This window comes from Channa argus, chromosome 17 (genome assembly GCF_033026475.1).
Source record: "Channa argus isolate prfri chromosome 17, Channa argus male v1.0, whole genome shotgun sequence".
NCBI classification, from domain to species: Eukaryota; Metazoa; Chordata; class Actinopteri; order Anabantiformes; family Channidae; genus Channa; species Channa argus.
This window is the reverse complement of record NC_090213.1, coordinates 7,500,001-7,619,179: the sequence shown is the minus strand read 5'-3', so window position 1 is coordinate 7,619,179 and position 119,179 is coordinate 7,500,001. Positions and strand designations below refer to the sequence as shown.

Below are 119,179 nucleotides of genomic sequence, written 5' to 3'. Positions count from 1 at the left end.
TAACACATCATATCCTCACATCAGTAATACCCACAAAACGTGGGTATTGTGTGCAGGTTTAATGTACTGTACACTGAGTACCCTCCAGACTGGGCAAAGTATGCACAACTTATTTCTTCCCTCTTTTCTTCAACTACACATGCCTGACATTTGCATCATCCTGAGACAGAGGAGCTATGAGGAGGAGGTGGGTAACAGGCTCAATTTGTGTTTTAATCACATTAAAACGGCCCTGTGCAATTTTCTAAACGATTTAACAATGGCTGCGTCTACTGAGACGGATCATGCATTGTGTCCTGATATTGAGTCCTGCCTGCCTAATAGAAGAGAAAGCAAACACTTTATTTTTTCCTCACACAATATTGGCACTGTAGTTTTTAGCTAATCTTATCATAGCGCTCAATGACTTTCTTCTTGGGTCTCGGAGAATATATTCTTCATGTGCTGCAATTGTTCAATTTGTACTCATTTACTGGAATGTGTGAAAAACAATGCTGTCATGTGAAGGGTTCACATTTTCCCAAGGCAGCAAGCAAAAATCATAATTGTTTATTTGATCTGACGTTTCATTACATGTATACTTTAGTAGGGGCTTTAACAGTGTTTCATTAACAGTAATGCTCTGCAGGGGTCCCATAGGTGACCCTTTCACTGAATCTGTGTTTAACATGAGCACCGTTCTGATCGCTACAAAATAAAAATGTTGCATGTATAAAGATGGTTTAGATGGAAATTTCATATTTACATGGCAATAACTGTTTACTTCTAAGATTCCTTTCTGCACTTCCACGATCTCTGCCGCTGTTTCTGACTGTGAAAGTGTAAACATACCAAAAAGCCAGTGAGGGACAATCGATCTCAATGTTTGGTATCAAGTTGACACTGTTTTTTTAGAAGACAAGAGCACCACCTTGTGTTAATATTACATAAAGGCACCACACTCTGCCCCTGATTCTAATTCTGATCACACATTGCCGGTGCCACCCTGTGCAGATGGCTGAGGACAACCGACTGGACTTAGTATAAAAATAGCACAAAAGTGAATTATCTGTCAGGATCTCTTTAAACCCTTAAACTGCAAAAGTTGCATCTGCAGATAATTAGCAACGCTTTCTGCGAAACAGAAAGTCTTTCTTGGAAAGCCATTAAATGTGGCACTGAATTAACTTTACAGCAAGTCTGAAAATCTGATTGTGGGGCACATTCATGAAACATCTGTAGAGTTTGCTCTTTTTAAGGACCAATCACATTATAATTGCTCTTTAAAACAAATGATCTGCATTGACATAGAGGTGGGTCTGAGGCTGAGGACAAAGTGACTATTCTGCAGCTCTAAAACATTATTAAAATCTCATCAGTAAGACTGTAGGGCAACCATACACAATTACAAACAATACAGCACATGGAATCTGCATCCATGCAAGGTGGCCTGAACCTGAACTCATATTACTAAAACCAAGTGTGGCTCATTATAGACAATTGGATGAATCAGTATGGCATGTTTGCTAAGTGCTATCCTATTGAAACAGTGGCTTTTTCCAAACACTAGCCATTATACTGATTATAGCGTGTTAATGTATGCTGAGGAGACAGTGATATATATTAAGTCGGAGATGATATTGCATTAAGTGTTAATAATGGTTTACAATTCCACATCCCCTCAGAGGATTTATAATCTTCAGTGTAAAATAATTTAATCCTCTCTGTCAATATAATCCTGCTAGTATTATTAAAAACACCCGTGATGACATGTTGATATTACTATTTTGCCTCAGAGCCAATAACTATAATGTACCTGGTGGGAGAGAGAGTGTGTGTGCATTTGTGTCTCTGTGTGGTGTGTGTGTATAAGAGAGAGAAAATTAGAGCTTGTAGAGATGATGGGGGAGTGCAAAAGACATTTTAGTGATGAAGAGGCCCCAGGGGGGAAATGTCTCTGAACTACCTGGGTACTTGCATTATATGTAGGGAATCAAGCAGATCTCTCTCTCTCTCTCTCTTTCTCTCTCTCTCTCACACACACACACACACACACACAGAAGTTATGCATTAATACTTCCGCTTCTTAACTATCAATTTTAATAAACCTACTGAGGCTGTTGTTGGAGAGGGAGGGAGTCTTAGAGGGTGAGGGTGGGCACCAGAATTAACAGTGAAAGCAACTAAGTTTTTATACAATTGTCTATATTTTAACAGCGAGTGAATACACAGCCCCCTGCTTTAAAACGAGTATTATAACCATTATAATGTGTATTTAACAAGAGTAGGACACCGCTCTATGTCTGTCTCATTATTGCAACTCATTAAAGGCAGCATTGGTTTTCCCCCCATCAAAAAAAAGGAAGGGGAGGGGGAGAGTAGGACGTGATTTTATGTCTTGAGGGAGATTTTAAGCCACTCTTAAAGGCTTAGCCCTCCCCCCCTTCACATCTTAATAATGAGCTACCATTTGTCCGGTGTCATAGGCTAATGGTCATATCACCATATGAATGCAACTGTTATTATGTGCATTTTTAGCTGTGTAACGTTTTTATCATCACCCTAACATGAGGATCACTTCATGGGTTAATGAGGACAAAGGCTGCTTTACTCTGAAGTACCACCACTGACCAGCGGGTGTCAGTGTAGCCCTCAACCCCTGCTGCAGCTGGCTGGATTGGGGACTGAACCTTAAGTGGAGTACAGAGGGGAGCGGCCTGCAGTGGACTGGCCAGCTAGAGCCGCACTGCATCAAACACAAGGAGGCTAAATTGCTATTAATAAGCAAGAGCAGGCTTGGCTAGGCAGTGTGACATGTCCTAGTTCAGGATTTATGAAGCCTCTGGCCTGCAAGCATCCTATAACTCATTTTTAACCATCAGCAGGTATCGGATAGTCAGGACATAAATTTGTCTCACATGCTGTTATAAGTGAGTGAGGCCGTCAGTGTGTATGTGCGTGTGTGTAAGAATAAAAGAGGCCAGGTGAGCCCTGTTTGAGCTTTAAAGTTAAACATTTTTCTGGCTCAACATGCATGGAACCAGTGCAGACATACAGAACACAAAAGACCTAGCAGTGAGGGCTGGGTAGTGGTGACCACCCTTTTTGATTTTATTATTCTGTTAAGCTGCTGTGTCTTTCTATATACTGCGCTTGCAAACATTTTACTGCTTGTTTTTGAAGTTTGTCTTGTTGCTAGTGGATACACACATTGAATTTCCCCATTAGCACTGGTTAACAATATGGCTTGATGCTCATAAATGTCAAATCTAAGCTATTTACATTTACATTTAGTCGTTTAGCAGATGCTTTTATTCAAAGCGACTTACAAGTGAGGTACAAGGCAGAAAAAATCTAAGTCTACTTATGCAGCTTGTGTAAGTACACAAACCCCAAAACCATCCTGCTTCCACAGTTACACTGGTTTTCTTGTCTGCACAAAAGGAAAAAGTGATGTAAGTTTATATATTGCAGCTGCTCATTACCTGGTCCACAAAATTATAATAAGTAAAAATTTAAATGTGTAAAACAATGCAGATTAAATAATAAATTTTGAAGATACTGTTAAATATTTTTCCTCACGGACAGAGCAAGGGCAGCTGTTTCTAGTCTTTAAGCCAAGCTAACCAAACCAGCCCCTGGCTTTTTAGTCCTATTTAATGAACAGATGTATTGTAAGAGTGTTCTTATTGATTTTCCCCCAACTTTCTCCCAGCAAGAAGCAGGAACTTTATGATGTTTCTGCTTGAAAAACTATTTTATTTAATGCAGACCATTGTAACTATGAGCAGAAATTCTTTTCATTAGTTCCTTTAATAATTTCCACAGAAATTAGTAAAGATGGATATTAAGTGTTTGTGCAAATAGCTTATGATGACACCATAACTAGAATAAGGCCAAGCTGTGGTTCTCTGTGAATGTACTCATGACATGAATATGCCACTGTCAAACAGGATTCACACATGCGTGCATTCACCATGGCAACAAGTTAGGTAGAAAAACAGAGGGAGGCAGGGCAAGAGAGAGTAATTAGCGTAAGATAAAAAGCATGGCAGGGAGGGTAAGACAACCTCCTATTACTTCAATTAATCTAATTTGGGGGAAAAACTTAGCGCACCAGAAAAGCAGAATCCATTTCCCTGACAACAGCAAGTGTTTTAGGGTCATGAGACTGTAGCCAGAGCAGGCCTCCTGCCAGGCTTAGCAGAAAACAGCATGTCGGCATTTCGGCTGGGCGGAGGGGAGCTCATGCCCTGTCAGCTGGCACATTAACACTAATTCAACATGACTTGTTGATATATTTCCATAGCAGTAATGATGTTAATAGCAGTATTTTAATGCCTGTGTGCATGAAAATCAGAGCGAATATTAATGCTGCTGGCTGCCAATTGTGCCGAGGGAGGAGCACATTAATATGTATTGAGTAGGCCCATATTCATACGTCTATGGCTGTGTAAAGTGACTAATGCCATTCCAGTTTAATGTTTACTTGTCTGGAGCTAAATTAAACAAGACTTTTCAGATGAATAGTCATCGCTTAACTTGCCGTTGTGTGTAAAGTGGACTTGCGTGTGTCAGTGACTGCTGATAAAGTGTAGGGTACAACATCTAGATATCAGCCTCAGTCAGGGCTCTGTGGAGGAGAATGTGTGGGGCCCGTGGTGAGAACAGACTATTTCCAGAGAGTTTGATCTTTGGTAGACATGAAAGCGTTTGCTGTGGCACCCTGCCACCACAAGGTCCTTTACCGACCCAATTAGTATGTTGCCTTGGCCACATGTGGGTGGAGGAAAAGTCCAATCCGGACATAAAATCTGCGGCATTAATTAATTCCAACGCGCTGACATGTCTGTGATTCGCCTCATGGTCAAGCTTTTTTAAATGCTGGTGTCAAAGTAGGATTTAACCACGGATCAGGTCTAATATTACGGGCTGCAAAGGCTCATGCACAAACCCGCTGGTAAAATGTGGTTATTTTCACGACATTCACGACAAAAGAAGAAAAGTAACTGATTTCTCAACTGGAAACTTCATTTTTCATATCTGCAGCAATTGTTACAAGATACAAGATTATGTCAGCATCCAAAGGGCCACAATGAAAATGCCATTTCTCCACTGAACATGTGAGTCATCCCACAAATAATCACCTCCACTTGTGAATAGATTACTCTGGTATTTCTCTCAGTGACAGCAACAGATTAGACCAGCACGTGATAACAAATTCGAAAAGATCTTTGCCTTCATGCTATCCACCAAATCTTCATCCAGCCTGTTCGACAGCTGTATTGTTTGAAAAATATCAAGAAAGGAGAAATCCCACCCTGCAGGGGCTCTTTAAGCTGTTCATCGCCTTCATGGCTGCAGCGTCAGTGATGGGAGTGTGGCTCTCACTCCTCTTCCCATCATCAACATTGAGCTATTTAGTGTTGTTGACATTTGGAGACATGTTTTTGTTTTGACACCCCATTATCGATTCCCCCTTTCCAGTAAGGATTCCAACGCTGTCAGATATCAAGTTAGATACAAGGGTATTGTACGCAGACTGTAGCACTTTATAAAGGTGGATACAGGGAATTAGTATTTATCAGCATTTCAAAAGTGGTTTGAAACTGCTCTGATATTCATTGTTCTGCGACTCTAACCAGGAAGTGAATTACCACAGTCCCACTTTATCCTAACGAGAGTACAAACTGCACAGCAACCACAGCCCAAAGCAAATGTGAAGCTACAGGATTACTGATCAATCAGAGATTTTGTTGCTGTAAGCTACTCCCTTGCCTGGACGTCATTCTGTAAACCCTTAAGGCAGAGCATGGTCAGTGCATTCAGCCTTTTCTGGCTGACTGCGCTCCTCACAATTTTTAAATATTACGGGTTGTATCAGTGGGAGATAACTGCAAGAGACTATCAACCATCGACAGAAAGTCCTCGCTCACCCCGCTCAAGGAACTTCCCATGGACAGAAGTCGGTCACCATAACAAACAGGTCAGACCCATCATGCCACACAGTGGCCACACAAACGTGTGGGTGCAGTGACTTGAGTTGGCTCGCTTCCGGTGCTCATTAGGTGGTGCATTAAATCCTAGGATTCCTAAGAGACTCCTAATAGCAAAGGTTTTCATTTGCGTCTGGCACAGGTGCGACCACGCCACCAGCAGCCGCTTACACTCTGCCAGCGAACGCTTCTTTAGAACCCTGGATTGCAACTAGTAGTGAAAGGTACTGCGACAAAGAACATTAACTGAAGTTGTTTCGTGAAGGTTACATTATTTACCTGTAGCCTAGTTTACTTGCTCTTACTTCAAAATTCTACTCCACCACATTTTAAAATGAAATATTGTACTTTTATTCCAATATTTATTCAGCATTTATTTATTTGTAGTTATTTGCTGTTAATTTGCATTGACAGACAAAACATAAGATGACCTTAGACAATATGATGTAGTCAGGCCCTTCCTGCCCCCACAGCTGTTATCGGTTATGTGTGCTCAGCAGACCTGTTCAGGTTGTGCAATGCTATGCTGGGTTTTACCCGGGGTCACCATGTACTAATAAGAATGATAAAGATGTAATTTGTTCCACATAAAACTAAATGGAAAGTCCTTGCTGTCCTTAAAAAGTATTGTTTTTATCTTGTTGGAACCAGATAATAATTGTGTGCACAGCTTTGAGACAACCATAATTTAATACTGTGAAAAAGCCCATTCGGCATAATGAGTGCTTTTACTTTGCATAATTACTTAATAACCCAATACTTATGTGAAATACTCAAGTAAAAACGTTCACTTCCTCATACTGATACTTCTGCATAAATTGAGTATCTGAGTACTTCTCATCCAAGCAATATAGACATTTAGTTTTAGATCATTGGGAAGATCAAGGTATTTCTTGCTACTCATGACAAGTTCATTTGTTCCCACATCTTAGGAATTGGTGAGCACAATGTTTAGATAAGAATAAACACGAATAAAGATGAAAGTATGCGAAATAAGTATAAAACTCTCCCAAGCTGTCATAAGATACTTCACTGTTTTGGTCCGTATCCAGTGGTACTTAATTATGTAACACTATACACTCTATCAGCAGTAAAATACAATCATTTTAGGCACCTAATCAAAAATCATTGTGACAACCCAGTGTTTGCAGCCAGAGAGAGATTACGGGATCTGGAAGCCTGGATTTAAAACAGCGCTGAGGACTCGGCACAAAGCCAGCACGTGTTTGGGTTTGAGCTTTAGCTGAGGAGGAAGATGGGATGCTCAGGTCTTGAGAGGGCTTAGAGACAAGAGTGTGGAAGAAAGCCCGGCAAAAGAGACATACTCACAGGTGGGACATGTAAAATAGGCTGGACTCTACAACCAAGGATGCAGGCTAATAACATCAGAAGCGTCTTTGCCCAAGGCCTTTTCATTCCAGGTATTTGTCAGCTTCCACGACAGCGCCGCAGCTTGACGCACACAATTGCTTTTTGCCAAGTGAAGCAGCAAAATCCCCAGGCCCTGCTGACATGCAATGACAAATGTGTGAACACTGGCTGCGAAACCGGCTGTGATTTCTAAAACATTGTCTGAAATAATGGTAGCAGAGGGAGGAGAGAACGCTAGATAGTGCAAATTACAGCAAAGGCAATGGAGTGGAAAAAAAGAACAGCCTTGTTGATGACAACACTGTGTGCTGTTGTGACAGAGGCCCTCACTTCAGTATCCATCTCTCAACTTATTCCTGAAAGCACACTGTCAGCTCTAAGACGCAATGGGTTGCTGAATGACACCACTGTAACAATTCCTGACCGAGATCTGAAAAGATATGTCTTGTAAATGTGTAAAAGGTTTGGGGACTACGCTATTGTTCACTGCCAACCATCTGATGTGTCACCAAATTGGAATTGATGTAAATATTATCTCAGGGTTAACTGCTAGCTGTTTACTTTAAGTGTGCAGTGTAAGTATTCTGCCCCACAGAGCTTCTCTGAACTTCCTGGATGAAAGCTTCTCCTTTGCCTTATGTCTGTGCACAAAATAAATAAGCAATGAATTCCTGATGAGCTGGGTAAGTTGCTGTTCTCGCTTAACTAATAGCCCAAGAGTGAAATATTGATGAGTTGTGATCAAGAGAAAAGCAGAAAAGAGGTTACCTATAAGCTCACACTCAAACACTGCGATTTGCCTGCATATTTTATCACAAGGGGTAAATAGGCGTGTGATATGATGATAATATTCCAGTGATATCCTTTTAATCACAAATTAAAGAAATAAAATGAACCTCTGTGTTGTTATTGACTTGTGTTCTCTTCTATTCATGAGGCCTAATTCGACTGCAAGGTCCCACTCAGTGGGAGTCTTATCTCGTTCCTTTAACTCATGCATCCCCTCATGCTCTCTTTCTCCCAATTTGCTGTGGGCAGCAGTAGCACAGGAGTGATATGAGTGACCTTGGCCTGGTTCTGGCGCTCCAGAGGACAGCCATGTCTCACAGCGATCCACTCCTCCCAACCAATGCCGATTAGCAGGCAGGCAGCAGTGCAGTGTAGGTGTCGCAGTGCAGAGAGGGCTGTGAAGGAGCTGGACCCAGATCTCTGGCCCAGAAGAGGTGTGAGGAGGGGAGGTGGAGTGGGATAAGGACAGGGGGAGTACAGCCTTTATGGTGGAGTGTGTGAATGTGGCGGTAGGGTTCTGTAGGACAAGGATGATGGAGGGACAGTTCAGCGGTGGGTCAAGAAGGACAAAGAGTCCGAAGTGACTTCTGTGGGGAAGAAAATGATGCGCTAATACGTATATTGAATGGTTTGGTTCATTGTGTTTCTCCTTATGGCCATCACTTTCCTGAAACCAGGCTGTACCAAGTGGCCTAACATTCAATCACATCTGAAGTCTTAAGTGTGTTTACCCATACGACATGTCCACGGAAAGCTAAGGTCAAGAGCCCGCAATCATAGAGGAGGAGATATAATGGTTGTTCGGACGGTTCATCCTTTTGTAAAGAAACACACTGCAATCACAAATGGAAAAAAATTAAGACCCTATCTCAAAATTATGACTTCCATATCTCATAATTATGACTTCCAGTCTCACAATCATAAGAAACAATCTCATAATTACAGACGCTAATGTAGCTCTGCAGTTGTACACAATGCCTTGACACAGCTATTATTATGTGAACCCTTATAAAATTCACATTAATGTACAGCAAGAGAGCATTTTATTCCATGTTAAATGTTCAAAGGATGAATTCCCATTTACATCTTTTATTAAGGTGCAATATTCGATGTGACAGGACAGTGGTTGTAGGTTGATGTGAATTGTATTTTCATGTAACTTTTTAGATTTTTATTAGAAATAACCTCCAATATAAACCTCAACGTGGAGAGGTGCTGTCAAAGGCTTCTGTGACCCAGACTCATTAAAGAGCCTGGCAGGAGTAAAGATATTCTCTTCTAAAGGTTTTAGAGCAAAGCTCACCCTTCTAGCCAGTCAGAGAAGGCCAATTATAACTGCTCACTTGTACGTTTCGTAGCATTCTTATTTAATGTGGTTTCATGCAGGCTAATACCCAGAGGACTGGCCAGAGCATAGGGAAACTTCGGGGGGCTGGGTGGAGCAGAGTTGATTGATTTTCAGTGTCATGTCTTGATTCATATTGTAGCTTTAAGCCAGCATTGACAGATTAAGGGGACCTGCAGACGTTTTACATACAAGTAGTCGCATGTTACATTTTATGAAAAAAAACTCCAAAAGATAATAGAAGCTTTAAGATAAATACTACAGTGTCAAGGTTTTTTTTTACATGCTGAGCAGTGAGAAAAGCAGCCTTTGCTATGAGAAGCCGTACGTATTTTTGTTAACCCACTTGGGTGTCCTGTCAAGAGAGCTTCCATGGTAAATGTAAGTGAACAAATGGAGTTTAGAGATATAAAGTATAAAAACTATAAGTGTATAAGAACAGCACCAGCACTATTTTGTGTTATTGGCCGTTCTTTTAATTTAGAAAATCACAATGAAAGTTTGTTTTAACCTCCAAGTTGCTCCTTGGAGATTATAGCAAAATGATCACGTTGTTACAATTTTCTTCAAGCCTCGAGGCCATTTTGTTTTGTCCTCAACCTTCTCCACGCAACCTTTCACAGCAACACACACACACACAGAACACGTGTAATGTATACACACAGATACCCAGCAGATGGGCTCATGCTATGACAGCCACCTTTCCAATGCCCTTGGCTCTCTCCTCATTTTCCCCCTCCCTGTCCTGTAATTCTGTCCTCTGCTGTAGCTCTTGATTCAAATCAATTTCGGGAAGCTTCACTTGCAAGACATGCAGCAAGCTTTGCCATGCGGAAGCACTGGAAGTTTTCTATCGGTCTCCCCTGCCTTCCTCCAGCCCCGTCCATTTCATTCTCTCTCCTTCCAACTCTCCTTCCTATTATACACTTCTCTTACATGAGGCCTGGGCAATCGACCCCAGTGATAATCCGGTCTTTCATATTGGCAGATTAATATTGACTCAGAGCCTTGGCGCTGATGCTCAGCCCATCCTCAAGGTGCTGGAGCATGCAAAGTATGAGAGATGAAGCTTAATATACATTCTGCTAGTGCCTCTCACCTCAGAAGAGCTGCATGTGAAACACTGGTAAGAGCGAGGAAGTGACTGTAGTTTGCCAGCTCTTCAACTACGCCATATGCATGCAGCCACACGTGCAATATAATACATATCCTTCCCATACGTGTGTGATAATATATAGTCGATGCATCTGCGCACAGCTGGATGTGCATATGTTTTAAAGCCCTAGGAAGTATTGATGTCAGAGAAAAGAAAATATTACAGGGGATGATACATAAAGGATAAAGGATACACCACTAAGTTTACTTGTTCTTTATCGTTAGGCTTAGTTTATCAAAATGCTAGCAGGCTGTGTCTACCTGTCAGTGGAACAACAATAATGACCAAGAACTGGGACAGTCAGATTTACTGACTAACTGGCTAATGTACTGGAATGGAGTGGAATGTGCTACTAAATAAAAAAAAATATGATGTGTCAAGATTATAAACTCGTGACAAAGGCTTTTAATTCTCCAATGCGACCCAGAATGGCTTGTTCCTTTCTATAACAAAAGAGAAACACTTTTTTAAACAGTATGCACTGTCCATGAACTGCCTGAGCACCTCATAGTGCCCCTTTCTGACAAAACTCAGATGACCTACACTTTATAGTTGCCCTGAATGCACCTGCAAGATGCAGCAGACCCGCAGCTTTTGAGAGAGGTAGACATTACATTGATGTTTCTTTAACGTAAACCCTCCGTCCAATGGGGAAATAATCCAGTTATAGTCCAATTACAAGAGAGAGAATATCCGCTCCAACTACCATCCTGGGTTTAGGCTACAGATAATTATTCAATCAGCTGTTGATTCAATCAGCTGATTAGCCTGCTGGTTGTCTGTTACATGACATGTGGCTTAAGGTGCTCAGCACAAACTAGTGAAGTCGTGCCCATTTATCGTAAGATAAGTCAATGAAAAAATTAATGTAACAGGCTCATGTCTGGGTTTTGTTACACCTGTGCAAAAAAATATCTCCTTTGATTCACATGTCCAGCATGTTCTCCACAGGGACTGTTCCTTTACAGTGTTGTGTTGTCACCAGCTACTAGTGCAGAGGTGCAAGAACCAGGAGCAAACACTATAATTTAGAAAATAATAATTTTATTTAACTCACTATATTGGCCAGTGGAAGTAACTGCGTTACCTGCCACTGCTGAAATACACCCGCACACTGGATTGGTTGGCGAGTATTAATGTCAAGCTCTGGTCATGATCACCATGGCTTGGATTTCAATGCAACAGTTGCTTGGTAATGATGGTTTGTTGTCTATAGCACAGGTATAAGTGATAACATACATACTGTATTATCAAACTTCCAGAGCAGTCATTAAGCCACTCCAGCTGTCAGAGCGAGTGAGGCCATGAGCTTACCTCCCCATCCAGCTCTGTCATTCACTGACACTAGTCTCCACCTGGATTGAAGCTTTCGTTTCCTCTCTGCAGTGCCACTCCTTGCATTCTTGCTCTTGACTCTGGGCAAGCTCTGTTGAGGGTTTGTTCAGTTCATTTAATTTAACAGAATCATACAACTTTAAATGCAACACACCAAAATACAAAGTCCTTCACTGAAGAAAAACTTTTAAAAAATCCACAGTCCCAAATCATATGTGGAAGAGTCTCTGTGTTCTCTCACACACCCAGTCTGTCGCGCCATGACTCCACTAACACTTCATTGATCAGTCTCTTATGCCAGCTTTTAAAGACTGGCTTGCACTGACGTGAGGTCGTGCCTGCTTTTGAGTTTGACACCTAATAATAATCATTCAAACAATCACATGATTAATGGGACTGACAATAGTTGCCAAGCTATGATGTGTGGTCAGTTGTGCACACATAATTAATATCCTTAAACCCTGAAATTAAGAATGAGCTAAAATTCAAAATGCCATAGCATTAATCTAATTAATAAGCATTATGTGGCATGACCTGACCTTGCATCGACAAGTCAATGAGCAAACAATGTGGGGTGTTTTACAACCTGGCATTCACTTGTGTTTGGGATTTATCACACACAGCCTTGTTCATGTGCTGAATGATATAAATCTGACACTACTGTGAGCATAACATAAAACCAGAGTTCAGTGTTAACCTCCTGATCATTACACCTCTGCCATCCAGACATAATAACAGGACAAAGTAAACGAGGAGGCTCTGACGGTGATATGTGGCTAATATTTGCACTGTGTTATTAGAGCAGTGAATATGCAGTTGAAGTTCAGGTTTGGGCTGTGATGAGGGTATCCAGTGTGTGGGCACTTCTTGGGAATTTTACAGTCAATAATGTACTCGGTGGCAAAGTCATGTTAACGTTATGACTGTATATGGCTGCATGGGGACACCATCTGTCAAAGTCTTCAATTTATTATTTGAAATTGTGACGCAGATCTGCAGGGATGATTCATAGCTGAAAGAAAAATAGCTTTCTACTCTGACAGGAAAGATGGGATCAGGAAGGGGAGACAACGGAAACAAAATGTTTGGCCATGTTTGAGAAATGGCTGACAATGGAGGACCAGTCAAGTTGACAGCCAAAGTGTTTTTATCCTCACTGAGTCTCTGCCTCTGTGCAAATGCACAGTCTGACTTTTAGCACGAGTTTGAGTACTGCAAAGCACCACACATTCGAGTTTATGCCATTTATCATTTTAACTGAGCAATGAGCCATGAGAGTCTGCTTAACTGCAGTTTAAGAACAGCTGAGGTGGAATTAGGCAAAGCATAAAACGAGAAACCCCTTTGAGTGGGAACTAACTAACACAGTTGCTGGAAAACACTTTCACGATAATGTGGTGATTTTCAGCCCTTGTGCAGTTAACTGAACAGTAGTAGCAGTCAATCGACGTACATTTATAAAGTATCACATCTTTGAATTGGACTTATCTCATGATAACAGACTTAATCTATCCTATTAATAGAGGCATGTTACAGAAACAAACTTGCAAAAACAAAACAAACCTCAGCCAAAGAAAAAGTCCTCTTTTATCATTATCTTAGAAATCTTAACCGTCAGATACGACTTTACACTTTAACTGTCCAAACATTTGTCTCTGCACTTCATAATACTACTATTTCTGACCAAAGAACTAAACCTGGAGGCAGTTTAATCATGCAGCATGGAAATCTGAACTTTGCATGGCACTGCACCACTCTGGGATCACTGTTGTTCAAGGTCCAGGCTTTAAAGAGCACATATTTAGTGTAATGATCCATTGGCTCTGTGTGTCTTCTGAAGAAATAGATTATATGTAGATGCTTTCCCACTTCACTGGCTCCATAATGAGCATATTTGTTTGCATGTATGTAGAAATCTGCGGGACAGTGTGCGGTGTGTGTTTGTCGAGTATATAGCTGGGGAGCATGCAGTAAAGCCCATCTGAAGTGGAGGGGTTAATGAGCCGATCACAGTCCATCAGGGAAGCTATCAAGGGCCCAGACGAATCCACTGGTCATTCACTCTGTCTGGTTCTTCTCTTCTCTTCTCTTTCCCCAAATTCCCTTTCCCTCTTCAATCATACCTCCCTCCTCTCTCTCTTGAACAATCTCCCTCCTTCACCCTGTCTTTCACACTCCCCACAGATTAGTGTTAACGAGGACATTAGCCATGGCAGTAAACACAGTCCCTTTCTCTGATCTATTTGGCAGTGAGGAGATGGCAGGAGGATGGGCCTCTCGCTAGCTCTGCAGGCTGATGTGGCAAGCACTACTAGACAACTATACATTTCCCCTGTGGAGAGGTGGCAAGCTGGAAAAGACAACGACAGAGGAAGAAAGTGCCACCGGAGAGGTTGGATCACAGCAGTTCATATTAGAGGTCATGTAATTTTAGCCATCTGACTGGAGGCAAGAAATCAAAGCAAGCACTCACCAGGTCACAATGCTGAGATGAATGCCTATGAGAAAACCCACTCCCTGGATACCATTGCCACTAGCTACTACACCTGCACTGTTTGCTGCCCTGAAACGTGAATTTTATAAGATGTGTTTTCTCTAGGGGAAGAATAGACTATTTTCATCTGTGAAGGACTATACATTCACCCTGTGAGTGGTGGAGTGGTTTGACGAGTACCTTGAGTTTACTTTAATACCAGGTGCACAACACACAAAAATGGGATCCGGTGTGTTAGTGTGGTTCAAACTGAGTGGGGAGGTTGCTTTGATAGAGGGGTTTATGGCCCTCCCCTAGGGCCTGGAGCAATGCTCACAAAACAGTCGCGAATCAATACCACACACATCTGTCAGGGTGTGATTAAAGTCTCCGATTCCCTTGACATCACTCACCCTTTTCACATAAACATACATATATATATGTACACATGTTCACACTCAGCATGCACTCGGAGCAGCACTCAAACACAGTCTTTGCGCATGGAGGGGGAATAATATTTAAAAAAAAACTATGTGATAGCAAGTTCAAGGCCTGAGAAAAGGCTAGTGTGAAGTGTTAAGTTTACCCCAAGGTACAACGTCTGCATGTGTGACCTCAACAGCCCGACTTTCCACTGAAACAGAAACCTTTTCCTCTTGTAAAGACCCTGGTGTAAGGCGTCAAGTGACACACCGATATTTCCCCTCAGGTTATGTGCAATTTGACCACAGCTTTAAAGCTAAGGTGGTACAAAGAGACAAAGGCCGACCTAAATAGATGAACATGAGCTTTGCTCTTTTTGGACATGATGGGTGGCTGCAGCCAAGGTAACTAAGGACATGGGGGAAAGAAATTCATCAAAAAGCAATCATCAGTGCTAGGTGGTGACTGATCTAGCATGGCATCCATTCATTATGTAAATCTCGCAACCTAGCTTTCTTTATCATCAAAGACCCTCATTCTGAGAAATTAGTCGCTCTCTGTATATGGAAAAACAACAGAACACTAAAACTGGACTGTTGCTATGGAAACTATGTGGGAGAAACCATTTTAGGGAGAGCGGGAGGCAGGGGTGCTTGCATGTGTGTGTGTGTGTGTGTGTTTGTGTGTGTGTGTGTGAGAGTGTGAGGAGCAGTGTTAGCAATCAACAGGTGTATTGGTAACAGCAATATCTGGGCTCCAAATGGAATGGTAAATTAGATTTAGGATGCCGTTACATTGGACAGTGGATTAGTCTGGTAATATGAGGCTGCCTGTGTCAACCAAGAATGAGTATTAAAGTGAAGGTGCTGCACTTATTGTCCCTGCCGCAGATGGACCTCATTATTAGGAGATTAGTCTGCGGCTGCACAAAAAATAATCCAATCCATTGATGTGTATCAACCCTGCAGGGCTTCAAGGGAGACACCAGCTCACACAGTCATTTCAAGCAAATGTGGAACTCCTACTGAGGGGTGGGGGGGGATATGAATACTATGAATACTGCAGGATATGATATGAAATGAAGAATACCCCCAAAACCCCAGTGTCATGCTTACTTTTATTCATCTGCAGCTGCAGAAACATAGGCTTGATAAAAGATTCAAAGCAGAAGGACAGAGACTACCTTCAAGGGCACATCAAAACCTGAACGATCATTTACATTCATGAATCAATAATCCTTGTCGGATAAAAGGGGAAGATAAAGGGTTGTCTCATCTTTGGGGTCATTTCTGTGTTGAGGGACCTAATTTTCATTACTCAGGATGAAATGCAGCAAAGCACAGGAAACCTCCATTCAACCAAGCATCTCCTATCTCTAATAGTGCCCTACCTTTTCATTTTGGAATTTATGAGAGCTTTTAATACCCCCCCCCCCCCCCCCCTTATCTGTAATTTAGTGAGGTTTGACAGCAAACAATGCTCTTCGTGACACTATCTGGAATGTGTCTGGGCAATTTAAATGTGGCCTGCAGAATCCAGTCTGCACTCATGACCATATAGGAACATATTAGACACGTCAGCGCCATGAGAGGATCAGTGCCCGTTTGTCTCTCCCTGTATCTTTGTTTAACGTAGGCTCCGGTTGGAGCCACCTTCATCCAGGATAAATTGTCAGTTGACGAAGGATTATCAAGCACAGGGAGTTCCCCCGAAAGTGTTAGGCTGCATCTGCTGACTGACAAATATACACAAATATTAGACGTCAGAAAAACGTCAGCAGATCCAATTCTTCCTTGTAGAGTTACGCCTTCATCGAATGGGACTTCTATGTTGGGAAACTTTTGTTTTATTTAAAGAAATCTTTCAAATCCTAGTTTGCAGTTTAGCAGTGCACCTCTGGGACGAGTGTGTTCTCCCATTTTGCTACTCTATATTTGTATAAATGGGCAGCACACCAGGACACCTCTGTGCAACAGACCTCCATTTATCTTAATCACCACTGTGGTATAAATCATGTGGAAAATGTGAAATTACTTACAAGAATCCACAGGTTTCAATGTAATATTCTTCTTGATTTATGTTCCATAAAGCAACATCATGAGTGTAATCCTGCAGCCACCTGGGAGACTGATTGGTTCTGACATGATGATGATGAGGAGGAGGAGGAGAGGGAGGCAACCTTTGGGGAAAAATGTTGAGAACATGTGTACATGTGTTTTTGTGTACGTAAAGGGGTACAGATGAGCAATAGATTGGGCGTCGCGCTCTGTCACCTGCTCGGGCCCCACGACAATGTCATCATAAGCCCACGCCTGAGCACCTGTCATACACGATCGATGGAGGACAGCCGTGTGGAAATACCTGTGTGTAAACCTAAGAAGTGAGCATTGCAGCCTTTCAGTTTCTGATAAGTGTGGGAGTTAACAGCTTACTCCCAGCTTTTGCTGCGGCAGCTGGATCCTCTTGCCTCCTCAGCGTCAGCCACCTCCGCAGGGGACATTGTCATGCAGTGAGTTTACCTCCATACCTGTTTTCTAAGGAAGTATTTAGATCTTTACCTTGAATAACATTTAGCAGTAGAAATTCTGGATGCATGTTTGAGTCTTGCATTTGGCTTTATTCCCTCGAGAAACAGTTTTTTACAATAAAATGTATTCAAGTACTTTGTTTAAAGTCGGGCTTCTCGTGAAGTGTGGCTTCCTTCAGAGTGTTAAGTAATTGATGCCTTAATGTTTAAACAGCAGCTTAATTTTGCAGCTGGTCCAGATGGAGCTAAACACAAAGAACCTGTTTTTCTAATACAATCTGCCTACAGTATAAGTTTTCAAGTGATTTATGCTAGAGGGACATATTTATTTGCTAAAGTTCGAACTATACAGTATGTTTCACCAGATAGTTCTGTACTTTAGGCGAATGGGAGTTAAAGTATCTTGGGGTCTTGTTCACAAGGCTCCAATGAAGCATGAAACTGACAGGTGGATTGGTGCAGCATCAGCACAAAAGTGGACTTTGAACTGAACCGCTGCTTCTTAGTGTTTAAAAGGTCCAGCTGAGGTAGTTCAGGCACGTTCCATTGGAGGATTTCTGGTCACTTTCAGCTGGGAGGAGACCCTGGCCCAGAACACGCTACAAAGATGGCTGCCTTACTGAACCTACTGCCACTGCAAGCAGACTTTGGACAAGAGGCAGAAAATAGCTGGATGAACAAACTACTTCATGTGATTCGGGGGGATTTAATAAAGAAAGTCAAGATCTTAAGTACATTGCATTTTTTAATGTTGATATTTGCAACTGGTACAGGAAATGCAGTTTTCCCTTGTATACAGTAATGTAGCAAGTGCAAAACTGCACTAACTTCTACTGCATCCATATTGCACTTGTGTTAGGTTTTGTAGTTTTGTCCTATAGCCAGTAAAGTGTTCAGTGATCAGTGGGCTCTCACATAGGATAATGCGGCTTTGGGTCTAAGCATGAAGCTTCTAGTTGGATATCTTGTTCAGCCAGAACACACAGCAAAAGTTTCTTGGAGATCTGTTGTGGAAAGACTCAGATGAAAACACTTTTCCATATCAGCCCTGACAACTGTCCAACTTTTAGATCCACGCAAAAAAAAAAAAACATTTCACATTTCTGACTGCAGGGTTGAAACTTTAAGAATGAAGTGCAAATCACAGTCTGGGCTGATGCTTACATCAACTTGTTTTATTTGATATAATGTATAAATCTGTATACATTAGGTTACATTCCCTGAGTCCCTTTGCAATGCGTTACAATTTGCCATGTTTCTATTTTTTTTTTTTTTTTTGGCCTTTTTAGAAAACAGACTTTATGCTGTCAAACATTTCTTGAACGTAACTGCTGCCTCAGCTACAAAGATGCCCTAAATATAAAAATGTGGATGTCACAAGCTTGTGAGGCAATCTGGTTTTGAGGGATTATTTCCTGATGAAAACTTCTCTCTCTCCTGTGAGTTTCAGTTGAGTGACAGCATGAAATAATGTGTATACTGACATAAACATATGGATGCATAAATGCAAAGCACTGGCAGAGCCAACTTTGGGCCTCATGCGTAATTTGCAGCATTTCTCCAAACTGTGAAACCTTGAAAACCTATGCAAACCAGGGTTTGGTGTACCCCCTGGTGTTAGGCCCCGCCGGTCAGAATCATAAATCTCTGTGTAGTCTCATGACTAAAAGTGTGTGCAGACAACAGAGGCAGAAATCTGCATATGCATTATTTTTTGCCAGATTTATTAAGCTGCACATGCAGATGGTTTAGTATTAAAAATCTCAATCATCGTGGACGTGAGCCAGTGTGCACAGGCTTCAATTCCACCCTTTGTTATTGAATTCAGAAAAACCCAACTGCAGATAATGTCATAAACGTCTACTTTTAAAAATAACAGTTTCATTGCTATAAAGCATTTCTTTCTTCATTATATTTGTACAACTAAGTAGTTACACAAAATGACTCCCACGTGTCACTAATCTTTGAACATTTTCCTGCATTTCCAGATAAGTTTTGCTTGGTAAATATATGTAATGTAGTATTTTACTAGAAACCTTAAGCAGGTGCCAAACCAAAGCTTTGATGGACTAAAGATTGATGTTCACGACCCCCACGCTGGCCAGTTCTGACCAACTGAAGAAACACGACTATTTGTATGCTTCCTTTTGTAAGATGCATTTGTAAACTGCCAAACACAGTGAATCACCATCACTATTTGAGACCTTCGCCCCCGAGCTGTGTCCTGTGCATCGCTCTCTAATCACTCTCCACTGGTTCCCTTGCTCACCGTCTAACTCACACGGTCTAAAAAACACCATCTTTGCAGCCCTCTGCGACAACTCTGACAACCTACCACTCCGTTTCTTACTTCACCTTTTGGTGTGACACAAACTTCCCAAGAGCTTAATTGCTCTGAAACAAGTGAACTTTTCATCCTCCACCATGTCTGGCAGATCCCACTCATGAACCGTTGTCAGCCATCATTAACAGAGAGACAGAGGAGTCACTGGAGGCTTTCAAAACTCTTACATAATAACATCAGCTGTTACCATTGTTCTACCACATGCTATACATAATGTACACAGTGTCAGGATAATAAGGATGAAATGAAGCAAAACAGCATCACATCCAAAATTATTTTAACATTTTAGAGGTGTTAATTAAACATTAATAACAAAAAAAGGACTAATAAATACGTCAATAGCCTTCATTATACAAATCTGTCGAGCTGGGGCTTTTAGATGGGATTTAATAGCGTAATATGAGGCAATTTTATATATGAGCTTATTAGTTATGAACCCTCAGTTTAATTACCATAAACAAAAATACAGTAGCTTTTCACATTAATGCTAATGCTAGTATTTTAAACTGCCCTCACCATTATCACAAGTGAGATCAAACATGGAAAAAAGAATTAAATAAATAAAATAAAATAAATACATAAAAACAAAAGGTTGGGTGCAAACACTGAAAAATACAGTCAGACAAACTAAAACCAAATAACACTTTTAGAAGTACACAAAATACTGAGTTGTTACCAGGCAACAAGTGACATACAGGAGGATACCTATTAGGAAAGTCCGTCCGTGTTGTTTTACCCATTTGCCCCTCTAGCTGCAAAAATAAGGTTGTTGATACAGCCTCTCCTGCCTTTTAATGCTGTTTTTCTCTCTGTTCAAATTGATTTTTCCATTACTAACTGACTTCAATCCCTGCCACTAACACACTTTGCCATCCACATCTTGTTCTGTGCCAGACAGCAATCCACCGCAGTTTTCTAAAATCTAGTGTTTAGAACGCAAAGTCAAATGCAGAGTGGCATCCAGCTTTGAACTGTAATAGGCAAATCTGTTTATCATACTTCTTCACACAATACTGGCAGCATTAAACACTGCACTGTACACATTGCCCTGAAAGGTCCTGCGTTGAAACACACACAGTGTTTTACATATAGTATTTTGGCTGATTGCATCTCTGCAGATATGCTTAGGATAAAGTTGAGTGGATGCACATAAAGCCGTCAAGTTATATGCACAGAAATGTAAAAAAAAACACCTGCCCTAGTTGCAACAAACAACCAGAGGTTGTGTGTGTATTATAAGAGTGCATGGCCCTTTAAGGATAACATAACATTGAGTCAGTCTATTTTCCTTTGGAGCTTTTGAACTTTAAAGAGCCTTAACAAAAATGACTTCATAATCTTCCGTTTTTATAGATGTCAGAATTGCCAGGAAGGTCTTGTCTGTGGATTTAAGGTTGCTCTTTGCCTTGTACTATGCTTATCTTTTTGAGAGATATGGTCAGACAAAGTCAAATACTTTTGCTACACAAAAGGAACAGAAGACAAAGAAGAGATAAAAATAATTTAAGAGCTTGAACGGAGAAATGCTTCTTTTTTTGTTGAGTTGAAACACAAGAACTGATACATCAAAGTAGTCAATGCATGCAGCATCTGCAGATTAGTATTAACAATAAACACTCAAAGATAACTTTTAATTTATTCTTTAATAACCTCAAAAGTGTTTAGTGTAATACCCAAGCACTCGTGTGGAAAACTAACTGTATTCTAAAAACTACACAATAACTATCAAAAACTATCTAAAGGGCAGGAGTGAAAACATGTACTGGGCACCTGATATTAGCAGAGAGCAAGGCCGTGAACCTACATCACTTATTGTTTGGGGGCACCTGACAGGGCACAATTTCCCATTTGGAGACACCACAGAGGGCATTTTATGTGCTATACTTCTGGGTGCAACTTTGTTTTTCTTTTTGGGTAGCAGGAGGGTGCCCATGATTTCGCCTACAATGGCTGCTATGTGCAGCCACAAAGGAAAAGTAGTCACATACTGTAGTTGCAAAGCTATTTGAAATGTTCTTGATGGCAGCACTTCAGTCCAACTTTGATCACAAATTTTTCAAAATGCTTTTAAAATTGAGGCTGCATCTATGAAGAAAAAGTCTGGAAACACCTACACACTTATGTATTTTTATGATCTTTTGTTGGTTTTATGCAATCAAATGGTTGTAACTAGATCACAAAACACACAAAAAATGAACAAATCAACAATTCATTTGAAAGCCTAGATTCAAATGAATCTAGCCCTTAACCCTTAGCTTCATCTAAAATAAATAAACTTTGCCTGCCTGCATGCGAATCAGCCAGTTATTGCTGATCAGGTGTGATTTCCTCCCAGGCTTTCAGATGGATGGGCAGCATTCTCCAACTCTTTGCTCCAGATCAGAGGTTCAGATCTGGCCATACAGCTGGCCAAGCCATCAACAAGAGTATTACAGCAGCTACTTTCTTCTCCAGATAATTCTTACACAACCAGGAAGAATGCCTGGGGTCATGGTCTTGCTACAAAATGAAGTTGTTTCCTGTCAGTGCACGGAGGGAATGACATTTCTTCATGCTTTATCCATTTATCCATGCTGATTGAAGATGAGTGACTGTCCACTCTCCCATTGCCAAAGCGTCCCCCAATCATCATGCGTCCACCTTTATGGTTCACTGATGATGTTAGGCAGGTATTTATCATCTTTTCATGAGCTCTGTGTCTGACATATGTTCTTCACTTGGATCCAAAACTCATCAGTCTGCAAAACTATGTTCAAGTCATAAAAAGATTAATAACCACTGCATCTTGGCCCACAGCAGCCTCCTCTTTTATTCTTTGCATTCTCTGCAAAACACCTGTGAGAGCATCCATTTCAATTTAGACGAATCCACAATTGAATTTCAGATTTCACACTTAGTAATTAGAAAATGGTAGTTGTTTAGTAAAACATAATCTTCAAACTTTTAGATGGTTTACCTGCTGATTAAATTGCTGCAGATGAATGCTAAACATATTTTCTGTGATTTGTTATTTATTTTATTCAATATTTTCCTGGGGTTTCCAACCCTTTCTCTTACTAGTGTATATCATTATCCACCACTAGGCCCAAGCTCTATTTAATATATTTTATAAAATAATATGTTTATGTTGATATCTATCGCATGTCTGCAATATTTTTATGACCAGTAAAGTAACAACATTAACTAAATGTGTGTGTAAGTGTGAGTGAGTGAGGGAATGAGTGAGTATGTGTGTACGTATGTATTTATAATGGCTTTCTGATATAGAATATATTTTTGCATTCTTTAGTTGAAGACATTCTTAAGGCGGCGACTGGTAACTAATATTATGATATACAGTATATAACTGAAATGGTAATTGCTGGGAGATGTCTTGCCACCCTAGACGGGTATTATTAATGACTAGACCAGGCACCATCATTGAGCCTGACAGCTTATTGGTGGGAAATGATAAATATGAGTGTGACATTTAATTTCTACAAAAAAGCATTTTGAAATATTGCAACTTGAGGAATATCCAAGTTTGAATGTTGTCATATCTGAATAAATCTTTGATTGGACATTAAATGCAGACAACTTTCCTTCTCACTAATGCAATCTACAGTCCCCAGTCAGATGCAGAACGATACATAAAGATGCAAATTTAATATTACTTTACATTTGATGTCTAAATAAGTCTAGCTAAGAGTCATTAAACATGTCAGTAATGGTCCTTATTCACTCTGCTTAACAGAAAGCAACAATGAGTATATAGGATTTACATATTTACAGGAATCAACCATAACAGAAAGTAGACTGTTTAGTTTATTCCACATCAAACCATATTGTATGACTGTTTGTTTTAAAAATATTTACGATGGGTTTTCTGATCTCCCATCTCTGTGGTAAAGCTAAAATATTATAGTTCTAAACATTTATTTAAAAAATAAAAGCTCAGAGATGAACATGCAGATACTATCATCTAATGTTGCAGTTCTCCTCAGATCTGTTTTTGATGAACCTCACTATTCCAGTCTCACTGCTGTTTTTAAACCAGTTTCCAGACATATAAGGGGAAGGTTTTCAGTGAGAAAACTTTGACATTCCCACTGCACACTACCTATTATGTCACTAGACAATAGGTTAAGTTATCAACTACATAGAAAAAACAGTGGACCCTTCAGAGACTCAAGAACTAGGTATTTCTCTTGGTTAGAAGTGGCCAGGAACAAAACTGCACACTGTCAATGCTAATGTTTCTCCAATAGATAAAAAAAAAACTAAAAACTAAAAAAAGCATTAGGTCATGTCCATGATTTAAAGCAATAAAAGTTGACTGCTGACACAATGAGGACTTTGGTCTCTGGAGTGTAAATCCGGCATTGGTAAATCGAAATATCTACCTCCAAACATCCTCAGCTCCCTAGAGGTTTGGGGGCAGTTTAACAGCTGGTTATCAACACAACAATGACAATGGGACACAACGACGCGTGTTAGGAATACATAAACGGGAGGCCGCTTCAGTCCCCACATGAGAGTTGAGTCCCCATAATGTAAACGTGGGAACCAGCACATACTCATTTGCACATTACAGACACGTGCACCTCCTGACCATGTCCCCAACCCACCAACTCCTGTATGGCCCCTGGGGCCAGTGATTCAACAGACAGCCCCCCTCCCCATGGCTCTCTGAAGTCAGCACTTTAGTGCCACATCAAATAAGCAGATTCCCATTTGTCAGCGGAATACACGTGTACCTCCATACTCAGCAGATCCTAGCAAGAATGAGAGGGTGATGAGGGGATAGTGGGGGAGGTATTAATAATTTTCTTGTGAAGGAAGATGTAGAGAAATCATCATAACTGTTGTGTGGTTTACCAAACAGAGGTATTATTGCAAGACTTTCCTCACTCCAAAGGAACACACTTCTCTCAAGCACAAGTTCCAACAAACACAGGATTTTAAAAGTACTTTTAGGGAAGACTCCTGCAGGGCAAGACACTCAGGGCCTCACGGAAACACCAACCCTGGTTTAGATTCAATGGACACCAGTAGAGGTAGCAGTTGACACACTCAGTGCAATAAATAATTTCCCTAAGGACAAAAATCAAATATTGAAATCCTGAAACTTTTAATGTCTCCAAAACCTCCTTAAAGCCAAGTGAGAAAATGCAGTTTAGTGTGATATACAGAGGACACTGGGAGCAGGGCAAACCCAGCATCCTACACATGCTGAAAAACAGCCTAAACTCTGTACCAACCCAGCTGCACATGATTTCAGGGATAATCAGGTTTATCTCGTCACCTCCAGGGAACATTTGCACACCTCAAAATACGAGAAAGAAAATGAAGGAACTTCAGGGAATGTATTTAAATGTTTTTACAACCCTGAGCTATGCCAATGTTTGTGTTGAAGAACGGAAATCGGATCTAATTTGTTATGCGACCTCTCGGGTGAATGTGCTAAATCAAAAATATTATAGCAAATTTAATGTGTAGCTTATAAATTGGAAGATAAATGATTCTTTAGGCATACAGTATTGTATGTTTACCGTGCATTTGACATTATTTCAAGGGCAGTTTCAAGAATTGGATCTTTGCTTTAATGTGGTTCAAACTGAATTATTAGGAATAAATCAAAAGCCTGCCTACAGTATAATGCAGCATTTCTGCATAACTCTCAGCTGGTTGCACTGGCACTGGACAAAGCTCAGTAAGATTTGAACTTTGAGCCACTTTTTCAAAGTGTTGACAGTAATCTTAAAAACGACCTTGATTATGAGAATCCTTACAGCCCCAACAAATTGCGATATATTTTATTCTCTCATCTGTTCACTGTAACTCTGGCTGTACTCGCAATAATCTAAATCAGGAAGGAGAAACCTATTGTAAAATATAACAAAATCTGCAGACCAGAGATGTAGACATTACCCCTGTTCAATAACAGCAGTTTATTAAATGTTTACCAAGTCAGGCCCCTGATAATCTTGCTCATAAATATACTGTCACATTTCCCTCCACAATGAAAAGCACTAAATGTAGCACAAAGGTTCAAAGTTATGTCTATTCGTATTTAAATCCACAGCATTGCCACAGATAATGTAAACGTGGGCTCTACATATGCAATGCATGAACAGCTGAGCCTGCGTTTTGACATTATAGATCTGTAGGAGTCTGTCAGGTCCTAAAATAATCACTGTGCTATGGACACAGCTTTTAATTTATGGAATTTGTGGTTTTCCCAAGTGGCAACCTCAGGCCACAGTATGATTTTGGTCCCACTAGTGGTTACAATTAAAATCCAATTTCTCATCCACCCAACAATTATTGTGCTTTATGAGCTTCGCAGCGTCATGGGATCATTAATAAGTAATAATACTGTTGTAGTTACTTTTGCTTTATTTACAACACTGTGTAGTCTTCTTAGTTTAGTAATGTGCACCGATATGTGAGGCAGAGTGGGGTGGTGGGTAATGGCACTGATGTGATGGCCCATTTGGCACAATCAGGAATGTGGGGTTTCACTTTTGAGTCGCTGGTTCACTTTTCACACCATTCCTCATGCATACGGCATATTTCAGCCCTTTTTATGGAATGTTTCACATGTGCACAGCCCGCACATGTTCAGTGCCTATTAAAATCCCCGTTAGCTACTGCAGAGTTCAAAAACTTCACTGTATGATTAGCATTGTTTTTGAAAGATTATTTTTATGTGTACTAAAAAACACTGAAGTTTGATGGCAGAAAGTAGAAGCTCAGACTGTTTTGAAACAAAATTTTCACCATGTAGCAACATTATATGAATATCGACTATAATCTAATTCTGTTTTTATTAAAATCTTGCTTTTGCTCATAAATATTGTACTTGATTTATTTCTGAGCAGAGCTGGAGTTAAAGAATGTATTATCTATCACAAAAACCTCGGTCTTTGTGCTGCCTTATTACAAATAAAGTTAGGCTATCCTACTCTAATCTACATGTTGAATCAAGAACATGGAAAGATTTACACCATAAATTACTATAACATTCATATTTTATTTAAATATGTTTAAAAATACTTTAGAAATTACAAACAAAATATTTTTACTAAAGGTTCATACAAACCAAATGTGATGCTAACATACGGAAACCATCACGATATCATTGAAATATCGAGCACAATGATCTAAGCATGTTGACATGCTGTGTTTGTGACGCTTGCAAATAAGGCTGTTAATCAATTACAATGTTTAATCAGGAACAAATAAAAAAAACAAAAATATAGAGATGAAATTCTGAAATACTGTTGTGATACGCTGCTGGATAAGGTAAACCTGAGAGAGGAAACTCATAGACCAGGTGGTAAGAGAGAGCGGACATTGTCATGCTTATGTTTCTTTTAAGGCTGTTTCAATAATCATTTCCCAAGTCTTTGAGACACACACAATAAGGAGCATAGACCTTTTCAACCTGCTGTGCACTTTGGGTGTGGAGGAGCTGAGCTGCACCCTCAGATACAGGGACAAAGAGTAGAAGCAGACAAGACCACCTGCATCCTAAACACCACAAATGTCCTATAACTTCACGTCAGCTAATCTCACTCAGTGAACTCTTCAAGTGCTACTGAGAATTACATGGCATTTTAACTCAGATTCCCCTGCAACGATGTGCACTCTAAATTATTAGCTTTATTTGTGGGCAAGATTCTTGAATTGTTGAGCCTTGTACTGATGAGACTGGGTCACCATAAGAGACCCAGTATTGATAGTTTCAAAAACATGTGCCCTCATGTGTGTTCATGTTGTTTAAGCTTTCCCTTCCTAAAGTTCAGATATGCCATTATGTTTAATCCTACATGAGCTGAGAGAAAAGTGAGTTCTTGTCAATGTAAGGATTCAGATAAACAAGACATTAAAAATACTAAATATGAACATTTAGTTTTCCAACATAAATACCATAAACTGCAGAAGAACTATGACTATTAAAGTCTGAGAGGCACACAAATGTAAGACGAAACACGAAGCTCATTCACTGCAACAAGTGAGGATGGACACCAATGGATGTCCAATCCTGCAGCAAACTTACAATAAAGGAGGATTCATCATATTGCTGGAAGGACGCTGTGAGCAGATGAAGGTGTTGCTATGACAATCCTTAGAAATCCTTGAGTGGACTGAGTAGTGCCGGCAATTGTTCTGTGCAGGCCTTTGGTAACCTGAGAATGTCAGCAGAGCAACGAAAGGACACAATCCTTAAAATAACTATGTGGCTGGATAGCAGGACATTCCTATTGTTAGGGAAGAATCTGTGGATTTGGCGATTCCTTCATCAGCAGCAAGAGCTATAGGCGACTACACTGTCAGAGAACAAAAGCGTGAACGAGAGCAGGACTTGCACTGGTGTAAACACATTGATTATTGCATTGACAGCACGCATTTTCAGGCCCTTATAATGTGCCAAAATGGTCCAGATATAAAGCAGGACAAATATATATATATATATATATATATATATATATATATATATATATATATATATATATCCATTTTAATCATTAAAACATGTCTAAGCATTACCCGACACATTCTCTGCATACTGCATTCGCCTGTCCTCTACCTGCCTCATACCTTTGTACGAAATTGTGTGGACAAATACAGTTGACTGCTTCCATAACACATAAATAAGGAGCTTTACTGCATATTATATTCGTTATCACATATAATCTTAGGTAATACCTAAATTTACATACAAAGTACTTTTTACAATTTCCGTAATCACCAGAACATCACAACATGTTTCAGAGCCCATATACTAAAAACACACTTTAGTATTATTCTTTGAGCACACAATCTGTCAGTACAAGTGATACAGAGCTTTTCCGATGACACAAGCACAAAGTATAAAGTGTTTTTGTATAAACTTCTGTACTGTTTGGTTTTAAATCTCCACCAGTTAAACAAAATGAAACAAAACGAACCAAAATGAATTCCACGCTAAGTGTTTATTAAGCACTTAATAATCATGTAGCACTAATGGCGGCTGGATGAAAGGTAAGACCTGCGTGCTGGCATGTTCCTGCTCAGCCCCCCCCCCACCCTTACTACTTTGTCTGCTAGTCCCCTGGGATCCCTGGGAACTCGTCTATCTCTAAGGAGCGAGAACAGGGTTTTTGATATTATTTTTGGCATGTATAAATTATTCAGACTTCATCCCACTACATTTATCTCCAATGGAGCCTTGCTGTTCAGTTAGATGGAAAGAGAGTTCAACACTATTTCTTACTCCTTCTTTCTCTCGCTCACACGCGCACACACAGATTTGTACTTCTATTTTTGTTAGGACTTTCATTGATTTAACTCAGTTCCTAACTCGGTTAGGAAATAACAATTTCTGACACTAACTAGATAAGACAAATGCACACCCAAACCCAAACACACACGCACACAGGTGCGCACACACACAAAACCACAAACAATCTTTACCTCGTCTCAGAGGGGCCTCGGCAACTACTCTCAGCCATAGTGATCATGACACCTTTGCATTGCGAGCCTTCTGTGGAGCTGTGCCATCTAGCAGACGGAGCTCTAGGTCGTCAACACCAGGATGTTAGCTCCATGTTGGGCTCTGAGCAAGCCCGGCTGTCCATGAGGCATAGAAGGCAACAACATGCTGTGGGGCTCTCTGGGGGTTGAATTAGTTGTGGAGACTCTAAATACTGTCACTGGATTATTAATGTATTCTGTCTTGCCCTAGCCCACAGGCAAGACAAAGCCTTCCTGGCTTCCTCACATCAGATGGAGTAAACCTGAGAATCTGAGAATGAATAAAGCTCAACCTCGCTGCACTAACTGCTGCTGAAGTTTTAACCAAATGTTATTAAAAGAGACACCAAACTGCTGGTCATCTGTCGTCACAGTTGTCCCATGAGTGAGAGAGACCACTCTGGTTGACTAAGCTGATCAGCGGATTCAATTTAATTCAATTCAACTTTATTTATATAGCGCCAATTCACAACAAAGTCATCTCGAGGATCGGTGGATAAAAGACAAATCACAATATTGAAAATGCCACTGCCATTTGTAACGTCTCCTCAGGCTTTTCCTGGATTGGAAGCAGCTAGAAACCATCTGTGGTGAGTGGAGGTGGTGTAAAAATGCTAAGCCAACACTGCTTCGTTCACAGTTTGAATTACCACACCGTTTGTTGGCCCCGACGAAGCAAACTTGAGACAGGATGAAAGTTTGTCTTCATTGTCGCTAAATCTGTGACGTCAGCACGGTGCGTCACAGCCCGAGGCCACCCTGATCAGCATCTGACAGTAAAGCACTGTGGTTACACTGGGCAGCTCCCCAAAGACGGGGATTTACTTTAATTTATTTTATGCATAATTTGGACTTTAAAGTAGAGCACAGCTTTAAAAAAAAGTATTCAGAAGAACATGCCTGCTCAGCAAAAACATTCCCCATATGAATAAAAATAAATGCCAACATACATTGGCATTTATTTTTAGACTCTGCTAAGGACTTTGCACAATAAACCATTTTACACTTTGCCAGTTTGGATTCAGGAAGAATCTCTCAGCCTTTAGTTTGTTTTAGCACAAGCCTTTGAGCAGGACTCTGTAGAGATTCAGTACATCGCTTGTGACGTGCAGAGAGGACTTTATAGTTATTGTTCATGCCATCAAGAATAGACCTTGTGAGTTACGACAAGAACTTTGTGAAACCCTTTTGCAATCAAGAATAAAAGGTACCTCCTAGATGTCACTTTATGTGTCACGTGATTGTTGCAAGGACAGTTTGGACTCTGGACCACATCACGGTGTATCATTCACTAGAGCCTCTACATGCTGCTAAGGAATAGAAGATTTTTGGCGGTGGGTACAAATGACAAGCTTTCTCGTATTTCACAGGAGGACAGTGCCAGACAGTACACTGTCCTGTTTTAAGAATGATGTCATAAGCAGATAATTAAACACACTGATGGAACTTTTAATCTATTCAACCTCACTTGCAGGGGGGGAGCAGGCAAACTCATTAAACATTTATCAAACCTACAGAGATATTAAAACATTTCCAAATAAACCGAATATGTCAGGTTAAAGTTTTAAAATTATAAAAGGAGAAATCAAAGGTTAGAACATTCCACTCAACGTCTTACAGGTTGCATGGAAAGCTGGTGTATAGATGAAAGCCAGGTGGTGTGGAATAATGTGCAACTGAGAGTAATGAGCCTAAACAGCCTTTCATATAAACAACTATTTTAAAAAAGTCTTGCTTGCCACCAGCTCTGGATCTGCTTTCTTATAGTGTGTAGTTTAGTAGAAAGTATACAAAACTGTTCTCAGTCACTACATGGATTTATCCAGAGTCACAGGGACACTGGGCGTCAGGCAAGAACATGTTTTATTTTTTATCTTAAACCTCCTTTAGTGTTTTGCCCCGAGTTGAATTTACAAAAGCATTTCACAGTAGCTTGTTTTAACTTGACGAATACCACCTGTGACCTGTCCAGGGTGAACCGGGCCTCTCACCCAGTGACAGCTGGGACGGGCTCCAGCCCTGGAACCTAACCATTTTCTTGTAGGCCTGGTCATTCTCCTAAATCCCTTAGGTGTTGAAGTTGTGTTCATAAAAATGATTATACTATAACTTTACTGCTGTCTCACTATCAAAATGGTGTCTCATCAAACCTGTCAGGGTGGATGAGGACATTTTAGACACAGATACCACTATACTAGGCGAAAGAAACCCAAATTACAATATCAACTAGATACCACTGGGGGTCAGAGAGAAAATATGCTTTTGTTAATTTTGATGAAACAGCCTCTGAGTAAAACGGTGCTGCTCCATGCAGTTCGTTGCACTCACTCATTACTGATTCTCCACTGTGTGCCCTTTTGGCTGCAAGACATTAGAGTTATGTCATACTGCACAGGATCAGCCTCTCAGTGGATAACCTGTGATTACCCTTCTTTCCTGTTTGCTTTCGGGTATTGCAGATACGTTATGGGCGTCAAGTAAATTGGCAAACATCTGGGATTGATGTGAATACCCAGAATTTTGCCACGCAGCTTGAGAAATGAAATAACCCCTACTGTGCTTCTGATGAACAGTGTGCTCAGGAATCCTAATAAACACTTATTCATAAATTCAACCAGCTCTCATGCTGTGAGAAGGCAACAAGGGTGGATGGTGAGGTGTCATTACTTTGAATGGGGGCAAGAGAATAAAACATCATTTTTGACAGCTGGATTCATTTGCAGTCTGCCAACAGAAAATATACTTCAAGTAATACTGCTTGATGTTTAATTAATCAATAGGACTTTCTGGTTGGATCATTTTGATTTGTGAGGAAAGGCAGTGGCTGAAATGTGACTTGACCCTGACAGCAATATGTGTCAAGAGTGAAATTATGCCACAGTCAGAATAAAAGTTATTTGCTGTATGTCCTTTCAACAGCATTCACAATGGGAACACAAGTGCCCATCGATCTTGAACACACTGTCACCAAGGCCATTGTGAAATATGAGCCAATCCTTAGGGCTCACAATAGACAACTTTGAGGGATCAGGGGGATTGGATGAAAGGCAGTGATAAAGAAGGCAGTAAGAGGGCTTTTATTCTCAGTTCATCCAAAAAAGAACAAAAAATGTGTATGAGAGCTCAGGCACGTGTTAACATGTGCCCTGCATGCTTCCCCGCAAATGCATTTGGCCTCACACGCGTATTCACAAACGCACATACCGACTGCAGCCAGCAGTCTTCGCATCCCTTTTTGAGATGGCAGAGGCAGTTAGGATCACAGCCAAGCAGGTAAGTGTCAGGTCAAGGACAAGACTCTGATTACAGGACGGATGCAGCTTGGTAATCTAAGGCCATGTCTGATAGAAGCTCGAGACTCCATGACGTCGCCCATCTGCATGGGGGGGGGGGGTGGAATTAAAAAAAACATTCACTAGGCCAAGCTTCAAAAGCCAGAACTACGCATTCATTTCTCACATGAGAAAATTCTTCACACACCAGCTTTAGGGGGAGGAGAGGCTGGAGACAAGACAGAATACTGTTCATCTAAAGATAATAAATCTCAGATATAAGGATTTTAGTTATCTGCCAAAATCAAAGAGTTACACTCTGTAAACAGCTAAAAGCAGTGTCCTTTAATCCCTCCAAAAGAGAAACAAAACTAAGTGATGGATAAAATACTGTATCCTCTGAAGAATTACTCTGATGACTAACCTGGATGGGAACATTAGGGATAATACATAATAAGGCTTACAGGTAATACCGTTCAATCATGGCTCCTTAAACACCTGGTTCCACTAATATTAACTGGATAATTGTAGGGTGATGCCAGATACATGCGCCTGAATTAACATATCATTATACTTTGCATAATCAAACTGGCACTGAAATCTTTTTTTTTTTTTTTTTTTTGGAATTTGAGCCAAATATTTTTTGGGGGGTGGGGATGCAGGAAATTTATTGTAGCTGGAGAAATGAATATGAGTAAGTCTTTTGCTGGTTGGGTGCCAACTGGCAAAAGTGGCTGCATTTCCATTGAAATGCCACAAGCGCAGTCCATCATTTCCCTAGTGTTAATGGAAGACGTTTTTTCAGACCACTTCAATTATGATACTCCATGCTTTGCGATTGCTTTTCTGCATTATTAATTTGAGATGGTGAAAAGTGTAGGCTACAGTACATGTAAAGGGAGCCCACCCAATAAGCAGGGATGAATAAAAAAAGTTTGGCTGCTGCAGAGACTGCAGCTTATGCAATTTCAGCATTATTTTTCCTACTGTATCTGGAGTATACATTTTTAACCCAGATCTTTTGTTAATGATTTGAGAGTCAGACCATTCCGTAAAGTTTTCTCAAGTGCGTCCCAAAGATTCTCTTTGGGTTAAGGTGGGCAATCCATGTGTGAAAAGGTCTCATGGTCCCTGAACAAATCTCTCACAATTGGAGCCCAATACATGCTGACATTGTTGTCCTGAACTATGGCTGTGCCATCAGTGCAGAAAAAATCTATTCATGTAAAAACCTGGTCGTTCAGTATAGTTAGGTAGTCACTACCTATTGCATCAGTTAAGGTTGAATAAGTTGTTGCCAGCTGAGAGATATGACTTTTTTGGCCCGGTAGTGTATTAAAATTCACCACACTACATGCAGTGCTAAACATCTGCATGTTAGCATCTTCAATGTGAGAATTGACTTTAAAGCACCACTGTGCCTAATCACAGCTCCACAGACACTGTATTGTGGATTTACACTTGTCATAGGATTATTGTTACTCAGTGAGCTTCCTAACCACTAAGACACTGGCAGGAATCCAGCATGTTCACCAGGATGAAACAAGCTTGAATTCAACTTGACGCATTTACTCTCACTGGGATGACAGTGCCTGATAACATCCACTCAAGAGTTGGGTCATAATCTGCCATCAGGTGGGGAGTGCTGGACTAACCAGTGCAATACATATTACAAGACCACTGAGGATCATTTCACTTTTGATTGGTGACCAGGTTGTGAGGGTGAAAGGCTAAAAGGGGTGAGGGGAGCTAGAAGACTGAAAGGTGGATAAGATCAGCGATAAAGTAAGGAATGATGGACAGATTGACAGCCCGCTCTTCTCTCAAATACGTCCAGACACAAGACATTTCAGGTCTTTTAGCCTCCGCTGCCGCTGTTCTGCTGTCCCACAGTGATGCCATAATTACAGAGCAAGGACTAAAGGAAGACAGCCACTGCCCACTTAGTCTCCAAAGTGTGAAAATCCGCGCAAAAACAGGTAATCACAAAACTGTCCCTGTCTTTACACCCATTCTCCTCTGGTCTTTATGCCATAAAGATGTCACATATGTCCTCACATAAGCATAGAACCAAGTAATCTTGTTCCTTACTGGAGGCTGTTCTATATGGCACACAGTGGCATTAAGATTTAATCATGAGTCAAACATGCCAACGCTTTCTGAGCAATCAGTACAAATGATATTCTAATCTGGAAGGTACAAAGATCTCAAAGACAGATCATGCTTCATTTTCTATGCTGAAAGATAACACCTCGAGAGCTTTTATTGGTGCACCTACTGCGATTACAGTTCAGCGTGGTGCATGAATGGATAATACACTGCAGCCCTGGGTGATTATCCCCACTGCATTCATCTCACCAACACCACTGATATGCAATTAGTCCACGCATGATGTTACACACTGTTACAGGTCTCACTTTTACAACCCCATACTGTATCTTTTGTGAGCAGTGCTCAGCTATTACTGCAGAGCCCCACTGTGTCACCTCAGGCTCTAAGACAGCGTGGATAAAGTATTCAGCCAATGTGGTGTTGTCGACTTTCATCGCGATCCTCTCAATTGCTGTGTGTATAAGTATGCAGGCAGAGTGGTGGTGTGTGTCTCCTCAGTCTCCCATTTTTCCCCCTTAGTGAGGTACACTGGCGGTTTTATCAAACCCTGACTGGGAAGACAGATGGCTTTGAATAGGGGAGCCTAATGTAAAAGTGTGCAGAGTATAGTGCCGGGGAAGATAAGCAGCAGCTGGCCATTTCTCTCTAGCTGTGTTGGGGTACAGAGCCTTAAATCACCTGTTATCTCCTGCAGCCTCATCCAGACACTAATGGTCATCACAGTAGGCTGAACCCTGCAGGCAGCAGCAGCAGCAGCAGCAGGGGGAGGTTGGGTGGGAGCTGAAGCTGTGGATTCTCCCCTTCGTCGCTGTTGCAGCAGCAGGTTTCACATGAACACATAGAGTTATAGTGGATCTTCCAACAGAAACATTAGTCTTTGTGCTGTACAGTAGAGCGGATGTCCCATCAACCCACAGCCCATTAGGTTACTGTAAAATGTGAGATCCGTGTCCCAGGCCCTAATCTACCTGCCAGCTGCGGCCTTTCTGTGAGGAGTTTGCATGTTCTCCCTGTGCCTGCGAGTTTCCCCTGTGTTTTTTTCTGTGAGTTTCTTCTCAAAGTCCACAAAAACCTGCGTGTTAGTATAATTGCTATAAATGTGAGTGTTAATGCTTGTGTGTGTCTCTCTGCGTTGACCCTGAGACAGACAAGCGACCTGTCCAACGTGCACCCTGCATCTTGCCTCTGGCCAGTTTTTATCCACTGGCAGAAAATAAGCTCGGTGACAAACTGTAGCTCTCGTTTCCACAAATGTTCCACTTCTGTGTACTAATGATCCAATTCCCCTATACATACAGTACTATGACGTCCATGGGATGGTACGAGCACGAGCTCACCCTTTTGGCAACATTTGAACAATGTGGTTATCAAACAAAACATTTCTACATTTGTGTTTAAGCAATAATAAACCACAGTTATCCTTTTAAAACACTATACAGTATGTTATCACAATATTACGTTTGATGCTACCATTACCATGTATTAATACGCCATTATTATAACATCATTGCTAATAACACACTTGGTCTTTATCACGCTGATAATACAAAGTGCTTTGTCTGTTTTACTACAATGGAAACTACAGAGACCGCACTGACTGTAGCTCCATTATCTGTGTGACATCACTGGCTTTTTAGAGCAGCTGTGTCCTTCGTGAAACTGTCAACAACTCAGTGTTTCGTGCATGAAGCTCGTGCAGTTGTTATCAGTGTGTTCTGCAGATATTTCTGGCAAAAGTCAGCATACTACGCTTGGCACGGTGGCATTTAATTTAGGTCCTTGAAATCTATTGTAACCTTTAATCATCTGCTCTTGGTGCTAAAACCTTTATGTTCTATATATTGATAGGTTAGGCTCATCCTTATGGCATTTTGGTAAAAATTATCACGGGACAAATTGTGCAACTGAAAGCTTAAGGATACAGTGGCTCCTTACAATAAAACTAAGTAGAATTCAAAAATCCATAAACATTTTATATGAAAATTAGTTTCAAATGTTTAATTACTGAAAATAGTCAGTTTCTTCTAATTTGGTTACAGCAACCCCAGAGTGAGACTTGCTGTTAGTCGTGAATGAGAAAATAGTGTACAATTCCCATACTGAGAAAGATGTGGTGAAAATGCAAAATGTAGGAAAATGTTTTTGGAGAGGTGTACGTTTTCCAAAAAACAATATAGTCCTCTGGTGTGTCAGCACTGTATTAGACACACTGCTTACTGGATTTACAACAGGGATCGCAGTTAAGTAGAGTTTGTGTGCCAAACAAAATGCCTTTGTTCCTCTGAGTGATGAAGTACTTCTCACTGGCTTAAGTTGGCCTTGCTCTGTGCCAAGAATCAGGTTTCAACAATTAGATTCATAGTGAGTCGGGATAACAGGTGGGATTAAAAATACAGAGCCAGAAAAACACCAAACTGCTGCTGACTTGATTTAAGGTGAAGAGGAGAAAGACTGACACTCTATAATTGTCTTTGCCTTGTGAAAACCCTGACAGTTTCTTGTTTGAGTTCCTCCCTTCAGCTTTGATGTGGGCCAGGTACCGTAGGGCAGGCTTCACTTCTTACGGCTGTAGCAAAAAGAAAAAAAAAAAAAAAAAGAGCACTGATTTGGGTCTGCTGGGACCACAATATCCATTTCCATTTCATCTTACTTTTTCTGACTCAGTCCGAAATAATTCAACTGCCCTTTAAAAGCTTAGACCTGCACACGGCGATGGCGTAACCACTTATCTCTGGATAATCTAAATTCCGTCACATTGAAATCTTTGTTTGAATCCTCAGAGCACTGATGAATACATTTATTTCCAGTTAGACTTAAAGTTGCAGTGTGTAAGATTTACAGGGTTCTATTAGCAGAAATTGAATATTTTATTTGATGTTTTAAGTGGTGTGTACCTGTTTAGAAAAAAACCATCTATTGCACAGATCTCAATAAAAATGTATACTGATGTTCAAGGTTCCCAGATGAGAAATCATAATTACTTTGGTCATTCCTTTATTATTACAACAATTATTGAGAGCGGTTGAGAGTGAAATTCCTCCAACAATTGGATGAATTGTGGTAACTTTAGTTTTGGTTGTTAATGCTACTAAAACGTATGCCCTAAGTAATTGTTGTTGGGTTAGGGTGCAAATACCCACGATACAAGCATGATGTGCATACACGCATTTCTGTGCTGACACACACACACACACACATTTCAGCATTTAACAGCAACCAGTTTTATCAAATAACCACCATAGCCTAATTTCTCAAACTAGCAAACATCTGAAATAGCTTTACCAGCCTACACTAACCAATCACCACAAAGAACACAATATTTTCATAACCATGGAACAAACAGGCATCAAAAAAGACATGCACGATAGAAATGAATGTATGATGACAAAAGATCAGTCAACTAAACATCAGTGAGGCCAAATCCTATCACAGACACAGACCATAGGCGAATAGACATTTTCCAGCGTGACATTAGGTACAGTGCTATAAGGTTAGAGCATTTAGAGCATTTGAATATTTAACGTTACATTTTTGATCAACGCGTTTGTGTTTTGTCTTGCTAAACATTATTTTTGCTACTTTCGAACTAACTTTGCTAAAGAAAGCCTGTTTCTTCATGTCGGCCTGTAAAAATTTCTGTTCAATATAAGAGACGTAAGTAGCACACAGTGGGGCCAAATAGACCTTTTTCAACACTTCCGCATTTCTCAACCGGAAGAAGCTGAGAACAGTCTTCCTAACTTCTGTTGTAAGTCATTACATAGTAACAATTTCAGAATCAAAAAACAAGATACAAAAAACAAGATACAAAACTTGAAAAAAAAAAAGATGGGTGAAGGCTAACAAGCGAGACGAAGGACGAAGTTTTAAGGTTTAAGAGGTACACGGAAGTTTATAGTCAGCAATTCACTCCAGATCATAATATTAAAGCACTTGGCTCACAAACAGAGTTGTCCCGAGCTGCTTTTTGTGAAACAAATTTGTCGCACCACAGAAATGAAAGAAAGGGTCTATGAAAGGGAAAGTAAACATTTAGCCACAGAGGAAACTGTTTGTCCAGTTTAAGTGTTGAAGCTGCCACTGACGCTTCTCATCTGGACCACGATTATGTTTCCCACCCACCGCAGGTAAAAAAACATTAACATAAAGGATGTATATCATTACCTGTGATGTTGAAATACAGCAACCTGACTAAATGTCCCGCTTTATGAATTTTTATGCTTCAGTCATTTTATTAAATGACAGAGAAGTTGAAAACACTACTGGAATCGTTGCTCAGCGTAAAGTGGAAGCACGGTTACCCTTTCGCTAAGTACGTCTGTTTATTGTAAAAAAGGTCTATAGAACACAAAAAAGCAACCAAATTAAATAAGTGGGCAAGAGATACAAATTACATTTGTTTTTAATAAAACATGAAAATAAAAAAATACATAAATATAGGCTAAACATAGGTCTCTGTTGGTCTCTAGGCTCTTTACGCTTGTTACAACGTTGATAATTGCACTACTGCAATTTAACTACAGTGATTTTAAATTGCCCTCTACTTTGAGCAGAAACCTGCCCTTTCTAAAATCCCCTTGTGTATTTTCTCCTCTCTCACACACACAACGGTTATGTTAGGGGAGATTTCATCATGACCAGTACGGAGAGGACGAAGAAAAAAGTTGAACCTATCCTTTAAAGTAAGGGGGTGGGAAACCTGTTGACACTGAGGGACAGTTTCTTCTTCTTCACAACAAGTCACGGCTTTATCTGGGAGGCCCACAAATGGCCTCAACGATTAGGCCACGAGTGCAAAGAAAGAAATCTGCCTGCTAAAAACCTGAATGCTCTCAATCAGGAGCGGTGGCCAATTAACAGAATAATTAACTGAACTAACGTCTCTCTTAAACGACTGTTACAGGCCTCCGTGACAGCAACGAGTAGCTATATTTTAATTAAAGTGCCCTCCAGTTAGTGTGTGCGTGTATAAAGCCCACGAGGGACCCTTTCCCAATGAAAAGAGATGTTCAGTGAACTGCTGCACGCTTGCATGTACATTGTGAACGCTTTGTCAGCGTGGGCTAAATTGGTTGTGGATTGTTGTCAGGCAGGGGAAAAAAAACAAAACAATAAAACTATTATTCTTCCTTGTGCGCACAGAAACGCTCATCTCTGCCACCAGTGCTGTGGCTTTCCTTATGGGTGTCCAACGAAGCATGCAGATCAGTGTCGAAATTAAACAGTTCTGTAATGAAAATCCCAGAGCCCCCTGAGAACGAAAGTAACAAGACAGCCCATAAATAAGACACAGAGAAAGACAACATGCAGGAAGTAGGACACCAGACAAGAGCAAGAAGTCTATTGGTTCTTAAATGACATACCTGTGTTTCCAGAGGGAGAGATGTTTAGTATTTGGAGCAGAAATGTCATGTAGCTGTCACTAAGAATATTTAAATGGACAGTAATGTCTCTCTTGAACATACTGATCTTGGCCCTCAGTTTGAAATGTAAATCAAAGCAAGATTTAACAACTTCTGCTCTGAAATGTCTTGAAAATGTATTCAAACTCTTACTGAATGATTTATAAAACAAACTACTGGTGCTTTTTGAAGGCAGGGCGTAGCGCGAATCCTAGGACGCCAAAATGATATCAATTTTAGAAGCCGGGCCTTCCTTTTTATGGAGCTATCAAAAGATGAACTTCAGGTAATGACTTTTACTCTTCAAAAATAGATGGAGATCCTTCAGGAAATGAACTCTTTAAATATAAAAAAGCCTTGATTTTCAGTTTGGAATGTGTGTAATGTATTTGAAGCATGTTCAGCCTGATTGAACGAGCAGGTGTCACCCGTTAAGAGGCCGAGGAACAGATGGTGAACAGAATCAGGCTGAAAGGAAAAATGCCGTGTTGGTTTCTCAAGTTTATTTGATCTGTGGTTATCAAAGACAATGCCCAAAAACATAAGTTATGAAAAAAAAAGCCTTCATGAATTGGATATGACACAACATTATTAATTTTAAACATAGGCATATTTTTCCTCATTTATTTTAAAACAGCAATGTTAAAAGTCAAACAAAAAAAATTAACAAAGAAACAAACAAATGGACAGAAGAGACAGCAGAGATGCCAAAAAGGACATTACCTCAGTGGAGTGCTTGTTTCAGTGAGCCTGGGAACGGCTCCTGTGTCTGTGGGCGTGCACCATGAGTTCACCATACTCCACATAATTTTACCATTGTTCACTAGAGGTCACCAGCAGAGTGACAAGTAGTTCACCATTGTTCCAAGTGCTGGGGTCTGAGGACAGATCCCATGGTCTGTCACTGCCAGTCTCCCACTGGCCACACAAACAATAATCAGTCAGGAAGAAATGCAGAAGGAAAAAAAAATTTAAAAAAATAAAAAATGTCACTCCTCACTGCACACACAGGCCCATTGGATCTCTCTCACACACACACACACACATATTTCCATCCTCTCCTTCTCTCTCTTACACAAACACACACAGTACAGTATACAATGCACAAGCCCCATACATACAAAATTAAGATCATTAAAAACACTTGATAAAAGCACAATATGGTATTTTAAAATTAATTGCACGTGTAGAGACGAGATGGAGGAAGCACAGTGATTGGAGCAGGAGGAGCGGGGGGGATGGGCAGCAGTGAGCATGGCAAGAAGAGGATACAGTACATTCAGTAAAAACAAAAAAAAAGAACAAAAAGGTGAAAAAGAAACAAGGCAAGATTAGAATTAAAACCCACTGAAAAAAAATCAAAACACTTTTTCCCCCAGTTTGTCTTTTTTTGTCTTCTCATTGATTCAAAGCTCACCCTGGAGTGTGCCAGTCTCTCAGCAGTCCCCAAACTGGTCTCGGGAGAGCAAGCTTGGTCAGTTGTGTAGATATTAATTGTTTTCTTGCTTTATTTAAAATCAATGTTCACGTCTACATCTCTACAGGCCCGACGTCAGAGCATCGGGTGGGGGTGGGGGGGGTGGGGTGGGGGGAGTAGTGGTAGGGTGCAAGTCTTCCATGACCTGACATATGCACAGGCATTTTACACAAGTGCACACGCAGACACACACACACACGCACGCACGCACACGCCTACTCTCTCTCACTCATAAAACACACAGAGTGCATTCTCATTCCTCTCACCCCTGGGAACAGGATTTCTCTTTTCTACTCAGCTCAGCGCACTAAGAATGCCTCTCTCTTCTGTACAAAAGCAGCCACCTTCACTGGCTTCGGAGTCTGCGTGTTTCTCCTCACTCCATCCTTCTACATATTTTTTTTTTTTCATTCCTTCCCTTACTTCTTTTGAGAGTTGAGCAGTTTGTCTGCCTCGGGGTACATGGGGTACTTCACGGTCTCAATTTTCTCTTTGACCTTGTAGGAAGGATAGAGGCCGGTGCGGCCCAGTTTGCGGTTGATGCCTTTTGAGTATCCGTCCCAGTGGTTGCCGGCCACGCCGATCACGTCGCCAGGCTCCAGGGGAATGTCCTCGCTGTTGCGTGGCTGATGGGGGTAGATGGCAATCTGATTGTGGGCGTTTTGACCTCCAAAGTAGTAGATATCATCCAGGGAGTAGAAGAAGGAGGAGGCATCTGGATGCAGCGTCTGCATAATCTCATATGCCACACGGCACACCTGAGTCGGAAACAGTAGCTGGGGTTATTTTCATATTTAAATCTGTAAATGTAGAGGAATTTATATTGATAACAAAGATGTAGAACCACGTGGAAGAGACACAAAAAGTCTATAAAAAGCCCTTCTCACTGTAAGACATATGCCTGTCATTTGAGCTCAGGTGCTTAAAACTTATTCTACTCACATACTTATGGTGGACTTATGGAGGAAGCACAGTGATTGGAGCAGGAGTAGCATGGGGGGGGGGATTCACACTCTAGGCTAATAAGCCTAGAGTGTGAATAGGAATTTAGACTTGTATGTAATTTTCAGGGTTGGCAAGTAGCCCGTCCACTCCATGTTAGAACTTGCTATAAAATAGTATTTGAGAGGCCATTAGTAAATTAAAGTCATGAGATAGTGGCTGATTATTAACTCTGCTAGTAAAAATGAGATAAGGTTGTTTGACCTGGTTTATTTCTGTTGTTCCACTTTTAATCAGGGAATTATCTCATAGGTTTTTGGAAATTGTTTAATTGTAAATTTTGTTGTGATTCTTATTCATAAACTCCAACTCATAATTTTCATTATTGTTAATTCAACAATCTCAGGCCCAGGGTCCATTTATGAAACATGTGGTGGCTTCCCTTAGCAAATGGACTCAGCTCCATTTTCATGTAATATTTTTTTTAGAATGGTGAGGAGTCATATGAGCACAAGTGGTGAATCACATCTGAACCATTAAAATCACAACTGGTTTTATCATTTCATCAAAGCCAAATGTGGTGACAAATGTGGATTGCGGATTCACCTGTGAGGAGAAGGTGCAAACCAGGAAGTCGGTCTGTGATAGAAAGTGGATGTCGAGGATGACTCCTCTGAGCGAGTTCTCGGTGTAGCGGTTGTGAAGTCCTGCCGACCACGAGATGGAGTTATCGCTGATGAACTCATATTCCGGGTACCTGGAAGGGACAAGAAGGCAGAAAGACTGAATCAGATACAGTCATAAAACAAAAGGGGGTAAACAATCAACATGTATGTGGGATTGTGTAACCAACACACTTTAAACATATATAGACCCCCCCACCCCCCCACCCCACACACACACACACACACACACACACACACACTCCTGGGCACTGACTTAGTCTTGGCTTCTTGCAGCAGGGACGGGTCGTCGGTGGCAAGATAAACCCGTTTCTTGTCTACATGGACACGTCTGGCCAGATGTTGAAACTGCTCCTCCACGTGCAGCATGTACTCCTCTATGGGGTGGAAGGCTGCCTCCGTCCCCACTTTATCTGTCCTTCTCACATGGACTCTACAGACAGACAGACAGACAGGATTAAAACCAAATTGACAATAAACAAGAAGCTTTTCATTATACTGGCTCACTGCTTTTCCTCTGTCATTTTTCGATGCTGTGGTGATTTTTCCGGCATCTGCAAGTCATAAGGGAGCAATACAGTGTCATAGTGGTGAAAGTCAATATAACATAAAATGAAATAATTCGTAATGCACTTAGCTGTTGTGTTTAAATAAATTCAGAATTTAAAAATAACAATCTTTTTTGGTGACATGTAAGACATGTGTGTTCTATATAATAATGTGAGAATTTTCTGATTTTTTCTTTCTTTCTGATTTGTTGAAACCTTTAAATTGAAATGCAACATGCCAGCCTTTAGGACACCAGTGCCAGTTATCTTGCTTAACTGTTAAACATCTGGACAATTTATTGCCATTTTGATATTGATATCTTGGTATCAGTACAATTAGAACTGTTATGTCTGAGAGTACATGATTTTCTCAAAACTGAGAGATTATATGAATAAAAGACAGGCTTTCTTCTTCTTCCACCAACTTCCATAAAGCAGCTTTTGTTTGTGCTGTAAAGAAAAACAGCCTTAGATCCACCGATGTGTGCTTTCAAGCTAAAACACGCAACCAGCTTAAAATTGCATCAATCCTATGCTTGAATTAAAAGTGATGTCAAGATGTAATGGCTGATTTCTGCATTGGCCTTAATGCACTTCTGTGATTCAACAGTTTCAGGAATAAACAGCACTAGGCCTAAAACAACAACGACAACCAAAAAGTTGTTGTCACATACACATAGACTCATCTGTGGCCTGTGGAACGAGGGTACACATTTTGAATGTCATGAAGCATTACATTAAAAAGTAGGTGATTAGCAAATTAATCATAATTGAGGGAAACAAGGTGGAAAATCTTTTCTGATAAATGGATCGCAACACTTAGGGCTTTGCTTTTGTAAAAACAAACAGTGGTGAAGCTAAAAAGGATTGATATTGATGTTTTTTATTCTTACTGAAAGAACACTCTTATTACAACAACAGCAAATTCATGTGTTGTAAAAGTTGTTGACAACAGCTTTTCATTTTTCTGCCAAAGTAAAAATCAGCCTGCCAGAACAGCACTTACAGTGAAATGGCATATTTTGTATGAATTTTCCTATTGTTGGTATAAAACCAAACATAAAACATTATGGGATAACAGATGAAGGGGGTGGGGGTGGGGTCTAAGGAATGTAGTGGGACAGAAAGATGGACAGGAAGAGAAAAAACTAACACAATAGTATTTTGTTCAGTCTGCTTGTCACCACTTCCAGTACCAAGGACAAAGAAAGAGCGCTGTCACTGGCTGTACATGTGAGGGGGACAAAAAAATAAAAATAATGGACGGGTTAAAAACTAAAACTATTCCTTCCCCTGACAAAGGCATCAAGCATCCCCTCAAGCTGATGGACAATGAAAGCAGTTTATACCACCCAAGACTATTTGATTACGAAGCTTAGCAGACACGTTCACATTGTGACTTGTGGCTTTGAGGAGCACAATAAATGTAAAATCTAACGTGGAAAACACAGAACTTTAAATCTTCACTTTGCTGAGAGGAAATTGGCTGTACCCTTCCCCCCCCTTTACTCCACATTCATATGGTATCTGGGATACCTGGGAGCTGCCCACTACAACCAGCTGCTCTACCGGTGACCAAGGAGCAGCTCCACTGGAACTTGGAGGATCACGAGCCTTTTAATAAGCACTTTGATGGATAATATTAGTCTAAACCCTAAACACTTTACCCCATTCAGGGTTTCCCAGTTGCTTTAAGATTAAAACGGCTTCTACAAACTAAAGGCTACCTCATGCTCGTTTGTGTGACAAAGATGTAGATATAAAATGTTAAGAGTCAAAGGTTCGAGAGAAAGAGGATAAACAGGCTGTACCTGATTTCTACCACTGGCTGGCCGGAGAATTACACCCTTTATTTATGTGGCAAATGAAACCCAAAGAATGGAGGTGAGGGCAGGAAAGTGAGAGGGTGGTGGGGTTGTCGGTGCCTTTTATTCAGTCTCTCTGTCTCTCGTCCGACAGAGGTCTTGACTCCAGGCTTTTGGATCCTTTGTCATTGTCCCTCTCTCCTGCTTACTGGCTTCTTTCATGCCTGCTGTTTTTCCTTTTTTCAGTTCTGGTGAACCCTCTTTGTCTAGTCTCTTTCTCCCTCTGACAGAGCAGCTGAGGCCACACTGAGGCATTGCTTAGCTCATAGCAATCGCCTCCCTCCCTCTGCACTCCCCCACACTAATTCAGTCCATTTCTTTCTATTCATACAGTACTGACAAGGCAGGGCAATCCTCACGGTGGGCGTGCAAGCATACATTAAAACATTAAACACGCCCACACTAGACAGAGAGAATGCTGATTGTGGCAGAATATCACAGTAACATACGCACAGAATACATTATTTGTTGGAGGTTGACCTCAGTTCTTTGGCTGCCCATCAGCTGTCAATAAAGAAGAATACAGCAGCTCTGGGCAACTTGGTCTTCGAACTGAGGCTGCCATGCGCATCTGAATCATCTCAACACAATAGTGTAATGAGTCACAGAAAATGAAATAAAAGGAGGAAAATGGGGGGAAGAGAGTCAAACAGGGCTGTGAGAAAGAGATGGCAGCTGCTGAGGTGATGAAAGGCAGAGGTAAAAACCAAAGAGAGGAGCATCTAAGAAAAGGGAGAGAGAGACAGAACGAGAGGGAGTGTAGCAACAGGGAATGAAAACTGAGCAGAACAGGACAGGGGAAAGAAAGGGAGAGCAGTGACAATCGCTCGCAGCAAAATGTAAAGAAGAAGGTGAGTAAAAGAGGAGTTATGAAGGGCAAGAAGCTTGTAGAGAGACTCTGAACATATAGATGTGAGAGGTAGGAAGAGCATGACAGAACTAAACCAGGCTGGCTTCGCACACTACTAGAAAAATCCTACTCATAGCATTTCTTTTAAAAATACTACTTTTACCAGGCGGGTGGAGTCACCCTCATGGGACAATGCAGAAATCTTAGCCTCACCTGAAAGTCTTTTCACACTTGAGTCATTAATTGCATTGTCTTAATATGGCTAAACCCTTTCCCACCCCCCACCCTCCGCCTCATCTGTTAGACCAAGTAGGTTAAAACAACTGCAGAGACATATTTACAAAGCATTATTTGATCCAGGTTTGATGTGCGGCTTCAAGATGGGAAGAATTATTTATGAGTCAAGAGAGGCTGGCAGACAGCACACGAATGTTGGTTGACTGAATGTCTGATAAGGATACAGAGGAAAGCAAACAAGTAAATAAACAGCTAAACATGTCCGACCCAGTTCTTAGAAGCCGCTATCAAATGTGGCTTGCTTTATTGTGACTGCATATGCTTCCACAAAGGGTGGGCCCACATGGAAACCGAGTGCCTCACGGTGATGAGCATTTTTCATTTGGGCTGCACTGTTCCATAAGAAGTCCCGAGTCAGTTCCAAGCTGTGAGAGGACACTCTCTGGAGACAGCACAGAGCTGTCACAATGAAAGCAGAGCGATATTAAAGACTGAAATAATGCTTTTGGAACAGTTGGTATCAACCCATCTGTGGTTTGAAGTGAAATATCTAAACAGCTACTGCATTGCTTGCAATATTGGCTACAGCATTTTGTTTCCTCTCAAGATGAGCTACAGTTGTGAGCAAGCTGTAACACCGACTGAACCGAAGTGGGGGTCACTAAATACTGATGCCCAAACATTTGTCACAACTATTGTTTAACTGTGACATTTAAAAATAGCATAAACAGGGCTTATTCTAAATGTGACACCTTCACTGATACCTGGTTCCCTATATTAAAATATGTCACTACTTCTACCTGAAAAACGCCTCCAGGTGACGTCACTTAGAGGATGATGTCATCTGGAGTAGCTCAGGAAAAGCAGGTTGACCCTAATAATAGCCTCGTTTGAGCAATCGTTTGTAGCCAAGCAAACTCCTAATAGTGATGTGATGCTTTTCAGCTAGAAGCAAAGGGAAGTTTAAAAGCATGAATGTACATTTACACCCTAAACTAAAACCTTGCAGGTTGCAGGTTGAAAATTGGTGAAGTTGTCCTTATGTCCTCTATTCAAACATTAACAAAAAATATGCTTTGGCCAAATGGTTTGAAAACAACATTAGGCAGCAAAGTTTCCCACGACAGCTGGGCAATGTAGTTACAAACAAATATTCCATAAACAAGTGTAAATAGTTATATAAATCTATTTTAATAAAGCAATAAGTCACCGAGTGCATTATTGTTTGTAGTATGTAGCTATATAATTGTTTTATATAAAAGACACTTTAAGAAAATATCAGATCAGTTTTGGTTATCAGCAGCCCCTCAGTATAAAATATCTTGGGACTTAAAACCTTGTAGGGATATTAATACCTAAAACAAGGCAAAGTCAGACATATTATACCAGCATAATTCTCAAAAGAGAGTGATGATTATAGAGTGATTACATTTCTTTGAACAAGTTGATCTGCCTGAATATTGGATGTATGAGTCTAAAGCAATGAATGAAAAAGCAAAAACCTCCCAAGCATAAATAAAGATAGAAAAGTTACGAAACACTAAAATCAAATTAAGTAACGTTTAATACTGTTGTATTAACCTTGTGGTAACCTCACCCAAAGCAGTGTTTGTGCTCCACCACAGCATTTATGGCTTTAGGTCTTTGTTTTCTTCTCCTTTTGGTTTGTGTTTACTTTCATTCAAGTATACACTAAACCGAAGACTTCACTGTAAATGTAAATGTAAACATTTGCGTGTTCTTACCCAATGATGGGGTGTTTGAAGCCCAGCTTGGCGGTGCTCTGCTGGATCTCCTTCTCCAGCCACGCCTGAGGGCGCACCAGGTACTTCACAAACTGGGACACCCACCAGACGGAGGGGTCGCCGTGCAGACGCTGCAGGCGTGGGGCCAGGTCTTCAGGGATCGCCAGGGGCAGGTAGGGGGGCCGAGGGTGGAGACTGTCCACTATGGGCAACTCCACAACCTGGACGTCTTTATCATGAGCCTCTCCTGAAAGAGCAGGCAGAGAATGAGACACTTCAGATTCACCATTTCATCTACTTATTTAACAGCGAGGTCTGTGTTTGTCAAATTTACAATGTAATAAACACTGATCATTTGAGGAGCTGGAACCAAATGTTTGGAATTTCTCGTTCATTACAAACTTAAGCGATTAATGAATAAAATGGTTCATTTATTTTCTGCACCACAAGTTAAAAACACCTTTAAAGTGCCAGGGTTGGATAAAAATGTTTAAATTAAGGTTTTTACCTTTTCGTCCCTTTTAAAAGAACTCAGTGAATGTTTAAAGACAGACGGTGCACTGTGCTGCTCAAACTACGAGTTAAATTTGAGACTTGTGATTCGGATCTTTGTCATCTCTTAAAAATTACCCAAATCCTTTTGTCGGGAACTAGTATATAATATTTGGACACAAGTTTTGAGTTATGCCTAACTTGAGGTCGAAAAACTATATGTATCTTTGCGTTTACTGAGCCTGGGTCTTTTTTTAACTGAAATCTCTAATATACATTATAAATGATATTTTTTGAGAAAATATATGTTATTATGTGATGCAGTGTAATATTTCAGTATTATTTGCCAGTAATGTTATATTCTATTTTTTTTTTGCCAATATAAATCTAAATCCCTCAACCCTGCAGAGTCCAGCTTTTGTGATTGACAGTTGCTATTTGCCTGTCCTTGCCTAAAGGCCAAGGTAAGCTCCTCTCTATCAGTGCTATGTAGGGCCAGAGGCTGGGGCAGGGGTGGTGGTCTGGCATTGGCCCCTTTAGGCTCAGTCCTGTTTGGCCCTGGGAAGAGGGCTGAGCAGGGCTGATCATGAAAGTCACCTCTCTGGGCAGCAGAAATCTCTCACAAAGGTGTACACACACATACACATACACACACACACACACACGCACACACACACATGCACACACACACACACACACACACACACACACACACTTACTTACACTCATTTCCTGGAGACTTACCCTGACCCTCACCATAGCCACTATGTGCCCAACCCGAGCCCTAACCTCATCCCAAACATACAACAATCTTGAACCAAGTCATCACAGTAAAATTCGTGGGGACGAGCATCTTGTCCTCATGAGGAAAGCCATGTCCCCACAACTGACTGTGTAATCCAATTTAAATTCCCACAATGTGAGTAAGACCTGGTACACAGACACACATAGAACAGAAAAAAAAGGGGGGGTGGGGGGTCATAAGATTGAAAGAGAGTGAAGGTTGTATGTGCCAGGCATAACCCTTCTGGTGAGATGAGATTAGCTGGAGCTCCTGTTTGTGCCTTTGTGTGTTATTTTATTTGGATCCTCATTAATAGTCAGTACTGGACCATCTTTGTTCTTAATTACTACAAGATAATATGCATGTTTTCTGGGTACGTGTGTGTTTCTCCACTTCGGTTCATTCACACAGGTTTCATGTATGTGTGTACAGACAGTGGACTCGATGTCTGTGTGTGTTTGTGGCTCATGTTTTGTATGTCTGGGGGCTTCTCATACTGCCAAAGACAGGCTCTAATACAGCTGCAAACAGCCTCCACAGCACACTTCCAAATAAATGGCATAATGAGTCATTACAAATTTCATAGAAAGGGTACATAAAAAAGCAAGTTAAAAACAAGGACAGAAACACAGGCCTCAAATTGTGTGTGTGTCTGCTGGTTCATGAACAGAATATAAATTAGAGGAAGCATTAAATAATGAACATGAAAAATATTTCCAGTCTTTACTTATATAACAGCACTGGCATGATTCATATATAAAGAAATAAGTATATTTTCAGGCCTGCACTTCTTGGCACTAATGTACAGATATGCAGTGTGTCCTCCTCCCACAGCTTAGATCACAAAGCTTTTCTAAGTTTCATCTCAACCCCAAAGCCTCTGCCTATATTTTCTATATGTATATCACAACTTAAAGCAGATGGTTCTGCACTAACACAGAATTACTGCATTACTTCAAACGTATGATGTGTAGTGAGCCTAAAAAAGATTAACATGCTGATAAAGCTGGTGACACTAAAATATATTGCCTCTCCATTCATAATACATTAGAGACAGAGTTTTATGAACTCAGAACTCTTGTTCCAGTCTTTACAAGGCAGGGACCACAGTACTGTGATTCACTCAAAAAGCAGTAATACCTCTCCAGAAAAACCTCAAAGGAAGATTCTCTTTTTGGCAGATTAGCTCTTTTGGTCAACAAACCATTGTTCCACAAAAAATTTCAGCTCAAAATTTTTACTTTTTAATCAGGTGTGAGATGGTGCTCAGCTCTGCCATGCTGTCCACTGAACATATGTTGTAGTAAAAATAGCAACACGCATCAGTCGGTTACACAGACAACAGCGCTGAGTGTCCAACATAATTACTTTCTTTTGGTAGCGACAGAAATGAGTCTGTAGTTCCAAGAATGAAAATTGTATTTGTATTGTAAGTATTGTGTTAGATGTCATTTAACTATTTTAAAGGGTGTCTTTTGATGAAGATGTTGTACTGCTGATGGATTTCAAACAGGATGTGGCTTTCCTATCTCAGTACGTTTGGTTTGTTTCGTTGAAAAAAAAAAAGGCACTGAAAACACGTTTAAAAGGTGGAAGCTCTACTGGTAATAATTTTGTGCTGTCAAGTAAATAAAGAGTACTGTAGGCAATAATGCTATTTCTATGCCAATATTAAGATTTGTAGTATTATATACATTTCAAATACGTTATGCCTCTGTCTCACATCCAAGGAGATAACACACCATGTGCTAACTATGTAAAAAAAGAAACTGGTAAGGCAACAGAAGTTGGTAGTAAAAATAACAATTGATTTGATGCATGAAAACAAGATCAGTCAAACAAAACCTCATAGGATGGAAACACACATTTCTTTGTGAATGTGACCACAAAAGACTGCCACAGAATAATACAGCAGAGGGAGGATTATAAAGATTCAAGAGTAACAAATTGTCCTGAAGATGCAAAACTGTGTGACATTTTATCTTCGTCTGAAGTAATTTGCATTGAAGTAATAAACGCTGGTTAACCATAACATAAAGGCAAAGAAATATAACCGCATTTGCAAATTTAGTGATTAGCATTGACACTATCCAAGAGAACAGTCTTCACTCCCTTCATAAATATTGAATTTACTGGCAGGGGCCAGAATTCCACTTAATAAGTGAGATATCCAATGTATATCCACTTAATAATCCAAAGCTTTAGCATTCCTTTTGGGTCAGTGCTCCAAGCAATGTTTTGTCTGCACAGTTAACAAACAGGCATCGCCAAAAGCACAGCCAAGCTGTTAGCTGAGCTGGATAACAGAAAAATACTAAATCTGCAAATAGCAAGACTGTATAAGAATAAGCAGCCAGATTACTAAAAGGTGCAGAGGAGGAAAGGGAGTGGTATTTGTAGTCAGTTGGCTGTGAGCAACCAGATGGCATATATGAATCTGTAGGAGGCCGTTTGCACGAAGGACACCAGAGGAAGACATTAGATAGTGGAAAAGGACACATGAAAGGCAGGGGAATAAGAGAGGGAGGGCGCAGGAGATAAGAAGGGAGAACCCAGGAGAGCACGAGTCAAATGAAGCGATAGATGGAAAAATGAAGAGCTGAAAGGATACAATGATGAGAACAAGACAGCAATGAGAAAGAGGGGGGAGGGGGGGGGGGGGGGGGGGGGGGCAGGCACAGTCTCACAGTAAAACCTTCAAATCATCACTGATCTTTATTTAAAAACGCTCTGGTTCTGTCAGCTTAGCCGATGCATACACACTCGGACTTTGGGACTATCATCAATCATATTAAAATCAGCATTTCGATTCATGTGTCTATGCAATCTCATCCATAAATGATCCTTCTGCCTTTGCCTCGGTGGGGAGATGCCTTTCTCACAAACAAGCCCATCGATCTTTGGTCTAAGGTCATCTGTGGTACTAGGTATACATATGAACGACTTTATAGCTGAACATGGTGTTCATTATGGACCCTGACAGGCGCCGAATACCAAATAAGACATAACGAAACAGACAGTCCACAGTCTCAGGCTTAGAAACTACAAGGCTGTTCCTTTAGCTCAAAGAACTGCAATGGTATTTATGCTGTATAAAGCCAAATTTCCACTCGTAACACACGATTAGATTTTGACGTCAAAGTCAATTTTAAACAGGTAAACAGCCACTCAAAGTCAGTCAACACCCAGACTTTGGTGTCGTCACTGTCAATAACGATCGATATTCTCCGTGTACAAGACACGATGAATCCAAACTGTGCAAGAAGGGTGGGATTACAGATAGAGGACTGCGCTACTGCAACAGCAATTCCCTACAATTTGTCTCTGCACCCCTCACTAGAAGTAAAAACTTACTGTAGGTCAGAGGAGGGGGTTTGCTGAAATCCAGTCACAGGATTTCTTGGCAACCAAAGCGTTTGTACAGTAACCTGCTGCTGCTACGCTGGCTGCCAAAAGTGCTTTAACTGGAATTGCACAGTCCTGCTTAGCCAGGGAATTCACACTTTGTTTTTGCTGTCACAGCACAAAACGCAGGTCTGACAGTCCTTTTTTTAGCTGGGATAGTCCAAAAAATGAGTGATTTCATTATAAAGCAACCAGTTGCACTCATTGTAGGCGGCACTGCCAGCGTGACTGTGTGCAGTGCCCAGTGCTGTAGGTTTGAGTGTGGGTGTGTGTACCAACCTGACCAGTGTCCAGTGGTGGCCCCCGAGCGGTCAGTGCAGCTGTTACTGACGGGCAGGAAGACGGTCTCCCAGCCTCCGGGGGCGTAGCGCCAGTTGTGGGACTCCAGGATGAGCGTGCGCTGGGTGCCATAAGCGATCATGAAGCAGTAGACGACATGGTGGAGCTGGCAGCCATAACCACAGCCCTTATTGATGTTACACACCAGCTTCCTCGCCTTACTGCAGTCTGGGGGGTTCTAGGAAGAGGAGAGGAGAGAATGTTTCAAGGTTTTTTTTATTGCTTGACCTTCGTCTTGTAGCTCTCAAAGCCCTGATCTCTGACTTGTAATAACACACGGCTTATATTGTTTTCTTTCTCAGCTCTACCTGTCTGTCTCAAACTCCACTTCACTCAGATTTTTTTCTTTTTCTGTTTCTCAGTGTCGCCCTGGTAAAATCCACTTTCAACAGCTTTTTTCCATCCCCCCACCCCCAATTTTTTGTATGTCATCTAGACGAGGTTATTTGGAAGTCGAGTCGTGGCAACTGGACTTCTTTCTTCTTAGTGTGAAATGTAACACTGCTCTTCCAAGTAGCTTCTTCAGTCTGAGGGACAAGTCCAGTTGCCATGACTCAACTTCCAGAAACCCTCTTATTATGAGCGGATCAAACTGGTGATGTTGTAGTTTCTCACACTGTTTATTAAAAAAATACTATCTGTGAAGTCAGTATTATTAGGACCAGATTATAAAGAGTTGACTCTTGTAGAAAGAAAATTAGCTCAGTTGTGTCTATTTCTGCACTGCTGATTGCTGATCAAAAATAAAACAAATCACCATTAGCCTTGTTTGTTAAACTCCATTGCTCTTCTATTTTTTTTGTGCTCTCCTTTTCATTTCCTCATAATTTTGTCCCTCACCCTTCACATTCTCATAAAGTGGCTTTAATATCATACAAACTCTGCTGGGAAGAAAACCAAATGTGACACACTGAAGGGGGACACAAGGAATCTTTTTTTGCAATAAAAAAAACAGAACAAAACGTAGAAACCGGCAGCGTGACACACGCTGTGTTATCGATGAGTTGCCGGGCAGGTTGTGATTCGCTCGGCAGCCGCTGCGATAGACTCCGCAACGCTCGTGCCAACCAACTTCCTAAACAGCAATTACTGGCTTATGTGAGTGTTTTCCTCATTAGGCTGCTGCAGCTGCGGATGGTTCACAGTAATCAGGCCGCCCGGCACCCACCGGCTAATGCTGCCTATCACACACTAGCAGGAGAGGGAGAGAAAGAGAGGGGGGAGGAGGAACAGAGAGACAAATGAAGATGAAAACAGAAGAGATGATAAAAAAAAAAAAAAAAAAAAAAAAAAAGGGAGATTAAATCAAAAGAGGATGGAAGGAACAGAAAAGAGGAACAGGAAAAGAAAATAAGGCAAAAAGAGAAGAGAAAGATAAAAAAAGAGAAGCTTCTGTAGGTGTTGAAAACAGCACATCTGCTGTTCAATAACATGGACAGAGTACAGCAGCCATTGAGCTGAAAGACCAAACCACAAAGGTGCTTCCTCTAACTTACAGGGTGCCGATTCACTACTTGCTCCAGAGTTGGAAGTGAACTTACTGTACCAATGATTTACAAGTTTTCTGTGGAAAAGTTGCTGTCTTTCGCAGAAACCACTGCGTCTCTACTAAACTGACGTGTGTGGCTTCAGCCAGTGTGGCGTGGAGGCCATCGGCGAATCCCAGGTCGATAATGATGAGGCTGGAATGACTCCGAAACGCTGAGAGACTCAGTTCAAGGATAATGACGGCAGCTGCGTGTACAAAGGCCGCCTCTGAGTACCGCTCTGCACTGTAGGTTAAGTGTCTGTTTGAATGGTCTGCTTTTGGAGTGTGAAACATAGAGGCAGAGTGATTCAGTTCAGAGAGACCACAGCGATACCGTTTGTGGAGGAAATGTGGGAACAACTGGATGTGAGAAACTGCATGTCAGCCTCAGGTAATTATCCAATGTGATGCCCACACTCAGTAACATATTGGAAGATGAAAGAAAGCTGTGCACTCTGATGTTTAATATAACACAACACTATTGTACATTTTGATTAGGTAAATGTGTTCTGCTTATCTCTGTTGCCTGCAGATCTACCAGTGATATATATATTAATTTACTTTTAAACTGATATGGTTTCATCTCAACAAAACTATTTACACATCCAGACATGGAACAATAAGAGTTTTAATGAGGAGTTCGTGGACACCGGTTACATCTTTAGCTTTGCTGTAGTCAGCATCCAAGTCCTGGCTTGTTTCCCGCTAAATGTGTCACCGTGTTCACCAGCTCGTCGCCAACTTCGGCTGCCCTGCAATTCTTCACTCACAGGTAACAGGGAATTTCTTTTAGCTTTTTCCCCTGACAAAAAGTTGTCTGCAGAAATCACAATCATGTGATCGTTTATTTAAAAAAAATACTTTTGCTTCCAGGGTTATAACAGATCAAAAACATGATCATGCTGATTACTAATAGTCACATAGTGCAAAAAATAGATGAGAAGCATGTCCAACAGTAATTCATCTGAAGAAGCCAGCCATGTTCACTCAATATTGTGAGAGGACAGATGGAGCAGACGCAGAGCTGGAGTTACTGTACTATGAAGGGAGACGGGTTGGTGCAGGTGGCAAAGACAGCCGGACAGGAGGGAGGAGTCTGCTTGTGTGCGTACATATAGATGTATGAGTAAGTGTGTCTGAGTGAGATAGTGAGACACGTATACACAGTGTTTCTTTGCATATGTGCATGTGCATCAATCTTGTGGGTGTGTGTGTCGATCGCTTGCGTTGATGCGGGTGAACCCATCTGTGTACGGTGTGTGTGTGTGATGAATTAGGGATGGCAGCTGGTGGAGCGGTGTGATCCCTCAGCAGTGGTGACAGCAGCTGTTAGTGGTGCCGTCTACGCCCAGCCAGACTGACTGGGTCCTCTTCATCAAACACACCGGCTCATTAATGCTGCAGGATCCAGCGCCGTGTCGCACTGCCCCGCCCGACAGGACCAATGTTAGGGAAGGGAAGAAGGGTTGCTGGGGGCGAATGAATGTATCCTGGGTGTCAGGTTATGTATGTGGAACTGTAAGCGTATAGCACATCTAAGTCTGAGTTCGTGTGTGTTTGTGTGTCTTCGAACTGTGTAGATGTTTTTGCATTGCTGCATATGTGTAGTCTGCCAATCATTTTGCAAGTCTCCATGTGTGTCTGTATGTTTGGGTGGCTTCTTGCATGTGTGTGTGTGTGTGTGTGCCACTAAACCACTGACAAGCAACAAGAACCCTGCTTGTCAGATGTGACTGCTGAAACAGTCTGCTATCACACCCCTCACCTGCTCCTCATGGAACTGATGCTGACAGCTACGGATGGTGCAAATGAGACGATCGAGTGTGAAAGATGTCGTCAAAAACACATATGTGCATTTGTATGTGTGAAAAAAACATTTGCATCGATGCACACAATGTATTTATGTAGGTCTACAGGGGAGTGTGTGCATGGCTGTGTGTGCATGTATGTGTGTGTGAGAGAGTGAAGACAGCTAAGCAGCATGTGTCTCTAGATACCTGTAAGTAGGTGATTCTGTTTTGGACCAGATCCGACAGGTCTTTAGCCTCTTTCATTCTCCACTCGCCCACTCCGTCCGCCTGGCTGAGGTAGTACAAGTCTGTCATGATGGACCTGCAGAAAGACATTTTAAAACTTAATGCACATTGTCATGTTTATACGAAAAACAACAACTCCTCCAGATGTAGCTATTGCCAATACATGCAGCCCAAGAAAAGAGCAGTGTGAGATGAAAACTGCAATTCATTAAATCTGAACAATGCCTGGACTGTCAAACATAAACACAAGAAGCCTAGATTTACAAAACAGCATCTTTGATTACTACTGTTTAACCTTTACAAGAAACTCTCCATACGGACTAATGCAGACAAACAGACATAACACACCACTTTCAGACACTGCAGTTTACTGTGTTTTTTTTTACCCACCTACAACTTGATTGGGACAGATCCCAGTTTTGCTATAGTGTCAATATTGTATATCAAGTTAATGTGAGTGGACTTGCTTTACTATCATCTCTATCACATTAGGCTTTATAATCATATCAGGAGAAAACTCTTTTTTTTCTCATGTTTTTTTTTTACACAAGTAAGTGAAGGGGTGGTCGTGCGTTTCCCTTTTTTGAATATTTATTTAAACATTTGGGGTTCAGGCAAGTTTTAAAAGGGTTCATTTGAAATTGGCCTCATTAAAATCTCTAATCTCTGCTTGTTCTTGAACATCAAGACCACAGCAAATCAATGATTAAGCTTATTAGCAACACCAGGACATTTACATTAATGAGAGAATAACATTTTCAGTTTCAGGTATTTAATTAACAGGCTCTTTGCAAAAACAGACATTCCTACCTTTTTATATGCTCGATAGTTATAGTTATCTACAATTACTAATTCAAATTTCAAGACAATTGAAAAAGTATACTTTTCATTATAGTAGCATTAGAATAGAGAACTTAAATATACTTTAATAGAAGGGGACTCCATGGACCACCCCTGCTTCAAGATACAAAATTGTTAAAATGTTCAGTACGTGATTTTCCACATTATATACAGTATTTCTTACATCACACATGGAAGAACTTGCACAAGGAATGAAACTGACCTGCTACCTTATGGCTATTCTGTGAACTCCATAGAGAAAGACTCTGCTGGCTTTCTAGGTAAAGAAGCCATGTTCTTAATAACAGTGAAGAGTTCTCGTTTGGCTCCTGCAACCTTTTAAATATTTGTTTTTACATTTTAATTGTTCATTCTTAACCACACTTTGATCTACACCTGGTGAAATCAAGGTTAAATAAAATAATTGTTGTTCATTTTGAATCAAGACAGACTCCTCCAGTTCACAATAGCTAAATTAACTTTTAACTAAGACTCTTTCTTTGTGACATGCACAGACATTTTATAGCAGACTTATGAATCATCAGAGATTTTTGTATATCAACACTTCAGAGATTGTGAATTCAGCCCTGTAGCATAAAAAAAGCTCAGGAAAAGACCGTCTACTAGTCAGCATATGTTAACAGTACTGCACGTTAAACATTACCGAGGCTCAACATGCTTTCAGGATATATTTAGAAAAACATGTCGTTTCGGTCATGCCGACTGATCACAACAACATCTTCCTGGTTGTTCAGCTCCTTTTTGTATTAAGTCTGCCATCTGCAAGCCTCTGATGGCAAATTTGAGTATGTGTCACACACTGCCAGATATCGTGACCATCCACTTACAAACATGCCCAAAAGCGCTGATATATGCAGCTAGGGGCAGATGCAAAACAGACACACACACACTTATGCAAGCTTAATTTATTACTCACTTCTTTGACCCAAATCAGTCACATCCCGTGTGGCTGAGAGTTCGTACGCAATATACTGGCGAGATGAAGTAAGTGGTACTTGGCATTATTCCTGTTTATGGATTAATAATGAAACAATCTATTTGAACTAATAACACATAATTCTTTTTTTTTCTTATTCATTTGCAATATATTTTTATATAGTCACAGTACGGGTTGAAAAAAAAAAATATGTCCAAGTAGACAGAATCAATTTATTCGTAAAAAAAAGGAAGTATGGGTTAGAAGGACTTTGACTTATCACACTGAAACGTTTCTATTCCCAGCTGTTTATGTAAACTATGCCTTGCAAAGAAGAGATTTCAGAGGATTTGAAAATCACTTGCCAGAAGTAGGTACAAAGTAATCTCAAAGAGTGTAGATACTCATCAGGCCAAAGATATAAAAACTGTCAATAACTTGAGATTTTTTTAAAATGGTAGGTACTCTTTATAGGCGTGTGTGTGTGTGTGTGTGTGTGTTGCTACAGTAAGATAACTCCAAGGCTGAAAAGAAAATACGTCAATGAGCTGGAAAAACAAAACCTGAGAAGAGATGCTGTGGAATGACCTCAAGAGAGCTGTTCACTCTGGATACCACATGCTACATTATGAACAGAATAATATGGCTGAATATGGATGAATATGGGTGTAAGGAAGAATGATCCCTGAAGGCCGGAGCATTGTGCAGACCTGATCCACAGGTACGTATTGAAATAGCTTGGTTGAGGTTATTGCTGCCAGTGGAGGTTTGACCAGTTATTAAATCCAAGGGTTCAGTATCTTTTATCCACCAAAGCCGTGAAAGTTAAATTTGTTGTGTTAAATAAAGACGCTAAAAGATTAGAAGTGCTTGTGTCTTTTTAGCTCATCCACATTGTTTGGCTATACTCAGACCAACATCAGATCATTCCATGCAGAAATCCAGGCAATTCGATGCTGTATTCAGTCGTCAATGCCAGGACACACTTACACACAAAGCAAATAAATGTTCTATGTCCATATAAACATTGCGGCACGGTGAACAGTGCCTTCCTCTGCATCTAAGACAGGGTTATTTTAAAGCTGGAACCACAGGGTGTGATGGATGTCAAAATATCCTCCAGTGGTACACAGGGGAGCCATCTCTGACCCTGTGCGTGAAGGAAAAGCAAACCTGGCTGGCAGCGAGACTCAACAAGGAATCAACAGACAAGCCTGGGGATGTGGCAGCATCACAGGGGAACACCACAGCATATGTGGTGAAGATGTGTATATACAGTAAAGTTGTTTTAAATTATGTTGCACCTATAGGAGAACAAGGCTTCAGGTTCACATTATAGCCTTCCATTAGGCTGGGGAAAAAAGTAAGGGCGAGATAGAGGAAGAGAAAGATAAGTAGTTCTCTTTGCTGGCGTACAGCTACGTAGTGTTGTGCTCTAAGACGAAACACGAGCACTTATAAAGCACCGTCTATCCACTTTGAAGCTGAGATGGGTCCAGAGTTCTGTTTGTGTGCCTTACACTACTTATGGCAACGTACCCAGCCACATTGTCTTCCCAATAGTGAGGGAATCGCGCCGTTCAAAATGCCGTTATCAGCTCTTATCAGCCCGAAATTATGCGTCTGAAAGCTGCTGTTGCAGATACAAAATGAAAGTAACACAGAGTTACAGTCTTCTTAGGTTTAGGCATTACATCAACAAGGTTTAGGCACGAAAACAGCAGGCAAGTATTAAGGGGAAAATCCACCCAGAGAAGACTTTCTCTGTCTGTAAAATACATCACCAACAGTCACCCGAAATATTTGCTGCTGCTGCTAGATTTCTCCTCTCTATCATGCCTGGAAGGTTGAAGGCTGAACTGAACCATTGCATATGGGCTGATAAGGACTCCATAATTCTCCACATAATTGTGTGATAACATTCTAATTGGCCGTTGCATGATTGTGTTGAGTTACATTTTCAGTCTGGTTCCTCTTCCTCTCCTTAAAATGTTCTATTAAAAGTTACATAGGAGTACGATTTCAATGAGGCTTTTATTTCTAAACGCACTGTAATACAAGTCTATGCTACTGCATGTTAGCAACATTTCTGTGTGATTTACTTGGGTTTTTATTTTAAGACCAGGACGTGACTAGAATGAAAATAAAGGAGTGGTGAATTTTTAAAATCAAACATCTCATTGCTCATTCCACCTTTGCCCCTATCGGTGCTGTGTGTGTACATGCAAGCCTGTGTGTATGGGATGAGGAAATTATTCTTTTGGAAAGCTGCTTAGGTAACAATGACAGAGACAATGGTTCCTGCAAGCCACTTCAGGAGGATTACAATGAATCACTTGACTAAGTAACACCAGGCCTTACTTCATTTAGCTATGCCAACGTCTGCCATCGAGACAGAGAGGGTGTGTCTGTGACCTTTGCACATTGTGTCCGGTTGTGTAACTACTGCAAGTGCTGCGTTCAAGCCCTAGTCTTAGTGCAGTAAATGTCATCATTGAGGCTTTTGCCACTAAACAGAGCCTTTAAATCAAAGCAAGAGAGACAATTCAACACAGTAATATTTGTATTACAACAATTCTGAGCTGATTCCCAGAAGCATCAAAAACACACACCTGCAAACTACGATGTGCAGTATATGAATGAGGCTGCAGGTGTTTTGTGACTAATTCATTATATAATGTTTAAAATTTGATAAACTACTTACCATTAAACTACTGCCCCCAACAACACTAACTTCTTACTTCACTTCACTGGGCCACAGATTTACTTGTTTCCATTTCAAGTTCATATTTGCCCACCTTTCCTGATGTCCAAGGTCCTGCAGGAGTGTGTCTGCATACTTCTGCCTCTCGCTGGGCTCAACATTGGCCAATTTCTTCACCTCGCTGCGAACAAAGTACCAGAACTCCTTGACGCCGTTTTCCACCCTCCTCCGCAGTTCCTCCTGAGTGGGCCCAGGGCCTACGATGGGGATAAAAGAGAACACCTAACAATAAACTGTAACAAGGTTCTGTGACATTTGAGGCACACGTATGATCTAAACAATCAATTAATTGTGTTTACTTCAAAGGGTCTTTCTGGGGATACAACAAGAAGGAACAAAGTAGAGAAAGGTGCCAAAGGGGTCTTTAGGAATGTTTGAGCATTAGCTTGTGTGAGCCTAACTTTTATGCTTTATACCTGCATGTGTATTTGTCTTTGTTATTAAGTTACACTTGGTCAATGTTTTTTAATGTCTCATGTCTCTCTCATGTTTAGTCACACGGCTCTAACACCAGGAAGGAAAACAACCCCACCCGAGCCAAACAATATAGGGTGACCCACATGGATAACACAGCTACCTGCTCTGGTTGCGGTGGAGAGACACACATACGTAAACAAGAATGAAGGGAAGGACAGCCTCAAGCAGGAGGACAAGGAAGTGGTGGTGGAGAGGGTTAATCTTTTTTAACTTCACACTCTTTCTATCCTTCTCACTCCCTCCCTTGGTGGAAAAAGCTGGAGGGTATTTTTAGCTTTTTCTTCCCCTGCGGCAACATGGAAAAGCTGACCCTGTGCTGCCCTCCAAACTCACATGTCCTTCTTTATTTTCTTTTTCTGTCTTCCTTTCTCCTCTCTTTCTCCCTCCATCTCTGCCACTGGGGCATTAACGCAGCCTCCACTTCATTCACACATTTCCACACTCACCACAGCTTTCCTGCCCCTCTGACCATTGCTTACAATGGCAAATACACGCATAACCCTGCCCCTCTGACAGCACAGCTCAGCCATCATCGCTGATGAGCTACAGTAGATCTCGCTGCAGGCAAAAGCACAGAAGGCTGGTTTGTTTCCATATATATTCAACCCCACACCTTCAAAATGCATCCTTTTATGTTTAGAAGGCCCTAGCTTACCATCTCCCGTGAGTTTCTGGAAGCTGTGGATCTTTTGTTTGGCTCTGGTTAGCTGGTCCTCCAGGGAGCGCAGCCTCCCTGCGGCCAAGGACCCTGCTTCTACCTGGCCCTCCGGTATCCTGGAGGAACAAGACACAAGGGTCAGCCTGAGTACAATAACAGAAGGATGAGAGTTTTACTTTGCAAAAATAATCCTGTGAAATGATGAGCGGTATCCCAGCAAAAGAAAAAAATCTATTTGAATAATAACGTTGTAAAAGTGCGTTCAAAAAAAATATATATTTATAAGAACAAAGGTATCACCAACTAAACAGACTGCATAACAGATGCCAGACAGTTTTCTCTTTCACTTGACAGCATCATCACTTGGCTGTAATTAGGTTTTGAAACGTCTCCAAGTATTGTAAAAATTCGCTTAGATCATAAAACAGCATTATGCCTTCGAAACAAAATCTGTTGATACAATACTTGAAGTCACACTTTCACTTTGGATCTGTAACACATAGCTTTAATACCGGTTAATGAGGTGGAGAAGTTTAGAGACATGGTTAATGTTTAAACATTTACTGACTAGTCTGGTATGTATCTTACTGGGATGACTCGATTCTCATTTGAAGTTTGACCTAAAAGCTGCAGTAAAAACGTAGCTGTTAAAACCAGCGTCTTTGAGCATTCACCACTAAAAACTGTGTATCATTTGCCAAGACACCACAGTGGAGCTTCCTGGAGCCTTGTCTTAGTTTATTAATTCTGAACTCGAGATTATGTACAGAGGTTCAGCCCATCTACATCTGTACAACACACCCCAGCATCGTATCCTCTTACAATATTTCCCTAATAGCTTATGTACAGTAGCAAAAGTCAAATCATGATCAACTGAAATACTTTGTGAGTCTTATTAACATGTACAAAAGAAGAAGAAAGAACAGCAAATATAAGCTACATTATTTGTCTTCTTTTGGCTCTGGTTATTGGCTCTGGGAATGACAGATTTAGAGCTTGAGCGTTTGTATTACAATACGTCCATGGGCTAACATTTTAATTATAGTGATACAATTTTAATTCTGTGGTGGCCATAACAAACTCAGATACAATTAACTTAGCATTTAAAAAAAAAAAAAAAAAAAAACACAACTACTGTACTTGGACCATTTTTTGTAACAGCCACACTGGAAATTCCCTAAAATAACTGCATAGAGTGTGCGGCTCATTAATGCTGCAGTGGCCACAGTGACATGTTCCTTCATAGATGTGTGAAGCAGGACAGAAAAGGCAAAAATAAATAAATAAATAAAATTAAAAAGAAATGAAAGTCAAGGGCAACACGGGGATTGGGTTATAGTACAACTGGTCTTTAGGGTTTCTGCAAACTTGTGTAGCTTTTTCTTGATTAAATATAAAAATGTATGATAGACATGCGCTGTACTCATTCTACTTAGAACATTTACAGCTGAAAGTCTTGCAATGGTTAACTGTGTATTATAACTGAAATGATGTTTGGGCAGCTTTGCAGTATATTTAATGAGCAGTGAAGAATTTTCAAGTGCATGTAAACTAATGTGTGTTAAAAGTGTATCATAAACAGCAATCTAAAATCTACATTTTCACAGCTTAATGTTGATAAACTATGAATAGCTACTGCATGCATGTAATTAAAACACCAACAATGAGATGGACAGGATCAGACACATAAGTTCACATAAACCGAGCAGAAAAGAAAAACACGTGCCACTGACATTATACCAAATCAAATCCTCTACATAAAACTATTAAACATGGAATATGTTCAAATGCACAGGGACATCGGTGAAGTGCTGCAAAGGCCATGTTAACGAGTCATCAAGGCATGCAAACTCAATTTGCTCCCTGAGTGAGGAACATCAGTCGCTGCCAGGCATAAAGATGAGACTTTTAAAGTTGCAACAGCCCCGGTCCCTGACAAGCCCTGGCCTCCCACTTCACTGAGCACTAACTGAGCATTGTGCATCAAAGCCATGAAAATAACTGAGGAGAAAACGGGGGATATTTTAACTTAGATTACGTAACCATGTGATGTACAAGTGCCTCTCCATACCTTTGAGGATCCCAGATATTTATAGAGTATTTTTATGTATTGCACTTCTATTCCCTGTGAAATCCGTGGTGTGCCCATTTCAGCTGCCTGACACAGATCTTTAGAAACAAGACCCAGGTGTTTTTCCTCTGCTAGTATGAACTCTAGTATCTGTTCTCACATCTAAGTCTGTTCAAACATTATTCTAAGAAATCTCCCAGAGGCCACACCCTAACCTGCTAGTTACACCATTGTAGGGAACAAGGCCATTTGCTCAGTGACATCATTTTCCTGGGTTGTTAGGAGCAAGACATGCTCTTGAACAAGGCGGATGAAATAGGCCAGATCAGCACAGGCTAACTATTAGAGACATGGTGCAGAGGTTAACCAGAGTGCTCCAAAGAGAGAAAAAAATTGCTGACACATAGTGCTGGTACAGGCAACACACATCCCGAACCACGATATGTAGATATAAAACATATGCAAACACTCAGCAGTATCAAAACCCACAGACACACACAGGGAGGAGGTAAACACTGAACACAAATGATCCCTGATGGTAACTCTAGAGGACCTGAAGCGGAGACTAGACAAGGCAGCTGGATTCCACAGCATCTTAATCAAATGATACAGGAGGTAACAGATGAGAAAAACACTGACGCGGGGAAAGTGGGGTACGGTTCCAAGGGTGGGTGGGGGTATTGGGGGAGAGAGGGACATGGTGGAGTGAAAGACAAGCTATGAAAGAAGGGGTGATGAGCCCCACCGGCACTAAGCACTGAGCCGGAAAGCAGGCGAGGTTCTGCATGCAACAGTTTCCTCTGAAATGCTGCCCCAGCTGTCGCTCCACTGCCTCCCACCCCTACACATGGTAACCATGGAGTTCAGAAGATGATCTGAGACAGGCGGAGCAGTTTGAACAGTGGGTGGCAGTGCGGCACATACATATTTGCACGGTAACGTTTGATATCCTCTGGAAGACTTCAAAAGAAAAGCCATGTGCTAACCTGAGAAACCATACATATGGATGGAGATGTAGAGGAGGAGTAGATGAAAGGGGGCAACATGACTGCAACTTGTCTTTACATTAGGCAGCAACTTAATGTTATTTACTGATCCTGTATTCTGCAGGTGTATACATGTCTGTACTACAACTCTCTGAGACTCACTGTGTTAGTTCCCTGGGAACTTACACAGTGTGTTACACTGAACTCCATAGCTAATAAACAACAGGAATGTGGGTTTCTTGTAAACACTATAAATGAAGAGAAGTGTGCTCAGGTTTGAGTGACCTCTGAGGAATACAAGATTGAAGAGACAGATAAAAACAATGCAGTCCTCATATGCAGTATATTATACATCCAGTGTAAAATACTGCATGTGTGTTTTGTCTCCCTGGCTTTGTTATATCCATGTTATGTCTACTAACTCAAACAGTTTCATTCCACGTAAACTGATACTGGATGGCGCATTCTTGTGAGACCTACTGAACAGAGGTGTGTGTGTGTGTGTGTGTGTGTGTGTGTGTGTGTGTGTGTGTGTGTGTCTGTTGTGGATGATTTTCCCTCACTGGACCTACGGATGGTTGTTCAAATCTGAAAGATTGAGCTTCATCCTCTCACTGACTCCTTATGCAAGTGGACACATCTATTTTTAACTGTTTTGAATGACCTACAATAAACAGATCAACCAAAACAATACAACGCTGAGGCTGACAGGCGTCAGAATGGGTTAAATTTAACGCTGGCATCGGAACACACTATGCATCACCACTTGCTGCACAGACTGCTCATAATGCCACAACAATAACACAATCAGATTGTTTTAATCTTGTGGCTGATTGCTGATAGGAGGCTATAAAAACACAAAATGGCCAAAATGGCCTACTGGAAATCTACTGGACGGAACCCTGCACTTTTACAAGCCAATTTCAAACGTCGCCATCTGTCCTACATGTGGGCTACATGGTACTGTCTATGCAAATAACTCTTTGTACTCCTTTTGACTTGCAGATTGCATCTAATGGGCCGAGTTTACAGCACCGGGTCAATTGAAACTGTGTTAAGCAATTTATCAACGGATAAAAAAAAATTGGGTTACACTGCTTTTTAATCAGATCGTTTCTGATGGTCCTGTAAAATACCATATAGCTACATGAGACTTTTTTTTTTTCAAACTTCTTCTTGCTGCCCTTTATTTAGCCATGCATCAGATTCGTCTCAGCTTCTCCTCCACTGCATCACGCACTCCCTCCTTCAATCTGTTGGCATGCCAGGGGGAGGATCGATCAGGTCCTCATCACTTAGCCCAGCTGTCACTTTCACCTCTCACTCCCTGCGAAGTCACACCATCGGGCTGGCGCGTCATTGTCTTCGTCATGGCATCGTGCCCGAGGTGACTGACAGCTGCAGAGAGGGCGGAGCCAGACAGACTGAGCGACTCGACCTCGTCTTCACCCCTCATTAATGCTGCTGGGCGATCGGTAGGTTGGTACGCTGCCTGTCACTCAAACCACTCATAAATGGCCTCAATAGACGAACCACTGGACTGAATCTGTTGGCCAGCTAGGTGACACAAATTTGGATCGTTGATTGATTGATTAACATTACAGGGGCCTTTCTGTTTTAAAGAGCGTGTAAACAGCGAGCAGGTTGAATAGGGTCTCAGGGATGCAACACAAATTTTCCCTTCGTGATCAAGAAAATTAATATTTCACACAAACTACTTCATCACTTTATTCGTAAAGTGAATGAGACAATGTAAACAAGATCCCTTCATAAATATATAATGACTGCATAACACTGCACAATAACACATTACACATCCATCTAGTTCTGCTGTGGTGTGATGACACTAACCAAGTTTAAACCTACTCTGAGCCATAAATCAATCTCAATGCAGTGAGTTTCTACGGCATAATAACTCAACACAAATGTGTAATAATGTCAGTTTTATGGGTCTGAATCTCTCTGAAGCCACTCATAAAAAATGAATGCACTAATGTGAAGGTTAGGTGCTTTGGATGAAACCTCCTTTATTATCTTTTGTCAGCGGGGTGCTTGCAAAGAGCAGAACTCTCCTTGTACAACATCCAGGCATTCGTGTTTCCAGTCCAAATCTGCAGAACGTGTAAGACAGGGAATTGAGTTAGGGTTGCCTTTAGCTAGTTGATCAGCGAGCTAGTGAGTTGTTACATAGTCAGTCAGTGCGTGGCAACTGTCGGCCGGGGTCTGGCTTGGCGCCATGCTTCTGTCAGCAGTTTGGTAGTGAGGTGGAGAAGGAGGAAGGAGTGAAACAAGGAACAGGAGGACGCGATGAATGGAGAAGGGAGTGGCGGTGGCAGGAATGATGGGCAGCTCACTAACAGCATCTCTGCATCTATTAGGTCTAATATAAGGATAAGTAATACACCAGAATGAGGCAGTGTAGGAGTTATCACACACACACACACACACACACACACACACACACACACACACACACACACACACACAAACACAGACAGGCACGCAGAGGTACAAAATTGAAGAGAGGACAAACCGACCAGTTTCTGTCGATACCTCATAAAGTTCAACCTCGGCAAGTGAGGCGCCTGCTTTTGGCTTGCTGTGGCGGATACTTAGCTGAAGCTTAGAGTGGCTTGTAGCGGTGCCCCAGTAAACAACTGTGGAGGCCGTGGTCCCAGATCAACAACCGAACTCAATAACAAGCAACAAGCGTGCAGTGTGTCAGGGACCCATCTGGACACTGCTCGACTGAAAGCTGCACTTGTGTCCTGTGCCATGAATCCCACCTTTGTTTTTGAGCCAATTTTGAATAATTACAAAAGCGAGGGATTTAACTGGGGATCATGTGTCTCAAGCAACATACGTGTGAGTGTTATTATGTTTGCGTGAGCTGATGACAGCCACACATCAAAGTGATTCGGAATATCACAGAGGAGCTGCGAAAGGCAACATCTGAAGCCCGAGTTCCCTGGTAATATGGCTCACACTAGGACAAGCTACTGTAATCCCTGCACATGCATGAACACTCGCAGACATATACAACCATGTAGAGACCCCTTGTTTGTGCAAAGAGAAACACTGTCAGTGTGCGTAGATAAGAACAGAACCATCTGTCTCTCTGTTACACATAGCTCAAATGTGTGAAACCCGCTGAGTGGTTAATGGGCTCGTACAATGTGCTATTCTCCGCCAAAATAAAACAATAAAATCTGGTCAAGTGTGTGACAGTCCATCTGTCTGTCTGTCACACGCAGCAGCTCTGACACCACTGATCGGCTTTTGATGAAACACTGCGACAGCATTTGTTTAACCGTACGTCACACACAAAAAGCTGATGTTTTTTATAAGAAACGCAAGAAACAATCATCTCACTGCTACATTCTGGCGATTGGACGACCGCTGAGCCAGAGGCTGTACTTAACTTCTGGCCTTTTCAGAAGATTAGAAGCATAATGCATTGCAACATAGTGTTTTAACAAATTTCTACCAACTTTTGTGCATCACTTCTTGCATTATGTTTTCTACACATCCACACATTTAAAAATGACTTATGGGAACTAATGTATTTTACCAAAAAATGTAAAAATGTAATGTATCACTGCTTGGCACATCACTGGATTTGGCCAAGTATCCAAGTACCAATTGTGTAAAAACAAAAGTAACAGTGCAGGATTTGACTTTTATTCAATTGTGTTGGGAATTATATTTATTTTTTGTCTGTTGCCCTTTTGTTTTTCTTACTTACTACAATGTAACTCAATTTGAGGATGTATATGACAAGCAGAAATCAGCTGTATGGTTTAAAGTGTTTTCATTTTAATCATGCAGCTTGTTGTTACCTGAGCGATTCAGCCATGCGCCGCAGATCTTCATTCTGCTGCTTGAGTCGCTCCAGCTTGGCCAGGATCTTGGAGAGCTCTCGGCTGGACCGCTCCGGGTGCTCGCTGTCCTTCACCAAGTGACCACCAATGTAGAAGAGAAGCGTGCCCCAGGCCAAAAGCACCAGGGTAATCCAACGCCATGAACCTGCCCAGGGCCGCATGGTTCAACCAGGCCCACCTAAAAATTCCTCTTGGTGTGCCTGTTCGCCCACCGACACACCGGCCTGCCTGCCAGATGTGCGCACACACTCTGTGCCCCGTCACCACAAGCACCACAGCATCAACTTTGGCATCGGCATCTCTGCGGGGATGATTTACGAGAAAAGGACAGATGAAAGGGAGACGTGTGTGTTTGTGGCTAAGGAGTCGCAGCAAGTTTTTCTCAACTTGACTTTCCTGTGTGAGCGAACATGCTCAGAAGTCTGTGCTTTGACGGCCTAATTGGTGTCTTCTCCCCTTTGCCCAGCACCGTGTTGACCAGTTTGTCCCACACTGCTTTGTTGTTTCCTGCCACTCCCACAGGATTCTTTTATTAGAGTTGCATCCTGTAGAAATAAAGAAAGAGGAGAGAGTTAGCTGCATTGTGCAAGTTTTGTCTTGCAAATATTTATCTTCTTGTTAGTTAAGCAAATTTAAGCCATTCAAAGATTAGGCCAGCGGGTCATCCTGAAAAATGCTACAGAGGATGAGACATCCTCCTAAAGTGCCATACAGAAAAAGAAAGCATCGAACGGGCAAACAGACCGAAGGATTCCGAGATGCTGCTGACTGGTCCCAATATAACCCTGTCTCAGCAGCCTGCAGGATTGATCAGCATGACACTGCAATTTGCATTTACATAGTGATGTACAAACCCTGAGCTTTGCTGCATTGCTGTCAAGGCAGGACAGGGATGTTCCATTTTCCATGTCCTGCCTGCTTGTGTGCACAAAAACACACACACACACACACACACAAACACTAAAGCTACCATACAAAGAAGAATATGTCTTTTATTTCCTTAAAACCCAACACCACATTCACAGCCACAGCCTATCACCACCCACTTCCAACAAGCACTCCCTCTGCACGATTGAGGGTTACAGCTCGATTAAGCCCGACAGCTAACGGATTTGTTCAGAGACGTCTAAATCCCACTAAGTTCTTTCCCCAAGTGCCCACTCCCATCCCCACAGCCTCTGTGACAGAATGCAACATAGTCAAGGTGAAATGGTGAGCTCAAGTGAGCAGAGGGAGTGAAAAATCCCTGGATCATCACTTCCCTTTATCCCAGAGCAGCGGGGGAGGTGGACACGTGCAGGGGTTTATGAAGCAACCTTCGCTGTCAACTCCCCAACAAAGCCTTGTCACACAACTGAGACAAGTAATGTGGCAGGATGAAGACTGGCAGGTGTGTGTTGTGCACAACATCCAAGTGCGTGCGCTATCATCTCAGAGTGTGTACCACAGCATACTGGAATAACGCCAAGCATCGTAGACTATATGCAACTGGCAGAGGAGTGGTGGGATTGATTGACACATTGCAGTGTCTCTGGTGTTCCTGGCTGTGAGCAGTGAAGACAGAGGAAAGTGTTCCTGCTGGAGTTCGCCTGGCAGTACAGAAGTAGGTTAACAGCAGCTCATGTTCGCCATGGCAGCATAAATAATATGTAGGACACAAATGGTGCCATGCTGTAACACTATAGAGGCTGTATGTGCTTACTGAAGCAAACTACCCAGAATATAACAACTGAAAGAAAGAGGTGCAAACTCCTCTCCTTCATTTCTTATTGAATGATGTGCGGTTGCTGAAATCTGTGCAGACGTTCCTTCCTTGCCTGGCGCTACCGTGGTGACTAACCTGGGCTGACACGAGGGTGGCTCCTCTTTATGTATGCAGCACGAGGATGTGCTGAGCTGTGTTTTATTATGGAAAATAGGAGCTGCAAGAGGGTAGCACTCCACCAGCTAATGCAGGACTGGGACTTTACTAAAAGGCAGGCTGCAAAATCCCTTGTCACTGTGTCTGAGGAGCAATAATGAGGTTTGTGTTCAGTAGACTAAAACTGATAAATATAAAAGTGTTGGATGAGGCAAGCAACCACTGCCAAATAGGATATGGGATTCCTTTTGATATAGCACTTCTGTTTAGCTGATCAGCTTATACTTTAAAGTCAAACTCAATCAGTAATTTCTTAATGCTTCGTTAATAGAACTTTGGGGATATTACCATAGTCTCATTGCAGGACTTGGGACACTGACTAATCAGTGGTATAGAAAGGTAAGAGGGAAAAAAGTTTGAACTTGCTATACTTGCTCTGTTAGAAGTTCAAGAGTTCAGATAGACATTTAAAAGAATTACCAGCAAGTGTGTTTGAAACTAGGTGAACTATAAGAATTGTAAGATCCAGCCTTGTTTTTAAACATGCCGCTCTGCTGCTTCAGTTTTGACTGTTCTCCCCATTTTGTCATCTGCGTCATCTGCCCCATTAGCAGCTTTGAAAAATAAAACCAACATCATTTAACAAGGTTACAAGAAAAAAAGAGAAAAAAAAAAAGGGACCAACACAATCAGGTTTAAAAGGCCACGCACACTCATCCGTCACACTAAAGGTCATAAATGTGACTTATTATTGTCGAAACGGCAGTGGAGCCTCACACGTTTGCTGAAATTGTCACACAGTTTACAGCCACTAATAGCTAAAGCAAATTCACACAGTATTTGTGTAGCTTATTGAACGGCGTGAGCTAATGTGGTCAGATTACCGGGAGCAGCTGGTTTGCAGAGGTTAGTTAACACTGCCTGGGATCAACCGAATGCATAATCATAAACGAGCTGCACTAAAACTCAGAGGGTGCAAAAGCCTTAAGGACTATTGGGTAATTCTATTTTATAATTAAAGCAGTTTTTTCTACAGTCAGCTACTTTACCGCTGTGACTGTGGCAGAAGGTAGAGCGGTCATCCACCAATCCCGCAGTTTTGGGGTTGATCCCTGGCTCCTCCCGTTACTTGTCGAAGTGTCCTTGATCAAGACACTGAAGCCCAACTGAGTTGCTCCCGGTGAGTGTTGGCCAGTGTGTAAGTGTGTGATTGTGTGTGTGAATGGGTGAATGAGAAGCAGAGTAAAGCGCTTTGAGCACCAATAGGTAGAAAAGCACTATATAAGTGCAGAGCATTTACTAACTGCGCATTATAGCAATTATCAAATCTATTTAATGGCTTCAGAAATTAAGTGAAGAAGGTTTTATGGTTCCTTTTCAATATGCCTTTCAGCTTAACTTTGGCTTTGATGCAGTGGCATAGAAAAAGCAAAACACATTTGTAGCCCACCTGACTTGACAGTTTCAAATCCGTGTTTTTTAAGTAAAAGAATGACGAGACATCTTTCCGGCCCTGTGATTAAAAAGAAAATACTACTAATTTATTCCACTGATGAAGATTTGGAAGTGTCAAATTCCACCAGAGAAACAGCAGAGTATCAGTCGAGCACTGAAGAGTTTTTGCATTTTCTCAAACCTCTGCCCTCGAGACGAACGAGGGGCTATATAAATAATGGAAATTATAATAATATCAGTTAAATAAAAAATAAAAGAAGCTCACTGTGCCACAACCATTTATAAGATGGACTTTGTGACAGATATGCTGACAGTGGAATTTTAGCGAAGTTTGATATTCTGCCTCTTTTCTTCTTCTTCTTCTTTGTGTCACCAAGTCCCTCCTCCCTCACTATCAAAGTGGAAAGATGACTGCAATGTTTCAGCTATTCAGGACAAAATGAAATATGTGACTGCTACTTTTTGAATATGCAGCCTTCTGACTTTGGAAGAAGTGAGTGGGCCTATGCCGTTTATAAATGGAGCCACTTCTCCACTGCACCACCCACACACTTGCTCCCCAAATTTTCCTCTCCACCCTGCATTTCAAACATCATTATTCTCCCACACTGCCCTTTACCTTGCTGCCACAGTAACAGAGAGAGCTGCTTGGGCGGTAAAGGCAGGCGTGGCATATGTGGCACTGCAGGGCGGACTGTCAGCGCTGTCACAAGCCCCCCCCTCCCTTCTGCTGCAGCATGCAGAACCCCTAGGGGTCGAGAGAGATTACCAGTTTTTCAGTCCTGCAGCTGAATCTTCAACGGGTCATCTATCAGTGGGGCTCCAGTGTGCAGGCAATAAGCAAAATAATGTCGTCTGTCTCTGAATTATACATGGAGTTTGGTTAAGGACAGCTTGTAATGCAGCAACACAGGCACTGCAGGTCATAAACAATTGGAGAGTAGCATCATTTATATTATATACAAATCTGTTGCTTATCATCAATGTATACAGGAAAGTGTGTTAGTGTATGATGCTAGGGGCGACGCTTAAGGGGATATACAGTGAGCGGTGCTACATAGAGTAGTATGGCATGTAGCACAGTGGCAAAGAAATGATGTGCGTGTCTAAAAACACACAGGATCAATAGCAGCACTGAAACAATGCCAATGGGGGAAAAATAAATAAAAAAAAATCTATTTACACATTTATGACAGTGATGCAGACATATCCATTTGACAGATAACGCTGAATTGAACCTATGATTGGACAGCAGATGTATTTGTGCTGATGCTGACAAAAATTTTTTTTTCAATGAATTCGGAGTTTTCCACTCCAACATATTACCACTTTGAGACATCGGAGCCTCAATATAAGCTTATAAGCACAATGCAGGGGGAAGCTTGCAGGTGTTTGGCCTACAGAAAAAATGCAGCAAGCAAAACATCAACTGCAACTCTGGCAGCAATTTTTAACCATCATTTATACAGGGGTGTTTTGCTGAGCAGGATGTTCTTGAAAAACATCCTTCTTTATGGCCATAAAGCTTCACTGGCACCTGATACTGGCTTCACCAGGCAGCCGTCTCCTACAAATGTCCACTGGGCAGCTTTTCTGGTTATTATCTCAGCTGGTCTGAAGCAACCTTCCAACCTCTGCCCTAGATCCCTGGGGATGGATCACACTGGTGTTGGGAACACAGGGTTAACACAGTTGAAATACAAGTACCAGAACCAAAGACACCTTGGGTGAATCGAACAACAAGGATGAAAAGTATGAATCGGGCACTGAAAAACAGATTATAGAGTAACAACCCAGGCAACACAAATGTTTCAGGAAGAAGGATTGTGACCTGAAATGTTTGCTCTCCAGTTTCCAACAAAAACATTCCGATTAAATGCTGAGTGTGACCATGATTTTTTTTTTCCCCATCAATGCGAATATGAGCAAACTCACTCACTCAGCAGCAGAGTAGTCCCACTCCCACTCTCCTTTTTGCTTCTCAGTTGGCTCAGAGCCGAGATGCAGAGACACCCCTTAGCTTTTAGGGGCACCCCAGTGTTTTATATGCATGCGCGTGGCTGTGAGTGGATGTGTCACTTGGCTTGGTCAGGTATGGCCAACTGCACACACATACACGGGCATACACACACACACACACACACACACACACACACAAGTACAGGAGAGTGGTGAATATTTCATGAGCTGCTGTTTACTTCACAGCATTTCCAACTTGAATGTGCAGGAGTCCATTAACTTGGGCTAAATGGGAGCAAGAAAGTCTAGCGTGGGGACAAGAGGCGGAAAGAGAAGAAAACATACACTAGAGATTGAGAAGAGCAAGAATAAAGGGCAGGATGCTCAAAGGGTTTTAATCCAGACCACAGAGTACTCCAAAATGGTGTCCGCAGAATTGCTTATGGGAATTAAGGAGAGATGAACATCCTGAGGAAGGTTCTACAAACAAATTACACACGCCAGGTTTTTTAAGGCTGATGATCTTTGGAGTCGTTATTTTTAAATGTTCATGTTGTTGTTTAGTTTCAATTGATATAATAAGGACATTATACATCTGGCACAATGAAGACTTCTTTACAACAATATTAAATTCTAGAATTCTGTGTACAGCACTAAATGAGAAATAATGGTATTAATATTAGTATTAATAATGGTAAAATATTAATCTATATATTCAAATTATGAGCTGGGACTCCCTTCTGTTTAGGGCTGAACAATAGACTGACAATAGGTTTTAACAATAGGTTTTTTTGATGTACCACACACCATCGATTATTTTTCCATTAGCATCTTTTTTTCAATTAACATATAATATAATAATAATATAACATAATATATTAACACAAAAGTTAATATACTAAAAATAAAATACATTTTTAATTCATCAACTATTTACATTTCAACATAATATGCACTGCAGGGCATTATTCCTTCCCCCCCCCAAAAAAAACCAGTACTAGCTGTTTTACAGACTAATATGACGTCTACAGGGTCCTGCCTGGTTTGGGACTGTGACTGTCTCAGAGTCCAGCAGAACTTGTGGCACATTAGGTTGAACAGCATATCCAGCTTTTTATGACTTCCAGCTTTAAGCGCACAAATCTAAGCTACTGTGTTTGTAGCAGTCAGCATTTAGCCAACAAGCTAGTTGCAGTGAACTGATGGGGAACTGCGGGCACAGCTGAAATTATTGCTTTCCTGCGCGTTTATGATCGTTTAATGAGATCATTAATTCATGGAGTGTTTTTTACGCTGGTACCCCAACGAGCCTTGATGTTGTCCGGTCGAGTTAAGGGGTAACTTTGACTTTACCTGAGCTGTCTGCTCCCTCTCTGCTGCAGACAGGGACACTTGGCTGAGCTCCGCCCTCGCTCAGACTCAAACAGAAGAAGCTGCTCCACCAGTTTATTTTGTTATTCGCTAATCTCAGTGGTGTCTTGAAGAATTCATATCCGGTGATTTCAGAAAACAAATATTTATATTTTCGTGCTCTAGTTAACCTTTAATTACTAAATCCGCACACTGTAAGGTATTTTCTATACCGTCTCAAAAGGTAGGTACCGAATCTTTGTGTACTATTAATTCCTATACTGTGGCTGAATACCTGACAAAACACAGGTCCGGACTGTTACGCAAAGCTACTTTATAAATAAAACTTCTTCACAAACTACCATCCCGAGACGGTGCTAAAGAGACATATCTAAACAGCTCTTTGATCAGCATCTGTAACGTACCCATCACACATTCATCCAAATCCTGATCATTTCTGTTTCCAGCTTATTTTTCTGTTAGAGATCAAGACTACTTCATCTGTTATTCATTTTTTTAATCAACTCATAAGAGTCTGACTACTGCTTTTAGATTCATTGTGATGTTGCCTAAATGCCCTTTTTATTTTCATTTGGCCTGAAGCTCTCTGCAAAGAACAGTTAGGCAAAGCACCTAAGGCTTTATATGGTAGAGAAAACCTTTCTAAACATGTTAACTCAGCCACGCAAATAAACTAAATCAACATTTACCAAAAATGGTCCGACTCTAATGGAGACGTGGAGTCGTGGGGAGAAGGTTACCATTTATGTCAGCTCTTTTCAGAGAGAGCTGCACATTCACAGAGCACCAAATATCTGAGCAGTGCCTCGACTCGAGTGCCGAGAAGGCAGCCCACCTCATTGCAACGTTGGAATTAAGTCTCACAGAAGTGAGTAAAGGTCTGACTGAAGTTCTAGCTAGGCGACCGCAAAACCCACTGCAGCTTGGCTTTCAGTATCAGAGCAAAGCACACGGCCTCTCCTTCAAGGTTATCTCTGTGGAGAATTCGCTGACAGCAAGATACAGATGCACACACATTCACACGTGCACATGCACTGACTGCGTTACACAATGATAGGTGCCCACACACATGAAGGGGGACACACTACCTCACTAATATGGTGCACAAGGATGGGTGTGTCTTGTCTGTGCTGGCAAACAAGTTTAACTGGGACAAAGGGACATGTGATTAGCAGTAAAAGCACCAAACATTCCTCTTTTTGTATTACTTTTTATGTCAAAATAAAAACGTAGATCGTAGAGCAGGGGCACCACACACCAATCTGTCTCCTGACAAGCGAAGGTGGATCTCGGGGCTCAGACATGGTCAAGGACGGCACAGTAAATCTACGTGTCAGTAAGGGTGATGAACTGGATCTGCAGCGGTGTGCGTGCGTTTGTGCGCGCGTGTGGAGAAACGGCAAGCGAGCCACTCGAGCAGGTGCATGTATCACGCCTGGAGCAGACAGGACATTAAGTGTCAAAGAGTGTGTCTCTGGGTGTGTGAGTGAGTATTTGGGGATGGAAGAGTTGCAGAGGCATTGTGGAGCTAAGCATCTTTACAGATTGATCATTTACTTTATGCACAGCTGCGCTGAGGAACTTGGACCTCCATGAACGCCACTCTGTGCTCTGCAAAGAACCTTGACCATCAGTTTTTGCAAGACACAGAAAAGGTGAAACTGAAGGTCTAAGTGATCAGTCTCCCTTGAGCTATATTCTTGTCTGGGTCCACACATAGATGCACACACTTCCTGTCTGTTCCAGTTTCTTCTCCTTTTAATGAGTGTCAATAACGACTGACCTTTCAAGGCCCGAAGTTCCAGGGACGAGCTGGAGATGTAGGCGCAGTGAGGGAGGCCTGTGGTGACCCTGTGCAAAAGGTGCCAACCTTCATTCAGTGGCTTTAAAGTGGCCTAATGAGTGACTGGATACACATGAGAAAAGAGAGAGCGAAAGGGAGGATAATAGAAGGAATCTGTGGCCAAAAAGGGGAGACAGAAGGAGGAATAAAGAGGACACGCAGACAGAACAGATACTGTTACACTGTGCTGCTAAATTGTGTGATTTTATCATCCGAATATGCGGTGACGCATAATGTGATACGCCTGGATCCACTGAATATGGATTTTGTTAAGATTACAATCAGACCTTTGAAATAAGACTTGGAAGTGGTCAGGCTCACATTGTGATTACAATTCTGTAATGTAATTTGGCTGAAGTCCACAAAGAGAGCAGCATAAACAGAGGATTTTAGTTAATACGCCCATAGCAGATATAATACACAAGTCCAGGTTTAAAATACGGGTTACACAGCTGTGTGAAGCAATGCAAGACTCTTTGGGATCAGGTATTAAATAAAAAAAAGTGTCACCAGAGTCCAAGTGACAAGTCTGGCAGGAAAGTAAAGGGAGAAAATCAGAAATGGCACTGCAGTGAGAAGAGACAGAGAAGGAATATGTCTGAAACCAGCAGTTAGGGGACACCAGTCACAGAGTAAGTCAGTTAGAAAAATTGACCTGATCTACCACAATCTTCCAATAAAAGCCATGATAGACGTTACCAGGGTGCTTGGCTGTCCCTTGTGCAATAAGTTACGTTTCCAATGCTATAGCGGCGCAGCCCACCACTGGGCCCTCCCTATCTCACTCATTTTCTGCGACAGAATTTATGGTCAGCGGTTAACTCCCATCATACCCTGGCTCAGAGCAAAAGCAGTCGCATTCTCCCTCCACTACAAGTGCCTCATCCTCGGCCGACGCTTAAACAATAAAGCCGGCGAGGAGAGCTGTGCTACAAGAGACCTCGCAGCAGCCGAGGAAGAGGAAGGTAAACGCCATAAGAATGCCCAGACAGAAACAACAACAACAACAAAATAAATAAATTCATAAAAACCCGGGGAAAAGAGTGAAAAAGGGAGGTGGTAATCAGAAGAAAGATGGTGGCTGCAGACAGTGAAACAGAGGGGGAGATGAAGAGTGTTCCCTGAGGTGCTTGAGTCCTGACTAATACAGAGAAGGAGTTCTATAAACAGCAGTAACACCCAGCTCCCACCGATGCATCACTCTCTGCTACATTACCTCCATTCTCTTGTCTTCAACCCTTAGCTCCTTTGCTCCGTGACCTTAAATCCCCACACTGTGAAAGCACGTCAGCAGTTAAAAAAGAAAAGGGAAAAACTAACAAAAAAAAGTGACATATTTATTTATCCTGCACTCTGGATTAAAATCAGGCCTTTTTTTCCCCCCCAAGACAAAAGCGTCGAAAAATCTGGCAAATGCAGGAGACAGATAACTTTCTAAAGGCTTCCTCTTCTTTGTATTTTTGAAATGTCACCCATTTTAAAGAAAATCTCGCATAAGGCACATCAAATCTGTCTAAAACAGCCCTGTCCTGCCGTGCTTTATAAGACAATGCTGCAGAAGCTGAAAATGGATTTTTGGTACAGCGAGAGTCGGGCCGCCACCACATAGCAGAGACTCTCAGCTCAGGTCTTTTGTATATCGACTTCACCCTCCATGTTTGCTCTTCCCTTTGAGTTTCCTTCAGGGGAACCGGCTTCCTGCTACACTCCAAACACATGCATGTTAGATGAACGGAAACCTCAGTTGCCCACAGCTGTGTGCATTGGTCTGTCTGCATTGGCCATGTGATGGACTGGCTACTGGCTTGAAAGCGGATCACCAAATTAATAATTCACAAGTTGAGATGGGTTTTTTTGTGCAGCTCCCCAGCCTGACTGCATCTGTGCGTCCTGCTCTCGATTCACTTCCACTCCCTATTTCTTCATTCTGGTTGCTGGCTTCCTCTTCCTCATCTTTACAGATTTTTGGTAGAGCTTGACATTTAAACCCAAACCCGCTGGGATCTGCTTGTAACAGACTTGGGTAAGCTTGCAGTGAATTTTCCATTTAATTGCTTTGCTTTGGGTCAGGATTGTTTGAAAATGTTAAAAATACTCTTACCCTCCCTTTATAAGAACAAATTTCTAAGCAATGCTGGGATTCAGGGGAAGGGGAATTAATCACGTTGGGTTGCATATTTTGGGAGAACTTCAGGACTGTTCAGGACTCTCTCCTTTTTCTTCCATCTTTCATTAAGGTGCCTTGCTTTTTTTCCTTTTCCTTTTTTTTTTTGTCGCTCCACAGCAGCAGCCTGCTTGCGTCACAACACAGGCCATATTGACAGAACTCCTCGTGCCCGTCAGGTTGTGTTTTCTGCTTCAGGTCCGTACTCATCTGTTCTCGCTCTGGCTTCTTGTCTGTCTCTTCCACTCCAAATCTATGTCTGGCACTGTGTCTGCTCACATCATAAGCTTCCACCTAGATGCTCCTTCCACTTGATATGAACAATTTGTAAGTCTTTTGTGGTTAATGTATAGATTGGGTTACAGTTCAATGTACAGGTTAGGAAACCAACAAGAGTAAATTCTGGTGTTGTGTGGCATAACAATCCTGCCATTAGACTAAAGGGTTCCTGCTTTTCTAGGGAGACTAATCACAATCCCTACATCCAGCCTTCCTTGCTTCACCCAGTTATACCATTGGCTCCCTCAGCGGCTTTTCTAGTGTAGCCATTCAGACTTGGCGCTAAATGGTTCAGTTCTGCATTCCTCCAGAGGACAGTTGGAAAAAAACAAGAATCATTAGGGAATAAAAAAAACCTACGTCACCTCTAGGTGGTGAAGCTTCCTAAATGCGATTAACGAGAATACTGGCACCGCGTCTTCCCTGACCTCTGTTAATGGAGTCTGAGAAAAATGCCACTACATCTCTCCTTTCCACACACCCTGCCGCTAAGCAGGACCTGTTGCTCAAATCACATTAACTAACAGCAGATGAAAAAACTCAATACACAGTGTGCCAAGCAGTGCTAACACTTGAGCTGATGCAATCACACCTACAAACACAATCCCACCTTTAACTACCCAGTCTCTCGCAGGAAATAAATAAATAAAATCACACTTTGCCACAAATTTCTCTCTAGGTCTTCCTCTTGATTCAGTGCAGGCACTGCTGAGGCCTTATTAGTACTTGGTAAAGTCAGAGCAGGTGTTTACATGATCTGGATTTATAAAAGCTTAAAGTGAAGGGAAAGACTAAACACTTCACTGTTCGCTGAAAGAACGCTGTGATCCAGCTGGGGGCAGCTGCATCCTTGTTTTATTAACACACCGACAACACACTGGCCCACCTCCAGTTGTGAGGATCAGTCAAGACACAAGTTGTGGCAACATAAACTCTGCCTTTTTTACAGCGCTCCAGGAAGTCACGCATCAAACGTGTTGCACATAATAGCAGCGTTTTATATTGGATAGGTAACATGTTTGTCTTGTTAGTCGTCTTAAACATCTGCACTGATTCAAGTTTGCAGGGATGTCCATCAGTCTGGGGAGCTCACCGGGTTCGCAGCCTTTTCCCCTTCCCTTGTGCAATGATTGGGCTTTCACCCCCTCACTTGCTTGCAGCTCTTATTCTCTGGGTGTGTAACCAGCCAATGCGCACAGCTGTCATGTGTCTGCTAAAAGCGGTGTGAGTGACACTCATTGTTTGAGACTGAATATGCATTTCTCCCTCCAGGACTGACGCGCACCAAATGAAGGACATTCCCCTGATTGATGGCATCTATTTATAATAGAGCTCTCTCTTTTTAGTCTTGTACAGAGTTTCTCTCTGTTTCTATCAGTCTGCGCCGCTGACCTCTGACAGGCCCATAACTGTAGAACCCACAGCTGGGTAAATAGAGGGAGCTGAATTGAATGCCAAATCCAGAGTTATTGAAAAGCTCTTACAGTTCACCCAACTTTCTGTTAAAGGGTGAATAAGAGAAATTCACTCTTTCGCTGCAGAAATTATGCATGTGTACAGGGAGGAAAGGAGGAAGGAAGGGATACTCCTAAGCACCAAGGTTAGATCACAAACATAATCAATAATGCACTGCCTATTGTGTTTCGCGCTGCAGTCAGCTCAGTTCCATTCAAGTGAATCCACAATGCTAGAGCAGCCGGGCCTGTGCTAAGTCAACGGTGGAGATGAAACACTGGTCTCCTCGAAGGCAACAACAGCAGATACGGCAAAGGAAGGGGAAGAGGGGATGATGGCCTGAGCAGATGAGAAGAAACGTAGGCGGACTTGGCAGGAGAACGAGGCACAGAGGGAGTGCTTGGTTGCCACTGCTGCAGATGTTGTTTATCAGTCTTCACACAACATTGCGCTCGTTTCGAAATCCACCAAAACGGATGGAGACTATGGCCCTGGGCTGAGGCACTAGATGGTAAAATAATGACAATAACGAAGAGAAATACTGCAATCTCGTCTAGGACACGCACAGGGCATTAAATTATTTATTTTAAGCATTTAACTTGATGTTAAGTATTAAAATAAGCCTTGCCACTGCCCATGTGTGCACTTCTTCCCCAGCAATCTTTCTCTGGCTCTCTACTTGCTTTCCTGCCGCAACTTATCGATACCAACCAAGCCGAGCGACAAAATGCTTCCTCAATGGCTAATCCACCCCTCAGGCGTCATTGATGGTTTGATCTTCAACTCCGAATACCAAGCGCTGGCTGATAAAAATGCAGTCAACTGCATTTGAGCCCTTAGATTCTGTTGCTCATACTGATAATGGGCCCTTTGAGCGCAGTAAAATGCGTGTGTCTCTCCATACATATTCCACATACACTTGAGTTATTCCCATGGCGTTTCTTGGTGGTCATGCACTCGGCCCGGTGACAGAAAGGCCATGCCATGTTATTGCTGCTTTATTGACTTGTACTGTAGATGGCTTGTGTGTTTGAGTCTGAATTATTGATCTGCTCTTGTGTAGCACAAACACAGTATATGAGTGTGGGTACAGATCACTTATGATAGATAAACATAGGCCTCATGGAAAGCAAAATACGTGAAATCGTAGCAACAACTCAACTGTGAAATATATCTTCAAAATCTTCTTTCATGTACTAAAACACCGCAGGCAGCATTTGTTTATTTTATTTTGTATCTCAAGATAAAAGTGAATCTTATTTGATTGTGCTGGAAGATCTTCAGCGAACATGTTGCCTGTAAAAGCTCTGTAATTCTGAAAGCCGCTTGCCTTAGAAATTCTAATCACATCTCTGTGAATACATGATCCTGGAGAACCACATAAACCTACAAGGCACATTTTGCACAAAGTATGCATTGATCTTAGTGTTGTTCAGCTAGCACTGATCTAATGCCAGCTCCATGAACAGGCAGGGTGCTGGCTGGATCCCATGTGCTTATGTCTGTGTGTGTGTGTGTGTGTGTCTTTATAATGGTCTAGTTTGGCCTGGTCTGTCCAGAGGTAGAAATATCCTCCCCCTTTTGCTCCCTTGTTGCCTCCTCACTCTGTCGCATCTGAACCTCCCAGTGTGTCCTCTGTGGTGTCTGCTTCTGTTCCCCTTCCTGTCGGTGAGCTGAGGGCCAGCAGAGGGGAACGGGCTGCCAGCGTCTTGGCCTGGTTTGCCTGGCTCCCCACAGCCTAGACATTACTGCTGGCTAACAAGCAGAGAGCGAAGGACGTCTGTGGCTGCTCTTCCCCTTAACTAACAAAGAGAAAGACCTCAAGGGTAACTGTGGTAACGGCAGCAGCACAGAGACACAGGCTCCTGCTGGACCCATAATGTTGCTTTCTCATTACAGGCTGTCTCCATGTGAAAAAAAAAAAACCATGTACACACTGCGATACAGGTGCTTTCAACTAGGCATTGTGGGGCTACAGGGATGGAAAGGAAGGAACATTATGTGCACCACCTGTCACATGCCACAGCTTTGAATTATCTTTACTGATTGTGATTGTGGGTGTGGATGCACTCAGCTGAATGTTTACACGCATCCTCCGTGTCATCTTATATTTTTGTCAGTTCACGGAGGTGGTGAGGAGGTGGGGGTGATGGGGAATTTGACTTGATTTGATTCCAGGGGCTCCATCAGACCCGGGGGCGAGGCGGAGTGAGGTAGGACTTACAGAGCCCACGCACACTCGAGCAAGCACGGCACAAAAATATAAATCATCCCAAACGCAGCCACACAGAGGCTTTTCAAAAGCTCACATATGTGTGGTATGTGCACTGTTTCCCAATAGCTGGCAGTCAGTTTAAGCAAAGGAAAACGATGGCGTGGGACATGTTTATTAATGACTTGTAAAACACTCTTAAATCCTCAGCCCACCACTTGCTTGACAGTTGTTTTCATCAATTTTCACTTGTGTGTCCATATTGAGGTGGGCTGTATTTTGGCAGCATTTCTGTTGACATTTCATTTAGTCAGCTCAATATCTCATCTTTGCTCAGGCACTAACATCTCTCAGTCTATTATAAACTAATGAGGCTAGTGTTACCTCACTTGCTCAGGCAAATTTACTGGACTATTATACTCCCAACTGATCATCATCAGCTTTGTGAGAGAAACATACGGGACAGTCACATCTCCATTTCGTCTCATACAGGCTATAGTTTAAACATTGCCTGTTTGAGGCTGTAGCATGTAGTTGTGTTTGCACTGGATTATATCATGTTGGGAATGCTCATTATTTTTGGATTTAAAAACCCATTATTGCAGTATAGTAGTGCGAGTTGTTTTTACTGAACAAGATAACAGAAGCACCATACATTACAGCTCTAAACTGCAAAGCAAACAGCTTTATGACTGTAATACAATTATGTAATACTATTGCTCTGAATGGTAAAGTTCACAAGTGTTAATGTAATTGTGCCCACCCCATGCATCTCATATCATAAATGTATTGCATTATTGCTGTAGTTACATAAGTTAGTGCCCTAAATAAAAAATTTAAAAAAACGAAAACAGTAGTTACCGGTGCTAAACAAGAAGTGATGACTGAAAACATCCAAACATTCAAAGAGCAAATTACAACAGAAACAACGTCAATCAAAAAGGGGATCTTTGTTTGAAAACTTCACTGTAACCTAACTGCATAACAGTAGCCAAATTAAATATGAAACTTAAATGTACTTGAGAGGCCATTAATTCACCTGGACCAGATGTCCAATTTAAAATCGTTATGTGCAGAACTGCAGAATCAGAAGCAGCTGTTGTCTCCTCTTCCATTTAGTAGCTCATAGACACATGATTCACTGTTACCTTCCCACAATCAAGGCCTTTCCCTACCTATGTACTCAGGCCACGGGCTGATCTTTGACAGGTTGCACTCATCAGAGGCCTGCATAGTGCGGCTTACCCTGAGATCCGAGCTCTGACCCCTGGTAATGGGTCTCTGGGGTGGGGGAAGGCAGCCAAGCCTTTGCTGCTATGTACAGTTGTAAACTGGCTGGCTCCTCCTCTACCGCCCACTGTCAAGGCTACTTAGGGTATAAGAGCCGAAAGGGGTTAGGTTGTACTGATGAGGTGGTTTGTCTACTGTTGACATGGTTGGTTTAAGACCAAATATGACTGTATCCTAGTGCAACAGTTTGTGGATGTGTAAGAATTTGGTACAAGTGCGGCCATATAGGAAAAGTAAATATGTATGTTTCTGAGAAATGGCACATACATCAGCATAGACACTCATAGTTACTTTATAGGTACACTTGTACAATCTAATGTAATCCAACACAGCAGCTCTGCCAAATTTAAACTGTCAGAATGATGTTTATTAACAAGGTCACGTGAGTGTTGGAATTGTATTTAGGTGCATTATATTAAGAGTTGGTTCTAATGTTTTGGCCACACTATTTAAAATTAATGGGAGCTGCTGTGTTGTGTATACAGTGTAGTGGCCATATGTCTGCATTCGTGTGTACACGCCTAAGCACAGCAGAGGTTGGTAAAGCTCAGCAGCCTCTGTGGAATGTAAACTAGCCACTGAAGCTCAACCTCACTGGAGATTCAACACGATACCCTCCCCCCTCACACAAACCAGCTTCCAGTGCATGGAGGCCGCCATCCCCGTTAAGCTCCTATTCATTTTAAATAACTGCCTTCCTTGCACCTATTTCCCCACTGTGAGTCTCTCACCTTATCTCTATTTTCAAGCATGTACAGATAAGCAGAGTTTGAACAAAAGTGAGCAGTCACTTAACCATGCATTATCATTTCACAGCTATCTGATACCTGCCCCTCGGCTGCAGCCATCTCCCTAGATGACTGCCTGAGAGACGGTTCAGTGCTTTAATCTAATTTGATGACGAATGATTCGATTATCTTGGCCACTGATTAACCTCTTCTTCTGAGTTTTGTGCAACTATATGTCTGCAAGTGTCAGTTCACCTCTTTACCACACCCCCCACCTTCGATGTTTGCCTCTACAAATGTCAGCATTGGCTACATGTGTCACTGACTTGATGCATTGTGTTGTGTGTCGTGTGTCGTGTGTCGTGTGTGTGTGTACGGTGGCTCCACTGCACCCATGGCTCACCAGCCATCTGCAGCCCACTGAGGGACACATCATGATGACGGCTGAGTCCCCTATTAGCTCAAATTAGAGCCATCCTTCTACCATTCAAGACAGAGCCGCTGGCGATACCACGCAGTCAAAGCCATTATGGAAAACATGCGCTAAACTGATTTTGCTCTGCAAATACCATTAGCTAGTGCCCCAAGATTATAAATATCCGAACTCCCAATCTGACGAGGAAAATGGGCTCGAATGGGGAACCGTGTTAAGAAAATCCTGCATCAGTGTCATGGTCTTCTTCACTGGTTGCTAGAGGGCAAATAAAGGCGTGTAATGGTTACAACAATCCAAAGAAGATGAAGGAACAAAGAGAAATGGCGGTGGTGAGAGAGGTTGAACATGGACAGCTACAGCCGCTGCTGTGGGAGTTTAGTGAGGAAAATGTGTTAAAGACACACGGTGTGAAAATTTAAAAAAGAAATAAAATAAAGCAGTGTTTAGCAGACAGCCCCAACATTTGCACAGTAGCTTTACAGTACTTTAAAAACCTCACTCAAAATCACAAAAAAAAAAAGGTTTGAAAGTTTGGAGTGAGTGCTCTCTAAAATGGCTGCAATAATAGTGAACCATGCTGTTCAAATGGCCTTGGTTTGGTAAACAACTGTCCTGCATGTGGGCCAATTTGTCAAAACAACGCAGCCACTTCAGGCCTGGGGAAATTGCCATTTTGTCCATACAACTTATTCCAATTCACTCATGTTTCCATTTTGACACAAACGCACCTCAGCCCCAATCTACTTTACTTGAGGATTCCTGTCGAATGCCAAAAACGGTTGCTTAGCAACTAAATATTCACCCTGCAGAAATCTGCTAAATTATTATTTCTTTCCAAGTTTCACATTTTTGAGCGAGCGAGAGAGGGAAAAAAAAAAGGCATCTTTGTGATTTCAAGTTTACAAATCCCAGAGCTGCACGAGCAATGGTAGGTTCTTCAGATGAAATGCACAGAGGGAGACGGTTGCAGAGAGAATGTGAGGGATTTCAGGGTAGAAGTATGAATTACAACAATATTAATAAACACTAAAACCAACCAAATGTTTTAGTTGTAAACACAGCATTACAGATAATCTGCTGTGTATGGGATTATGTTAACACAACACAAATTAGACAGAGACCTTTGGGCTGAAAAACTTTTTGACCCATCAGAGGCACAAATCAGAATGTGCATGTAATGCTTCATCAACGCTTTCACACACACACAAACAAACACACACACTACTTGAATTTTTGAATCTATTTTAATAATAGGACATTTGACTTTTGATTTATTTACTAAAACTTAAAAGTGCTAAACAGCATTTAACAGATCACTCAACAAGCATAAATAATACAAACAGTATCATAACGGGTCTGCAGTGGAGTTGACAGTAACCACATTTCAATACTCACTTCATTTAACTTATCCTTTTGATAAAGCAGCCTACCTACTATCTCATTTAGCAAAGGTTTCATTTCAGTGTTCCTGATGCTTTCACAATATCATTTAGCCCTCAGCCAAGATGGCTTTTCCTCAGAATGCTTTGGTATCCATCTGCATTTCTCAATAACTAAACAACAGTTTCAAATTACAACTGACTTGTAGTGTTTGCGTCCAAATGCTCAAGCAGTGAACCCATTTTTCTCTGAGTGTGGCTGAGTGTGTGTCTTTAGATAGCTGGTAGTGTGGGCTGAACTTTGGACTCTCAGTAATATGTCTATTTATCCCAGGCAACAAAGGTCTGTGGTAAATACCGTTGGGTGGATACTCCTAATGCAGGCAGTCAACACTGCGGTAATGTATCATTGCCTAGTATTTGTCGATGTGAGCCAAGCCAATCCTTGGGATTGTATCAGGGCAGATCTGGGTATATGTTAACGGATCTGTATTGGCTAAAACACTGCAAATCAACTGTGATCCTTATTTATTGTTACAGCTCCACTGTGGTTCTTGGGGAACCTGGGGGCCTCTCCCTTCCTTGCTGTATAAAGCAGGGGTGAGATGGTGAGCTGAAGCAGAGAGGGAATCATATTTTATTTGACTTGACAACAATACCCTTTATCTATATGTGCAACAAAAATCAGCCAGTATTACAGATGATATGAACAATTTATCAAACGGTCTATGAACGAGTAGAACACACACTCTCAGTAATGTAACATTGTCCCTCCTTTCATGGCAGTCGACTCAGTAATCAATCATTTATGTAAGATTGCTCTCTTTAGTAAAATTATCTATAACCACATTTGAAATGTAAAGAACAGATTAAGTAAACACTAAATTAAATGGATTACAAAATAAAAAACATTGATTGATTTTTTTCCATGATGTCATGTCGCTATTTTATGATTGTCAAGAGAAAAACAAGACGGCTGCCCCAGTAAAGAACTGACCAGTTTAAAAATAAGGGGGCTTAAAACCATCGCCTCGGTTATTTTCTAAATTCATCCTATTTTCAGCAATCCCTATGCAGACACTAAGAACAACAAGGACTTGTCTCTACTCAGAAACTCACCATGACTTGTACAGTGCGAGTGCTAAGACAGTTTCCCTGATGGAATAGTCACGATTCAGAGCAATATATACTGAAAATCTCTCCGCCACACGTTCTGGAATTATATTATAATATTTGATGGATTCTACTGTATGTGGTAAAGGCAAGTATCAGATTAGACACAACCAATATTGAGGGACTGAGATCAGGATGTCAAAAAGCTTGACAGGAACATTCCTACTCATTCATTACTATATTGTGTTCTGTTGAGCCAATATTTACTTTAATAATTAGTAATGCAACTTCTAACAATATGCATAGTGTGGATAATATACAGAGCATAATCATAGCTCTTATGTATTTACGCTTCAAAAAGTCACAATTGCAGGTGTAAGGAAAGGTTTTCTTTTTAAATAACACAAGTTTAGGGTGACAGAAGAGAAGGAAACAAATTGCAAAATAGAAGGAAGAAACGAATTTGAACCAACTATGCAGAAATGACGCATAGCAGAACCCTGACGCTTGCAGCGGATACATTTGCACATTCACCATCATAACTATGCGCTCAGAGAAGTCTTGGAAAAGAGCACCAACACAGACAACTAGAGGGGCCTGTTCTTTTTTTTTTTTTTTTTATAATTAATGATGTTCTTCTGAAACCTAAATGAGTCTACTTATCTGATGGAGCCTCTATGTGTGGCTGCTTATTAGGATCATGCCATACTGATTCAAATGCCGAAATATGAAAATGACAAGTGAAAAAATTACTATGAGAGAGCAGGTTTGGAGCTAGGAAGCAGAAAAAGGCATCAAGACATGCTCACATCATCAGATTCTAGGCCTGAAGGCTCCATTCAAAGACATCCCTGCTGTTCCTCAGACCCTTGATAAACCACCTTCAGTGAGGTGCGGAAAAAAAAAAAGCCACACCAATCTGAGGCTGTCACCGAGGCCCACCTTGCGCATTTGCGCTTATGCAAATATTTATCTGAATTCACACTTGGTTTCATTTGACAACCCAGACTTGAATGACTCTGGATGCAAAAAGCTAATTACTCCTAAACCGAGCTGGAATAATGAACTCGTTAGCATGCTCAGCCTCCTGGAATCCATTACCCCACTCGGCGCTGCACTCCTGATGGAGCAAAACCTGATCCGTTTCCATTCCCAACTGCTCAAAGGGACAAACTCTGAGGAAAGATTTGACTCAAACAGTCATGTTGGTTGTGACAAGTTCAGCAGCACACGCACACACACACACACACACACACACACACCCTCTCATCTAATGAGACTGACTGGTCTTATCCCTGCTTCCTATGGTCTCATGTGATTACACACACAGGCTCTTCGGGGAAAAACTTGATCTGAGGAAACCAGAGGAAGGCAGAGCCACACAATCTTCACTGGTACATGTTACTTAGCCCCGTGATAGAATGTGAGTGCACGGCAGTTTCCAACTAGCAAACGGCTTGATGACGGCTATTAATATCAATGTCACTAATTACACAACTTTTTTACTAAATAGACAGAAGATAGCGATGTGACTGGCTTCAGAACCATTTTTGCAAGATGTAAGTGCTCTCAAAGGAAAATCACACTTGCCTAAAAGGACAAATCCTGCATAATTTGTGGGTTTGCTCATATTTAACAATTTCTGTCAGTGAGAAATTAGGATATTTTATCTCTCTCTCTTGGTCTCACTATTTAAAATGCTTTGATTTTTGTTGGGGTTGGGGACTACAAAAATTAAAACCAATTGGAATATTTTTAAATCTGCTTTGCCAAATCATAAATACCAAAATCACTGTAACTTAATTCCTAGTATCATAGAAAATGACAACTTTAAAATGAAATAATCCATTTTGGAAAATTGCATCAGACTACAAACTACAAGCTGAAAAAGAGCTGAAATGAGGCAGGAAGAAGTCTCACACTTCTTCCCTTTTTCTGCTTCTGTCTTTTTACCAGAACGTGTATCCGTGGGCCCACCCCGTTTATATCAACAGACAAAGAGAGACATTGACCAACCGCAGTTTATAAAAGGGAACACTCAATTTTATATAGAATTTGGTGCTACAACAAACATCAAAAAACATCATCAAAAAAGATTGAAGTAGGTACTATACATCTTGTTAAACAGTACAGGAAAACAGTAAAAAGGCCTGAAACTGTTAGACTGGAATTGTCCTATAAAAACTGATCCTGGCCTTCATTGCCTGTATACAGCAGGCCGCCTGCCGAGCATCCCATGCACTCGATCTCGGTCCTGTCTTCCCTACCAGCTGGGTCAAGGACAGATCAGGGACAACACATCTCCACTCAGCATTTGTGCCTTTTTTATCTAAGGAAAATGCTCACATGCACTTTCCTGTTTGTCCAGCGTTTCAGCCAATCACAACACCAAACAGATTCACAATCAATACACACCCTGCTGATTACATGTCAGATGGCTATTTGGCAGGTAAACATTTGAATGAAAGTACAAACAGACACAGGACTGTGACAGACACTGCTTTGTGGCTTGCCAAGTCTGTCACATAGCAGATACTGTAGATTCATGATACATTCGGCCACAATAAAGCTCTGCCAGTTCCTTGAAAACACTGATATTTATCTAATACTGGGCTTTTCTAATGTAAGCAGTTTGCGACTGCAAACTAATTCTATCGTTGCACCCTCACTGACTCCCTCTGGATACAAGCATTGGCTGAAAGCCCAATATCTGTAAAATATCACACAGCCTACCAGTATAATTCAGCACCTGGAAGTCAGAAAGCTTTATTAGGATTGTAGTGTATCTGGTGACAGCTTAAAAATCTTCAGGACTGGAGCGTTTAATGGAAACAGCAAGGCAGCATGTGGGTTAAGGTAATGGCTTTGCATGTTGAGCAGAAGTGGCGCTAAGCTCAGGCTATCAGAGAGTCATCGACAAAGCAGGGCCGCCGCTCCATCTCTCTCGTACTCAGACTCACTAGCCCCATATCTCCAACTCTCCTTTTTCACTCCCCTCTAAGCACCCATCAATTGAGGCAGTGAAGCCATCAGTGCCCACGCTTAGTCCCCCTGTCTCATTGCTTGGATAGTCATGTGTGTGTATGTGTGTGTGTGTGTGTGTGGGAGAGAGAGAGAGCGAGAGCGAGAGAGCATTAGTTTTTGAGGGTGCTTATGTGTGGAGACCCTTGATTGGACTCTACAGCAGAGGCTGGGGCTTTAATGAACACTGCCTGTCACAGTCCCAGTCCTCTTTGCAGATCTCTTACCCATCACTTTGGGCGATGGATCAGCAAGCCCTGATCTAAATGGGCTCTCTTTTACTTTTCTCTCCCCGCGGCCTGCTCAGCTGTCTTGGGATGACCAAGATCAGTGGAGGCATCTAATCCTCGCCTCTCACTGACCTCTGTGCCAGTCTCCTTTGTGTTGCAACCGCTCTCGTGATGTTCAAGTCAAAAGCAAGACAAAAGTGAAATGACTTAAAAACAGGGATCAGTCTCTAAAATTTGGACAAAAGTTGGGGGAACTGTACACCAAAACACAGCGCGGTAGTAAAAGATTGGCAGCGCTACTGTACGTACATGATTAAAAACAATGGGTTTCCTGAAGAAAGAAAGGGATGTACAAAAACACAACTTGATACAACAGTATGGGAAACATTTCCTGAAAGTGAACCCTGTAAACACGCCAACTATGAAACTTTCCAGACAATGACCTGCTTTATTCACACAGGGAAGCTGTTCAAGGCTGCACCTGTCACTGAAAAAGTTACAAAAAGGCTGCAACAATTTGGATCATTATTGTTGATGTGACTGTTTGCAACAGATTTACACTGACATAAAGTATGGACATTATCTGACCATGAAATAAAAAATCTAATAAATAAAAAAACCCTCCCTCCTTGATTCAGAAAACCACCTTGAACTACGTCCTGCTTGGATTGTGCAAAACAACAACACACACCCAAGAAGCACCCAGCCGCATAATGTCACCCTGCATAACATCCTTCCACTCCACATTAGGAAAGAGTGCTCATTATGAATATGCAAGGTTACAGTAGAAGCAGGCTTTTGTCCTTACTTCCATGTTTTATTTAATGAGCCCGGGGTAGGTTGGAATTGATTTGCATGTGCTTGTTATGGAATCGCATATTTCCACTGCTCATGCCCACACACTCCAAATGCAGGGACATTTTGATTCCATTTTTTTGCTTGGTTTGTCTGTCGGTTTACTCAAGCAGAAGGACCATGACTCAATTTTCAACCAGGGAGGATGCTGGGGATGTCATTTGTGTGCAATTTAGAATCAAAGACGAAGGTTCCGCAGTTTGAAGTGTATGTGCGCATGTTAGCATATGCATGCGTGTGATCTGAGGTGTGTTGTTTGAGGGGGAGAGTGTAGGGAAGCGGGGGCTCTCTTGTGAGGGAAGGCTCTGAAGGGAATAGTGCTGATGCAGTCGCTCTCGACGACAACAACCAGAGAATACCAAGTGAGCAGGCAGCAGGATACGAACTAAATGAAAAGGCCCAAAAATCTGTAGCCAGCTGAAATAGGTCTTTGATAACACAAAAAAGAAAAGCATATGAAACTCCCTTGTCTCCTTCCCCTTCTAATCTGGAAATGGCATGGATAAAAATGTGGCTCCTACCATACTTAGCAATTAATAACCCCCAGGGCGGAAATGTGTCCCACTTTGATGATGTCAGTGCTTTGAGGAGTGAGGGACAGGTCACTGCTACCGTCACGGACATCAGAGGCCCTTAGCGTTGCAGCGAGATGTCAGTCCAGCTAGCGCCATCGTCGTGTGATGAGGCCTGGACAGACGGGCACAGGGGCCAAATGTGACAAGGCAAGCAGAAACTAGGATGATTCAACCCTGCAGTAGGGATGGAGGCAGGCAGAGAGAGACAGAAATGCGAGGAGGAGGAGGAGGGGAAGAAGGAGGGGGAGGGGGGGACGATACGCTGAGCACATGGTGAAGACAAGATTGAAAGGGAGGGGAACAGAAAGAAGAGGAGGAGAGGGCAGCGGGAGAGATGATCATGATAGGGACAACAAATGGGGAGTGTATATATACAGTAGAGAGGAATTCACCAGAGTGGTGAAAGGAGGAATGTATTATTAGAGAACGGCACGGAGTGAATGAGGCACGTTAATGAAAAGGGGCACTGCTGAGCACAGAGAACGAACGGGAATACGGCTTTTAAATAGCTGAACCTCACAGAAATAATGACTGAAAGGCGCGATGAGGAGAATAGAATCAAAAGATGAACAAGTGGCCTCAATCAAAGTTGGAAAAATGAAGTCAGCATCCAGTCAAAGAGACGATATTATGACCACAAATGGTGAGACTGAGGATAAATACTCCACCTTCCACCCTCTTCACACCCACATCTACCCGTGAGCAAAGCACACACTGTCCAATATGCTCCAGCGTAGCAGCTCTGTACTGTAGCACAAGGAGAAAACAGAGCTCCCGCAGAGCTCCCCAAGCACATTCAAGAGTAATTGTGAAACAGGGCACAGCAGAACAAGAGTGCACATCCTCTGCTGCAAACTTTCACTGAATTATTTAATAAGCAGTGAATTAAAAAATAAAAGTCTGCGTTTCCATCTTCTGTCACGGACTGATCCAAAGCAAAGCAAAGTCATTTAATCTATAGACTCTTAGTAAAAGCTTTTTCATTTGCTCTTGTGAAATAAATAGTGTCTTGTGCAGAAACTGCTCGGGATGCTGCTCTTTAATTTATGCCGAAGAAAATTCCCTGTTTTGGGTTTAAAATACATTTCCAAAAACTAGAGCTAATATATTTGATGAATCAATCAACAGGATGATCATTTTAAAAAGCACAAAATTGATTCAATTATAAGGTCTGAGACAATCAGTGTTTGCCATGTGTATTATATTTGGTTCATATTAAAAGCATTGTTGAAGTTATAATCTCTTCTCCCAGCACCTTAAATGCAAGCAAAGCTGTGCACGAATTCCCTACTCTGTAATCACTGCAGGATTAATGCTAATGAGTAATTTTGTACAAGACATCTTTTACTTCATTTGTAATTGCGTAGTTTGTAACAAGGAGCAGAAGCTGTGGGTGGGGGTTGGAAGGATGTAGGGAGAGTCATGTTGGCAAAAGCCGTGGTACTGATACCATGGCCATCTGGAAGGCTGGTGGGAGCTGGACCTGACAGAGAGAGCAGACTGCCAGTGTTTGTATGGTAATTTCATACAACTAGAGATGGGCAATATTGCCAAAACCTTAAAATCGATTCATCCAGTTTTCTGTATGATTCATGATTTTCTGTCATTAAGTGCATTATTAATTAAAACTATAGGCTATTCATTAGTAACTGGGGCCATATGTGCAATATCGATGAAAAAAGTAATGCTTAACCAAAGCAACTAGATTTTGAGCTCTGAACGCTGTCAAAACAAACGAGACCTACACTCTGTCTTGTCCTTGAATCCCTCTAACGAAGACTTCAATGTAATCGGGGTGTTACTTTCTGTGAGGATTCTGCCATTTCCATATTTCTAAGGTTACGTGACTACATTTCTTTAGAGTTATCTTCTTGTATTCCCTCGCTGCAGCCACTGTTGCCAGTCAACAAGCTGGAGTAAAGCTTACATATGGGCAGGCATCTTCCATTACTTTCCTAATTCCAGAGAACTGTTGGTGCTGGGGTTTGAGTGACAGAAGAGGAGGCGCCAATCTCAATTTTGTGATTTAGGCAATTTTCACATTTAAATTAATCTAATTAATTCAATATATCACCCAGCCATAACTAAAACACTACAGTGGCTTCAGAAAGTATTAAGCCCTGTTTGTACTGTGTCAGAACAAAACCCAGAGACCTGAGTGATAAAAAAGCAATAAAGTATAGATCACGGTAAACCTATAAAACCATTTTAAAAGCTTTGATTGATCCCACGAGCACAGTCCATTTCACAGTGGTAGCTGAGTGGAATAAGTTTAGGCCTTGGTCAGTTACCAAGAATCCAGTGGTCCCTGTAACAGAGCTACAACAGTCTCCTGCAGAAATTTGTAAACCTGACAGGACAACGACCAAATATATGAGGATCCTTATGAGCTGGATGTGGCTAGATGAATAACAGCCTTGCTATGAAAGCCACCTTAGAGTTTGCAAAATGGCTTTTAAAGAACTCCGAGAGGGAAATATTCGGCTATATTTTCCAGCTTCCATGAGCTGTGTTATGTTTCTATTTTTGTGCCACTACACTTGCATGGACTAAACCAGGGGTGGGGATCTCATGCTCCTCTTGGGTTGCAGCATTGCTTGTTTTCCAATTACCCCTGTATACACACTGCTCCTTTAGATTTTGATTGAATGAACACGCCTGATCCAGGTAATGTGCAGGGATAGTTGGAAAAGAAGGAAGGCTGCGGCCCCCATAACCATGGGCTCCTCATGCCTGGACTAAATAAACAATGCCATGCTGCAGCATACATCTGTATGCTCTGCTGTGTCTGAGTGCTTCTACTTCAGGCAAGTTTAACTTAGCTGTAATTATACCACGCCTTAAGCCTGGTTAGAGCATGTCTGATACAGTCTGGGTCCATTGCTTTTTGCAGAGTGGTCTACATAGTAGGTCAATGCACAAACTAACACACTCACATACAAAACGGCCCAGTATGCATACAAACACACAGTAAGGCCCTTTGGCTACATAACCACTTTCCTTGCTTTCAATATAATATATGTTGTTTTTTTGCTGGATCCGTGCGAGCCTTCAGGATTACCCTGATGCAGTCGAGCGTAGCCCTGCACTGGACACACACTCTGTCAACGGCAGTAAGCAAGCAGAGTGCAGCACTGCCAGAAATATGGAGCAACAAATCTATACCTCTTACAGAAAGGGAGTGTGTGAAGAGGGGTACATAGCTACAGTATATGATTTGAGCGGTCGGGGTCAGGAACCAGGTGAGCACAGCATTTTTTCGGACGATTTTGATCCATTGCAGAGAATACTGGGACAAAGCACTGGGTGTCACCTAGGAAAAGGAGTGGAAAAAAAGCCCAAAAAGCACAAAGAACAAGGGAAAACTGTCAGGAAGCATAAAGCAAACAGAGACGGCCTTTACTGCAGGAGATGAGGGCAGATAAGAGAACATCAGAGGGAGAGTCTGTTTTATCAGTATGCAACTAGAAACCAGGAAAAACGCACTGCCTCCAGGGAGTGGGGTGGAGAATATGGAGAGTAAGAACTGATGTAAAATTGTATTATAAATCATGTAGTGCAGCATTAAAAGAATATTAAACAATATATTGTGACTTATTGCGAGACTGTATTACTTGATAAATACCTGTGTGCCAATTCTACTGGGAAAATAAAAGTACGGGACTGTACAATATTACATAATGGAAACAAAGGGAAAATAGATGGATCGCTAATTCTTGCCTCTTTACTCTATATGTATATTACGGTCTTCAGCTCAGGGAAGTTTGGGGTGGGGAGTTTGGGATTCAATAGCGGGAAACTACGGCCATTGTTTTAATTAACAGCTTAATTATCAGGCAGCTAATAGCTTGGTAACTATAATGGGCTAATAACTTAACAAGAAAGATCAATCATCTGATGTCATATTGTAAAGCTGCAGAAATTTAGGCTGCACGCATGTATGCAGTGTGTGTATGTGTGCAAGAGGAGCAGCCATTCCTGAGATCGGTTTTCCATTTGATTTTTGTTAATCCAACCTAGTCTTAGCTCTTAGTTGCACATATTTTGAGGTTATTTTCTGTCGGCTGATGATGAGGATGTTTGACACTCTGGCATGTTCACAAAGTAGCTGTTAACAGCTTGTAGAGTGCAGGTCAAATGTCAACAATAAAAGAAGGAGGAAAAAGGAAAAACAAATTCCATGGAGTCACTATAACAGACAGAAAGACTATAAAATTATTTTTGTAGTCTTGTTTCACAAAGATGTGCAGTCATTTTAAGATCACCTTATGTACAGTGGATTCATTCATTTGAACTATTTGAAGTGTGTGTGTGTGTGTGTGTGTGTGGGCATGAGCCCAATGAGGCAGAGAGGCTGCCAGTAGCCTTTGAGGAAGAAGCATGTGTCCAGCATCCACCACTGTTATGCTGGGTCACAGATGTCACCTGCTCCATGCAGCCTGCCTTGCACCACTTGCCCCCTCCCACCATCATTTTCCAACTTGTAAACAGCCCCACACTGGAGGCAAACACAAGCAGCCCACAGTATTGTTAATTATTTGAATACCATCATATTGTTTTGTTTGAAAACTAAGATTCAAACATGCGTCACACAATGATCACAAGAGCCTACGACAGTCCCCAAGATTAAATAAGAGAAATGTTATCTAGAGCTTGTGGCTATGTTGTGTTGCCAAGGCCTTGTCAAGTACTGATACAGCAAGTTAAACTGATTTAAACACTGCTGGCTGGTGGGTTGGTACCCTTTAACACAGCAAATCAGTCTGGGAAAAAGCCAGGCAAAGGATAACTACTGAGATAATGTCAGCCACAGGAAAAAGTGTGAAACCACCATTCCACAAAATATATGAAATACGTGGCAAAGGAGTCGGCGTATGTGTTTGTGTGGGAAGAGCATATAGACTCTGCTAATCTTTCAAAAGGAGCTCGCTTGTAATGGTGTGGTCATCTTTTTGAGAGGGCCTGAAATTCCTTTTTGCACGCCTCACCACTTGTTTGCTTGAGAAGCTGAGAATGTTTTGCCACGGGAATCCGTGGAGATTGTTGATGTGTGCATCTATCTCTCGTACACACATTAAACGTGACCACCCACACATCACTGACATTTTTTTTCAGAGCATCTTTAAATTACCACGCGTATTAGTGAGGCACTGCCAGGACCCCTTTTTATTATTCCTCTTAATCTTGTGTGTTTATGGGGTCATTGAATGCCCCTACTCCCCACTACGCCCTTTCTCTCCCCTCCACTCCGTCGTCTCTTTGCTCTCCAGCTCCCCTCTCCTCTCTGCCCGCAGAAACAGACGAGTGGTTACCTCCAGTCTCCCGTGGGAGCCCCTACTGTGCCGTGCCGATAGATCAGGGTAGGACAGCATGGTGCACTCCCGCTACACGCCTGCCTCCTCTCGCTGCTCTTGCCACTAACCAAACCCACTTGCTACCAACTGTGACTTGTTTCTCATAAAACCAGCCAGGCAGTTCCGTGTGCCAGTTAAACTGTGTTTACAAAGCTGCATGTTCACAATATTAATTAATATGGAGCACTTTGAATTTTTTATGTTACACTTTTATGATTTCAGATAGGGATCAGGCCTCCTCGTGCTTTAAAGTTCTTGTGAGATCATTAAACAGGGTCTGAAATCCCCTCACATACACATCTTTGTGGAGTCAGAATTAGAGGGACTGAACTGAACAATATTGAGGTTTCAAAAATGACAATCAGCGGCTAGTCAGATGTGTGGTGGTGAGAATGTACCTTCACTTGATTGACATTTCAGAACAAAGTAACCTACTGGTAAAGGAGATCAACAGCTTTTGGCTTGTCCCTCCAGTGGTCACGAGAGCAGAATATGTTCCACACATTGATTTGGCATGAGTTTTTACACTAGATGCCCTTCCTGCCGCAACCCTCCCATTTTACAGGGCTTGTGATCGGCATCAAGGTAGCCCTTGGTGGCTGGGTGGGGCCACACCTGGTGGGGTGGGAATCGTTTCAGCGGCCCTCTGCATCCCCCCATTGAGCCACCAGGCCCCACGTAAATGAAACCGTTTGGTACAGATCATGCTCAACAATCCTCTAGGACAAGGTTGGCAAAGGTTTTACCTGGTTTTAGATAGAAAATGACAGCCTTGCCCACATGGAACCTAGGTATAACTGTCACTGTGATGACGTTCCGTCAATAGAAATGGGTAGTTAACGGTGAACTGCACCTTAGGTTAAACTCTACCGCTCAGCTTCAAAAAAAAAAAAGTAGGATTCATAGTGAAACGGCGAAAATCATGATTTTCTGGTTTTGCCTGTATGAAAGATCCAAGGGCACAAATGGAGTTCATTCAAGTACCAAAGCAGCAGCATGAGCGCAATGTGGGGGCCTGGTGGGCGCTAGCAGCCCATGCTTCTAATCCCAGTTAAGACAAGCCCGGCAGGCGAGCCGACACAAAGGAGCTTGGTCCAGTGTTAGTGGAATTAAACAAAAGCCTCTCCTCTGTTGTTATGCTAATCCACAAGACAATGATTATCTGCAGGGCAACGTTGCCACGGTGATAAACATGGCTCAAGAGTGCCTCAATTAGGGCGCCAATTGCCAGAGGAGAGCAAAGACTGAGTGAGGAGGATGATGCCGCTGTGAAGATAGGAAGAGACACAGAGCGGAAGGCATTTTGTTATTTCATTCAAGTGGAGGGGTCAGGTTTCAAACAGAAGGCTAAGCTCACAGAAGAAACTTGACCCTCAGAGTTTGACCCTGGCCAGGCCTGACCCTCTCCATGCTGTAAAGACATCCCCACTCACTGGGACAAGTGCTTCAGTAGTGAACATGCAATTATCTCTCAAACCCAGACAGGGTATGCTATTCTACAACAACTCTAGAATAACGCGATGACTCTCAATAACACGATGTGGAGTAAGTGTGCCATACGAGGTAACGTTGTGCCTCATTCATCTCCTAACCAATACAGCAGTTCAGGTGGTTGCGCTGTTTCAGTTTTTGTTTAAACATCAAGAGTTGGAGGACAACCATAACACTGGATTCATCTAAAATAATCCTTCATTTACCTCACAAATCAAAGTGAAGAGGCAAAGCCCTCACCGGGTCTTTAAAGCTCCTCACTGAGCTGATGTGCCAACTTCAATTCTTTGCTGTTGTCACAAGATCAAAGAAAAGTTAAAAAATAGGCTAGAGGAGGCTGTTTTCTGTTTCTGGAACGGTCTGTCACACAGCTATTTTACAGATGCATATTTGAAAAGCTGGTAGTGTAGCTGGAATCACACAAATGTCTCCATGATCCTCGTCAAAACTAGCTCTGGGCCACCAGCAGACAGACTGAATACATCCCATTGGTTCAGAGTACCACCATCCTGTCTATTTAGTCCTCTGTTACACTTTTCTCTTGTAAGGAATATTTCATAAATTTTTGGCACTTGCTTTCTCTGCTCACCTCTCCTCACCTTTCCCACAACTCCAACAGAATAATAGGCCTTGGACTGCTGTGTCATCTCATTGAGTCCTATTAGGGGCTCTTATATCTGACTGGCATGTTGTTATTGCCCTCCTAGACCACAGCTAAAACTGAGGAATGGGTCTGCCAAGCAGGCCCTTTAAAATCCCTTCTGCATTGATGGAACTGGCAAGGAGAAGCACGAGGGTTGTATTAGAGGGTGGTACCAGGGCAACGTGAAAAAAGAGGAATGGGAGGAAGTGAGGCTGTGTGCTGCATAACGATAGTGGATACAAATGGTCTCATGCTGGTTTGCCAAGTGCCAGTAGGTGAATGCCAGTGCTGCTGCCCTAACAAATACTGAAAGAGGACTGAAGGGTGTCAACATGCTTGCAGAGTTAAACGGCTCCTTAACAGAAATGTGCTGATATGATAAAGCAAAAGTGGTCTATAGAAGTGATTTAGAGCCAAGCACAGCTGGGGTTTAAAGGTAAAGTGCTTTCTTTCTCATTATGCATACAAGGTGTACAATGAAATCGTGTCAGATGGTCAGACATAAATCAAAAACTATCGTTCTGCTCCTTAAACTTCCAACATCTTTAGGCTCAGACTTATAAATATAGAAAACCGCTGAACTATACATAACATGCGTCTGATTATAGCGACAATGACATACAAACTTTCACTGTATCAGTCACTAGGTTTTGCTGAGATGAAATCCTGTAGGTGAATACTAGGTTGAAACAAAAATTAGAGTACTTTACTTTGGGGTTGCGGATTTGCAAACTGCACTCAACAGCAGATATAAAAACAGGAAGATGTGTGTTTCTTGCACGTTATTTGTAAAGCGATTGTTCTGAGAGAGCTGAGAGGCCAGGCCATGTGACAAAGATAATAAGACTTACACACAGCTTAATTTATCCTCAACATAATGGTTACTGTTTACAGAAAAATACACAGGCTTTTCCTTTCTGCAATTATTTATTTTAGATGTGATATGGAACTGAAAAATCGATGTGTCCCTGTTTGATGGAAAACCCCTGGCAGCCAATGAGGCCTGTGCTGTCTTGAGAATACATGCTGCTTTTTACAAGACCTGCACATTACTTATAGGAACTGACACTATACCCTACAAACACCCACTGTCTGCACTGTATATGGGCTCATATTAATACTGCAATATCTATAATGCAAAGCTTGCAGCATGCGCATTATGAATTCATTATATAACCCAATCAATATCTGAAAGATTTGGAATGAGACTTTTCTGGCACACAGAACTCCTTCATGTCTAGAAATGCCATTAAGCAATAAGAGATTGAACATCAGTGAGAGGTCCGATGGGAGATATACATTTCCACAAAGGCAATGATCCTGGACATGTTGCAAAGTAGGTTTATTAAGGTGATATGACCCACAATCTTCTTTTCAAATGCACTTAAACTGCAAAATATGTCAAAATAATGCTGATAAACATTTTGTGGACCCCTCTCCTCTTTCGTTGCTTGAGTAAAATGCACAGGAACAAATTAATCAGTCAGTTCATTTTGAAGATGTGTAGTCTGTTCAACACCTCTAATGTACTCAAATGACTTTTAAACACAGAACCAAAGTCCTGCAATAGGCAATTAATGTCCCAAAAACACATTATATAAAAAACCAATATCTGCTACGTTATGATAAAACTAATTTTAATCTGTAACACAAAACTTTAAATGTTAGGTTTAAGGACTGCGATGCATGTTGATAATTACAAATGAACATACCTCTTAAAGTTATGTGTTTAAAGTTCTAGTCCCACTTTGTAAATTACTACCCTGAGTCTCTGCTGATGGCCTCAATTTAAATCTGCCTTAGCCCTGAAGGAGAGTTGTGAGAAAAGAAAGAATAAAAAAAATAATCCACCCTCAGATACTCCAGCTTGTTGAAAGTCATCAATAAGTGATGAACAATGCATTCCAGGAGTTATTCTGTGTTCTGTTATTCGGTTATAATTACTATTTTGTTGTGCCCACTTTCCTTCAGCGTTCCTCGTCTAATTCGACTTCAGTTAGTGATTTCCTATGCTTCCCAGAGTGCTTTTCAACAACCCCCTGAGAAAAGGCCTGACAAGCTCAATGGAATGAGATTTTTTATTCTTTTGTGGCTCATAGACCTATATGAAGGGGGAAAAAAAGATCGTGAGAATACCAGAGCTTTTTGTTCAGTGAAGAGCATCTGCACTTAGAACAAAAAACATCAGGCTACTTATAAAAGAAACGACTATCACAGCGTGGTTAACAATGTGTCATAGCAAATGTAATAACTGTGAGTTAGAGTTCAAAAATATTGTTGTTTTTTTTTTGTTTTTCTGAGGTGTGAATAGAAAACCTTATATGTCTTGTCAAATACTGTAAATTATGAAACCACACCCTATATATTTGGTCAGTTTGGCAGAAAGTAGGAAAATACCAAGTAATTAAACTGCCACTAATTTCTAGCAATTGTAAGGTGAATGTTTGCACAAAGGCAATGTTAAATACGAACACACACATGAATCAAGTATTTGAATGACGTTTTGTTTCCACAGCACTTGTAGGCCAGGTTACAGAGTCATGCAATGAAAATCCAATCAGGTCAATCCTCTACGTACTCTCACAATCCTCTCAGCAGCCACCCAGTGCCACCAACCATCAGTAACACACATTGCACATGCCACACATACTTAACAATGAACTCTTTCATAAATATGGAAATGGACACATGCACATTAACCACCTCAACAACTGCAACCTTGGCACAGACACGGGGGGGGGGGGGGGGGGAGCTACCAGTGGAAAAACAACACTGAAGTCCTTCAAGCTACAATGGCTACACTATGCAGCTGACCCTACTTTCTAAACCCCCAATAGAGCTCACGGATGAATCTAACTTTTGGGGGTCAATAGTGTGATAAAAAAAATCCACAGCACCCCCCTTACCATGGCAAACAAACCCTCCAGGAAGCAGGACTGGCACCAGTGGTGTAAAAAGACCCCTGCCTGTGAAAAAGATAATGTAGGCCTTTCATTGTGATCCAGGTCCCACTTCCTAGGAGCCTGGGTTTTGAAACCTCTCTGGACCTGTGCTGGGGTCACACGCAGGCCAGATCCTGTACTGGCCAGTAGTGGCTCAGATACCACAGGCTAAATGGAGTCCATTCAAAAAAGCACATGTGTGTGGACAGAGGTGGAGTGGCTGCTGGGAATTTGGGCTTCCTGTTGCAAACAGAAGAATATCCACAACCCCCCTTGTGCAGAGGCAGGCCTGTCACACAACTGTTCTACCCAAGTGTGGGAAATGCACCCATTCTGTCAGATGAGCTCATAGTCTTATTATTTTATACTCTATGTGTGGGTCTTTGTGGGCTTACACATTCTGTGTTCTGGCTGCAGAGTGAATTTGGGCTATTGTCACTGTGACTCTAATGGCCGGCATCTGGCTCTCTGGCTAAATTTTTGTAGTTTTTGGGGTGAAGGGAGTGAGGGGTGGTGAGGTGGTGAGGTGGGTAATCTGGCTGAATGTGCCTCAAGCTGTGCAGCTGTTCTAATTACTACCTCTCTCTTCTCTCCTAATTTCCTATCCGCATCCATCTAGCTCTTCTACATTCCAAATATCTGTCCCTTCTATAAGCGGATGCCAGTAGTGTGGGTTTGTACTTTCAGGAGACAGCTCTTTAAAAAGTGAAGCATGTTTAGATCCTGTTTTATGTTAGACACTTTGTGATCATAAGGCCCAGGCAAGAATGTTTAGCAGCATCCCTGAATGTCCTCCGTGCCTGCTCTGATCCTGGCCTGAGCGCTGGACTCAAGAGGGGCTGACAAGGCTGTTTGATGGGTCACGGGCACTGAGCATCAGGGAATATGTGGAAAGGTGGGAGGTTGGCAGGGGGGGAGGGGCTGTTTGTGTCCCACACTGAGTCTTTTAGCAACTTCTGATGAGCTAAAAATTCTCAGTGTGTGTCATACCCATGTGAATCCAGTTCCTCATGCAGAGGAGGCACCGCAAACTTCACTGCATTCTTTTTTCTTAATGCTAAGTGTTCACAGAGACAGTGACAAACTAGAATAAATACAGAGACACATACTTTGGATTTTACAGATCTTAAAATCTGTCTGAAGAAAGACATTGCTATCTCCGTGAAGCGGGAAAAATATCTGGTTTGTAGCAACATTTCAAGCAAACTATTGTCTTTAATTAGTATCACAAGTGTCTTTAATTGTATAATCAGTCATTCAGCAAACTGAAATAGAGAAAAGTACTCAAGTTTAGCCGTGTTCATATAACTGAAAAGAAAAAAAGGGGAAGGAGAGAATTTAAGCGCTGCATGTGGATAGGAACATGCCTATTTCTGGATGGCTCCAATGAGCTGAGAAGAAATGTCATAAGTCCCACTTCCCAGCTCAGACTGCTGCAGCAATAACTCCCCAAGATACAGCAAATGCAAAGCCACATAAGTGAGGGTGCACATGCACACAAATACACATCCCAGCTGATGTGAGTACACTGCAGGCTGGTCAGCCTCTCTGCAGGGCCAAACAGAGCTGGGGCAGTGCACTCTTTGAGGGGGGAAGTCCAGGTCAGGATCTCTGACTGGTCACAAAAATGGGGACAGAGCACACTCAGAGCTACCCCTCAACCCACATCCAAAACAAATTTAACATCCTCCCAAACTACCCCAGACAGCTGTGGCTAAAACATTATGCAATCTGGATCCAGTACAACACAAATCTAATCTGATGCCACATGGCCATGGGGCCAAGCTCCTATTGTGCCCGTCTGACTCAATTGCTTTTCAGAACTCCCTTTCTTCCACCCTGTCTTTACACATTCGGCTGAGTAAGACAGGTAGACAAGCAGCAAGACATTTAGACAGGCAGACAGCAGGGCAGGCCTGCTGGGGGCTTTTCTTTTTCTGCTGCTAGAGAATGCTATCAGCGTGGATCGGGCTAACCTGCTCGAGCTGAGCCTCAGCAGCCTTACGGCCCGGCCTGCTTTTCTCCATGGAAACCTGTCCCACAGTAGCCCTGTGATTGGCTCACATGATCACTAGACAGACACTCTGTCTTACAATACAGATAATAATGGCCCTCCAGCAGGATGAGAGCAGGAGAAGTGTGAGGGTAGAGAGGCTTTTTTCTACACATTTTGCCCTTTAGAAAGGCTGCAGTCTCCAACCTTACAAGAAATTAGGGACTGCAGGTGTGTTGTTGCACATGACATGCAGTTCGTTAGCTCTATACATTTCACAGTGCATCACTAGGATTCTCTGCATAGTCCTTAACATTTTACAGGTTAATGATTTTTTTTTTTTTTTAATCTCTTTACTGGTGTCCATAAAAGCCTCGTGACCAAAGGAAACAGAAAACAGACACCAAACATTTATGTTTAACGTGATGAATGGCAGCCAAATACCAACACTGAACATACAGTGACTGTTCAATCGACCACATGTATAAGCAGCTATTCTTTATCTTTCTCCTCCTGACAGGCCAAGTCTTTTACAATAAGTTGCAGAAATGGGTGAGTGTCGGCGTATCCACATTTAATCATTTCAGTCTTTTCCTTCCTCAAAGCAGGAAGAACAAAAGCAAAAGCATCTTTTCAGTGGCTTCTGCTCTATTTACCGTACGATGTCTGGAATTTGAGAACAGAAATACCCTGCACAGAGATTAACAATACCAACAAAACAATGCTACCAGATGAGCCTTCCTCTTTTGGTAGCATTGTTGCTGCAGCTCGCAACAAGCACTGCCATGTCTTGCATAGCCTCTTCGCTTCAATGTTTTTTGTGTTTGTAGTATGAGGCCCCAAACTGGGAACATTTCTTCAAAATGTGTTGTTTGTTTCCGCCATAGCTCTATTCAGCTCTCTCTTCTCATCCGTTTGACATTTTTTGAAGAAAAAAAATAAAAATAAAGGATATATCTGGAACAACAGGGTGCAAAAAGGGGATGTATACACAGCAACACTGAAGCCAATATCAAGCATTATACACGCACTGTACACTGAGCCAAAACACTGTGATGCTTGAAATTAGAATGGCTTTTCATGCAAACAGAGGTGCTTGCTGTGCAGGTGACAGGCTGGCATTGCAGACAGAATTGAAATGAAAAACAAATCCAAATGCTATTTTAAATAAGACTCCACTTGGCAGTGGCTTGCTGTGCTAAAACAAACAGAGAAATGGTGCCCGCCACGTGACGGAAATGTGCAGTGTTAAATACAGATAAAACTACAAAATGAGTCACCGCCCATTTTCGCTCACTGCACCAGGTCTAACCTCTTTGGCCGAGCAACACTGATATGTTTAATGACCTCATTAGTCAAAAAATGAAGACAGACAGTGGCATGAGGCATGAAAGGTGGAAGCACAAAGGGCAGACAGAGGGAGGGAGGGAGGGATGCAAAGGAAGAGCAAAGAGAAAATAGATCAGCTGAAGTGTGTGTGTGTGTGTGACTCTAGAGAGCACAGACTGCTGTATTATAGATGCTGTATCATGTTTTACAGTAGGTACATGGCAGCAAATGCAACAACTGTCCACTGCAATCAACTCAACAAGCTGAAAATAAGACAATCTGTAAAACAATTCTGTAAAAACCTGCCAAGAAATATTGCAAGGGTAAGTGTTATCACTATTTGATTTAAGTGCTTCGTCAAAAATATTGCGCAGCCCGGAATGAGACGGTCTAATGCAATTATTTGCACACTGGCCGATCTAAGTGGGTCCACCCATAGCTTTGCCTATTCATTCTAAAAACGGTGAGGCCCAGCTCAAAGCAAATTGTTGCCAAAGCATGAGTCACTTTGCTTTATGCAAAATAATTGCCGCCTGACAGTTTAAAGCAGTTCAAATTTAAAGAGATGTCTATCTGGAGCAGCCCTGCCCCCGCCACTGGAATCCAAGACAGAGCTCCCCCCGCCATGACACAGACTGCTCTCACTGCAATATAGATATATGACTGTTTACTTATTCATAAGTGGATAAGGGCTAATACCTCAATCTGCTTCCAGTTACCTAGCCTGACTTTATTAGATAGCATTAATGATGCATTAGTTGTCCATAGGTGTTAACTTTCTCCCCTGTCAGCAACTACAATTCATATGCATATTGGCTTGCAAATGGATCGAAACGCGGGAGATAATTGTGGCACCACACAACACTAGGAGCTAATAATTTATTGTGAGACAATATGCTGTCGTAGAGAGAAAAATCAAAGTGTGCCTCACGGAATTTAAATGTCTTGTTATATCAGCTTGAACTTGGTCGACTACTGTTCAGCAAAAACACACACTTATTTTCCAAAAGCACAATATGATTAAAACAACATTACACTGTTACATTAAAGCAGTATTACACCCATCCATCCATCCAGACTGAGAGTTTGCAGCATAAGCTCCACATTCAACACAAGCCATCTGCTGGTTCCTCTACATCACTAAGAAGGTACACCTCCTCTAACGGGTGTCCCTGCTGGGGATTGAACCTGTGGACTTACCAGTACTGACACCAGACTTTGGCAGCTGAGCTATACTGAGCTCAGACCCACAAAAACCCCTTTGCTTGTTATGCGGGTGCTGCCATCTATATTATCATCATCTTTGTAAAGTGGGATGGGTGGCATCCCACTGCCGGCTCCCTCTGACTCTCCCTGCTGTGCTGAAAGCAGGGACTGAGCTGAGCCCCCCTTTTTTATTATTATTTTTTTTTTATTTCATAACCACATGTCACAGGGCCTCATTACGCATCCACCCCTCCTCCAGACACTGAAAACAAACGCACGCTTGGCTGTAGGAATTATTACAAAGCAATTCGTGTTACTGAGCAGCAGCGAGAGAAGCACAGACAGCTGCTTTCTCTGCTCTCCACAGGAAGAGATGCTGAAGGATACACAGCGATGTCCAACATCCCGCATGCGTGTTTTTTGTGCGTTGTGTGTGCAACATAAGGGTGGAGGTCAAATCCGCTTCACTCTCCTTCTTAAACACTGTGAATCCTTACATGCCCACGGCAAACAGCTAACTTAGCTTGTGGCTACACGCTTCTAGCACTGTTGATGCCTTTAGCCTGTATGGCCGACGCCAAATTAAACCACTTCAACAGCCTTTCATTCACACAGAACAGTCCAGGTAACGCTGGGACTCCAAAGACGTCCCAGGCCAACAACTGTCCCTGTGCGTACGCGCACACACTGGAACCCGAATTGTTGTGGACATGCGATTCTCTGCGCGAAATAGCAACAAAGCAGGACGCTGGGGACTTTAGGGTGCGCACCATGTGTACAGATGGACGGACCATCCATCTGGGGCGGAAGACACATGCTCCAGAAACGGCGCCGTATAACGGGAGCAGATGCTACCTAACCTGACCGCTATTTGCTCACCGCGATCGCAGCAGCGATGCAGGCAACAGGCCGGGATGTAGCGCGCGGGGAGGTGGGGGGGGGGTGTTGGGGGAGAGAAATCTACGGGCTGAGCACTGCCTCCGTAGCTCGTGCAGTTCCGCCATGCACAAGGCTTATGATCACCTACCTCGACATGTTACACTGGCTTCCAGTGGCATCCGAGCGGGGCTGCGGAGGCTGGGTCTGACGCAGTGGGCAGCCAGATTGTGTTGCTCCAAAAAAAAAAAAAAAAAAAAACTGAGTAGAAATGCTGCGGCGGAAACAGGAACTGTGGGAGCTGGGGTCTCTGAATAAGGCAGTCGATTCTGCTCTGTGCCGATCTGGTGGACGGCCGGTGTCAACAGCGAAGCAGAGAGAGAAACTCAACATCCTGTCACGGTCTTTCAAAATAATAGCATGTCGTTGCTAAATACAGTAACTTATTGTAACATGTCCGGCATTAATCTAGAGCAGAGGTTCTCAATTCCGGTCCTCAAGGACCCCCCACTCACCCCCCACTCACCGGGTTTCCCAACCATCTCTAGCCTACCCACTGCTGATTACCTGTGTACAGTCAATTAGAAGCTGGAAAACATTAATTTGTTTAACAGAGCACGAGTCTTTGAGAAGCCCTGAGCTAGTGTACTGTTCATTGTACATATAGTTACATTATGAAATTCATTATGTATTGGTAATAATTGTAACTATATTAATTATTGCTTTTAATTAATGCCACAAATACAGACACACAAAATAGATAAGTTAGTGTAGTCATTAAGTCTGATTTTCATATTCATGTTAATGAAATGTACTAAGCATTTTCTTATATTGTCATTTGCTCATAGCTTCATGCAGGTAGTTATATGTTTATTTGCACCACTCTGACATCACGTTTTTTGTCTGTGTTATTCCCAGCTGTTGGCACAGAGGCAGCTCTGATGATATGTACATTTGTTTTGCACAGGGCACCTGGAAATGCCACGTGTCCTAAACACTGATTTATTTATCATCACTTTTTAATTGTCCACTCAAATAAGCTATTTCAGTTCCTTTCTGTGCGTTACGTTTGTAAACACTTTGAAATGTCCACTATAAAAGTGTCTATTTGAACTTCTCATCAGATTTAGATATTCTAATGACGACCCACTGGAAAAAAACCCACATAATTACCAACTTGATATTTGGTGGGATTTATTCTGAAGGCACCACAGTTGGATTACCTGCTTGCATCCGGCCGTCGCTGGTCGGCTTGACGCAGACGCGGACCCTGGCGGTGATCGGATGGAGGTGCAGTGCGCACACCAGCGTCGGGTCCTTGTACTGCAGTTGCACTCGTGCACTGACTGACTCGGTGACACGGAGGCGACGGAGAGTGGAGTGGGAGACGCTCCGCTCGACCTTGAGACCGTTGCAGGGCACAGCGTCCGGCGCACAAGCCGCGCAGCCCTAATGTGATCCGTCCTCACTCGTATCGAAAAAAAGTGATCGTGTTACTCAGCCTCGCTCATTATTCATCTGTTGCAACAACATTTGAATATGTGGCTTCCTCACCACAAACAGCGATCCTTCACATCCTTTTCATTTAGGTGATAAGCGAATAGGTTTGATATCCTGTGCTTTTATCGTGCCCGATAAACGTGGCGCGATGGGAATATGTTTAGATCAATCATTCCACATTCTTTCACCACGTGGAGGAGACTGGGCCTTCACGGGAAGCTGTGTCATTTTCCAAATTATCATCTTGACAATTTTACATGTGTCTATTACAGTAACTAAGTAAACCGACTAAATTCTGGGACTGACTCTTTCTACTAAAATCTACTACGTTTATGGTGTGTGTGCGTGTGTGTGTGTGGGACGGTTTACTCACATCATAGGGATTTTGGGATGAAAAAATAGCTTCCCACAAATTAAATCAAGGCTGTTCTTTTGTTGTTGTTGCTGATGTTGTTGTTGTTGTTTAGGGCGAGGACTGTGGTTTTGGTTCTGGTAGGGTCGGCCAGGGTTTAAATGGTAACCATTGGTTTGTGTGGTAGAGCAAATACAGCAAAAGTGAAAGTGTTCCCATTATGACTGAGGCCTCGCTCCTCTAGTCTACATGTCACCATAAGGGCAAGACATTGAAGTACAGTTGCTCCTGGTTAGTGCCCCTCACTATTAAGCCCTTCTCTATCAACACATCTGCCAAATGACTTAATGTAAATGTCCTTTTAATGTAATTGATGCTTTATGTCATAATACATGTTGTAAATTGTTGCCCATAGCTGCACTAAAACCTAATTTATGGCGCGCACATGACTGCTGAACACCAATCTTTTTTACATATTGCAATTTGCAGATTTGCACATGTCAGCATTTTTTGAAAAGCTGATTATTATTATTAGAATATAAATGTTACACAATGCTGGCTAAAAGCTCATCCGTCTGCTTTTGTAAATTAAATACCTGAGTGCACAGAGCTTATGGTCAAGTCATCAGTCACACTGCTGCACATGATTGCGCTCAGCAATCTTTCTGCTTGGACCCGCTTATTCAGTAATTTGCAGTCACGGTTCGGAAAAGATGATATTCAGTTTAATCTAAGCTGGTCAACTTTATACATCAGGAGTTTGTTCATTTGAAACAGACTCACCAAAAAGACATATTCCTCATATAGTATTTCATTGAAGTAGTCCTTTGCTATACCATGAGTGGAACATTATTGCAGTAGCTCCCATTTATTATGCATAAACATCTAATTTGTCCATACTAATGGCTGACTTCAGTTAGAGTCAAATGTTTCCAAGCAAAGTGAAGGAAGAAAGAGTGGCCGTGTGTGTAACTGTGTGTGTATTGGTTCCATAAAAACAGTAAACAGGCTTTCAGGTAGCAATTTGTTGCCCTTGAACATGTAATTTACTGTACCGCTCCCTGAGAACAACTGTATATGGATATTTCTCTCTCACCCCCTTTTTCAGTTGCACATGAGAATTATGCCTTTAAATCCAATTCATAATACCTAAAGGCTTTTCGTTTGTTGTTTCTTCCTCATCCATCTTTGAAAAATATCCAGTGTGCCTCTGGAGAGGTCTCACTCCCGTGGTGAGGAGCTGAATCACAATAACAACCCCCTCCTACATTTAGCACACATATTTTCCATCCTACTTAGTGGTTGGGATTTCGAAAGCGGATGCAGCATTGCCATCATGTGGCAAGAACGGCACAGTGCGCTTTTATCTTTGACGGGAAGGCTGACTCATTTTCTCGGTCAAATTAGTAACAGTTCAACACGAAACTGTGACTCATGAGACATTTTGTTTTGTTTTTTGTTTTTTAGTTTAGTTTCAACCACTCAAATTGCAAACCTAAGAAAATGACTCATCTTCATGGTTAACAGTTCACCTCTCATTGTTGCTGTTGCGCACACATGCAAAACACCAAGTGCACCCAAATCCCATGCCAACACACTCACCCTCCCAACTCCAGAGAATTTTGTCAGTCAGGGTTGCACTCAGCCTTGTGGAGGAAGGTCAACAATGGTGGACTTTACAGCTTTGTTGACCTTTTCAGATTGAGACACTGAGGTGCAGTGTCAAAAGGAGAGAGGGTCAACTCTGTTCACAGGAAGACACAGAGGCAGCATGGAGGGTGTGGAGCACAGAGTGGATTTATTATCGTCGGCTAATAAACAGACATTTGAAAAGTAACTTAAACATCTGTAGGCATGAAATGACAAATGTTAAAAGGGACGAGCGTCACTTTTCATGCCACAGCTGAATCTCGTGTTATGAAACAAACCAAAGTCAATATTAATCACGGTTTCAATAACACATTAATTGTATCTCTTGGGAGGAATATATTATCAGGGTACTCAGAGAGCATTTCCAAAATGTATTCCATCCTGCAAAACATTTCACACTTAAAGCATTTTGATGATGAAACATATTTACTGGATGATGAGCAGAGATTGTGTGTTCGTAAATGTTATGTAGCAGCTTGAGAGCTCTGTGGTTAAACAATGTTTTGGGGAGTATGAAGTGTTCAGATACTTCAAATGTGTTTTGCACATTTTATTGTGTTGTTGATTAAAGTTTCAATGGATAAAATTGCCACTCAACGCAAGTATTGAAGGGAAATCATGTCTTTAGAAGTGTTTGAAAAAAGATAAAGTTGAAACTTACAGAAGTGCTTAGTAGAAGTAGCAGCTTCTTCGACAGACAGTCAAAGACAATGAGAGATTTGTCTCAAAGCCACTCCAGTCTTGTCTTATGGATCCTCCAGATCACTGTCCTTCTGATAGGTGAAACATCTTCTTACACAGACTTCTATGTGTTTGGATGCATTTCTACAATTCTGACCAGTCTACCTGCTCCTGAGAAAGACCCACACGCTTCTGCCAGCACCACCTGATGGCTCGAGGTCTGCTATGGTCATCCTTCCCACTGCTTCCCTCATCTCTGCAGACAACTACTGAAGTCCCTTTTACCTTATTCCTCTGTCTCTTAGTCGGTTCGACCGATCTGACTTTAACTAGGTAAACTGAAAAACTCATAAATCATGGGTTGCAAGTTAACTAGTAAAAGTCAATCATATACACATAGTAATACATATCAAAATATTTGTGGTATGTGCAGCAGGCAATAATAAATAGAATGAGAATATAACAAGGACTCATCTGCCTACAAATTAAAGTTATAATGTGTTTTAGACTAATGTCAGAACCAGTAAAGCTCTTTTAATCCCTAGATATTGATAAAGATATGTTATTCCTTTAAGCATAATGACAAAGTTACACATCTACATGAATACAATAAAAAAGAGAATATATGCATTTATCATACACATATCCCCTATTGCATTACATTACCCATTGTCACAACAGTTAACTAACTATTCAGCTATCTCTATGATATTCATTGATATAATATGTGCTCTAGCCACTTCCCCAATGGTAATCATCACAACTAAATGCTTAAACCCAGACCCTTACCCTGAGCCAAATGTTAGACTTAAAATCCAACTTTAACCTGCAAACAACCTTTTGAAGGCTGAAAAAAAAATGTCCCCAGACAGCGGACCCTAATGTAAGGAATCAACTGGCCTGTGCACTCGTCCAGTACGTATTACTCAGAGAATAAGCCAGTATCAAGACATATCTGCTCAGGGGCCTGGGATTTTGAGTTTGGTTCTGATGCTTCTACACAGAGGAAGGTAAGACAGTTTGTCCCGTTATCGACTCTTTCCTCTTTATTAGTGGCTTAACAGGCACTACATCCCTTTAGTTGTGATGAATCATTAATGCCTTGCTAACCAGTCAACAAGCCGTCACAGTGGGTGAATTGCTGCTGCCATTTAGTGTCATCTAGGTTTCACATAGGTTTGAAGCAAATGGATTTAGGTGGAAAATAGAATACTGGTTATCAAAAAACAATTACCAGCACTTTTTATGAATGATTCATTGGTGTGTTGATTGCTCTGTCGACGTTAATGCTTCCTGGATCCGATTAAAATTCAGTATTGACATTCAGGTGCATGAGAGGAGCTTTGCAGCCTGTAACATTATACAATGAGCAATCTGAGGCTGGGCAATAAAACTGACTGCCGGTGGAAGTGTATTATGATAATGGGATTTTATGGTGTCCATTTTAAAGTTCTGTGGTCTATTTAATGATCCCAAGAAAACTATGACTTGATTAAGGTTTTTGTTTTGTATGTGTGATTAGATTCATCTGATGTAGTTCTTACATTTTAGTAGAATTCACCTATTTCTGTCCATCCACTATCTGTGACCTGTACATAATTCTGCGTAGGATTGCAGGGGGGTTGGAGCCTATCCCAAGTCCTTGTATTTACATTTATGATAGATAATTTTGCATGAACCTGCAATATTGTGTATGCAAAAATATAGTAGGTGAGAAAAGGCGAGTATAGAGTAACGTTTCCTGATCCCCCAGTAATATTGCTATTTTCTGTATGTCGCAAGGATTTGTATTTCTAGTCCTGCTGTATGTCAACAATGCGCATATGGGGGACAATAAATGCATAGGTGAGCTAGTGCACATACTGTCAAAGTACATCTTGTGCTTTCCACAAGTACAAGACTTTAAAATGTGAAAGCAATTTTCAGTAAGGAACAAATATCTGCAAAATGTTCCGCACTAAAAAATGCTGGGTTATTTTAATAACCAAGGCTGCTGGGGTACAAAATGTATGTATACCTAAAGTCCTGTGTTAAGATTGTAACAGTTAAAATGTGCACAATCAGATGAGGCAATAACGTGTGTCGAGAGTTTGTGAAGGAGAAACCTCTTGATTGAAACCTGGCTGAGTTGCTCCCTACTTGTGAAGTGCAAGCTAAGATGAAGTAGGTTCAGTACAATACATTTCTGAAATATAAGCGACAGAATAAATTAACCCCTAAAATAAATAGTCTAGTTAACATCTTAAAGTAGTAGAATGTAAGATAAGGTGCTGTTGGTATCCGGGGGGGATAAGTTTGGCATATCCTGAACTTAAGACTATTAAGACTATTTCTGTCACTAATGTGAATCGCAGTTGGATTCTAAAGCACACTGTTCATTTGGGATTGTGAAATTTACCTTTCGATTAGAAAAAAATGTTTTGGGTTTAGTAGTTTTAGTAGTTCTGGGTCAAACTCATAACCCAAACCTGCTGAGTGAAAACAGCCCGTGACTACGCGTGTACAGAAAGCACACCTTTATTTCAGGTTAGTTACATGTGTTAGTCTGCCTACACTGATTTCCCACCAGCTTTTTACACCATACACTATTTTAGCTTAGCTGCATCAGTACAACCACATTATATGCAGTGTAACATAAAATGGCTACGTTGTCTCGTGAGATCGAATGGGAGATGCTGTGCGAGAGCCATTTGAGTGACATGAATTAAGGTGTAAATTACCCGCGAAGGTCATGTCAGAGTAGCATGGTAAGTAGCTAACAATTGGTGTCATGGTTTTATATTCTGCTCAGAGACTGCTGTTTGACATAGAGACTGTCCTCTTCTGCTTTATCAAGCCATTTGTCTTCTCTGACATGTAACATAGCTGATAGCACTGTCCTCTTCATCCTGGTGACTGCAGAATATTGAACCTGTGGAGGTAGCCCCTAGTAGGTAATGAGTTGATTCTACAGTTACTTTGTCTTTTTTGATATATGGCTCGGAGCATTTCTTGTTGCAAAGAGTAATGCACGAATGACTTCACTCTGGAAAATGTTCCTAAGATGAAATAAAGCAGATTTTATTAAAGTTATGATGCAATATGTGAAAACAAGTGTTGAATATATAAAGGCCACTATTGTAGACTTGTGAGCCAAAGTACTCAAGCTTGATCAAAAAAAAAAAAGATTTCACATATTGATCTGCCTCAATAAAATAAACACAGGAACTTGTGGCATAATAAATTTCTATGATCCATGTCATCTGGACTCCCTCCAGTCCTTCTGAATCACTGAGGGTTTGCCCTGTACACTCACCCTCGTCGCATGCTCAGGTCAATATCATTAGATAACAATCCCCATTTATTCTAATTACAGCTGTAAAATCCACAGTGACATAAAACATTGAGATCTGCACCACATGCACTTTATGTACAGTACAACTAACTGCTTTTAGATGTGGACGCCAGCCTCAGACAAGTAAATATTCAGTGACATTTACCTTTAATTCCCCTCTTTTAAACACTAGATGGCAGAGTTACATCACGCCTGTGAATAGTTACTATCCTCTAACTAGCAATCCAGCTGGAAGCAGCCGCAGCTGCAGCATCCATGCTTGTTGCTCAATCATATTAAGTGTGTGTTTTGCTGGACTGTGTGTATGGATTGTGCCCCTCAACAATTATTATGTGCACTGTGTAAGTCGTGTTTACCCTGCAGTTTCATGTCATGTACATCCACCTCAGCAGGACGTCATCTGCAGATATGTTCCTGGTGATTAAAGTGACTGGGGAAGCCAAATGACACTGTTGGTTAAATTAAAAAAAAAAATCAAACAACGCTGTTATTACAGGAGGTTCTCTTGTGATTGTCACACCGCCAGCAGGTGTCACTGGAGTTTACTCCCAGTTGAGGTGGAAGCAGCTCTCACTGCAGTCTCTAACCATGCCTTTATCTTTGGCCACACTCACTGCTCACCATCACCACTATCATCATCGTCGTAAATGTCATTATCTCTGTACATATGCTACAAAGATGGTACAATTACTGAGGTGTGTTTCTCGGCTACAGAGGAGAATTCCCATCTCCCCTCAGGCAAGCTGAGGCAGCAAAGCATCACACTACCACCACCAAGCTTTCCTGTACGTATAGTGTTCTTTTCGTGAATGTAAAAGGATCCATGGCTCCCAAACAGTTCAGCTTTTGACTCGCCAGTTAATAGACTATTCTCATAAAAGCCTTAAAGGTCCCCTGGTGCGTTGTGGCAGATTTCAGACGAGCCTTAATGTTCCTCTGGGTTAGCAGTGCTACTCACCTCAACACTCACCCTTGGGTGCCATTCTTTATCCAGAATCTATCAGATAGTGGAGTCATGAAAAGTGACCTTTACTGAGGTGATGGCTGCAGTTATCTTTTAAAACTTGTATTTAGTGTTTGCTCAGGTTGCCTTTTGTTTTAAGATCTGAAGCATTTTATTGTGAGATACACAGTATGAAATATTCTTCTCTCTGTACACTCAGGTCCATATGTAACCCTGCACAGCGCATACGATATTTTACTTAACATAAAGCTGCAGCTCTACTCCAAAACAAATTGCTTCATTTCAAATCCACTGTGGTGACGTGCAGAGCCAAAACGAGTTAAATTGCATTGCTGTATAAATATTTATGGCTCTGACAGGAGTTCTAAAACAACTAGTCCACTTATTGGACCAGAACCTCATTGGCAACAGTTCTGACAATTGATGAACTGTTTAGATGCATCAATTAAAATGCTAAACATTTGCTGGTTAAAGCTTCTCAAATGTCACTGTGTGTCATTTTATCATTGCTTTCTGGATTCTAAAGCAATTAGAAGAGATATGTTGGACATGTTATTAGGATTTCTATAGATTTTCTGACAGTCTGCTGAAGAAATGATAAAAAATCCATGGAATGTATTAATTGATAGTGGTAGCGGCATTGTAAATTGGAAACAATCAGAATCCTCTCACCCCTCTGTATTAAATAAAGCTGTAAATACTTGCTGTCTAGCCTGTCAGACCATGCATTCATACAGGAAGGAGTGTATTAATTCATCTGACTTGGTGCGAGTTCCCAGCATTTGTTCGTTTTCAATGCTCCCTTCCCAGCATTTTAATTTCATCTCTGTTGTGTGATTCATACCTTTACTGTATTTCTCCTGAAAGCTGCTGAGTCACACAGCAGGTTTTGCACTGCAGAGTAAATGTAGTGAATGACCAAGTTGCACATTCCTCTATAACACCTAGAGGTCAACAGTATTTCAACCAGTATTTTGAACTAAGCTGGGAGATTGCAAAGTTTATAACATGGGATTTTATTGTTTTGTATTTGCAGTAAAGCGAACATCTGCTCCCAAGACACTGTAC

At 41.7% G+C, this 119,179-nt stretch overlaps 1 protein-coding gene across 2 annotated transcripts; it reads right to left on the bottom strand.

Moving 5' to 3' along the window:
• Window positions 1-40,506: 40,506 nt before the first annotated feature.
• fut8b (fucosyltransferase 8b (alpha (1,6) fucosyltransferase)) lies at window positions 40,507-109,987 on the bottom strand. Of its 2 annotated transcripts, none has more exons than XM_067482181.1 (10): window positions 109,782-109,987; window positions 69,529-70,115; window positions 62,630-62,748; window positions 61,532-61,694; window positions 56,918-57,032; window positions 53,333-53,570; window positions 48,373-48,619; window positions 43,384-43,560; window positions 43,051-43,201; window positions 40,507-42,260 (listed from the first exon to the last, which is right to left on the bottom strand). In XM_067482181.1, exons 2-10 carry the CDS (start codon window positions 69,729-69,731, stop codon window positions 41,922-41,924), a joined length of 1,752 nt encoding a protein of 583 aa, XP_067338282.1. In that variant the 5' UTR covers window positions 69,732-70,115; window positions 109,782-109,987; the 3' UTR covers window positions 40,507-41,921. The 2 variants fall into 2 exon arrangements, with proteins under 2 accessions (XP_067338282.1, XP_067338283.1); XM_067482182.1 differs by lacking the exon at window positions 109,782-109,987 and adding an exon at window positions 93,743-93,870.
• Between the last annotated feature and the right edge of the window lie 9,192 nt (window positions 109,988-119,179).

Bases quoted from the DNA above. Each gene is read 5' to 3' on its own strand.
- fut8b (XM_067482181.1), bottom strand. From the start codon at position 69,731: ATGCGGCCCTGGGCAGGTTCATGGCGTTGGATTACCCTGGTGCTTTTG. The intron at 62,749-69,528 runs GTAACAACAAGC...TTGTTCCTCCAG, and splicing joins CGCATGGCTGAATCGCTCAG to GATACCGGAGGGCCAGGTAG. The intron at 57,033-61,531 runs GTGGGCAAATAT...GTCTTTCTGCAG, and splicing joins GACCTTGGACATCAGGAAAG to GTCCATCATGACAGACTTGT.